The sequence below is a fragment of the Sceloporus undulatus genome, chromosome 2 (genome assembly GCF_019175285.1).
Source record: "Sceloporus undulatus isolate JIND9_A2432 ecotype Alabama chromosome 2, SceUnd_v1.1, whole genome shotgun sequence".
Classification (NCBI taxonomy): Eukaryota; Metazoa; Chordata; class Lepidosauria; order Squamata; family Phrynosomatidae; genus Sceloporus; species Sceloporus undulatus.
This window is the reverse complement of record NC_056523.1, coordinates 190,025,967-190,170,145: the sequence shown is the minus strand read 5'-3', so window position 1 is coordinate 190,170,145 and position 144,179 is coordinate 190,025,967. Positions and strand designations below refer to the sequence as shown.

At 42.0% G+C, this 144,179-nt stretch overlaps 4 protein-coding genes and 1 long non-coding RNA gene across 14 annotated transcripts in view; 1 reads left to right on the top strand and 4 right to left on the bottom strand.

The window, feature by feature from the left end:
* Positions 1 to 1,789: 1,789 nt before the first annotated feature.
* On the bottom strand, positions 1,790 to 32,853 carry EMD (emerin). 10 transcript variants are annotated; one of them, XM_042454001.1, is made up of 13 exons: positions 32,736 to 32,853; positions 29,900 to 30,067; positions 26,216 to 26,311; positions 25,217 to 25,324; positions 23,671 to 24,015; positions 8,313 to 8,402; positions 7,018 to 7,089; positions 6,824 to 6,910; positions 6,472 to 6,555; positions 5,153 to 5,233; positions 4,621 to 4,724; positions 4,475 to 4,527; positions 1,790 to 2,526 (listed from the first exon to the last, which is right to left on the bottom strand). In XM_042454001.1, the coding sequence occupies exons 2-13, from the start codon at positions 29,982 to 29,984 to the stop codon at positions 2,256 to 2,258; spliced, it is 1,476 nt and encodes a 491-aa protein (XP_042309935.1). In that variant the 5' UTR covers positions 29,985 to 30,067; positions 32,736 to 32,853; the 3' UTR covers positions 1,790 to 2,255. The 10 variants fall into 10 exon arrangements, with proteins under 10 accessions (XP_042309935.1, XP_042309933.1, XP_042309934.1 ...); XM_042453999.1 differs by having other exon boundaries at positions 6,994 to 7,089; positions 32,736 to 32,847; XM_042454000.1 differs by having other exon boundaries at positions 6,994 to 7,089; positions 29,900 to 29,988; positions 32,736 to 32,810.
* Positions 32,854 to 41,018: 8,165 nt separating this feature from the next.
* LOC121921353 lies at positions 41,019 to 42,082 on the bottom strand. The gene is made up of 3 exons (XR_006101905.1): positions 41,943 to 42,082; positions 41,604 to 41,705; positions 41,019 to 41,166 (listed from the first exon to the last, which is right to left on the bottom strand). It is a non-coding gene; the product is annotated as an uncharacterized LOC121921353 (long non-coding RNA).
* A 141-nt stretch (positions 42,083 to 42,223) lies between these two features.
* LOC121923715 (three prime repair exonuclease 2-like) lies at positions 42,224 to 50,774 on the top strand. Its single transcript, XM_042454421.1, has 2 exons — positions 42,224 to 42,313; positions 44,306 to 50,774. The coding sequence occupies exon 2, from the start codon at positions 44,308 to 44,310 to the stop codon at positions 44,995 to 44,997; it is 690 nt and encodes a 229-aa protein (XP_042310355.1). The 5' UTR covers positions 42,224 to 42,313; positions 44,306 to 44,307; the 3' UTR covers positions 44,998 to 50,774.
* Positions 50,775 to 57,475: 6,701 nt separating this feature from the next.
* On the bottom strand, positions 57,476 to 103,903 carry LOC121923894 (synaptophysin). The gene is made up of 7 exons (XM_042454816.1): positions 103,803 to 103,903; positions 95,443 to 95,508; positions 79,472 to 79,596; positions 77,648 to 77,846; positions 74,468 to 74,659; positions 66,968 to 67,268; positions 57,476 to 61,301 (listed from the first exon to the last, which is right to left on the bottom strand). The coding sequence occupies exons 1-6, from the start codon at positions 103,818 to 103,820 to the stop codon at positions 66,972 to 66,974; spliced, it is 897 nt and encodes a 298-aa protein (XP_042310750.1). The 5' UTR covers positions 103,821 to 103,903; the 3' UTR covers positions 57,476 to 61,301; positions 66,968 to 66,971.
* Positions 103,904 to 110,621: 6,718 nt separating this feature from the next.
* CACNA1F (calcium voltage-gated channel subunit alpha1 F) overlaps positions 110,622 to 144,179 on the bottom strand; it is a 125,744-nt gene continuing 92,186 nt past the window's right edge. The window contains exons 27-49 of the mRNA XM_042447643.1: positions 143,733 to 143,785; positions 141,297 to 141,443; positions 140,126 to 140,327; positions 138,306 to 138,464; positions 136,861 to 136,971; positions 135,305 to 135,388; positions 134,725 to 134,745; positions 130,496 to 130,624; positions 129,280 to 129,345; positions 128,631 to 128,722; positions 127,578 to 127,737; positions 125,891 to 126,018; positions 124,469 to 124,565; positions 124,068 to 124,170; positions 122,818 to 122,919; positions 121,714 to 121,844; positions 121,469 to 121,594; positions 117,253 to 117,482; positions 116,406 to 116,546; positions 115,253 to 115,416; positions 113,738 to 113,850; positions 112,847 to 113,152; positions 110,622 to 111,318 (exon numbers count right to left, since the gene is read on the bottom strand). Of these exons, the coding sequence (XP_042303577.1) occupies positions 111,001 to 111,318; positions 112,847 to 113,152; positions 113,738 to 113,850; positions 115,253 to 115,416; positions 116,406 to 116,546; positions 117,253 to 117,482; positions 121,469 to 121,594; positions 121,714 to 121,844; positions 122,818 to 122,919; positions 124,068 to 124,170; positions 124,469 to 124,565; positions 125,891 to 126,018; positions 127,578 to 127,737; positions 128,631 to 128,722; positions 129,280 to 129,345; positions 130,496 to 130,624; positions 134,725 to 134,745; positions 135,305 to 135,388; positions 136,861 to 136,971; positions 138,306 to 138,464; positions 140,126 to 140,327; positions 141,297 to 141,443; positions 143,733 to 143,785 (3,183 nt within the window). The 3' untranslated portion in view covers positions 110,622 to 111,000. The remainder of the gene's footprint in view (positions 111,319 to 112,846; positions 113,153 to 113,737; positions 113,851 to 115,252; positions 115,417 to 116,405; positions 116,547 to 117,252; positions 117,483 to 121,468; positions 121,595 to 121,713; positions 121,845 to 122,817; positions 122,920 to 124,067; positions 124,171 to 124,468; positions 124,566 to 125,890; positions 126,019 to 127,577; positions 127,738 to 128,630; positions 128,723 to 129,279; positions 129,346 to 130,495; positions 130,625 to 134,724; positions 134,746 to 135,304; positions 135,389 to 136,860; positions 136,972 to 138,305; positions 138,465 to 140,125; positions 140,328 to 141,296; positions 141,444 to 143,732; positions 143,786 to 144,179) is intronic.

Sequence of the window (144,179 nt, the reverse complement as noted above, 5' to 3'; positions counted from 1 at the left end):
GCCCTTCATTCTTGGAAGGCCAGAAACTTTGAATTACGTCTTGTAGCATCCACACATGTCCTTAACCTGTATTTTTCTCCCAGCAAAGGTGGAACGGTAGTTGTGCGTCACAGCCATTAAAATGATCAGTATGCTGAGGGTGGGGAAGGGGCAATTACTGCTGTTTTGTTTTTTATCTTTCCTCTCAGAGGTCTCAGCCTTCGTTCTAAACCAGAGCTGCTGCAGGTTCTAGAGCACCGGAACCGGCGTCAGGAAGGGACAGAAAGTGGCTTGGAACAATCGCCTCTGGAGCAGGAGTTTCTGCGCTGGCAGCAGAAACGGGAACAGGTAAGCTTCCATGCCTATTGTGGCCAGGGCCAGTCCAAAAGTCTGAGGCCAAGCATGCATTACTGCATTCTGCCCTGCCTTGTACATGCAACCTGTTCAAGTTTCGGTTTTCCAAAATAACCGGGTTGCTCTGGTATCTGAGAGGACAAACCTCTACAAGTATGCCTCCTGATACCTGGCAGCAGTGGCATATGGGGGATTGGTGTCACCTGGTGCAATGGTGCACCAAAGGTCCATTTGAGCTTTGGCGTGGCTGTAACCAAGCCAAAGAGCACACGGAAGGGACTGCTCCCCCCAACAGCAACCACTGCTGAAGGGGGCAATGCCAGTCTCCCAGAAGTCCACTTGAGCTATGGCGTGGCTGCAACCACATCAAAGCTCAAACAAAAGGGACTGCTTCCCCAGCAGCCACCACCATTGGAAGGGGCAGTGCCAGTTCCCTGGAGGTCCATTTGAGCTTTGGCTTAGCCAAAGCCCAAACAGAAACGACTGCCATGGCTGCTGGGCAAGCATGAAGGGGACACAATGCCTTTTCTTGTTCGCTGAGCAGCAACACTTGGTGTACCACCCCATTGGGTGACACCCTCTCAGCCTGGTAATAAAAACAGTGCAAAGACCAAGAAAAAATAGCCAATAATTTGTTGCTCTTTCATGACACCCCAGTCCTTTTTCCTGAGGCAATTGCATTGTTCTTCTTAATGGTAGGATTGGCCCTGCCTGTGAAAATCTCCCAAGGAATCTCAAATGAGCCCTGTTTGTTCTGGGGGTATATCTTTTGTTTTCAGCATCATCAACAGGAAGGAACAGGAGATGCAGTGGGGAAGCAACCAGAGTTCATCCGGATCCGGGAAAACCTACGACGGACACAGCGCACACGGGATCCCCCTCCCCAGCATGCAGACCCATCCTCGACATCCAGCCCTTTCCCGCGTTCTCACCTCACCAACAGACATCTCTCGAGGGTCCCAACTTCACAATTCCCTGGGGCCCCGGAGGCAGAAGCCCCAATGCTTTCAGGTTCCCCAGAAGCCACTAGTCTCTCCTCAGCCGTGTCTCAGAATCCTCTAGCCAACACATGACCTTCTCTCCCCTCCTCTTTTACACTCATTTATGGTGTGTACACTGTGGTTCCTTATTGCTCCAGATCTGGGTAGAGAACCCTAAAGGATCTTCCATTTCTACTATCCCTTGTTTGAACCCACTGGGTCTACTCTACACCCAAGTGCTGGGATAATCTGAAAAGGAAAGTATGGGCATGGAGTAGGACTAATTTGGATCCCCCTTTTTCCCCTTCACTAATAAAAATAACTAATTCGCAACACCTTATTTCTGGTTTTTTGTTACCTGTCACTCAGGAGAAAAGTTTTTGCTATTTGATTAGTTGGGAAAGGGAGGACAATATGGTGGGTGAAAAAGTAATGGTCCAGACTAAAGTAAAATGATGAAACAAAGGACACTTTAGGAAAAAAAATCAGTGGTGTTTATTAGAGATTCCATACAATTTTTAATATATATATATATATATATATATATATAGAGAGAGAGAGAGAGAGAGAGAGAGCAAGCTGTTGATACTCTACACTTGCCCTTTTATGTCTCCCCACCTTTTGATAAAAAAAACCCATTCTCCCAAGCCATGCCCTGATTATAAAGTACTAGCTACAAAAATAGCAGATAAAAATGCCCCACATTAGCTGATTTAAGGGATGGATGAGTGGATGGATGGACGGACGGACAGATGGAGGTGTGGGGAGAAGAGTGGGGAGCTGCCATAATTCAGAGAAGTTAGTGGGAAGCCCTCACTCACTCTCTGGCCCCAATACACCACTTCACTTTGGGGTTTAAAAAAGAAAAGAGGAAGGCACTTCAGTGGTGGCCCTATGCAAACATTCTAGGCTTTTGGAGAGAGAAGATGTGGCCTGATGTCTTCACTGATTAAGATGCTTCGCAAAGGGGTTGTCATCAGCATCACTCTGCAGGTAGAAGTACACAAAAGCCAAGAAACCAGCCAGCAGCACAAAAAGCAGGAGTTGGGGCCAGAGGGGTAAGTAGCGCTTGGTGCTTGCGCTGCTACTTGTAGCTTTTTCTGCTGCTGCTTGGGCCTGGCGCTCAGGGTGGATGGCACGGCGAGGCTCTACCCCAAAAGAGGATAAGCCGGATGATTTCCGTTGGAAAACGCTCTGGTAGGAACTGCTGTCCCTGAAAAGAATATCAAAGCAGAAAGAGAATGTCAAGTGTTGTCACCACTTACTAGAGTGAGAATCTCAATCAACCAGGCCCTATCTAAAATTAAGGCTGCATCTGCATAGCAGGAATAATCTGATTTGACCCCACTTTAACTGCCATGGCTCAATGCAGGGAATTGTAGTTTCTTGAACCTTTGAATCTCAACAAACTACAGTTCCCATAATTCTATAACACTGAGCCATGATAATTAAAGTGGAATCAAATCAGATTATTTCTTCAGTGTGGATGCAGCCTTAGGTCTCCTTAACACAGTTCCTATTTTAACCCACTACTTGTTATTGCCCCACTACCATTTGCTGGCAAAAAGACTTATATGCAGGTATTATGGTACCAGCATATAATCAGTTTGCTCAATGCCCACTTAGTCCAGGTCCTGAAGAAGATGATGCCATGTTTTGTTTTTGTTTTTTCATTTGAAAACAAACCTACGAAGTGTTCCCAAGCTTGGTTGGGCCTCTCCTTATTGCTTCTTCTGTCTCAGGTTCCCTCCTGCATACTCAGTCCAAGGGGAAGCTTTCTGTTGTTTCCAAGCAACTGTTAAATGGAGTTTAGTGGTAAGGCTGAAGCAAAAAGGAGATATGGAGTGCTGCCCTTTCTAGCCAGTGCCTTTCTCTGGCACAAATAGAACAGGCAAGCAGAAGTGTAAACCAAGGGTCACTGCAGCAACAGAACCAGCCAGAAGCTAGTAGTGTCTACAGCAAAAGTGAGAATTGTGTGGTCTTCCAGAGGTTGTTGAACTGTAACTCCCAGCAGCCTTAGCTAGCACAATCAATAGCAAGGAATGCTGGCATATGCAGTCCAGCAAAATTTGGAGGTCAACACAATTCCCATCACTGGTGTAAAACATGTCCAAAATATTTGGACAACAGATGTGAAAAAGCCAACTACCATTTCCTCCCCCTAATTTTTTTTAGGTGCAAACTACTGGTTAAGCCCCAATGAAATGACTAAAGGCTGATCATGAACACAGAAATCTCCATGCTGAATTGAACCTTTAATGGTCAGAACTGGTATACAATAATGAGTAAGGCTGTATCCACACTGCAGAAACAATCCAGTTTGACAGCTCTTTAATCGCCATGGCTTAATGCTATGGAATACTAGAAATTGTAGTTTGTTGTGGCTCCAGTGCTCTCTGACAGAGGAGGTTAAATGTCTCACAAATGTTTCAGGAATTCCATAGCACTGAACCATGGCAGTTAAAGTGGTGTCAAACTGGATTATATCTCTGGATTCAGCCCAAGAACCTGTATTATAAATAAGGCAGTCTCTTGTTGTTTGGCAACAGAAAAGCGAGATATAAATAAAGTATCATCATCATCATCATCACCACCATCATCATCATCATTATTTAAGAAGCATGTTTGCCATGAACTCCAAAGACATCCTTATGCAATTCTGGCATAATAATGCTTACAGGATTGTTGCAAGAATGACAAAAGATAAATGTCTGCTCATTGCTTTCATCACTTGAAGGCACCATACAAATGGCAAGTGTTAAGATTAATAAGAAATTATTACTGAAGCACCCCAAATGTACTGCCTGAGATGGCAGCCTTTACCTTGACAGATTACAGAGTTAGCTCTTGTCATACAGAACTGATGTCTATCTTTCTTACTGGCCAGCCCAGCCCCATAGCTGCCCACAGTTTTAGCATTGGCCTCCGAGTACATGGCAACTCCAGGAACTATCCTGAGCATCAATCCAAAGGACAGCAATCTGCCATCTGGGGAAATGTCTGTTTCTTCCAGAGGCAGGGAAACAAACTCCCCACTTTCTTCAGATACAGCATTCTGTACAGAACCCATTTGACCTAGAAATTGGCCTGGCAAGCTGCTCCATAATCAGTTCTCTGACATAATTCTTTCCTACTGATGCCAGTGCATGGTCCCTGCTTACCTATCAGTTGACACATCCTTCCAACTGGAACTGTAGGCATATGGCTCTGCAATCTGAAAGGAAACAGAGGGGCCTGTCAGTACACAAACACTTTCTTGATGTGAGTAGCTTCCTTGACTTCTCCATGGATGAGAGAGACAACTTACTGGTTGGCGGGCACTCACTCTCCCTGAAGGTACATCACTGCTTAATGATGATGCGTAGCGGCGGTAGGAAGATGTGGAATTCTCAGAGGAATTAATGTCCCAGTCTGGGATAAGAAGAGAGAAAATCACCAGGGTTGGAAGGAACTAGAGGAAACTTTAAGGTTGTTTGACAGTTGGATCCACCAACTGCAGCCTAATGCTTAGAATTTGAAAATTTCTGAGCCAGGGAATTTGTTTTAAAAAACAGAACCAAACAGAAGACTTATTATCTTTCTACACAAAAAACCACAGTCCTGATTAGAACTGCTGTCTTCTTCTCTGTTTCAGATTTAGAGCAGGGGAATGACATTTTTGTTATTGCAGCTGTTAAACAACTGGATGCTAGCAATTCTTTCTTACTTAATACAAATCATACAAAGATCTGTCAGAAGAACAGTCTATCCTCTACCCACTCTGAGTTAAATGTATGGTTACAGCTCTGTTCCTATTTTTTTTTTTACAGTCCTATAGTTTCAATTCCATTTTGTTCTACCTTCTGGAGCATAGTTGGAGCGTTCTTCGTGATGGGACAAACCATAATTTTGACTCAGGTAGGACTTGCTGGGACTGGGATCTAGAAAAGCAAAGGGGTAAAAAAGAGGTATATTAATGAAAGATACCTTCTGACCTTTTTAGATTCTATTATTTTAAAAGAAGTACCATACATTTGTACCCAGTGGTGTTTTAAAAATATGTTTAAGGAAAGGATACAGTTAAGAGTTTGTCTGCAAATAAGGCTCTAGGCCAGCAGAGAAAGTTATTGTTCCCTACTAGACATCAAGTATATGTTCCTGTTGGCCCTGGTTTGCTTATGTCAGACTGCAGTTAAGCCTACCACAAGTTCACATGCATAAAAAATTTGGTCTTGGGACAAGAATTCAGCATCCTCGACATCCTAGCTTTTATTAAGATGAAAGTCACGCCTTTTGTAGTGGTTGTGGGCCTTCAAGTCAACTCTAACCTATGGTGGCCCTCTTATAGAGTTTTCATAGCAAGATTCATTAGGAGGATGTTTGCCTTTGTCTTCATCTGAAACTAAGAGAGTGTGACTCGTCCAAAGTCACCCAGTGGCTCTTCAATGGCCCAACAAGGATTCAAATCCTGGCCTTTCAAACTCTACTCCAGTACCATGAAAATAAGTTTGAATATGAATGTTAGTTCTTGGGGAAATCTCAGAACAAGGGCAGAATTGTACTGGGAAGGGTCTTTATTGTTCTGCACGTCCCTCTACCTCTTCCCCCAAGTAGCAGACAGAAGAAATTATTGAAAAACAGCAAATACGTGCAGGCACATTTAGTCTGAATGTTTCATGAACACTGCAGATAGTAAATGTTCATGGTGCAAAATACTGATCTTGAGAATGCTGAATATGTCCCTGAATGACAGCTAACTAGGATGCCTGGACTGCCAAAATGCTACAGAACAAATAACCACTAAGCCCAGGTGCAATGAAAGCCATTTATACTTAATCCCATCACAAGCAACTCAGAAGGCAGAAGATACTGGCTTAAAAGTTGGTTCATAAACTTCAGTGGTATTATAAGTGCAACTAAACTTTCTCTAAGTACAAGTCCTGGTTTTCAGAACTGGGCACTCAGATTCAGCAAGGTTGTAAAAACACTGTGTAAAAGCAAGGCGAGAAAATGTAGGCCATTTAGTTTATTCTGAGATAGGATGAGGTGTTTATCATGTGACACATGAAGAATCGTGAAATATGGCTTTTCCCAAAATAAAAATCTCCTGTCCTTCATGGCCCTTTGTCTGCCACAACCCACCTGCTTTCTGCCAAAGAGTCCCCACACAAACGCCTACCTTCATTTCGATACTCAGAGTAATATTCCTCAGTTCTTGGAGCATCATAGTTTTCTCTTAAGTAAGTCCTTCCAGAGCCAAGAGCTGGGAGAAAAAAATGGAGAAGCATGTAATTTGGTGCTGGAGATTATCCATCTTTAGCCAAGAGCCATGTGCAATTATCAATATGCCAATATGCACACATACAAGTTTTCCCTTTCTTATTTTGTTTAAACCCAACAGAGTTGCCTTTTTTGCTCTCCTCTCCAGTCTCTCTTGAACGTTCTTCTAACATCTCTTAATTCTTAATTTATGCCCCTCTTGCCTTGGGACCTTTCAGTGAAGGAGTTCTCATTAAAGAAATGTGTCCCACCTTCACGCCCATAGCTGAGGTTTTCCCTGCTCCGTGGGCTCACATAAGTCTCTCGTACGTAGCTTTCACTTCTACTGCTGCTTGGCTCTGTATAGGTAAAAACACAGGGCAAAGAAGGACATTAGTACTTGATAAGGGAGCCATAACCATTTCTGCCCAGTTCTACTCACCTGTGTAGGAGGACCCTGACCCACCATGCGAAGGGAGAGGCATCCGCTCTGTCTCATATTCATAGACTTTCTTTTCATAAAGTTTCCGAGTTGATCCTAGAGGATGGAATTCAAATTGGACATTTATATCAAACTGAGACAAGTCTGCAGCTAAAGTGAGAATCATACAACTCTTTGGATATTGTTGGGTTGCAATTCCTAGCATTCATACCTTTGGGCTCTGCTGACTAAGGCTGCTGGACTTTCAGTCCAAAATCATCTGGAGGGCCACATCACTTCCATTCCTAGTCTACAGTCTCCCAATCTCTTTCACAAGACACTCACTCTTCTGCCACATACTGGGGACCCTCCCTTGACAATCCCAGCTAACCTCACCTGCCTTGTATAAAAGGGTTGTGGCCTTCCAAGGGCCACATCATCTTGCAACCTTCCTTACCAGCACTCTGCTGCAGCTAAGATTATCCAAAAGTTGTAGTTTGATGTTAAAAGAACTATCCAAGAACCTATGTTGGGGATGAAGCTCAGCACCTTCACATATAGATAAACCCGTGGAGTGGACTGACTGCCCCATTAACATGGAGGCTACCAATTGCCACTGCTTCTTCATGCCATGCAGTTCCACTCTCTGACCGCATCCACAATGCATAAATAATCCAGTTTGACACCACTTCAAATGCCATGGCTCAGTGCTATGGAATTCTGGAAAATGTTGTTTTGTGAAACGTTTATCCTTCTCTGTCAGAGAGCTCTGGTGCCACTAAAAATCCTAGAATTCCATAGCATTAAACCGTGGCAGTGAAGGTGGCATCAAACTGGATTATTTCTGCAGTGTGGAGGCAGCTTTTTGTCTCTTTCATTTTCTCTTGCCTCACTAGACAATGAAGGCCACACTAGACAATGACAGACGTAGCCAAATGTGTTGGGTTTTGCACATTTTCCACTCCAATTTTCAAGTGAGATGGGGAGCTCTTATTTTTAAAAGGAACATTTGTTGAGGGAACATGCATCCTCCCCAGTCAATTTCTCCCTGTGCCCCATTGCTTCAGACACTTTTCTCTACAGCCTGACTCACTTCCAGTATTAGAAGTTAGGGGGGAAATGGCTGATGTGCAGAAGTGTAGGGAGATGACTCAGACAACAGGGAGATTCACTTTCCTTTCCTCCTAGGTTGCTTCTACTTTAAATATAGTCTCTCACCACTGGGCTTTTATTTTTGCCTTGTCATCCCAGTTTCTTTCCTGCTCTCCTACTTTTCCCTTTGTAAATTCCAAATGTTATTCTACCCCTGATGCAGCCAGATGTAATACTACTGTCCATACCAACAATAGGTCCATGCGGGATGCTGTATTTCTTCAAACGGGCAATAAGTTCATTATCCGTCAGACCTTTATATTCTTCCATGGTGCTACCTGAGAAAATGTAGTGGAGAGATGGGGAAGAGGAGAAATAATGGCAGTCAGTATGCTGTGTACTATGACCTGATGTGCTTTCAAGTTGTTTCTGACTTATGGCGACCCTAAGGCCATGGAGTTTTCTTGGCAAGATTTGTTCATTGCCTTCCCCTGAAACTGAGAGCATGCGACTTGTCCAAGGTCACCAGTGGGTTTCATGGCTGAGCAGGATTTGAATACTGGTCTCCAAAGTCATAGGCCAACACTCAAACCACTATGCCATGCTGGCTCTCAATATAAGCTTAATACCATGTAAATAATTAAATATAAAATACATGGCTGGCATCTTCCTATAGAAGGCAGCCCAAGTTTAAGATGCTGGAAAGGGGCTTGCTCTTGTGTCCATCACCATCACAGAAATGTTTGGTGAGGACACAAGGACCTTCTCGCTGGCTGCTCCCAGGCTGTATGAACTCTCTTCTATGGGAGGTTTGGTTGGCTCTCATTCTGTCTTATTACTTGTTTTTCAATTACATGTCAAGACAATATTCAAAAGGGGTGTGCTGTGTCTTTGTTTTGTTTTTTTCTTGGATGTTTTCAGTTATGTTTTGATGTATTTGAAACTGTTTTAACTATCTGCTTTTAATAGTACTGGTTAATTGGTTTGAAAAAGCCTTTGTACTATAACATGTTAGATGACTTCTATTTTAAATTATTTTAAGCTGCTTTGGGTTCTGTATTGGGAGAATGCCAGGGTACAAACAGAATAAATAAATGAAACAAATGAATAAATCCAGTTTAGTATTTCCAATGTCATAAGCCAGGCTTCTTCTTGTTAACTTTGACATAGGGTGACCCTATGAAGTCACACTATTGCTACTGTAAATACAGGTTGATTTTCCCTTATCGGAAATGCTTGGGACCAGAAATGTTTTGGATTTTGGAATATTTGCATATACATAATGAGATATCTTGGAGATGGGACTCAAGTCTAAGCACAAAATTCATTTACTGTATATAATGTAGAAGTCTGGAATTTTTGGTTAACAAATTGACCCAAAGTTCACACTTATGGTTATGGCACAATTGCACTGACCCCAAATTCCACTCAAAACCCACCTTGTAAGCCATGCAGCTGCACCAATGGAAATAATTCTGAGGCAATAGAAAGTGGGGTGCTGGACAATGATGTGTCCAGCCCCCTCCCGCCAGCAGGACCCTGTTGGACCTATTTTTTGCAATGTGTCTCTCTGGTAGAGGAAGTCTAGATATGTCTTCATTCAGCCCTCCAATCTCCAGCATCCTGGGACTTTTTCATTTGGTGCAGTTGCCTGGTGAGTTGGGGAGGGTGACCTGAATCTGGAGAATGTATCTGCACTGCAGAAATAATCCAGATTGACACCACTTTAACTGCCATGGCTCAATGCTATGGAATTCTGGAAATTGTAATTTAGTGAGACATTTAGTCTTCTCTGACAGACGACTCTGGTGCAACAACAAACTATAATTCCCTAAATTCCATAGCACTCAGCCATGGCACTTAAAGCGCTGTCAAACCGGATTATTTCTGCAGTGCGGATGCAACCATAATGTCTAACAATGCAGGATCATGACCTATATTTGTAAAATAAACAAGCAAAGCAGTCTCTCATCTGCAATTAAAAGAGATGACCTTGAAACCAAATGCAAACTGATACCAAGCAAGTCTGCTACAGATTTATTGGGGGAGGGTATTAAGTAGAAGGTATATGATTTCACCTTGAATGCAGCAAAATTAAATCAGGCCCCCTCAGTAAATCATTTTCTCTCAAATATATATATATATATATGAGAAAGAACAGAGAAGAACAAAGTCTGATCCAGAGCTTGGAAATAATTAGTTAGAATTAATTTCTTACCTCTAATTATCAAAATGGTCAATGATGATTTTAAAAAATATTATTGCACTTCTTAAATGTCTATAGTGTTAGTTTGACCAACGGTTAAAGTGTTTTTTATTACTTTAATTCATTACTGGCCAGTCTGAGTATCAGTCGATCAATGAGTTTACCGTACTAGCCAAAGGCCATGATAAGGAGATTTTAAAAAAATACACAAAGTATACAAGATACTAAAGACCCTTCAAAACCCCAAAAATCAGATGGCACAAAATGATTTCACAGACAGTAACAAGAACAGTTACAAAGCCAGTATGAAAGAATATCAAAAATTCACAACTATAGGTAAATTTCTAAGTTACATACAAGATACTCATTTGGAGAATCCAATACAATTGGTGGCAATTTTAGCCAACGCTTTCTTTCTAATCTTTTTTTTGCAGCCAAAGGAAAAAGAACCAGTTTATGTGTTACATAGCCACTGGTATTGCACAGAAGCGACTGAACAAATTCTACAAGAAAATTCACAATGTCCTATATTAGCAAGGATTTCAGAAATCTCTCTCTTGGAAAAATTAGCACATAGTGGACTATGTCTTCTGCCTCACATTGGCCACAAATCATAGTCTTACTGACCATTCCGAGTAATTTTAGAGGCCGTTTAATATCTGATTTAACAAAATAATAATTCACAATAATAAAAATCCAAAACAAAATAATTCAGGAATGAAGTCTATACATTTTCTTGATCTCTTAACATTGAGAAGTTAAAATTTCTTTCATCATTTAATATTATCACAGTAATGTAACAGAAATGTTTAGATCAGGGGTAGGCAACCTTTTTGAGCCGGGGGCCAGGTTGCTGTCCCTCAGACAACTGGTGGGCCAAAGCCCGTGGGCCTTAGGTTGCCGACCCCTGGTTTAGATATTTGAAAGGATGTCATATTGAAGAGGGAGCAAGCTTGTTTTCTGCTGCTCCAGAGAACAGGACACAGGACAATGGATTCAAACTAAAGGAAAAAATATTGTACCTCAACATTAGGAAGAACTTCCTTATGGTAAGAACTGTTCAACAGTCGAACATACTCCTTCCTCGGAGAGTGATGGAGTCTCCTCCTTTGGAGGTTTTTAAACAGAGGCTGAATGTCCATCTGATTGTGTCTTCCTGCATGGCAGGGGGCTTGGACTGTATGGCCTTTGGAGTCCCTTGCAACTCTATGATTCTGTAAGCTCTAAACCAGGGGTAGGCAACCTGCGGCCCGCGGGCCGAATGTGGCCCGGCAAGGCCTTGGGACCGGCCCCAGCCCATCCTGCTGCCCATTTCCGCTGGGGCCTTTGGCATCTCGCGTGAGGGGCATGGTGGGGTAATTGTCTATAAAAGCCTCAGAAACATGCATTTATCTTAACATTTTTTAAAAATCAGCAAATTTTTTCAAGTGTCCTCCATGTTTTATTTAAAAAGTGCCCTCCATTTGAAAATTTTGTCCTACATTTGTCCCGATTTATTTATTTATTTATTTATTTATTTATTTTAAAATATTTAATTATTTATTTTTTGGCTTCGGCCCCGCAGTTGTCTGAGGGACAGCAACCCGGCCCCCGGCTCAAAAGGGTTGCCTACCACTGCTCTAAACAAATCTCATTGAACTCTTCACTGGGACTCTTCTGCATGTGAGGAAGTTAGCCAAGGAAAATCTGGAGAACACTTTCTGTTTCATTTTCGTGTGCAGTGGCTACTAGTGACCCTGTGTCAGTGTCATGGGCAATCTGCTCTAGCTAAAAGCAGGTAGCCACAGTTGTGAACCCTGTCCTTCAAAACAAGTTTAGCACCTTGGACAGCTTTTTTTTTAATTTGAAGTAAAACACAGAGCAGATACACTGTTCCACAGACACGGGGGTCTACAGCAGCCACTAGACTTGTGTGTGAACGAGAACCATTCACAAGAGGTGTAGACAACCCCCAAAGGCTCGATCATCTTGACATCTATGGCAAGTGATCACATCTGGGCAGTAAAATGGAGTAGACACAACTTAAGTTTATTGACACACGAGTTCTATAGAAGTGTCAAAGTTCACAGGAGGCACATATAAATTTACAGCGCTTTATAAATAAAGGTTAATAATAATAATAATAATAATAATAATAATAATAATATAATTTCCCAAGTGGCAAGTATTGGGATAGAAGATTGCTCTTCTATGTCTGCCTTTGATTTCCCCCATCTTTATAAAGAGAACTATGCATAGCATTTTGAAAGTGTTCTAAGGATTCAGAGAACACACAACACATTAAATACAGTTAATCCTCCATATCCACAGATTTTTTTATCCACTGATTCAACACCCACGGTTTGAAAATATTTTTAAAATATGCAGATTCAAATAAGCAAAGCTTGATTTTGTCATTTTATATAAGGGACACCATTTTACTATGCCATTGTATTTAATGGATCTTGAGCATCCATAGATTTTGATATCTACGGTGATCCTGGAACCAAACACCAGTGGATACAAGGGCCCACTGTACAGAATGGTTTCCTAGGAGTATACAACCACCTGTAATCAGATATTTCCTATTTGAATATTAGACTGCGGCATAGTGGTTTGGGTGTTCAACTATGACTCTGGAGACCAGTTCAGTTCCCAGCTCGGCCATGAAACCCAGTGGGTGACCTTGGGTGAGTCACATACTCTCAGCCTCAGAAGAAGATAATACCAAACCTACTCGGAACAAATCTTGCCAAGAAAACCCCATGATAGGGTCACCTTAGGGTTGGTATAAATTGGAAATGTCTTGAAGGCACACAAGAACAACAAATGTTGATAGGCTAGTACTGGAAACATTTTAAAACATCTACATTAGTAACCAGTTTTGTTCTAAAATCCAATTTTCTTGAGGTGGGGATCCATTGGAAGGTTTTTTAAGTGGAATCCTTGTTATTCTGTTGGTGCAAAACAATGAAGTAGACTGGGGCTCATTAAATGATTTTTATTAAATATTTTTATTAAATACTAAAATATTAAATATTAAAATGTTACTAAATAAGATAAATTTATAAGATAAATTGTTAGTTATTCCCAACCTATAATGTTGGGAAAAAGGTTATCTTGACTACAGGCCATACGGGATATAATTTATTCCCTTAGTAAGTAATAATCCAGTAATTCCATGCTGAAATCTCCTGAATCAAGATAAAGGGGCCTATATTTTAGGCGTTAACTACATTATCACTGTCTGGACTGTTGCTAAAGCAACACACCATAAAAGAACTAATATGTTTTATTTGGCCTGCATTTTTATGGTCAACAGTCTACTAATTTAGATATAGGATTGTGGTTCTGATAGCAAAGTGATACATATATTTCCGTTTTAATTGTATCATTTAATGTTCTAGAACTGACACATCTGGTTACAAACTATTCAGTATTTTTAATGTTTTAACATTTTAAAATGTTTTCCCATTATTGCCTCAAATAACTTTTAATTGCTAACATTTCATAAAGGATTTAGCAAGTCAAAAACATTTTAAAATACTTGAAATATCCTCAAAACCAAGGTAATCTCTCTTTTACATCATATTGGCACTGGAAATCAATTTCTGTATCAGTATAAAATAAATCATAGGTTTCATATTGTAATGTATAGAACAGTGATGGTGAACCTTTTAGAGGCCAAGTGCCCAAACTGCAATCCCAAACCCACTTGTTTATTGCAAAGTGCCATGTCCCTCTGGCTTTCTAGTAACAAACTCTGGCAAACACTGTGCTGGGGAGACGGCACTGGTGCCCACAGAGAGGGCTCTGAGTGCCACCTCTGGCACATGTGCCATAGGTTTGCCATCACTGGTACAGAAGCACCAAACTAGGCTCGGGTGTGGAGGCATGATATCTCTCTTTTTAAATAATTGTTTTAAAGATTTTACAGAAACAAACTTAACCAACAATGTGTGTTTCACAAATCTCCAGCTGACAACAAATATGACAGCATGTCTTTCTATAAATCAGTATGTAAGAGAGCAGGAGGGGAAAAAACCCTGGCCTTTTCTTTTGAGGCACAATATATCTTGAGAATCCAACATCTGGAAATACTTAAAAGCCCTCACTTCCAGACTCCATTTTTATCATTCCTGCAAAAAGTTCAAGAAACATTTGTGTATGTTTCATTCTCTAGTTTTTCCTTGTCAAAGATTTCAGTTTAACTTTTTTGACTACTGGAAAAATTTAACTTGGAGGAATCTTTAAATAAACACATACACATATTTAAAGGCCCACTCAAGTAATGCCAAATTTTTCTAGTAGTCAAAAAAGTCAAACTGAAATATTTGATTAGGAACAACTAGGGATAGATATATGAGAGACATTTTTTTTCAAATGGTTGTATCCTAAACACAGATAAAAAAACAAGATAAATAAAACCTTAATGTAATAAATTTTCCAGCAAATGCACACAGTTAAAAACATATATGATTCAAGTTGCCTGTCGACTTATGGTGACATTAATTTCATTGGGTTTTCTTAAGCAAGGAATACTCAACTGGTGGTTTTGCTAGTTGCTTCCTCTGAAATATTACCTACAGCACCTGGTCTCCCACCTAGGTTCTAACCAGGATTGATCCTGCTTAGCAGCCAATATCAGACAGGATCTCGTGCCTTAAGGCACTATCAATACTGCCCTTGAAAATATGTTTACAAGATTCAATCTGTACTTCTTTGAAGAACTACAAATATTTTTGTTAAAATGTAACAGTATATGAAAATGAATTTTAAAAAAGATCCAGGTCTATTTTTGTGGGTGTGTATGTTTTGCTCTGGATGAATGAATAAGTGTATCCCTTATGTCTCTCTGTTTAATTTCCCCTTTCTGTCAGTCTCTCCCCACGTCTAGTGCCCATGTGGGGAAAAAAGAGATCCTAGTTAAGTTTTATTTCCACATGATAGTTCAGGATGGCTAAATGCTGGATGCACATTCCTAACCCATTCATGAAAATCTGTGGTTAGAATCATAGAATCATAGAGTTGGAAGAGACCACTAGGGCCATCCAGTCCAACCCCCTGCCATGCAGGAAATCTCAATCAAAGCATCCCTGACAGATGGCCATCCAGGCTCTGTTTAAAGACCTCCAGGGAAGGAGACTTCACTCCACTCCAATGAAGTGTGTTCCACTGTTGAACAGCCCTGACTGTCAGGAAGTTCCTCCTAATGTTGAGGTGGAACCTCTTTTCCTGGAGCTTGCACCCATTGTTCCGTGTTCTAGCTCTGGAGCAGCAGAAAACAAGCTTGCTCTCTCCTGAATATGACATCCCTTAAAATATTTAAACAGGGCTATCATATCACCTTTTAACCTTCTTGAACTTCCTTAAACTTTAGAAAGAAGATTAAAGCAACACTGAATCTTTTGTGAGATGCATTTTTTTTGGCCTGGGACCAATCTGTCAACAGACATTTAAAGGTGAGGAAATAAGAATGACAATATATTAGCCATATGAATCAGCACCACGGCACATGTTTGAACCAGAAGGAGCAGGACTATACTAAACCCTTGATTAAGTTATCCTACCAATTATAGTTTCACACTGAACCGGATTGGAATTGCATCAGAGGCACCAAGGAGTGGGAGGATGGGAAACCCGTGGCCATGGTCTGGGGTGGGGTTAGGGCTGTAAACCTAAATACGTAACTTTCCCAAAATTCAGAAGCAGAAGTAGCACATGGAGAGCAAAAGCATTTGTGTGGATGCTTCTGGCTTGCATCCACACTGCAGAGATAACTGAGGCTGACACCACTTTAACTGCTGTGGCTCAGCCCTATGGAATCCTGGGATTTGTAGTTTGCTGTGGAACCAAACCACTCTGACAGAAAAGCCTCAATGTCTCACAAAACTGGTTCCCAGAATTTATAGCACTGGGCCGCAGCAGTTAAAGTGGTGTCAATGTATATGATTTCTGAGTCTATCAGGCACATGGTGGGGTGGGAGGTTGGCATGAAAAACCAAAAAGATGTACATAATTCTCCAAGGAAACTATATGCACACAGTTCTGAAAGGAATGGGAAACTGGTGAGCAACTCAAGCCTCTGTTTCCAAAGGCAGATTCCAAAAAAGCTCCCCCACCCATCCTTTTGCAGGGCAGGGCAATACAGAAAAGGAAACTGGCGGAGGGAGGAGCATGCCAGTGACAGCTGCCAAGTTTTCAAAAGTAAAGAACGCTTTGCTCGCCTATGCCCGCCCGGTTATGAGGACAAAGGCGCAAAATTGAGAGAGAGAGAGAGACAAAGAGAAAGAGATAAATATGCAGCACAACTGGGGAGCCTAACAAGGAAGCAGGCCTTACGCACACCACTGGCTTACTAAACATTTCATACATTTGCCCATATAGAAATGCTCCAGGCTGCTCCATGTGCCATGGCTTACAAGGTAGTCCCAATTGGCTGCAAGGCGAGGGGCGGACGGTGACTTTAAGCTGCCGAAGTTGGGCCACCATACCACTGTGGTGACTTTATGCCCATCAAAGAACTGTGCCACTTGCCCACCACTACCATCACCATTCTTTGGAACAGAATATTTTTGTCTCTGCGTATTTATAGATCCAAGGGTTGCCATGTTAGCCTTATAGCAAAGTAGAATAATGTCCAACATCCACAAACAGGATACCCTTTATAGGGCCAGCCAACACGCACAAAATTCAGCAGAGCTTCAAAAGTTTGCCACATGTCTTTTGTACATTTTGGTTGGCCCCATAAAAGGTATCACTACTTTGTGGATTTTGAATGTTATTAGATCTTTAGAAATCTAATAGTGTGAGCCAGTGCAATGTAGTGTTTTGAGTGCTGGAGCATGACTCGGGAGATGAGAGGTCAATACGATGATCAAGCATAAAAGACCTACTGCGTGATCCTGTGCAAGTCACACTCTCTCAGCCTCAAAGGAAGGCAATGGCAAACCTCCTCTCAACAATAAGTCAGAAACAACTTGAAGGCGCACACAGCAACAATGATTTTGAAGTGTTGGACTACAACTCTGGAGATCAGGGTTCGATTCCCCACTCAAGCTTTAAACCTGCTGAGTGACCTTGGGCAAGTCACACTCTCAAAGTATCAAGCCGTGATCCTCAAACAGTGCCCTTTAAGAGATTGTGGACTTCAGCTACCAGGATCCCATACTATTGGCCAACATGACTCAGGCTTCTGGGAGCTGAAGTCCAAAATCTCTTAAAGGGCACAGATTGGGGACCACTGTATCAGGGGATGGCAAGGGCAAGCCCCTTCTGAAGAAACTGAAGAAAACTTAGGGTTGCCTAAGTCAAAAATGACTTGGAGGCACCCAAGAACAACAACAACAATCTTTACAGAAATCATATCAATCCCCTCCAGCACCACTTCCATCCCTGGGATGATCAAGTACAACAACACTCCAAATCCACAAAACAGGGATCACCTTGAGCCAGGCTCACCCAAGTGCACAAAAATGCATGATGCAAGAAGCTTCCCTATAGCCAAAGTATAGTATAGTATAGTATAGTATAGTATAGTATAGTATAGAAAGATTCCTTGCATCATGAATATTGTGCATGTGGGTGGCCCAATTCAAGGGGTTTCCTGTTTGGGGGGAGATTTGGGATGTCACTATCTTTTGCTATATGGTCTCTTCTGGGATAGGGCCCCATAGTAGCCCAGCCAAGGAGAAAAGGAGGCAGCAAGGAAGCATAGGAGGAAAAGGCAGTGCCAGGGGGAGGCAAGGGTGGCAGGGAGTGGGCTAAAATGGGCAGAGGAGGGCAAAGGGGGGGGGGGAAGGGGATGAAGGGGTGGAGAAGAGGGGTCTGGGCACCCATGATCCCAGCCTAAGGGGGGTGGGGGTATATTAGGGGGAAAGAGAGGCTGTGAAGGGGGAGAAAGGGAAGCAGAGGAGGAGAGCTTCTTTGAGTACCTGCTGCTGTTCCAGGCGCACAAGCTTGGGCCTCCCAAGGAGAGACTCAGGCAGAGAGGAAGAGGGGGCGGCAGAATCCCAGCCTTTGGGAGCCTCCTTCTTCTGCAGGCCCTGCCCCTAATCCCCACCCCATTCAGGGCTGGGCCTCTGCTGCCTCTCCCTGGCTAGAGGGAGGAGGAGGAGGAGGAGGGACACTTTCTGGCTCTGTCCTCCTGTTGTTGCTTTCCAAATTCCAAGCCATGGGGAAGAAAGGAAGGAAGGGAAAAGAAAGGGAAAGGAGAGGGAGGGGAGGGGGGAGGCCAAAGGTGGCCAGGGGGAGCCCACTTTGGGGGGCTGACCCCCAAATGAGCCTCCTGGCGGGCTTGCAGACCTGTCCCCACTAAGCCACAACTCTCCTTGGTGCCCAAAGGTTGCCCCTCAGGGTGCCCAGGGGCCCTCCTCACTGCCAAGGAGGACCAGGGCACAGCCAAAGGGAGGACCTTCGAGGACAAGGGAGGGCCTGGCCAAGGAACAGATAGACACACTTCAAGAAATGCAAACCAATATAGTATCAATGGCATATGAACACATCTAAATATAATATACGCAGACATCTCAGTAAATGCCAGTAGCACAGTTAACTTTGGCGGCCTCCTGGTTTGTTCGTCAATATGTACACTGTAGATTTTGTGGGTTTTTCGGGCTATGTGGCCATGTGCGAAGAGTTCCTTGGTTTCAGCAGCAGCTGTGGCATTCTCTGAAGATGCCAGCCACAGATGCTGGCGAAATGTCAGGAATAAGCTCTTCTAGAACATGGCCACATAGGCCAAAAAACCCACAAAAATCTACGGATTGCAGGCCGCGAAAGCCTTCGACTTCACAATATGTGTACTGTTTTTAGTAACAAAAATCACCCCTGTGTTTTCCTGTTTTGTGTTTGGAGATCATTAATAATAATAATAAAAATAATAATAAATATACACTAATGTTTCTTAGTCATGCTTCAAATGGAGGATACTTGGAATTCCTCCTGGACACAAGGCGGAAATGGAGGACATGGCTTGGAAAAGGGCTTCCAGTCACCCTGATGCATCTACACTGTACAAATAATGCACTTTGGAGACACTTGAACTTCCCTGGCTCCTCCATCCTCCTAGGATTTGTATCTTTGTCAGGCACCAATACCTTTTGGCAAAGAAGGGTAAAGATCTTGTAAAACCACAAATCCCAGGATTGCATAGGATGGCACTTTATTTCAACAGTGCAGAACAAGGGTTCCTAAAATGGAATTTGAGGGGGTGAGACAAAGAGGGGCTTGTTTCCTCAAGTGAGGTGTCAGCACTCATTTTTTTAAAAATAAATTAAAATTTAATTGCTCAGTTTAGATTTGCATTTTATGCACTGCACTGAAAGCTTTTTTTTTTAAAAGTTCCATTTATTCACCCACAGTGCTGTATGTAGTTCAATTGGTGGTTCGAAAATTAGAAATTAGATGTCTTCATCTTCAGATGGGGTATCATTTGTGTAGAGGGTGTGAACATTAAACATTTCCTAGGGGTGTGGGGCATAGAAATAATTTCCACACCATGATAGGTTCTTCTTAGTGTTTTCTCTGTGGAGGCTGGTGAAAACAAAAATCATCCATTTTGCATTTGGAAAGAAACCATAAAGAAGATTTAAATATTTTTTGTTAACTTATGCAAGGTTTACCTTACCTGGTTGTTTCATTTCACATGGGGCACATGGTTAGTTTTGAATAAAAAGTTTAGTGAAACATGTTGAACTGACTGCTCTTCTCTGTTGTGATGTAGAAACCCAATTCCTACTGTTTCCATATTATTTCTGCCTATGGTAACCAAGGGGTGAAACAGATGGCCTCAAAGGGCTGCCCTAGGACTGCATGGGAACCATGTGCGTTGGGGCTATGGCAGCCACATGCAACTGGCCCTGATTTGAGCTGCCAACCGGCCAGCCAAAAAGGAGTGGATTTTTCCACTCCTTTTCGGGCCAGTTTTGGACCAGCTCTTTGTGGTTTCCAACTGTGTTTGGGGTGTGCGTCAAGTGTATCCCCCATCCTCAACGCAGCCCAATGGTGGCACTTTGGGGGCCATCTGTTTGAGGCCAATGTTTCAGTTGAAGAGGTAGTGCCCAGGAACACATCTACTGTACTTAGTTAACTGAAGCATACTTGTATTTTGTTTCTAAATCTGTAGGCTCAGTTTGTCACAAGTTGCACTGATTCTTTTGTTTGCTCTTGGAGAAGTAAGTATAGGTTTGTAGCAGTTGTAGCTGATGCAATAAGTGTTTACAGAAGGTGTATACTAGTAGGTGTGCACAGGTGGAACTGGATTGCATAGGCTGGGCTCCTTTTCAGATATCTTCTTGTTCATGTGTTATCTATGTTACACTATCGTGTATGTTATATAAAGCCTTTCACGGAGCTGCACAGTTAAGAACTATAATTTCACTTTAACTGCCATTGCTGCATATTGTGGAACCCTTGGATTTGCAGTTTAGGGAGAGGTATTTGAAATTGTCATCCAGAGAGAACTAGTGCCCAAGATTTCATAAGATGCAACCATGGTTGCTAAGGTGGAATTATAGTGATATAAAAATGTAGTGTGGAAGTAGGCTTGCCATTTCCCCCCAGAAAACCGGGAAAATCCCGGATTGAAAGTCTGAAAAATGTCCTGGCTGGGTAGGCTGGCTGAAGCAGCAGATCCTGAAACCTTGCAAGAAGACTCATCATCTCACCCTTGAAACTTTGGGTGGTTCTGCACAATGTGTGAGACCCAGAACCCAGAAGAGAAAGGAAAGGAGGCAAGCAAGACTTCAAGTGAGACTCTGAGAAGAGGAGAGCTTGTATTGCGTGTGGCAATACTGCATGAGATGGTGGAATTTACCTTCCAAGAGAGCACTGGTGCCAAAACAACTACAAATCCCAGAATGTAAATTGATGGCAATATATAAACAAACAACAAGAACAGCAACAACAACTGAAATATGCAATAAAACAAAAATGTCAAATTCTGGCGAGTGGTTTTTTGCTGTTGGTGGTGTTGGCAGCATGTTGATAAGCCGCCCAATCCAGTCCCATGTACTTTTTCCCCTGTTTTGTGGAAGAGAATTATGGCAAACCTATGTGGAAGGGTCCCTAGTTTTGAAAAAGGTAGATAGAGGACTTGGATGGGAGGCTGACAATGAATACTGGGTGCTGTAGGCTATATTTCATAAAAAGGAACAGCAAAATCACCTAGTGTTCCTTGTCTAAGAAAATCCTATGGAATTCATGGGTTTGCCATAAGTTGACAGGGGTCTTGAAGGCACATGCATAGACAGATACAGTTATTCAGATCCTTTGGCCGCTTGCACTAACTAGCAGCTGGATGGACCAGTGTGGTGTAGTGCTAAGAGTGCTGGACTAGAACTTTGAGAGATCAAGGTTCAAATCCTTGCTCAGCTATAAAAACCAACTTGGCTACCTTGTGCAAGTCACACTCTCTCAGCTTGAGATGAATTCAATGGCAAGATTTGTTCAGAGAAGGTTTGCCATTGCCTTCCCCTGAAGCTGAGAGAGTGTGACTTGCCCAAAATCACTCAGTGGGTTTGGTAGATGAGCTGGGAATTGAACCCTGGTCTCCAGAGTCACACTCAAACCACTACACCACATTGGCTCATGGCAGTTGGCATGACTTCCATGTAAGTGGAGGCAGTGAATCTCCTTAGGGTTTTACCTGAATTTTCATGTAGATGCTGAATTTATTTTGGGAGGAAATAATACCAGAAAGTACGTATATATAAGCAGAAAATAGAAAGGGAACAAGTTCCACGTGCTGTTAGATGGTCAGCTGTTTATTCTTTTGAAAAAGCCCTACATGTTTTCCTCTATATAAAAGCAGCCCTTCTTCAGGGGCTAAAAACAAAACACAAATATAAATCTGTTATAGATATTAGAAAACATAGGGCAACTCTAAATAAACCATATTCTATAAAAACATATAAAATTGCACTATTTTTCTTAACAAAATATACATTTATTTAGTGCTCTCTGTTATGTGCTGTTGCTGTTGTGTGCCTTCAAGTCGTTTCTGACTTACGGCAACCCTATCACAGGGTTTCGTTGAAAAGTTTCTTCAGAGGGGGTTTGCCATTGCTGCCCTCTGAGGCTGAGAGTATGTGACTTGCTCAAGGTCACCCAGCGGCTTTTCATGCCCGAGCGGGGATTCGAACCCTGGTCTCTAGAGTTATAGCTATTGTGCAAACTACTACACCATGCTATAGGCCAAAATGTGTAGGGCTATTTTTAAAAAAAGAATAAAGAGGTAACCATCAGTACATGGAGCAAATCTCCTTTCTATTTTCTGAATCTATTTTGGAGACAAGATTAAAGACCGCACAGTTATAATTCAGGTTAAAATGTAAAGTGCAATCCACTGGCATGCCGTGCCACTAGTATGGCTATGGTAATACTACTAATGTTGCTACTGAGGTGTCTCTGAGAGGCACCGTCACAGATTGCCTGGCATGGGAAAAGACTTTCTCTATGGCAGTTCCCAGTCCGTGCAATTGTCTGCATTTACACTGTAGAATTAATGCAGTTTGACACCGCTTTAACTGCCATGGCTCCATGTTATGAAATTTTGGAATTTGTAGCTTTGTGAGATATTTCACCTTCTCTGTCAGTGAGCTTTGGTGCCACAACAAACTACAAATCCCAGGAGTCCACAGAATGGTGTCATGACAGTTAAAACAGTGTCAAACTGGATTAATTCTGCAGTGTGGAAGTAACTCTTCCCTCCAATGGGAAGCTAGGACACCTCCGCACACAAATGCACACACTTTTTTTACTGGCAGATCCAGACCTTTTGATTCAAACAAGTATTTGATGATTCAGCCATCATGAAGAAAGCTTTCTCTAATGGAATGTGTGCGCTACATTTTTTATCTCTACAGATGGATTACAAAAAATGTATACAGTTTTAAACCATAGGTATTTCAACATGGAGTGCCAGAGTGGCATAATGGTTTGAGTGTTGGATTATGACTTTGGAGACCAGGATTCAATAACCAGTAGGCCATGAAACCCTCTGGGTGACCTTGGGCAAGTCACACTCTCTCAGCCACAGAGGATGGCAATGGTAAACCTACTCTGAACAAAACTTGCCAAGAAAGCTGCATGATAGGTTATCCTTAGAGTTGCCATAAGCTGGAAACGTCTTGAAAGCATACAACAGCAACAACATATTTAAAAGCAGGATATTAAACAAACAAACAATACATTAAATTTTTTGTGGGTTTTTTGGGCTATGTGGCCATGTTCTAGAAGAGTTTCTTCCTGACGTTTCACCAGCATCTGTGGCTGGCATCTTCAGACGATGCTGGCGAAACGTCAGGAAGAAATTCTTCTAGAACATGCCCACATAGCCCAAAAACCCACAAAAAACTATGGATGCCGGCCATGAAAGCCTTTGATTTCACAATACATTAAATAATTCCTTCTAAGCCTACCTGGTTCTAGTGCCTCTGGAAGGTGAGCTTGCCCATGCAAAGCTGGGACTGCGATTTGTGCTGTTCTTTTGCTGAAGGAGGGCTTCAGACAATTATGCTGCTGCTGTCGATGATCCAAGGAGTCACCATGAGAGCAAGCTGAATCTCTAATCTGAGTTCCAGTTCTGCAAGGAATGCGAGATCTGACAGGTGGGGCTGATGGTTTGTCTGACTGAGGTGGTATCTCAGCCCCTGTGATGAGCATTGCCCCTGGCCAGGACATCTCCTCTGATGGGTGGTGGGGCCCGCTTGTGGTCTTTGGAAGGAGACTCCTATACCTCCGATGAGGCTGGATCCATCTCGGACCTGACAAAAAGAGTGGGTAATGCTTCTGAAATACGCTCATACCAAAACCTTGGGAGGCCTCTAAGGGAAAGAGGCTCCTGTTTTCACAGCCGTGGCTCAATAATTGGGAATGCAAATTTCTGCTGAGAAATGTGTGGATTGGTGGTGTTGCAAAGGATGTCTCTCTGTGTGTTGTGTGCCTCCTAGTAATTCTGGACTTACAGCGACCCTATCACAGGGTTTTCTGGATAGGATTTGTGCAGAGGGAGTTTGCCATTGCCTTCCTCTGATGCTGAATGTGACTTGCCCAAGGTCTCCCAGTGGGTTTCCATGGCCAAGTGGGGATTTGAACTGTGATCTCCAGTCATAGTTCAACGCTCAAACCACTACACCATGCTGGCTCTGATTTAGATATACTGATTCAGTGCAGTATACTGATTCAGTAATATAGGTGTGTGTGGTGTGGCTGGATGGAAATTTGAGTTTGCTAAGGTAATTTTGAGTTGCATATGAAAAACAGTATCTGTCATCTTTCAGTTACTGTTACTGAGAAAAACCCTGCTTCTGAACACAAATGTAATCATAAATGTAAATACTTAATGTGATCAACAGTCACACACAAAGAGCCACATCTTTGTAACTGTGTAATCCCTTTTTAAAAACACCTAAAATAGTGTATCTCTTTTCTCTGTATCTATACTGCTGTAGATAAACTACTATTTATACTATTATTATACTATTATATTTTTACTTTATTATTACACTATTTATTTATTTATTCATTCATTTTACAGTGGACCCTTGTTATCCGCTGGTGTTTGGTTCCAGGATTCCTGAAGATACCAAAATCCATGGATACTCGAGTCCCATTAAATACAATGGCATAATAAAACAGTGTTCCTTATATAAACTGGCAAAATCAAGGTTTGCTATTTGGAATTTATACTTTTTTGGACTATTTTCATGTAGTGGATGCTTGAATCCATGGATACAGAGGGCCAACTGTACTATTTAGTATTTTTAGTAGTTTCACAGGAGTGTATCTCTTTATGCTAGTGCCCTCTACAGGGGAAATTGGTTTGTCATTGCTCAGCTGGATTTTAATTCCCCCCCCCCCCATTAGCCTTCTGGGAAATTTCCACCCTTCTCCTTTCTGTCGGCGTGTCTGTATTCTGCAGCATTTACCAGAAAATGATGCTTTTCTTTGAAAAGTCAGGCACACCTGAAACATCAGCGCTTCTAACTGGAATCTCCCCAGCAATGTGATTATCTGGGAAGATCTGCGGAGTTACAGCAGCATGACTAGTCTTGTGTGCCTCTGTCCTTGCTTCTGTGATAGAAGAAAAGGAAAATTAAGATCTGCAAATAAAGGACTGAAGTGTGAGTCGGTAGCATTTTATGAAACCATCTGGGTCAGACCATAATCCTTCTACCCTGTTTCCAACAGTGGTCAACACAATGCCTCCATGCTCACAAGCAAAGAACTATGTGCTCAGTTATGCACTGTTCTCCGTTTTTGTTGTCTTGGATCTGAAGATATACACTCGTCCCTCCATGTTTGCTGGGGTTAGAGGCACAGGACCCCCGTGAATGTGCAAAAAACACAAATAACAAAAAGACTATGTTTTTACCTGAGAGAACACCTCTCTAGGAATCTCTGGGTTCTCCAATACAGCTCTGTGGTCAATGTCTGTCAGACATTGGCCATAAGATTGCGCTGGAGGAGCTACAAATATCTAGTGGAGTGTTCTCTCTAGGAATCTCTAGATCCTTCAGTGTGACTTTTGGTTAAAGTTGACCATAGAGTTGCGCTGAGGAACCTAGATATTCCTAGAGAGAACATATTAATAAAATCCGTGAATCAAATCCACAAAAGTCAAAGCCGCAAATGTGGAGGGATTTGTGTACTGTTTCTGAACATAGCCAGCATAGTGGTTTGAGTGTTGGACTATGATTCTGGAGTCCAGGATTTGGATCTCAGTTTGGACATGCCTTTAACACAGAGTCAGAGAACAGCCTTCACCAGAGCTAGATTTGAACAACTGAATTCAATGGTAAGAACAGGACGGTTTCAAAAAATACCTTATCATGAAAGAATATGTATTTGTGGAGCCCCAGCTCTTGAGGATACTCCACATATCCTGTTTGACTGTTGTCTTTATGATAAGGAGAGATCATACTTTTTACAACCATTTCCCTCTTTGTATCAAAGTCTGCTCACCTGCATAGACTGCTGGGCTTCCTGGCAGAGGCTGATGCCATCCCAGTCTTTTCTCATATTCATAGATTTTCTTTTCGTACAGTTTCCGTGTTGTTCCTGGAGGATGGAATCCAAGCAGGTGATTATAAAAGCCTGGGGAAGTTTGTATTCTGCAACATGGGCATTTGCAATATTGGTTGGGGATGATGGGAATTGACTGGATGGCCCTTGTGGTCTCTTCCAACTCTACGACTGTATGATACTATGATTCTAGGAAGGGCCAATTTTCCGTATACCTTGAGCCACTGGGAATTAATAAGCCTCCTGTTTGGCAATCCCAGATGCACCTGCTTCACATCACCTACCTCTTTCTTTCAGATTATTGTCCCATTCCAAATTGCTGCTTCACTCACAACCTTCACTATTGATTTTTGATGCCTTAGGGATGGGATGGGCCACCTGTGGCCCTCCAGATGGTGGACTGCATCTCCCATCAATCCAATCTAGTATAACTAATGGTGAAGAATCTGGGTGGCTGCAGCTCATCAACATCCGAAGAGCTGCACTTTGTGCCCTAAAGTCATGCAAATGATTGGGAGAAGCATGCCTCACCCCTTGGACCCATTTAATTAGGCTTGCAATTAGAAATGGCTGATTCACACCCATCTCTGGCAGTCAAGATGCCACTAAAATCTCTCTGTAGTTCCTTGTTTCACTTCCCTTGTTTATCTGCAAGCTAAGCTATCCTTCACTTGTGAAGGTCACATATCAGTTCTTTTAAATATGAAAGGGAAGGATATATTTTTTTACAACTAAAATGGTGCACACTTGAGAGAAGGTTAACCATCCCCACAGTGGTGTCACTAGGGTTGGCGTCACCCGGTGCGGTAACTCATGGAGTCACTCCCTGTTGATCTCCTCTTATATCACACCATACTGAATCCTTACTAATGTTTTCTGTATTAATGTTACTCATAATTTATAAATCCTGTATATCACCAAATGTAATAGTAATAGTCGTGACAGCTAGCAAAATTAAAATTATACCTTTAAATTACAATTATCATAAGCACAGCCTAAATGTATTTACATGCACATAGTTTCATATGGTTAAAGTGAAAATTTAGTAAGATGTTATTTTTTGTAAAGACCATTTTAAAAGAATTGTTTTTTTTAAAAAAAACCGTTATATTAATTTTGAAACAAAATAACCTGGGCTGGGCCCAGGCATGAGGAAAGTGAGAGCATGCATTGTGAGAGGCAAGCAAGGGAAACGGCACACTGCAAGCAGATCAGATGAGGTGAGATAAGGTGAGATGAAGTGAGATGGGAGAGATGGGAAGGAAATGGTGAGAGTGCTGGAGTACAAGGAGCAAGGGAGAGATGCACTGAGAGGATATGGAATGAGGTAAGAAGGGAGTGGGAAAGACAGAAGAGCAAGTGATGCAAGTGGCGGAGTATAAGAAATAAGTGCAATGTGCATTGCAACCATGTGAGATGAGGAGAGGAGGGAGCAGGAGAAATAAGGGTGTGAATGATAGGATGTGTAATGTACAGGCAAACTCCACTTCAGGAACGCAAGCTCTCAGCAGATTGAGAAAAGCTTTATTCAGCCATCAGAATTGAAAACAGCACACAATTGTTGTCAGGACTGAAGGTCCTTCCAGTTACACAGTATACTGAAAGTCCAAGCAGCCCTCTCATTTATCAGCCTTCTCCCCATTTATCAATGACTCAGACATTCAGTCTTCCCAGATGTCATGGGAACTGTTTACTCACACATGCATCTTGCTAACTTAAATACAGTTGGCCCTTCTTATACATGGATTTTTTATACACCGATTCAAACATCCACGGTTTGAAAATGTTCAAAAAAGTATAAATTTCAAATATCAAACCTCGATTTTCCATTTTTTATAAGGGACACCATTTTGCTATGCCATTATATTTAATGGGACTTGAGCATCCACACATTTTGTTATCCATGGGGGATCTTGGAACCAAACCCCAGCGTAAAACAAGGGTCCACTGTACACATAAAAGAGGAATTCAATTCACTTCTAGGATGTAAGCTCTACTAGGGAAACAAAACAGTGTTACAAGGAAGAAGATATAGAAAGGATGAATATTGAGAAGTACAAGGATAGTGTTAAGGGAAGAATTGCCTGCACATCTTCCACACCGGATTGGCACTTGCTTTGAAATATGTGTGTGTGTGCATTACACCAAGGAATACCTTTTGGCATTTTCAAGGAGGTAGCTTGTATGTTAGCCTTTTGCAGCAAAACAACAGGATCCGTTAGCTACCCTTGTCTACTGAAGATTATCTATCCTTAAATATTTTATTTGGCATGGTTTCTTTCAGACTGTAGCCGCCTTTAATAGATGTAAGGAGTATTGCCTCATTTGGTTGATATTTACACACATCAGTGGATGGGAGGATGTAACTAGTGAGGTAAGAGGGAATGAAGATATTAAAACAGGGGTAGGCAACCTGCGGCCCGCGGGCCGGATGCGGCCCGGCGAGGCCTTGGGACCGGCCCCAGCCCAGTCCTGCTGCCGATTGCCGCCGGGGCCTTTGGGGGGCAATTGTCTATAGAAGCCTCAGAAACATGCATTATATTAACATTTTTTCACGTGTCCTCCATTTTTTTTAAAAAAGTGTCTTCCATTTGAAAATTTTGTCCTACATTTGTCCTGGTTTATTTATATATTTAATTTTTTTAAAAAATTATTTAATTATTTATTTTTTTGCTTCGGCCCCCCAGTTGTCTGAGGAACAGCAACCCGGCCCCCGGCTCAAAAAGGTTGCCTACCCCTGTATTAAAACATACAGACGTTAATCATTACCTTAGCCAGCATTAGCAAACAACAGCTGGGTGGCAGGCACAGATGAGCTCCTTAGCATGTGCATTTTGATGAAAAGTTGAATAAGTAAAACAAGGTTATGGTAGACTGTTTTCTAAAATATTTATTCAGTATCTCTGGAGGAAATTAGGCCATTTCCACCCCTTCAGTTATTGTCTTTTATTTTCCTCTGCATCTTGCTCTCTGAAACACTTTCTGGGACCTGTTGCCTTATTTTCATGGATCTGTATCTTTACATCATCAGTGAAAAACTGATGGCAAAAATGTATTAATCTGATGAAAATACCATTGAAAGTGTTTGTGCATGACAATAGTTTACTGTCATTCTGGTTTGCCTTTCCTTTATAATTCACTACAAATGTACATCCCCATTTCATGTTTTCTTCTACCTTTTAATGTCCAAACAAGGTAGAAACTGAAACTAGAGCTGAGGCAGATTATAAAGTTTTTCTTCATTAAGTGCTTCCAAACAAACTGGATTGGTTTGTTTGGAAGCACTTAGTCATACATCTCCGATCACATATAATGGAAAATTGTGTTAAATAAACCTGCCAGGGAAATAGTACTTTGGCCCTCATAAACATCCAGAGAGGTTGAAATGGTCGCATTCACTGCTAATGGGAAAGCTACTGTTTCTCAGCACTCCTTTACCCATTTATAAAATGGGAATATAAGTGGCAGTAATTAGAAGGATACTATGAGCATTAGTCAGATGAGGAAACATTTTTATTTTAGCCCTGGTCATCCAGGTTCATTCTGTGTTTGCTGGGTTTCTGAATCTTGTTCTCCAAATGCTTGTAAATTTGCTTCAACTGGAAGAAAGATAACAGTCCATACCAACTATGGGTCCATGTTTGAGCCCATATTTCTTCAGTCGGGCAAGGAGTTCATCGTCTGTCAGATATACCTTGTACTTGTCCATGGTGCTGTCCACAACATGAAAAGGGAGAAAATGCTATAGCCAGTGACCTCCAGATGTAAATTAATCAATAGACCAACAAGCATCTAAATATTAACACAAAACAAAAATAGAGTACTACATCAGCAACCAGAACGTACTATTATTATTATTATTATTATTATTATTATTATTACAACATTAAGACAAGTGCTGAAAAAAACACATATAGGTTTAACAGTAGAGGCAGGATAGAAATAAATATTTTAATAATAATAATAATAATAATAATAATAATAATAATAATAACAACAACCGATAAATTGTTAAAATATAATTACACTACCTTTAGATTTAGAAAAATATCCTTTAAAATGCCAACTATTTCTTATTATATTTTCCTATTTTATTATTTTAACAAATGACTTTGAAGCTAAACATAGGCTCGGTACAAACTGGACAACTACAATTTCCCTCTCAATGACTCCAATAAGTGTTCACCTTACTACAGTGAAGTTTGCAAAATAAAACCAGGCTCCCACCAAATCCATTCTATAAGGAAGCAAAAACTCAGGTGGAACACCAAAAACTAAGTTTGATTTCAGTATCAAAGAAAAGGGGTTATGCAGAGAGCGAGAGACATCTGGAAGGATGGTGAAAGGATGGAGACAAAGAATAACTGCCGTAAAGATCCTTTTTAATTTCTGCTTTGTTATCCTATGAAGGAAATAAGGCACTTTAGAAATAGGCAGCTGCTTTCATCTGCCTTCTCAATCACTAGCAATATGTGACCCTTGAAAAAGTGCATCCACAATACAGTGTGCCAACAGGATCATGGCCAAAAATGTAGTTGAAACATTAAGAACTAAATTAAAAGCATAATAAAAAGCAGATCACTAAGAAGAAAGCTAAAGCAGCCAACCAGGGAAAGCTTCCCTGAGCAGCAAATCAGTAGAGATGTCAAAGATCTGACCAAATAGATCAGGGGTAGGCAACCTGCGGCCCGCGGGCCGGATGCGGCCCGGCAAGGCCTTTGGACCGGCCCCTGGCCTGGTCCTGCCACCGATTGCCGCTGGGGCCTTTGGGGGGCAATTGTCTATAGAAGCCTCAGAAACATGCATTTATATTAACATTTTAAAAAAAATCAGCATTTTTTTTCACGTGTCCTCCATTTTTTTTAAAAAAAGTGTCTTCCATTTGAAAATTTTGTCCTACATTTGTCCTGGTTTATTTATATATTTAATTTTCTAAAAAATATATTTAATTAGTTATTTTTTGGCTTCGGCCCCCCAGTTGTCTGAGGGACAGCAACCCGGCCCCCGGCTCAAAAAGGTTGCCTACCCCTGAAATAGATGGTTCTTTTTCTACCAGACAACATTGTCACATTTCTTCCATAACTGGGGCTACTTGCTAGTTATCTGCAAGGCAACAAGGAAATACTGTCAGCCCTCCTTATTCACAGATTTTTTTAATCCACGGATTCAAGCATCCACGGCTTGAAAATATTTTTTAAAAAGTATACATTCCAAACAGCAAATCTTGATTTTGCCATTTTATATAAGGGGCACCATTTTACTATGCCATTGTATTTAATGGGACTTGAGCATCTACGGATTTTGTTATCCATGAGGGATCCTAAAACTAAACCTCAGCAGATACCACAGGCCCACTGTACATAAGACTGGAATGGTTGCTTCTCTTTTCCTGTCTTTCCTGTATCTTCTTGGCATCAGAAATATATGCAGTGGTACCTCTCCATTCGCTGGGTTTAGGGGTGAAGGACCCCCATTGATGTGGAAAAACCACAAATAAAAAACACTATTCTTTTTATCTAAGATAACACCTTCCTAGGGACTTTATCACATGGAGAAAATCGGGGGTTTAAAGAGTCAATATCCTGGGGAAATCGCATGATCATGGTGAAAATTTTCACACAACGTCGCCATTATCATGCTATTATCCCGTGAATGAAATGGCAAAATCTTTGTGTTATTGTGAAATATTGACAACAGCATAGCGATATGCTCCCATCTTTTTCTCGTAGAATGGGCAGCATTGTTGGGTAGTAAGTATTAATTCTGGAGTACTGGCATTGAGGGCCATCATGGTGCAACGATCTGTGCATTTGACTATGATTCTAGAGATCAGCTCAACTGATGTTTTAAGTTACTGCTGTGCTAGAAATGTAAGGATTGAAGGGAAATTTCAGAGTTCTCATATATGGCATTATGCTCATCCCCCTCCACCCCCCATAACTGTTTGTGTGTGTGTATGCGTGTGCGCACACCTTCAAGTTGCCTGTTGACATATGGCAACCCCATGAATTTCATAGGGTTTTCTTAGGCACAGAATACTCAGAGGTGGTTTTGCAAGTTCCTTCTTCTCAAATATAGCCCACACCACCTGGCATTCATTGGTGATGTCCCATCCAACTACTAACTAGGGATTGAGCCTGCTTAGCTTCCAAGATCAGGCGGGATCTGTTGCCCTTTAGATATTATTGGATTGCAGTTTTCAGCAGCCCTAGCCAACCTAGCCAATAGTGCAGGATAATGGGCACTGCATTCCATAAACATGTGGAAAGGCACACTTTGCCCACCTGTGGCTTAGGGTCTCAGCCTATCTTAATCTGACCAGAGAGGAAACCTATAAGCAAGGGCTGGTAAGAAGAAAGAGGGTAGCCACCTTGGGACCCACTTTGGATGAAAGGTGAGATATAAATAAATAAATATAGTGGGACAGTGGAAGAGAAGGAAGGGAGAATTAATTCCGTACCTGCTATCCCAGATTGGGCATGAGCTCTAAGCAAAAGGACTCTCAGGCAGTGTGAGGCAAGGCTGGACTTTGCTATCAAAGAGTTTGCTTTTGCATAGCTCTTCCTTCTGGGTTTAGCTCAGGACACACCCATTCCTCCATCACAGCTGTTGACAGAGATGAGGAAACAAGGCAGTACTGAAAAGAGTGGTTAGAGAAGGGACACAAGCCTTTCTCCTCCCTCATCAAGATCTGCCCCACCAAAGGTAAAAAACATAAACAAAGAAGCAGATGATTCTAGACTGTAACCAAGACAAACAAGAAAAAAATAATTCAGTTACCGGAAAGACTAATGAATTCAAATTGGCTTCAGGTTTTCAAGATGCTCTGCAGCCCACTTCATCAGATGGCTTTTTAAAGGACCACTGAGATCCCCAGTTTTTGGCAGGCATTTTTCAATGGCAGATCTTCAAGAAGACTTAATTTGGGCTATTTCTTAGCTGGCCACCTAGGTCACAGTGGTCTCGCAAGAACTGTTCAGATGGTTTGTTTGGGTTTTCTTTTGCCTTTCCCTTTCTCTGAGGGTGAGAGAATGTAACTTGCCCAAGGTCACCTAGAGTACTGGTCCAATACTCAAACCGCGATGCCAGAGGCCCATCCACACTTGTAGTGCTATGATTGTAGTGCTATGATTCTACTTTAAACTGCCAGGGAGTTCATCTTACAGACTCCTGGAATGTATAGTTTAGGGAGGGGCATTTAGATTTCTCAACCAGAGAGCTCCTCTGGTGCCTGTGACCAAAATACAGATCCCAAGATACCATAGGATGGAGCCATGGCAGTCGAAGTGGCCAGGTTTCTCAAGAGGAAAGGCAGGCCAAATGAAGAACAGACAGGCCAATTGAAGCAGCTTCTGGCCACTTTGGAGAGGTGCTGTTTACCTAAGAGGCTGAAAGCCAAGCTGAAGCAGCTCTCCGGTTGCAAGGACTGGAGCACGGCTTCGGTGCAGCTTCAGCAGATTGTGTGCATTGTTTAAATAGCACCCCTCCAAAGTGGCCAGAAGCTGCTTCATTTTGCCTTATCTAATCAAGCTCTAAGAAAAGTCAAAGAAGAAAGCGCAATGGCAGGGTTACTGCTGAATATAAAGAAAACAAAAATAATGATCACAGAGGATCTACATAAATTCAACCTTGATAGTGAAGAAATCGAAATAAAGATGTCCTGTACCTTGGATCAAATACTGATTAAAATGGAAACTGCAGTTAAGAAATCAGGAGAAGACTAGGAATGGGAAGGACAACTATGAAAGAACTAGGTAAGATCCTAAAGTGTAAAGACATACAACTGAGCAGTGAAATTAGAATCATCCAAGCCACTGTATTCCTCGTCGCCATGTACAGATGTGAGAGCTGGACAGTGAATCATTTGAGATTTGTGCTGGAGATGAGTGCTGAGAATACTGTAGATGGCCAAAAAGACTAACTAACGCATCCTTGGACAACTCAAGCCTGAACTCTCCCTGGAAGCCAAGAGGATGAAACTGAAGCAGTTGTACTTTGGCCACATCACAAGAAGGCATGAAACATTAGAAAAGACATCCGGCCTAGTTTGATTGCTTATCCCACAACTTCATGTCTGTCGTATTGCTGCTTTGCATTTCAATTGTTGATGGAGAGCACCTTTTCATCTCGTTTTTTTCCCTTTCAGTGAAAAAGTGTGCTCCACCAATGATGCTAGGAAATGTAGAAGGCAATAGAAAGAAAGGAAGACTGATCAGTACCTGCCAAAGACACTGTTATTCAGTATTTGCCTGAATAGCCCTTCCTAAACCCCACTTACTCTTCACCGATACCCTTCCTCTCCATCAGTGATTCTTAGACTCTGGCCTTCCAGGTGTTTTGGACTTTGACTCCCTGAATCCCAGACCATTGGCCAAGATGGCCAAGGCTTCTGGGAGGTGAAGTCCAAAACAACTGGAGGTCCAGAGACTGGGAATCACTGCCCAAACCCATCTCTTGATTTGAATTTGGAGTACAGGTGGTGGCTTCCATATCAGTGGTGGAGTTAAGCCATTCATCCCCAGATTTTAGAAGAGCTGTCTATGATGCTGAATCCCCAAATTAGTCCAGCACTTTGGGCAGCTCCCACAAAGTCAGGAGAAACCCCACGGATACAGGGTGACCAGATGTCATAACCACAAAGGAGGACAGGGCACCATAAATGTAGGACATCAAAGAAAAATGTAGGGCATTACAAAATAAAATCTGAAAATACTAATAAAAATATAAATTCATGCTTCATAGCCATATCCAAAATGGAGGATCTTTTGGAATTCCTCCTGGACAGAAGGTTGAAATGTAGGGCAAATATAGGGAAAGGAGGACATCTGGCACTATTATTATTATTATTATTATTATCTAGTCACCCTGCACTGATAGCATGGAAGTCTCCAGCTGCCATGACATCCCTCAAATAAAAGACTTATAGGCCAATAATCTGTTGGTCTTAACTTGTTACCTTTCTTATAAATACAGTAGATCCAATTTCTGCTTCAGTTCAGCTCTTTAAAATCAGACTCAGTTTATCCATATGGAAGAATAAATTTGCCAGTGATGTCCTCTACTACTCATTGGTTGTTCTTCAATACTTCTGTTGTTATAAAATCAAATTCTGAAGTCTTCCCTCTTTTCATGTTTTTAATTTCCCATTGTCAAAATGTGTTCAGATTCTGTTCCAGGTTCCCTTAATGGCAATGCCTCACCTTCCTGTACTATTAATATCCTCTTTTTGGCCTTAGCGGTAAAAATAAAGTGGGCATGATTCACCCACCCTGTGGATGATATATAACAGCCATTAATTCCCTGCAGCCGCAGGGCTCCTTAGATTGTATACCAAAAGCTTGTTATGCAAAGGCTCTAGAAGCTGGTACTAAATTTCCTTCTCCACCTTTCTTTCTTTCTTTCTTTCTTGCCAGTGCTTTATATTCTTGTAAAAATTGAAAATAAGAAACAGTTAACAGTCTTCCATTGTATTTCTTGTACTGACCATAACACCTCTTAACCCTCTTTTTCAAGGCACATTCCCTATCATACTGCTAATAATGGCTAACACTTACACTCTTTCTATACTGTCCTGCTTTGATAGATATAGGCCCTGTACAGACAGGCCCAAATAAAGCTGCTTCAGGTCACTTTGGAGGTATGCTGTTTAAATGATGCATGCATCCTAAGAGGCTGGGAGCAGCACCAAAACCATGCTCCAGTCCTTAGGAGGAAGAAGCAGAAGGATGGAGGGGGTAAACGAAGGCAAGATCGGGCTGACAGAAGAGGGAGGAAGAGGAGAAGGAAGAAGCAGAGGAACGAAGGGGGCAAATGGAGGCAAGAGTACCGGAAGCAAATGGTGCAAAACTGCAGTGCCGCATCATGGAAAATGTGGCACCATGGAGGTTGGGGGAGTGTACCAGGACTGAAGCAAAGTTGCCTTCCACACCAAGACCAATTTGAATTGGATTCGAATTGACCTTGGAAAAAGATTTGTGAATTCGCTAGTTCACTGAATTTACCTACTTCTGGAGTGACTTTGGATTGATTTAGGATTGGTCCCGGAATGACTCCGCATAGACAGCAATCGTGTGTGATAATCTATCACGTTATAATGTGAATTCCCATGATTGGGTCCGGAATGGCTTCGGATGGGAGTTCCAAAAATCGTTGTGTGATAAGGGCCATAAACTCCAATGGTATCAAAACTAATTTGTCAAATAAAGCAACAGATACTTTCAGTTGACTGATTTCAACATTAGCTTCTAAGTCTTTAAATTCAGGCATGCTCTGTAGTCCATTTCTGAAGTCTCCTATTTAAGTATACCTGCACTGTTGTTCAAGTTATACACATAATAACTCTTATTGTTGTGGTGGTTGTTTTATAAAACTCAGGGTCTAATGGCCTCTAAACTAATTTTGCCCAATTTGGAAATGAATAAGATTACACTTAATGACATAAGAAATCATTAATTTGCTCCTCATACCTGCATTGTGAGTATATTTTCTTAAATTATTCCCTAGTTGGAATCAGCAAGTCTTTCTTTTGCTTAAATTGAACTAACATGATGTCAATAATTTTATCCTTGGATTTCTTTTCACTAACGTGTCTTTATCCAGTCCCTCTCCCCAGAGACCAATATTTCAAAACAGAAACCAAATATGTATCTTCACTTATCCAAATGTTAACATCTCCTCCTACAATTAAAAGATAATTAGGAAGGTATCCGTTTACCAAGTCAAAACTTACTCTACCAAACAATTCCTGGAACCGATAGTTTCCTTCTTGATTTTAAAAAAATGATATTTATGCACTCATTTTGAACCATTCTGAATTACTCATTTTAAGCAATTATCACTGCTGCTATTGCAGAGCCCAGAGTTAATTAGTTACAAGCAATATTTTAGTCAATGTGTATAACTAAGTTATATTTGAAAAGTAACATAATAGGTAAGGGTGAGGTTAGTTTATTGGTGTAATGAATAATAATTTCTAGATCATTCCAAAATATACTTTTTACAGGGATTTTTATAGCTATTTTGCCTGGCATTTTCCAAGTTTTATAGCATTTCTTTATCAACCCTCAAGGATTTTTCCGTTACGTCCCAAACAATGGGAAGTAATAGAAAAAGCAAGTAGTAGTGCTGAAAGCAACACAAGAAGTTGTTTTTTTAATACTACAATCAGTAATACTACAATCAGATTATTCTTCAAACACTAATGAGCAATGTGGACTAATTACTTTCAATAAATAGGCCCTGTACTATTAGCAAAGGAAGGATGAATAGTTTTCTTAATCAGAGTAGAGATGACATAAAGCATATTAATCTATCCTTTGGACTATTTTTCTTGTGGCCTAATATAGCCTCTACAAAATAGCTCTGAAATTCATTTAATTCCACTTTCCTCTTAGAGGAGGGTTTCGTAAAACAACAAAACATCAAACTGCTTAATATAATCCCTACACTCTTCATCTAAAGATTCATTTCCCCAGTCTGCAATATTACAGATCAGTAATCTCAGGGATTGATTTTGCCGGTGAGGTTATAGTTTGTCAATGATCTCCCCCCCCCTCCAAGTGTGTTACTCATTTTTCACATTCACATACATTTCTAGGTTAATGCATATGCATATTCTCTCCACATCCTATCTTCTCTGCTGACTTTCAGCATTACAAAATAAACTTGCTTGGTCTGGAAACTGTTTGTGCAACCTCTCCTTGCTCAGTGTTGAATTTTTACTGGGAGATATGAAATTAATTTCTCTCAGTGAATGAGATCTCCCCCTCAAGGTCTTACATACTCTTCCAAACTAGTCCTCATTGCTGTTCATGTCTCAATTTTACTCCCACTTTAGGAACTTAATTCAGATCTTCCTTTTTCTTTTACATCTGAATTCTGGCCTCTTTGGATCTCAGTCTGCATCTGCACCACAGAAATAATCCAGCCTGACTCCACTTTAACTGCCATGGCTTAATGCTACAGAATTCTGGGAATTGTAGTTTGTTGCGGCATCAGTGCTCTCTGATGGAGAAGGCTAAATATCTCACAAAACTACAAACCCCAGAACTCCATAGCATTGAGCCATGTGTCTTAAAGTGGTGTCAGACTGGATTATTTCTGCAGTGTGGATACAGCCTTAGATAATTCCTCCATCAGAATACAGAATTTATTACAGGTCTGGAAAGAACTAGATATGAAATTATTTTTAAATAAAGATTATTGGACTCCAGCATAGTCAATAATAGGAATTATGGATGTTTCACCTCAATAACATCTGGAGGGCCACATATGTTTCCCATCTCTGGGCTGTTATTTTACTGTGGACTTGGTAATATAAAACTCATTTCAATACTCTTTTCTCTTCAGGGATTAAAAAAATTATCTGTTCCTTTAATCTCTGGCTAAATCTCTCTTGCAATATTTTATACCGTCTTCCCTTTAAATTTTCTCTCTGTCATTATGGTTATGAGATGTATAAAATCCTTCTGAATAATTCAGAATTATCTCTTGTAATATTTCATACTGTCTTCCCTTTAAATTCTCTCTCTGTCATTATGGCTATGAAATGCATAAACTGCTTCTGAATAATTCAGAATTCTCTCTCTTACTACTGTCTTCATTATCAAGATATAAAATATTAGAATAGCCCTGCCTTCAGTTTTCCTTGACAACTGATACAGAAAAGGCCATAGAACCAAGGGACAATTGATACTATATTAAAAGCATAGCCTTACCATTCCTGAAAGGATGTTACAACACAAGGATATGTATAATTGAAAAATAACTATTAATCATATACAATATCCATAATGAAAAGTGCCCCAGTACAATTGACTCTAGGCCATCTATTAAATGGAGCTTATGCTGGAACTTGCTCCTATCTCTGGGGAGTGAGAGAAAACCAGTTTATGATGTACTAACACCAGCTTCTAGTTGTGTGTGTGTTTAAATAATAATTCAACTCTACCTGAGTCATATCCTCAATTATGGCACCATTATTTATTTATCTTACGTAATAGCCATGACCTCTGTGTGTCTGTTTTCTTAATTTTCCATTAAAAGGGTGTGTGCGTACCTCCAAGTTGCCTGTCGACTTATGGCAACCCTATACATTTCATAGGGTTTTCACAGCAGCTGTCCTTGTGTCTGATCTTACACTTTTGTTTTCTGGCTCAATGCCCTGCCAGTATCCCCCTTCATCTTCCATGTCAGCAACAAGAGAAAATAATATTGGTATTAGCTTAAATGTGTGTGTGTGTGTGCGCGCCTTCAAGTCACCTGTCAACCTACAGCAGCCCCATGAATTTCATGGGGTTTTCATTGATAAGGGATACTCAGAGGCGGTTTAACCAGTTTTGCCCTCTAAAATACATTGGGCCCTTGGTACCCACTGGGGTGTGCTTCCAGGACCTCCCCGTGGGTGCCAAAATCCATAGGTGCTCAAGTCTCGTTAAATAAAATGACATAGAAAAATGGTGTCCCTTATAAAAAATGGCAAAATCAAGGTTTGCTTATGGGAATTTTTATATTTTCAAGCAATGGCTGGTTGAATCCATGGATAAAAAAATCTGTGGATACAGAGGACTGACTATATAGCCTATAGCACCTGATATTCCCTGTTGGCTAACCTGTCCAAGTATTAACCAGGCCCGACCAGCTTAGCTTCCAAGATCAGAGGGGTCTGGTGGCTTCAGGGTATTTATTCCTGCAACAACAACACAGTGCCTTGGAAAAGTCCCTGTCCTGGGAAGCAGGCAAGGCTTTGTGGGATGCAAACCCTAGCAGTAATAATGGTCATTGCTCAGCAATTGGCCACCTTTCTTTCAGCCCGCTTAAGCATTAAAATGCCCCATGTCTCTAATTAGCCGGACTAATTGGTTACCCAGTTTTTACAAGATCTGTGGGCCCGTTTATTCGGATCCCCCCAATAAGCTGACTCCAAAACGATTCCAAAGAGTTCACCTATACCTGGCCTACCCACCTCATTGGTATAACAAGAACCAACCCTTTAGCTGTTACAAAAAGCTGCCCCATGTCTCAGGTTTTAGCCCTGAAATCACAGGGAATGGGATGCTCCTGAACTGGCAAGCCTGGTCTATATCCATGGTTGCATCAGGATTATCACAGATATAGCTGACCAGGGCACCTTCAAGGCTACAAAGGCATGAATCTGAGGCATGGATGAACGTGGATCCTCTGGATCCATAAACTACCATCAAATGGCAATGTATAGTTGTGTCCTGCGCTAGGAAGTAATTTTTTAATGTGTTGTGTAAACTACACATATACCACTGTTAACAAAGTAAATGTATTCCAGGGCTTTACTTCTTTCACAGAAGCTTTGGTAACAAAGGTAGAAATAACATGGAAAGAAAAAGGATAGAAAAAGAAGAATGCAGTCGGACCTCCCTGTGGATAAAAAACCCTCAAGTCCCGTTGTCCCTAATAGTGGGCGACATGCCATTGGGGACAACGGGGCTTGCCATCTGTGGATGCTCAAATCCGAAGATGGCAAGTCCACAGATGGCGAGGTCCCAGTGTAGTACAACATGTTTCAACAGACTTTTTATTCAAAACAAACATTATGTACATGTGAAATGAAATAATCGTGATTTAGGCTGCATTTATGCAGCTCCTCTGTAATGAATGGATATTCTTTTTTTTCCCCATATAATTTTTATTTTATTATCAGTATAGATACATGACATACCATACATTAAAACACACAGTAACATCTAACACATCCATTACCATCATTCTTCCCTACAAGCCAAACCAAAAAGAGAAGATCCACGTGTGCCTTCCCTTGACATTCTTCATTATCATCTTCTTTTCAGTACTTTTTAATTTTCCCACAGATTCTTCCCATTTGTTGCTTCCCAAGTTAACTATATCTCCAAAAATTCTTGCTTTTAAGGAAGTAAGGAAGGAAAGTATACAGAGAGGATAAGGTATGAGAGTGAAGGGTAGAATAAATAAAGAACTTCATTAAAATACTAGGATGGATACTAGATGGAACATGAAAAGTTAATAAACTCCGAATCTCTGTTGATTGGGAATTGTTCCCATCCTTGACTTACTTGCTTGTCTTAGTCTTTAGAAAATAAGTGTATGTAGACACATAGGAGTATTCACATGTTTATGTATATGTAGTTACATTTCTCTCTCTCTTTCTGTTTCTTCTTTCTTTCTTTGATGTTGTGTTTTTCTCCCCCCCTCCCTCTGTATTTGCCTTATATTAAGCTATGGCATGATGTATAACCTGGACACAGTAGGATTGTGGGATTGTAATTTTAATTTTTGAATTGTTTAATAGAATCTTTTTTTTTAAAAAAAAGTTGCTTACCTTATTATGTCAATTTTCTTCTACGTGTCATTATTTTCTCTTTACTCCGCAGTTTCAAAACCGTTGATCGTTCAGTTGCTGAAATAAGAGATTTCCCCCCTTCTATATCAAATTAAAAACAAATAATATTATTTATATTCCGCCTTTTCCTTGCAGAATCAAGGCAGATTGCAAAGCAAAGGGATCAAAATACATAATACCCCCCAAAAAAAACCTAATTTATTTATCAGCTAGTTTTATTATTAAGTACCATTACTTAGTAATCTTAGTTATTTGATCTCTGTTCCCCTTGTTGCTATGCCCCCCACCCCAATTATTTTTCTTTCCTTTATACCAAACCTTTTCCCAGTGTTCCAGTGACTCTTGTTTCAAACTTGTTTTCAATTCCATGGTTAACAAATTTAGTTCCAGCATGTGATGAATGGATATTCTGAGCATCCTCTGCAGGCTACAGTGTTGTCACTGATGCCTCTTTCCACCTTAAGGACCAAGCTCTTCCTCTGAAGGGTTTTTGCAGATCTAAGGGCTGAGGAAGCCCCAACTCCTCCCATCATCCCCATGATTGGAGAGAGACTGGCCCTCCCATCTCCCTCCTTCTCTTTGTCCCTCCCTCCAGCCAACAGCTCCCAGAAAAAGGACTTGCCCGAACTTGCAGCTTTCACTTTTTGTGTGTTGTTCAGCTTCATCTCTTGTTGGGATCACCACACTGGGTGAGTTATATGACCACATTTGGGAAGGGTCTGGGGACCTGATATGCACCTTTTTTCTCTCTGCACCACTCTTTAGGAAAAATTAGAGAACTCAGGCTGCATCCACACTGCAGAAATGTTCCAGTTTGACAGCACTTTAACCGCTAAGGTTCCAGGCTATGGAATTCTGGGAATGGCAAATTGTTGTGGCACAAGAGCTCTACTGTGCATGTGTGGTTTCGTGAGGCACCAGCCCTCTTTGGCAGAGGAGGCTCAAGACCAGCCTCCTCTGCCAATGAGGGTTGGGTACTTCACAAAACAATACATCCCAAGATTCTGTAGGATGGAGCCATGGCAGTTAAAGCAGAGTCAAACTGCATTATTTGTACAGTCCAGATGTACTGTGGGAGAAACTGTTGTTTCAGGCATTAGATCCTGAAATAAGCCCAACTAGCAACAGAAAAGTCTGCCTTTCGGGATGGAGAGTTTATCCCATTGAGTTCAGTGGGGATTACTCCTAATTGGGTGCACCCAGGACTGAAAACCTTAGCACAGTGATTCCCAGACTCTGGTCCTCCAAATGGTTTGGACTTCTGTGCCTAGAAGCAACAGCCGGTCTAGCATTCTGGGAACTAAAGTCCAAAGCATCTGCAGGACTAGAGTATAGGAATCTCTGAAAGGACCAGAGTATGGGTAGGCATGCCGGAAGAGATCCCTCTTAAGTGCTTTCTTGAAAGTATCTAAGGTAGTAATAAGACGGATCTCTTCCAGCAGGTTGTTCCATAAACTGGGGGCCGCGGTAGTGAATGCCTCAAGAGATCCATCAGCCTTCAAGGGCAGACAATTTTAATAGATCCTCCATCCCTGCAGGGACAAACCAGTTCCATGATCTCAGCCAGGGAGTCTGATAGGCAGCAAGGTAGACAGTAAACTAACCAAAACCCTAGTCTATCCCTGGTTTTCAGACTCGGGTATATACTGTGATACTAACCCTGTCCAGAAAATAATCTGTCCACGACAACTTGAAGATAATACTGTAGTCTCCTCCACTCACAGATCCATATGTTTCAAGCTGAAAACTGCATCAAGGGTACGACCTGCCAAATGTGTAGGTCCTGAAACTAATTGGAAACTAATTGAATCAAGATACATGTTTCTCATGAATACCATGACCTTCTGAGCTGTACCTGACAAACTGTCCTTCAATGGTATGTTGAAGTTTCTCATAAGAAGAAGTCTGGGTGACCAACAACAACTCCGAGACCAGTACCATGACCTCAGCAAGGGAGTCTGATAGGTAGCAGAGTGGACAGTATACTAACCGAAACCCTAGTCTATCCCTGGTTTTCAGACTTGAGTATATAGAGTTGATGTGGCTCAGCTCCGTAATAGGTAACCTAGTCAGATTAATCAGTGTGCAAAAGTATTTTGTAACACCGTTGTGATTAACTAAATAAAAGAAGTTGGTAGCATGAGCTTTTGTAAACTCAAGTGCACAAATCAATGAAAGCTCATGCCTTCAATTTCTTTCAGTTAGTGTCAAAGATGCTACAAGATCCATCTGCACACTGATTTTCCAGACTGACTTGTCAGTTTGGTTCTGTGTCTTGTAGTGTGTGTGTGTGTGTGTGTGCGCGCGCGCGTGTGTGCGTGTGCGAATAAATGGAGGGGGAGCAGCACTCCCCATTTTAAAAATTTTATTGACATAATTATGTGCTATATGTAGGTTTTTGTTAAAGAAATGATACATATATCAATTCAGGGAGAACCACACTCGTTGCTGTAGTTTTGTGTGTTCTTGGCATCCTGTCAGTCACTAGTGTTGAAGATATAAGCCACTTTTAAAAAATCCATCAGTGTCTTATCTCTGCTACCCTGGAGACTGTGGTGGTGGCAAAATGAGATAAAACTCCACATACTCACATAGGGTGGGGTTGAACACTACTTACTGTCCTGGTGCATGCTGTGATACAAGACATCATGAAATTCTAACATCTTTTTCTTCTGCCACAGCTATGGCTGCTCCCCAGGACTTCCAAACATTTGTCTTCCTTGATATTGAAACAACTGGCTTGCCTCAAGACCAGCCTCGTGTGGCTGAACTGTGTCTCTTTGCTGTGCACCGCCATTCTTTGCTGCTCTCTCCACCAGACAATACACTGACCCCACTGGAGCAGCTGCCTCGTGTCATAGACAAGCTCACCCTCTGCATTGATCCCCAGAAGCCCTTCACCTCCAGAGCAGAGGAGATCAATGGGCTGAGCAACCAGAAACTGGAAGAGAACTGCAAACTAGAACTCAACAGTGCTGTGGTGGAAGCCCTACATGGGTTCCTGAACCGGCAAGCTGGCCCAATCTGCTTGGTTGCCCACAATGGCCTGCGGTTTGATTTCCCCCTGCTGCGTACAGAGTTTCAGCAAGTGGGCACCAAGTTATTTGCAGACATGGGCTGCCTTGACACACTGCCAGCCTTGAGGGAGTTGGTTGAAGACACAAATGGATGCTACAAGCTGGGATATCTGTACCATCACTTTTATGGGCAGGAACCCATCTGTGCCCACTCAGCCGAAGGGGATGTGATCACTCTTGTCCTGGTGTTTCTGGCTAAAGCCCCTGAGCTGATGTCATGGGCAGACCGTAATGCCTGTCGCTGGGAGAAGATTCAGCCTATGTACCAGCTCAACATAGACAGGGACTGTTATTGACGGGAGTAAGTAGCAGGAAATAATATTTTAAAGAAGAAAACCCAAATGGCACACTGCTACCACCCATCACATATACTCTACCAAAATCAAACCTAGAAGGAACTAAGATCACTACAAATCATGTTGAAGAGTTGTCCAGAGTTTCTTGGCAGCTGATGAAGGAGCTTGTGCTTTAGAGGCCAGGAAATACAGTAGTTGCAGTAGCCCTATTTAGGTCTCTGGTCCAAGTGTGTTTGAAGATACAAAATGTTTAGAGAATCAAAAGGCATGGGTGCTGACTCTACTCACAGTGTCCTTGCATGTGTTTGCTCCACTTGGCTATCTTCAAACATCTAAAGGGTGCAGTATGAGCACCTTCAGCTGATTGTACCTAGAAGCCTTTCATGGTCAACCCAAAATATTTTGCTGTCAGAGGCAAATGGTGCCCCATCTGCTCTATAGTCCAATTGCATATACTAAAAAGCCAAATGAATTATTTGGGCACCTGGGCAGAAGATCCCATAAGTACCTGGCAGTCACATACAATCATAACAGAGCAACTATCAATTTTAAATTAAATTGGCAGGGCAATTTGTCTCTTCTGTTGTTTTATTCTGTGAAGTACTATGTGCATGGATGGAATTATGCAAGATGCTGCTGCTGCTGCTGATGATATGTTTCCCTTTCCTAGTACCCAAAATCTGTTACCTGAGGTGGCTGCCTCTCTTTGCCTAATGTCTTCTTGTGTGATAGAGAACCTTGATAATTCCACTTGGAGATGCTTCTACACATCTTCAGGAGAACATATATAGAGTGTCGTTTCACATCTTCATGCCCAATTTAGGATGGGTTTGAGGAATCCCAGACACACACACTTTGTGACCTCAGTGTTCAAGCTGAATGCCTAAATATGGATAATGTTGGATTTGGATATGTGAGATCCTCATTCAGATGTTAGCCCTAGAGCTCATGGGACTTTAAAAATAATGGTCATCAAAATATTATCATAGTTTCAGCTGCTTTGAAAGCACACCTCAGTAGATATAATTGGAATAACTTTTGCAACTGTTCTGAAGTAATTGCAGCATTCCAACTCTTTGTTGAAACACACTCAGTGTATATTTGTGGGATTTGGGTGTTGTTAAATAGATCAGTGGTGCTGAAAATTATCTTGGATTTCTGAGAAAAATATCCACGTGACCCTCTAAAAGTTTGTTTCTTGAACACTTGGCTTAAGAGAACATTCACTGCAGGTTTTCTTACTCCTGGTGCACCTCTTCTCTTGCAAGGGGTCAGGCTGAACAGTTGAAGTATTTTGAATGAGGCCACCTGGCTTAGAAATGCTACAGCCTTATTCTGTTTCTAGCTGTAGCAAGGAAAGTGGAAGAGGGGTTTTCATACATTCTGCTATGGTACCTGTTTATAGTCTTCTTCCAAAATCCATCATGCTGCAAGGTCTTTCTCACATCTGGTCAGGTATCAGGAGTTTGCATATTGTGGCCTTATAACTGGCTTAGTAAAGGATTTACACTAGGGCTGCATCTGCACTGCAGAATTAATGCAGTTTGAGACTGCTTTACCTGCTATGGCTGAATGCTGTGGAATTCTAGGATTTGTAATTTTGTGAGATATTTAGCTTTCTCTGTCAGAAAGCTTTGCTGCCATAACAAACTACAAATCCCAGGATTCCATAGCATTGAGACACGGCAGGTAAAGTAGAATCAAGCTTCACTATTTCTGCAAAGCAGATGCAGGGTAGTATGGATTTTGGAAAATTCCTTAAGGCTGCCTTTGTTGTTCTTAGTCACAATCTGTCATTTCTTTTGGAATTGTCAGCATGATAGTCAATAATAATTTGAGCAGTGGTCAGTAACAACCAATATCTATTTATAATAATAATTATTATCAATGATTTTTATTACTATTCTGTAGAGCAGTCAATAATTATTAATCAACAATATATTTGAAATATTTAAGTAGCTGTGCTTTTATCATAATTAATTATTTTTAGTCATTAGATTATAGTAATAGGCTTCAAGGAATCCAGTGTGGTGTAGTGGTTTGGGCATTGGACTGCAACTTTGATTCAGGTCTGAATCCCTGCTGAGCCATGGAAACCCACTGGGCAACCTTTATTCAGAATGATCAGTAGCATGAATAGATCTTTAGGAAATATTGGATAATTACCCAGTGTATATCCCACTGGGCAACCTTGGGTAAGTCACATTCTCTCAGCCTCAGAGGAAGGCAAGGGTAAATCCCCTCTGAACAAATCTTGCCAAGAAAAACCCATGATAGGTTCACCTTACGGTCACCATTAGTATGAAATGACTTGAAGGAACTCAACTACAAAGTAGATTTCAAAAGAAAGAAAGTAGTAGTTGAATTACCTGTGGTTGTAATTCAGCTACTTACTACTTGAGGGGGAAATTTAACCATCTGTAGTAAATTGCTGTGCATTGCTGCCACTCAGCTGGTCTAATCTATGGATTAAATGTAATAAAGATAAATCTAATGCTATAATTATCAGTCATGCTTTCCATTCATTTCCCTTGATCGTTTTAAGGCGTTTGCTTCAGTCACGTTGCTGGAGCCAAGGAGGAGTCCTAAGTTGTGTATTGTCTGGATGGGAAACTACGTGGTAATTTTGTGTGTAGTGCTCTGAAAACAAAGAAAATTGAACAACCACCATTTATCCAAGGTTGGTTGAGCAGAATATGTCTCATTTTTAGATAATACATGCCTTTCTGTTATATTTCTCTTTTCTGAAACCGAGAGACAGTTTGTGTTAAATTTGTATAAGAGTCTTTGTAGAGAACTCCATATTGAAATACAGATGTGTGACCAACTTCTTGTCTTTCTATATTTAAAAAAATAAAATCTGAGGATTCAAGTTATTCCTATTCTTCACAGGTGACCTATAGATGCTGAATGACTTCTTGCTTAGCATGACTAGTTCCAGTAATATATAATTTGGCTGTCTCATCAGGAATAATTATATGGCATATTATTAGTAAAAAGCAGCCATTGATTTAAGTAAGCTGTTTGATTAAAACATTCAGCGCATGCCAAATTGCATCTGAATTGCCCTAATGGAGTCTTTCTCCTGATGCAAATAATTAGCCCTTTGACAGTATTATTTCACAGTACCCCATACCAAAAAATCCTGTCAGTTCAGTCTATTATTAGCTCCATGTTTCAAATTGGGAATGAGGCTGGGTTGAGTTGTTTGCTATATACTGTTTTGTAAGTTTATGCAGGTTGAAACTCCCTTATTCGAAATGTTGGGATGAGACGTGTTTTGAATTTTGGAATTATTATTATTATTATTATTATTATTATTATTATTATTATTTTGGAATCTTTGCATTTGCATATACATAAATAATGGGAAATCCTGGAGAGAGAACCCAAATCTAAAGATAAAATTCATATATGTTTTGTATACACATCATACCCGTCCCCTGAAGGCAATTTTATATAATATTTTAAATAATTTTGTGCATGAAACAAAGTTAGCGTACATGAAACTATCAGAAAGCAAAAGTGTCTCTATTTTAGCCACCCATGAAAAAAGTTGTGGTTTTTGGAATATTTTAGCTTTTGGACTCCCGGATAAAGAAGACTTGTAACTGAGGGGTTACAGCAGTGATGAGACTGTAAGTCTGGTGAACAGTATGTCAGCTGTTATTTTACACATATGCAAATGTGTACATGCTAAATATATTGATTAAATTAAAACTAATAAAGTTAGTTAACCTTACAGCCTTACAAGAAGAACCATATACTTCAGTTGCCATAGTGCAGACTGGAGTGAGTTATGCCCATGAAGAGCAACTTGAATAGCAGGCTCCCCTTCACTGGGTGGTCGCTTACTTGTGGATGATAGAATCATAGAGTTGGAAGAGACCCAAATAGCCATCTAGTCCAACCCTCTGCCATGCAGGAACACACAATCAAAGCATCCCTGACAGATGGCCATCCAGCCTCTGTTTAAAAACTTCTGAAGAAGATATGTTTTCCACTTTAAATAGCTCTTGCCACAGTAGATTCTTCCTAATGTCTCTTTTCCTATAGCTTGAATCCATTGCTCTGTGTCTAGTCTCAGGAGCAGCAGAAAACAAGCTTGCTCCGCCTTTAATATGATATCCTATCAAACATTTCAACATGGGTATCATTTCACCTCTTAACCTTTTCTTCTCCAGGTTAAACATACCCAGCTCCCTAAGCCACTTCTCATAGGGCATGGTTTCCAGATCTTTTCCCACTTTGGTTGCCCTCCTCTGGACATGTTCGAACTTGTCAGTATTATTCTTGAATTGTGACATCCCAAACTGGGCACAGTATTCCAGGTGATGTCTGACTAGTATGGTACAATTACTGTATATTCTCATGTATAAGTCTAGAAGATTTAGTCAAAAAATTGATCCCAAAATCCGGATCGACTTATCCATGGGCCAGTTTAAGTACTATAGTTTAACTCTTATCTTTAGGGTGGGACAAACAGTTATCCATACTGGAATTTTGTAAGTTCTTTGGCATTGTTTTCCTTGGCTTTGTCCTTTATAACCTTTATTACATGCCCCCAGGTTTTACCTTCAACTTATCCACGGGTCATATCAAAACCCATAATTTTGACCCCAAAACCTGCCCTTATACATGAGATTGACTAAAAATTGAGTCTATATGGTATTTCCTTTGATCTAAAAATTATCTCCATCTGAGAGATGTACAGTTTTCCCAATTCTCATTTTTAGATGGGCTTTGTGCGCTTATCTGTTTTCAATTCCTTTTAGAAAATATGTTTTTAACCATTGTGTGGATGACTGTGGGTCACTGATGGTCTTCTACTGGTTTTAAGGGCTTCATTAATCTTGGTGATTGTGTCCTTTAAATTATGACCTTTTATTATTGTGTTTTATAGTTTGTGTAATAAAAGCTGCCTTGGGAGGTTATCTTTATCCTTGAAAAGTGGTAACAGATATTTTAAAATGCATGTGTCTTGTGGTGTGTGTTTTTTTAAGCCTGTGAATCTGAGCTGAACATTAGAGTTCTGTGAATGTTATCTGTGAACATTATTATACAGAGATTGACTTTTCTGAGGCTTGTAAAAGTTTGTAAAAGCTTTTTACTGGCTCGCTATATGTGAATGGTTTCGAATGGCACCTGATTGCCAACTGTGCATTTTGTAACAAATGAATTGGGCAATATGGCTGCTGGATATGGCAGATGTTTCCTGATTGTTCATGCTGTGATTCAGTGGATCTGTTCACTTTTGTGTACTTGATTTCATCAGACTGTAGCAGAGAAAGGGAGGGAGAGGCTTGTAAAATCTAGAAACATCCCCACTTGTCCACACTCTGAATTGTTCCCATTCCATTTGGTTATTAGAAGAGCTGCTGTGTAACTGTGTGAAACTGTACTATGTAAACAAGAATAAAATGCTTTAAATGATTATTAAAGGTGCAAGCCCAACAAAGAACACGGAGGAACAAGGGATTGGGTGCTTGCTGCACCTATGGACATTTGGCCATGGCTAGGCTATCTGAGTTTCTCCCAGAAAGACTCTCAGCTTCTCCAAGAAAGATCCACAGACATCTGTGTGTGAACAGAATAGGGAACTGTCTTTAGCTATATGTGTCAGGGAAATTTTTATTCATCTTGGCTGAAATTATGTAGACTATTCTGCAACTTGCAACTTCTATTAAGTATGCCTGAAGGGCGGTGCCCTTCATGTCAGAAATATTATTTTGCTATTGTAGATCTCTTGCTTATAATAAAGCTTCCTTTAAAGACTCCTTTTTCCTTCACTCTTTTCACATGCCTTTTGCTCAGTTCTATTTCCTCATGGAGTGGTGGGTGGCAAGTCAGGAATAAGTCTTCACAATCTGAGATGGAAAGTTCAAGTTTAACCTTCAGTCGTTTCCCACTGAATTACTGCAGAAAAGGGGGCAAAAATCAGTGGGTAGTGGCAGGGTTAGGGCAGTGGTTCTCAACCTTCCTAATGCCACAGCCTTTTAATAAATTCCTCATGTTGTGGTGACACCACCACCACCCTTGGATGGTTCCTAAAACCATCAGAAATATGTGTTTTCCAATGGCCTTAGGCAACCCCTGTGAAAGGGTCATTCGAGCTCGAAAGGGGTCACGACCCATAGGCTGAGAACCGCTGGGTTAGGGGATTGTGAAAGCAACCTGTGGGGACTGAACTTTGCCTATCCCTGGGCTAGAGCTTCAATATAGACACTAGTGATCCTTTGCAATGTATTCTCATGTGTCCTTACCATTGACTAATGTTGATCCGTACTTAACGAAAATACAGTTCAATAACATCAGGAGCACAAGCGACATGCTTACCTCACCTGGTCTAGAGTGTTGGCTAGACTAGGGAAAACCCAGATCCAAATCCCTACAAAGGTCACTCAGGGTGAGTCCACACTGGCCTGGATGTTCCGGGCTGTTCCCAGAGTATTTTGGCCCTGACACTGCCTTGACTTCCCTTCATCACTTGCACATTCTGGAGCGGTACCAGGTGGCTGTGTACACAGCATGCTCCTGGTGACTGGATGAATCACTGAGACCAGAAATGAAGTACCCAGTGTCAGTCACACGAGGAGTGATTCGTGGCAGCGGGCAAGACAGTGGGACAACATGTAGATAGCTGCCTGGTGTTTTTCCAATATGCTCCAGATTTTCTGGGAAGATCCAGATCCATATAAGCAGGGATGGCCTAGATTCACTGTGGGACTGCCCTTCCCACGTGTGGACAGTGCGCAGTCAAATCGGGCCTTTGGCCCTGTGTCATTTGGACAGGGTGACTCAAGGGTGGGGGAAACTGCTACAAATGAGGCCAGCTGCTCTCTTCTCAACACAAGCAACCTTGCCATCTTGTTTGTAAGAATAGAATGAGCAGACAAAGAGTGTCATTGATACCATCCCAAGTTCTTTGACAATAGGATAAGGCTATCATGTTTTGAACATAGTATGAGATGATGCATTGGAAAAGAAGATAATGCTTGGTAAAGTGGACAGTAGAAAAAAGAAAGATTGACTTACAGGTGGACTGATTCAATCAAAGATACCATGGCCTTGAATTTGCAAGATCTGAGTGGAGCAGTTGATGACTGGGGCTCTCGAAGTTCTCTCATTCTTAGGCAAATAGCAAATAGCAAAAACAAGGCATAAGCCAAACATAAGGCAAATAGCAAAAACAACTGGGTTTTTTAAAGTGACATCTCTGTCCTTCCTTACATTGTATTATAGCCAATCAAAACCTAACAGAAAAATCTGAGCAGCTGAAAATGCATTGATGCAGCCTGCTTGGGAAGATGTGGTGTGAACATTAGCTCCTTTCACAGTTGCCCATCCCAGGTTTAGAATGCACGCAACCATTGCTGTGGGAAGATTTAAGGCAGTGGAGCAAAATGTCACTGAAGGAAGCTTGCCAAAATTTCTGATTTGCCTGGATTTGGGGTTTGCCTGGAATACAGTTTGAATGCCCCTGAGCTAGAAGAGTGAATGAAGGACCTTAGGATACTATCTACTGTAAAGACACATGAATGCCAAGGTGGCTACTTTTTCTGAATAGTGTCTGCCTGCATTATTGATGGCTCCTTCCAGTGAAGCCCTTCCCTGTCTTTGACAAACATAACTTATATGCAGAAACCAACTAGTCCGGAATGGTCTCTCAACTGGGCATGTCTAACACTTGTAATTTCCCTCCACAAGGATGGTTGGAAGACAAGGGAGTTGTCCAGAGGTATTTTGAGTAAGCTTAGCTTAAGGAAACAAAAGAACCACATCCTCAAAAACTACATATGTAAAGCACAAGAGAAAGCATTATGGGTGGTTTCTCCCATCTCCAAACTCATCAGATTTTGGAAATGAAGCAGGGTCAACCCCAGTTAATATCTGAATGGGTGACTACCAGGTAATACCAGGGATCACTTAGGTAAGGCTAGGAAAGAATCCTACCTAAAACTCTGGAGTGCCATTCTGCCAGTCAGAATTACCAGTATTAGACTAGACAGATCAAGAGTCTGACTCAATATAATACAACTTCTTACATTCCTGCATACATTGGAATTATGTTAAGACTAATTGTGGATAAAATATGGCATCACCAGCCTATTTAGGTTTGGATTTTTATTTTAGGTTCTATTCAATAGGTTCTCATTTCCCTTACAGACTTAAAGAAAAGCTGGAAGAATCTAGAGAATCCACAAGCCCTGGCCAAAAAAATTAGGGCTTGCCAACTTTTCAGCTGGCTCCTATGCCTTTAATAGCAAATTGGGGGTCTATAGCAGGCACAGAGAGTCAGGGTACTGAAAAATGCAGGTCCGTCCCTCCATTTCGGATGAGGAGTTCCACAGATTATAAACTGCTGCCAGGAATAGAAAATCTGACCTTCCAGATTTTTTAGACTGAAAATTCCACAATCGCTTATATTTGCATGATGGCCCAGATTTCAGCTCCAGGTTTTGGAACTGAAGTCCAAAGTTAGTCCATCCCAGATCTATAGCCATTAGTAAATGGCCATGTTTATCTCCATGAAATGCTTCATATGCCTGAGATCTCCCACCAAACCTGTCAGCAAAAGAGAAGGCTAGGCTGGTATTTTTTTCCCAGTCAGTTGGCGACTGCAGTAAGAGTCCATTTCCCATTAAACAAAATTGGTTTGTGTCATCCAGAGCTGAGACCCTGCACGGTGTAGTGGTCTGAGTGTTGGACTGGGTCTAAGAGATCAGGGTTCAAATCCCCTGCTCATCCATGGAAGAAATCATCATCATCATCATCATCATCATCATCATCATCATCATCATCATCATCATCATCTGCTTTTATCTCACCTTTCTCCCAATATAAGGAACACAGGGCAAGTGTCACTTTGTCAGCCTAAGAGGAAGGCAGTGGGAAAACTCTTCTAAACAAACCTTGAAAAGAAAATCCTATGAGAGGGTTACTGTGAGTTGGTCTCAACTTGAAGATTCACAACAATACCCAGAGCTCAGAGAGTGGAAAGCTAAGAATGGACAAATCTGTTCAGTTTTGCTTTTTCTCAATTTTGAATTTTGGAGATTTGTAATAAAAAGCAAATGGAAATGAAATTGTCACTCATGCCTGGATGGAACTAGAAAATCTGTTGCTTTCAACTTTCTCCACATTTCAGTTTTGCCAGGATTAGAAGCTTTTGGTAAGTCAAAATTAAATTGAATCAAAATGGACAATTGTCCCTACCACAAGCGGTGCAGGTGCAAAGGCCGCATACTAAGGTGGAGAAGAGGTATTGAGGTGGTTTGGGCTCAGTGCTCGTATGTTGTGTGCCTTAGAGTCATTTCTGACTTATGATGACCCTAAGACAACCCTATAATGGAAGCTTCTGGGTCTGAGAGTGTGTGACTTGCCCAAGGTCACCCAGTGTGTTTTCATGGCTGAGTAGGCATTGAATCCAGGTCTCACGTTGTAGTCCAACACTCAAACCACTATACCATGCTGGCTTCCTCAGTGTTCATAAGAGAAAAAGAAAAGAAACCCATTAAGGAAACACACAGCAGGCCAAAGGGGCGTAACCTTTGGAACAACATCAATGGGTTGACAAAAATTTCATGCCTGTCATTGTCAGAACATATTCATCCACTTCTAAAGGCTGGAGCATCATATTAACCTGGAGTGATGCATGAATCACCACAGAAGGGATGACTAATAATATCAGAATTGCCACCCACACCACACGCTGACGGATCTGGGATTTTAGACAGAAGCCACCATACAATGGTTATATATAATGTATTTATTTATTTAGAGTATTTATACCCCACTCTTCAGCCACAAAGGCTCTCACAGCAGTTTACAGGTTGCTAATTTGACAGTTCCCTCCCTTGATCAAGTTTAGAATCTAAAAAGACATGACACAAAAGGAGAAGGGAATGGCAGTGGGGAAAGGATCAAGTCCAATAGATACTGCCAGTTCTTCTCTTCCTCCAAGGCCACAATGGTGAAAGTTATATATAACCATTATAAGAGTGGGGAGCTAAGGTGTAATGGGGTGCAATTTCATTTTTTTATTGAGAAAGACAATAATGCTTGGTAAAGTGGAAAGGGTTGGAAAAAGAAGACCGCATCACATGTGGATTGGTTCAATAAAGGACACCACAGCGGCATCCGCACCGCACTGCAAAAATATGCCATTTTGATACCACTTTAACTGCCATGGCTCAGTACTATGGTATTCTGGAAACTGTACTTTGTTGTGGCACCAGAGCTCCCTGACAGTGAAGCCTAAATATCTCACAAAACTACAAGCCCCAGAATTCCTTAGCATTGAGCCATGGCAGTTAAAGTGGTGTCAAACTGCATTAATTCTGCAGTGCAGATGCAGCCAGAGTCAAGATTGAGCCAATGTTTCTGGTTAATTTTTCTTACTATGAGCATGAGATTTGGGTGTGGTGAGGAAGAATGCTGTGATACAGGGCCTTGAATTCCTCTTCAAGATTCAGGGCAGGCACGGAGGCAGAGAGCTGATTTACAAATGCAAGTATACTGTTTAATAGTAATCAGAACAATAATTTGCTTGTTTTATGTTTGGTATTTATATGTGTAAACTGTCCTGAACATCTTGCTCTGATGCATGATGTTTAAATCTTTAAAACCAAGCTGACAGGAGATATTTTGCTGCTTACTGTATATACTCGACTATAAGTCGACTTCATGTATAAGTCGAGGGCAGGTTTTGGGGCCAAAATTATGAATTTTGATGTGACCCATGTATAAGTCAAGGGTAAAACTTAGGGGCATGCAACAAAGAATGTAAAGAATGAAGGAAAGGAAAGCGATGCCAAAGAATGCTGCTATTTTCCTGTCCATGCATTCAGAAGCAGCACCACAGTGGAGAAAATAGAGGAGATTGGTGCTTCATTTAGGTTTCCCAGGGGATGGATTAAGCTCTTGCCTTTTGCCACTTTATTCGGAGTGGGAAATGGTTCCTGTTTTGAGTTAAGGCACAGCACTTGCATTGCCCATGTGAATAAGTCAACCCAGGATTTTTAGGTCAATTCTTGACTCAGATTTCTAGACTTATCCATGAGTATATACAGTAGTTACCTTTTGCACTGTTGCACAGCATCTCCCAGAATCTCCTAGCAAGAACACCTAGTGGCCATCTTGGCTGGAGACGGAGTAGAATTGGGAGTTATAGTAAAAAAATATATGAACTTTTAATAGTTTTGCCCATACTCACCAAGTCAAAGTATACCAATGCAGCGAAATTATTCTGTCACAAAGAGGAGGAAAAAATCTCACAAGCACGACTGCAGTAAAATGATTTCAGTTTAAAGTTGTGGGAGGGGGAACAACGTTTGTAATGAAAATGCAATGATTACAAATTTAAAAGTCAGCAATTTGCATCCTTCCCCTTTCTTCCAAATTCTGCTGTGTTGGTGGCCATTTCACCAGGCAAAAGGAAGCATTGGATTCTGAATTCTGAATAAAGCTGATTTTCAAATGCAAGTATACTGTTTAATAGAAAGAGTCAGCATAGCATAGTGGTTTGAGTGTTGGACTATGACTCTGGGAGACCAGAGTTCAAATCCCTACTCAGCCATAGAAACCCACTGGGTGATCTTGGGCAAGTCTCAGGCACGTTACAGACCGCCCCTTTGGGGCGGCCTGTAACCGGCCCTTTCCCCACCGGATCGGGGCCTCAGCTGCCAGAACGGCAGCCTCCAAGGCCCCGATCCGCCGCTTTCCAAGGCTGCGTCCCCACAGCCTGGAAATGGGTGTCCTTGGGGCTTCGTGTCCCAAGGACACCCGATGGCGGCGGGGAAGAGGAGAAAGGGGCCGCTCGGCCCCTTTCTCCCTTGCGTCCCTGGCGCAGCCATCTAAAGGCTGTGCCAGCGACGCAAACCGCAGAAGGAGCTCCATTTCAGAGCTCCTTCTCGCGCCATGGAAAGGGTGTTCTAGGCGCCCTCGTGCGGCGTGATGACATCACAACCACACCACCTCGTTTGGAGGCGGCGCGGTGGTGACGTAGTCATGGCGGCCCCCGTGTGGAACAGGCACCGCCATTTTGTACGGACTCGATCCGTACTAGGGTTAGGAGTGTCCGGAAGGGACGCCCCTTTCTAACCCTAGGTACAGACCCAGTCCGTACTATTACACCCGTGCGGAACGGGCCTTTGTCTCTCAGCCTCAGAGGAAGGCAAAGGCAGACCTTCACTAAACAAATCCTGCAAAGGTTCACTTTAGGATTGCCATAAGTCAGAAACAACTTGAAGGCACAAAAGAACAACAACACACATGCAAACAGAATTACACTGAGTTTGGGAGACATGGACATAAGGTATGGTAAGAATGACCTGAAATAAAGACACTTCAGACATTTGCTTTTTTTGAAATACATTTTCTTTCTGTTTTTATTTGGTTTTTATCCATTTTTTCTCTATACCTTTTGGGGTGAGGGGGGCAGACTTGGGGGGGATTGATGCATATTTTTTTCCTGTCATTTTGCTGTTGCTGTCGTTGTTGGTATTATTATTTTTTTGTCATTTAAAGATGGAAGAAAAAATCACACGATATCGACCGGGGCAAAGAGCCGGACAAACCGAAACGCACAATTACGGCACGATCAGATACACAGACACTGAGTAATATATAGTCAGAGTGCCACTGGGGTAGATGGGGAAGGGCTGTGGGGCAGATGTGAGGGAGAGGGCTGGGGGGAAGCTTTGGCTGGGATTAAAAACCGGTCTCTTTGGAGGCCACAGGTTATAGATTGAGAGTAGAGGAGCAGGAATTTTGGGAAGGGCCAGAGAAAAGGATAGGTGAGTGGGAAGCTAAAGAGAGCTAATAAAAATGTGAAAAAGAAAGTGATATGGGGAGAAGCAGGGGGAGAAATGGTAAAAGGATGGAGCATTTAAAAATGAATTAGACATGGGAAGGAGTGGGAAGAGAAAGAGATGTTAACATTATTTTCATCCTCAGCACATTTACTTAAGAAGCAAACCCAGACCCTACCGGTTTCTAATGTGCTAAGGGCACAGTCTGGAAAAGTTATTTTTTGAGCTATAACTTCCAGTATCATGCTGGCTAGGAGATTCTGGAAACTGCATTCCAAAAAGTAACTTGTCCAAGCTGTGGCTAAAGGTGACACCTTGATACCTAATACAAGATGTCACACCCGATCTGTGTTAATAGCGCCTTCACACTGTTTTTTACGGATCATGTTTGTGGTAGATTAGACACCCTCCTCTACCTAGATTATCTATGGGCCTTCTCTAGGAGTATGTGCAAATGTGTGTCTTACCAGCAGCAGGCTTACAATCTTGTGAAAACTCTGGAGGCGCTGATAGCACAAATTTTTGCCTCCGCAGTGAGCCTCAACATCTTTGAACCACAAATGATAGCTCAGGTCAGATCTCCTGTGGGGATCTAACATTGACATTTCCTTCAAGTTCTTGCCAGAGCCTGGGCATTATTTTTCTTCTGGGGCAGCTCCCTTGCTGCCGGCTGGGGGATTCTGGGAGTTGTTGTCCAAAATGTAATGTCTTTAATCTCTGAAGATTGCCTCACACATCTCTCAAAATGCAAAAGGTGTGTGGAGATGGTGTGTGTGTGTGAACCAACCTATGGATAACCAGGAACTAAAGGATTGTACACTAGGGATGGATACACCAGCCTATTTCACTGGTTTTTCCAGAATTCTAGACTTTCCCAGTCCCAAATATGAAGAAATTACAATGACTACAACTGCCAATACTTTCTGTATGTAATTTCCCTCTGACTTCACTATCTATATGCACATCTCTCATCATGTTTAAACTATATGTACTGAAATCATTCATCTGCTGAAGATGGCAATATTTCATGAATGTTCATGTTATATGATCTTTTAAGGAGCTAGATGACTCTTTCTTGTTTTCTCTTGGAAAATGAAGTAATTGATACATTTTGGGAAATTCTTATCAAAAAGTCAACTGAAAGTAAATTCTCACACATCCGTATTGACCAAAGTCAATAAGTTTCACTATTCCCAACATAAGACTATGTTGTACCCAGAGGGGGAGAAGAGGTAGTGATCTCAGATCAGCACCACAAGTATTGCTGAATACAGAGAATTTCAAATATGGTTATCTGAAGGACCATATCTCCCTTTATGAGCCCAATAGAGTTCTCCGATCCTCTAGAGAGGCCCTTCTTTTTGTCCCACCATTTTCTCAAGTCTGTTTGGTGGGAACAAGGGAGAGGGCCTTCTTTGTGGCTGCTCCCAGACTTTGGGACTCCCTCCCCAGAGAGGCTAAGATGGCTCCGCCTTTGCTCTCCTTCCGCTGGCAGAAAAGGAAAACATTTTTGCTTTTGTCAAGCTTTACAAATTGACAAAGGTTGGGCTTTTAAATACTGCACAATCTGGATTGTAAGATTTGTATATAGTATTTTAATACACTTGAATATTTTTAATGTTTAATGTTTTTAACTTCATAAATTGCTTGTATTTTAAAACCTTAGATTTATACTTTTTAAAGCTTTTGTGTTCTTTTAAACATGTTGTTAGCCGCCTTGAGTCCCTGTAGCGGGAGAAAGGCAGGATAGAAATGAATACAATAAAAACAAATAAGTAAGTAAATAAACCCAATCTCAAAGCCATATGAGTGGATGGACAAATGGTCAGTTCTGATTTCTCTGTCCTTTGATTTTCTTTCTTTTCTTTTTTTCAGTTCTCACATTCTGTCCATCCTGAGCATAGATAGAGCTGTACAGTTTGGCAGAATCCTTTTCAGAAACGGACTGGATCAAGATGTTCCTCCATGCCTAGTGCTGACTTTTACAACTCCGATTGTGAGGACAATGAGGTGGATACAAGGTGTCAGAATGAACTCCTATTAAAATGGCCCCCCATGGTAGGACCAGGACTTATGGTTTGAAGTTACAGGAGAGTAGATTTTGACTGAAAATCAGAAGGAACTTCTTGACAGTGAGAATGGTTTTAGAAATGTACTTGCTATTTGGCAGTGAAGCCAATTCCCTGGAGAGGTGGTGGGTCTCTTTGTATGGACATCTTCTAAAGGAGACTGGACAACTACCTGCTAGGGATGCTTTAGCTTGAGATCCTGCATTGAGCAGAAGGTTGAACTAGATTCCTTTTGAGGGCCCTTCCAACTCTATGATTCTGATTCTGATTCTCTACATACTTTGAATGTGAAGCCTCAGAAAAATAAAAATGAAAGACTTAAAGTGACAGAAGAATGGGGAAGGTGGTTTAGAGAAAGCATGAGGGGAAAGGGATGGCGTCTCCCCCTCAGTCCCCACCCCACCCCTGAACTGTGGGCCCCAGATGGACTGATCATCATGGCATACATGCTGGTATTAGGGGCAATAAATGGGGCTCTGGCCCCCTGAATAATAGATAGAGAGCTCACTAGGAGCAATTCCACACCCCAATTGTCTTTTTCCCTCCCTACTAGAATAAACTCTTCTGCAGAAACAAATAGACACGCACCCCTTCAGAACAATAACTGGCACCCCCAATCTTCAATTTGGGGGAGCGGAAGAGTAACACCCCCAGATTTACACCACCTTCTATCCTGACCCTTACATTGTTTTGGGGCTGGGCGGGCCTGGAACAGAAGTGTGTCTAAAGAATATGAATTCAAGTGCCAGATAGAGAATTGATCCCCAATCCCACTGAAACCCTGAACTGCCTGGATTTTGGACCCTCAAGACAGCATCCAAAGAGCCCCCCACCTCCAACCTCAGACCCCCCTCCCCCTAGGACCATCTCGCTTTCATCTGGGCATGCAGAGGGGAGATGGAGATGGGTTTGCCATGTATTGGGATGATGGCATGAGAGTCATGCAGTGCCTTCCATACGGTCAAGTGGGAGGGTGTGGGATCCAAAAGGTACAAGGAGGGCCATTGATAGGGGTCAGAGGGGAGAGTGTATAGCCCATGGTGAGGATCTTGGATGGCAGGCCCTAGGGGAAGGCAGAATTCAAGGACAAGTGAGGGGTTAAGGAGCTGTCCCAAGGTGGGGGTAAATGACGGGTAGTGTATGTGTGTGTGTGTGCTTGTGTGTGGGCATGAGCAATGGGGCAGTGGGAGAGGGGGCAGTCTCTATCTCTAGTTGTAGTTTCTCATATATATATAATATATATTTATATATATATATAAACAGCACGAACATCTACATTCATTCTGGGAGGGGGGTACCCCGCCAGCCCCCTCCCAGCGCGAGCACCCACCAGCCCCCCCTTTCCCCTGCACAAGGAGACATGGGGGGCAGGGACAAGATGGCGGCTTCCTCCTCACAGCGCCACTTACTGGGGGTGAGGGTCCTGCAGAAAGAAAAGAGAGAGAGAGAGAGAGAGAGGATGAACTCTGAAAACACTGCTTCCATCCTGTAATGTTGCACATCAAAAAAACAGAAGATTATTCACTCCTTCCACCCTCCAGAGGCACATGTCAAATTACAAGATGAGTTTCCCATATCTGGATTTCGGAATTACAGCGGGCCCTTCGTATCTGCTGGGGTTTGATTGCAGAACCCCCATGTGGATACCAAGATCCATGGATGCTCAAGTGCAGTGGCATAATGAAATGGTGTCCCTTATAGAAAACAATAAAATCAAGCTTTGTTTTTTGGAATGTATATATTTTTGGAATATTTTCAAGCCACTTGAATCCATGAATACGTGGGTGTGGAGGGCCAAATTTATCCACCCCTGTGATTGAGATAGTGACACTTTTGCTTTCTGATGGCTCAATGTACACAAACTTTGTTTCATGCATAAAAATGTTGTGTATCAAACTGCTCTCAGGCTATCTTATACAAAGCATAAATGAATTTCATGTTTAGACCTGGTTGCCATCACCAAGATATCTCACTATGTATATGCAAATATTCCAAAATCTGAAAAACTCCAAAATCCCAAGCACTCCTGGTTCCAAGCATTTCAGATAAGGGAGAATCAACCTGTGTTTGCAGACCACACTTCTCAGTTGTAAGCAGAAGGTAGAAAAGACGCAGTGACTCATTTGTTCAGAGAAACATGCTCTGTTGTTCAAAAGCATTCAAAGCATTTCTGATTAAGAATTCTTCATCTTTGATTGACCTTTCTAGCAACCGTCTATTGCTATAGTTTGCTTAACTGAAATTGAAACATCATTCCTTTGCTTCAATATTGCAGCACTTTTCTCCTGTTTTAACAGCCATGACTCCATCCTAGGAAATCCTGGGATTTGTAGTTTCATGAGCTATTTAGAATTTTGTACCAGAGACCTCTAGTGGCTCACTAAAGTACAAGTCCCAGGATTCCATAGGATGTTGCCATGGAAGTTAAAATGGAGTCAAAGAGCTGTAACTGTGTACAGGTTAGGTCTCCGTTATCCAAAATGCTTGGGACCAGAAGTGTTTTGGATTTTGGAACCTTTGCATATACATAATGAGCTATTTTGGAGATGGGCCTCAAGTCTAAACATGAAATTCACTCATGTTTCATATAAACACTATACACGTAGCCTGAAGGTAATTTTATACATTATATTTTTAATAATTTTGTGCATGAAACAACATTTATGTACACTGAGCCATCAGGAAACAACGGTGTTACAATCTCAGCTACCCGTTTGGACATTTTTTGGATTTTGGAGTATTTCAGATTTCAGAATTCCAAAAAAGGGATACTCAACCTGCCTCATTCACAAAGCATATACTTTGGATGCAGGAGAGTGATCTAAATTTCAATCCATGGCACCTTAGTTTAAAAGATCAAGCATTTAATAACCTTGCTGTTTTCCGCACCTGAATATTTATTTATTTAGGCATCAAACGCCCAACCCTGTATGAGCAATAAACACATTAAAAGAATGCTGACATGTTCAGTGCAGCTCACCCCAAATAATCGTAAGTTCTACAAGAAATTAAGATCAATAAAAAAATAGAGGAACATGGGGAAAAAACTAGCAAAGCCTCCACCATACCCCAAACACTCCAGTAACTCTAATATAGGACAATAACACGTGTGATAAAATCTGGATCTATCCTGAATTTGAATTGAAATTTAAACTGTCCAATAATCTAATTTGTGTGGTGCTCTGCCATTTAAGAGAAGAAATTGGCTAAATAGGTGTGTGAGAGAGACTCAGGAGGGATGGTGGTGGGGGCTATTGCTGCTGTCCCCCAGCATTTGTCATCTGAAGCAGTTACAAATGCATACATCCCTATTCAGCCGAGTGAAGCCTAGCAGGGCTGGCCCTGCCACAGACTAGCAAATTCCAACCCGCTCCGCCCAGGCCAGAAAAGCAGATTATCCGGCAGTGATTATCCCAGCGGTTCTAATTTCAGAGCTCATGGTCACGCTCTGGGAGATCCAGATACTTGCAGCCCAGCTGTGTGGGAGTGTTATTCTACCCAGCTGACAGACACAACTGTGTCATCGGTTCTATATCACTGCAGTACACAATGAGGTACAGGAATATTTCCCAAGCAATCCCTTGGGGCAGTTTTAAGCAATAAAGAGAGCAGTTTAACGGTGGGACTGAGAATTAAAAGAACGGAGGGCTTCAGTTTGAAGGGTATTATGGAGCCAGTGTGGTGTAGTGGTTTGAGTGTTGGGCTACAGCTCTGGAAACCAGGGTTTGAATCCCCACTGAGCCATGAAACCTACTGGTTGACCCTGGGCAAGTCACACTCTATCAGCCTCAGACTTATGTTGACTTTCTTTCCTTTGGGATGATCTAAATTATTTTATTTGTTGCTTACTTCTTTTAATCTCATGGATTTGATCTGGAGGGGTCTGGCTTGGAAATAAACTCCCGTTCATTTGTATGGAGTTATGTGCAGAACCTACTGGAGAAGTGAACCCATTGGTCAGGCCTGCCTGTCTCCCAATCTGATGACTCTGTGTGCACATGTGCCTCAACCTGTCTGTCAACTTATGATGACCCCATGAATTTCATAGCATTTTCTTTGGCAAGGAATCCTCAGAGGTAGTTTTGCCCGTTCCTTTCTCAAAATATAGCCTATAGCATCTGGTATTCATTGTTGGTCTGCTATCCAAGTACTAACTAGGGTTAACTCTGCTGAGCTTCCAAGATCAGACAGGAGCTGGTGCTTTTAGGGTATTTAGATTCATTGACATTTCCCTAATAAATGCATTGCTTAACATATCTATCGTCCTTAGTAAATGCCCATGCCACAAAGTTGTCATCTGGACACTTCTATGTCAGCACACACTAGCTTTTGAGTTACACAGAGCAATTTGTCAGAGAGAGTGGGCATGCAAGAATAGCTGTCCAGTGGTACCTTCTCTGTGTTTAACGTAACGTTAGCTATTTAATAACGACATTCCCTTCCCTTCACTTTGTTACTCCCATGGTTGATGGAGTATATGGGCACTGAGCCAGCAAATAAATGTGCAAGATCAGGCATCAGGACAGCTGTGCTAGTACAATGCCATATATTGTAGTGCCATGCCACTATTGAAAATTGACTCAGAATATTGGCACTTGAGGGCACGAATCAATTCTGCTGCACCACAACCAGGACAACCTTTTACCACAGAGGTGTGCAATGTTGTCAAGGAACAAAAGGAGGGGGACAAAGGGGGAGAGCTGACAGGACATGGAACAGAGACAGAACTAGAACAGAAAAAGTATTGCTCTCCAGCAAAGGTTTTCCAGCTGCCTCAGCACTTTGCTAACCTTCTGTTCTCCACTGCTTCCTCTTGGTGAGCATTACAGCCAATCTACATATTTATTTTTAAAAAGCACAAGCATAGCCTTCACTCCTCCCTGCACAGTCCCTATCTGTAAGAGTTTGCTCATACTGTGAGTGTCTGTGGGTGGGACAAGTAGAGGGACCTACAATCTTAAAAGGCTGCAATGGCCACATCTACCAGCTGTATTTAGGGTTACCTTTCATTACAGTGCTATGATTCCACGTCTTTAACTGTCATGGCTCCATCTGTGGAATCCTGGGGCTCATATTTTCCTGAGGCACCACAGCTCTCTGGCTGGGAACCCTAAATGCTCCTCTCCTAAACTGCAAATCCCAGATCTCCATAGGATGTGGACATAGCAGTTAATCACAGCACTACAACTGTAGCATGAAAGGGCCCTTATGATTTCCCCTGTTTCTTACCTAGCTATAGCGTTCCCCAGCAGCATTGATTCTGATCAGCCTATGTACGGGGCCATGCCATTCTGACAATGTTCTACCAGCTATGGTTCATTTCTGGGGAGGCCCTTCTCACTGTGCCCCCATCCTCACAAGTACATCTGGTGAGAACATGGGAGAAGGCCTTCTCAGTGGTTGTCCCTAGCCTCTGGTACACTCTTCGTGGAGAAGTTAGACTAACACCCTCTCTGCTATCTTTTTACAGACAAGTAAAAACTTTTTTATTCTGACAGGCATTTGAGGAGTGATTACTATATAAGGCCCATCTTACAGAATGCACTGGATATTGCTAATTGCTATGCTGGTTTGTATGTGTTTTAATTATGTATGTTTTAACCTGTTTTTCATTTTTATTGTTTCATTGTGCTTTCACTTTTGTATCTTGTGGATTTTTAACAGTTTTTAAAAAAATAATTGTAGGCTAATTTGAGTCCCAATCTAGGGAAAAGGCAGGATAGAAATTATGATCACGATCATCGTCGTCGTCGTCATCTGTTCTGCAGCTATTGGCCAGTAGTGAAGAATGACACGAACTTCAGTCCAGCCTTGGGATTACCACAAATCCCCTACTCTGATCTATTCACTGAAGAATCCCATAAACACCAAGAAACCTCAAAGAGTTTAATGATATATGTTTTAAGCTGGTTTTAATCTTTTCTGGCTATTTAACTGTGGTTTTAACTTTTGTATCTTGTGGATTTTTAACAGTTTTTTTAAATAATTGTAAACCAGTTTGCATCCCAATCTGGGGAAAAGGTGAGCTAGAAAGAAAGAAACAAACAAATGATACATTACTATTACTACTACTACTACTACTACTACTACTACTACACTGGAAGGAGAACCTTGCTTTCTGAGAATCCATTGGAGCTAGAAACCTGCCTTTGTGATTGGGACCTTCTGAAATCTTAGGACAAGATGCTACTGGCTACTGGTGGTGTGTAACTATGTTGGAAGAAAAAGAGAAGATCTGTAGCCAGCAGCAAGTTGCCAAAGGTAATCAGACCATAGGCGATGTGACAACATGTGGGGGTGAAAGTGGGAGTGAAAACTACCCCGTCAGGCTTTCCCCATAGTGCTACTACACCCCATTCAAGGAAGGGCTTGCACCAGCATAACACACAGTTACTCCGAGTTAAGTAATACCCAGAATTTGGGCTTGAGAAACCAGAGGGATTTAGGAATGGAATACAGTCTCCAGTGGTTAATGCCTTGCTCTGTCCCCATCACCAGAAGAACCTGAATAAACTGTGCAAAATACAGTTTGAGTCTCCCTTATCCAGATTTCCAGAATTTGAAATATTCCAAAATCCATTTTTTTCCACATGGATGGCTAAAAAGGTAACTCCTTTACTTTCTGATGGTTCAGTATCCATAAACTTTGTTTCATGCACAAAGCTATTAAAAATATTGGGTATAAAATTAACTTTAGCCTATGTGTATAAGGTGTATACAAAGCAGAAGTGAATTTCATGTTTAGACTTGGGTCCCATATCCAAGATATTGCTTTATGTATATGTAAATATTCCAAAATCCCCAAAACTCTGAAATCCAAAACACTTCTGGTCCCAAGCATTTCTGATAAGGAAGACTCAACCTGTAATATAAATTATACACACAAGCTACATTTGCTTAATGTTTGCATTGTAGAACTCAGTTCCTCATGCACACAATTTTAATGCATTTCGTGTGAAGTGTGTAAAGATAGATTGAAGACCTTCATCTTCCTAGTTGGGAGTGGAACCACAGGCACATCCCATCCAATCCTATCACACCCCACTGTATCCCACCCAAACCTAACCAGCTTTTGTCTTTATTACTCACCCGCCTACATCTGGTTTGCAAAGGAAGTGGGCCCGCCTTGGACATAGCCACCTTGCTGGCCATATTCTCCCTGCTGGCCATAGCCCTGCTGGCTGTAATCAGGTTGGTAGCCACCCTGCTGCCCATACGTGTCTTGCTGTCCATAGCCTGGGGCTTGGTTGTAGGAATCACCATAGGCCTCAGGTGCCGGTGGCTTCTCCTGTGCAGGTGGGTACTTCATGAAGGGTGTACTCCAACCGGTCTCTTTAAACACGAACCACATGTTCCCCAACCAAAGCACCAAGTTCAGGAAGCCAAAAACCTGGAGGGTGGAGGGAGACAAAAAGGCAAGGTAGAAAAAGGACAATTACTGTATATACTCATGGATAAGTCTAGACATTTTAGTCAAATAATGAACCTGTGTTGATTTATCCACAGGCAAGTACTGTACTTTTAAACTTTTATTTAAAAAGGAGCCATCCTCTGGTGAAAGGCAAGACTGTAATCTGTCCTGGAAGAACTGACCCCCCCTCTACTCTCGTATCCATTCAGCCTTTAGTGTGACCACAAATAGTTATGCCTGCTAGAATTTTGTAAGATCTCTGGCATTGTTTTCCTTTGATTCATCCTTTAGATCCTTTATTACATGCCCCCAGGTTTTACTCTCGACTTATCCATGGGTCATGTAAAAATCCATAATTTTGGCCCCCAAACATGCCCTTGACTTATACATGAGGTCAACTTATAGTTGAGTATATACGGTAAGTAAAAAAGCATGGGGTCTTTTCTCCATCTGGAGCCATTCTATCTTGCTGGGAGGAGAAAATTGTTAAGATAATGCAAATCTCAAAGCAGCAGGAATGGTTGTGATGACAATGTTCATGAGAGTGGTGGGGCTTTCCACCTTGTGTCCCTATGGGCTATTTGCAAGAAAGGAGACTGGTGTCTTAGATCTGTTACTGACTGCTCCTGTGTATTGCTGATGGGGTCAAAAGGGGAGGATGGAGTTGCAACCTTCTGCCTTTTTGGCTCACACTGAACTCTAGAAGGATGTCAAGTGGAGATATGGAAAATGAACTTGGAAGCATTGGGAAAATACAGGTAAGCTACAAATGGAAGCCTAGGGCAGTGATGGTGAACCTTTTAGACTGCCCAAATTTCAACCCAAATCCCACTTATTTATTGCAAAGTGCCATGTCCCTCTGGCTTTCTAATAACAAACCCTGGCAAACTCTGGCTGGGGCGATGGCATATGTGCCCATAGAGAGGGCTCTGAGTGCCACCTCTGGCACACATGCCACAAGTTCGCCATCGCCGGCCTAGAGTGTCTGGAATTCTCCACCACTCCCCACTGACTTTAGTGAATGAGACAAGGAAAATGTAACATCTGGAAGCATCCAAGGAGCTTTCTCACTACAGTATGGTGTAGAAGAGGTTCAGGGGTGCTTCTAGCAGGGTGGAGACTGCACCGGGTGACACCTCAGAGGGGGGTGTCTGCCTTCAGGTGTGGAGTGAAGTAGATAATTTTTTATTTGTCTGTGGGACAACATTCATTACAAAACTTTCTGACAAAATCATGTATCTAGTACAGGTGTTCCCAACCTTTTTGACTTGCGGAGCCTTTATTTCTATGGCAGAGCCCCTAAGAGGCCTACGCTATGTCTTACAAGTTAGTGGTGTTTAGGAGTATATATAAAAATATAGTCTCATTCTTTAATTTCATTCAATTTTTATTTGTTTCATTTTCCTGGAGTGGCTACAGAGCACCTGGGAAGGGCACGCAGAGCCCTAAGTGCTCCTCAGAGCACAGGCTAGGAACCCCTGATCTAGTACAACAAATACAGGTTGGATGCTGGTGACAAAATTATAATTGCATTAGACACAGGCTGAGAAAAGCTTTAAAAAAAGGTTACTGGATAAAATAGTCAACCAACAATAATAATGACAGCTACAACAACTGATCCCCTTTGCCGTCCACTGCTGCTGTCTTCAAGGAATTGCAATGGATCTTTTGTGTTGCCACTGCAAAGGTGGCAATCTTAAGTGTGATGGATTTAGAATGATCAGTCAACAAGTCCCAGAAAATGTGTTCTGGGGCCACTAAAATAAAGGGTAGTGTAATAAATAGCGGACTAGGGGATGAAGTAGATGGCCTGCTTCCAAAGCAGGCTGCCACCATGGTCGCAAGCTGCCCACCTTAGAAGCCGAATTTAATCGGCTCCTTTTTGATCCGGTTCAAAGGTGTCATCTGAATGCCTCCAAAGCAACAGAAACTGCTTCTTTTGGTCTATGCGTTTTGGGCTTAGGTCTTCCATCTGCCTGAAACAGTGTGGAGTGTACTGCTGCACCTCTCCACAGATAGACCAAGACTCCTGGAGACTGAAGGTCTTGGGAAGAACCCAGTCTACTTGCCCAGAGGCATCAGGAAGACTGGCTGGGATGTAGTTGTCCACTGCGAACTCCTGGAGGCCTCTACTATCACTGCATGGTGCCCGGACCCCTTGGTACTTGCAAATAAGGCTGGTAGACTCAAACATCCTGGGACATGGACAGTTCCTTTGAGTTCCCCAGTCTACTAGCCACTGGTAGTAAGTAAACCAGAATCTTTCTACTCCATAGTGGCCCAATTTACTCCAGAAGAGCCAGTGATCTGAAGGCTCTGAGCCTAGGGGTGGCAGCATAAGTTATAGTATGTATGTAGAGAGAACTTGTAGCACCTTTGAGACTAACTGAAATAAATAAATATAAATATTATTTTAGTTAGTCTCAAAGGTACTACAAGATATCTCTACATACTGATTCTACAGACTAACATGGCTATATCTTTGAATTCTACCAGTATAATTTACAACAACCCTAGCGATTCTACTACAGTACAGTGGCCTTTTTTTAAAATTTGTGGTCTTGCCATCTTCAGATTTGAGCTTCCACAGACAGCAAGCCTTGTTGTTTATAATGGAGGCACATACACGTGGCCGCGCCAGTGACTGCATGCATGTTACACTTCCATAGGAAACAATGGGACTGGAGGTACCACATTTTTTGTTACCTGTGGGAGGTCCGGAACAGACCCCCTGTGGATATGAAGGGACAAGTGTATTTTAAAGTGTTGTCTTGGGACCTGGAGGATCCAGATTCAAAACTAGTCCTTCTGACCAAACTACCAATCCCAGGATTCTGTAGGATGCAACACTGGCAATTAAAGGGGAACCATAGTGCTATAATTGGGTAGTGTGAAAGGGCCCTTGGTTTAAAACATTTACTAGTCAGTCTTCAATCTTCAGTCTTTCTTGAAGTGACAGACAATATTAGAAAACAAACAAAAAAATAGCTTTGAGTGGTAGTGAGGAACCATTTGCTGTTCCATCTCAGGTAACAAAATGTTCCCTCTCATCTTATGGTGCCCATTTGCAAGAGGATGGGGACACATTTTGTGATGAGCAAACACACCCTATTGTAGAACTTTGTCCTGTATTATTGATCAACTGACTGGAAAGGACCAGACCAGCTTCTAATGGGAACCCAAAAGTTTCCTGGCTGCAAGAGAGTTTGAAATGCCACTTGTTCAAATGACTAAGCATTGCAGCCAGTGGTTAGTAACAGACAGATCATCTAAGGGAGTTCAGCAATTCTGCTGCCCTTGGTAGTAGGTCTCCCAGCAACAGCTGCATATACAAAAAAGCTAATCTGAAAGGCCTTCACAGTCTTCTCTATTCTGCTGGAAATTAAAAGTCTGAGTTATATAAATATATCCATCAGACAATACAGTACCTCTGTGACTAACAGTTGGACAAGTGACAGGCCTAGGATGCCTCATCAGCAGTCTGGAGATTCACTTTTCCTTTAAATTAGCCAATATAAATTGGCCCTCAGACAAAGCACTAAGGGATGGGGAAGCATATTCTTAGTAGAATGCAAAGAATCAAGTACTGTATCACCTCTTGACCAGAGCTTGGGAAGTTACATTTTTGGACGACAATTGTCAGAAACCTCGCCCATCATGCCAAATGGCCATGGTAGTTGAGGGATTCTGGGAGTTGCTGTACAAGAAAATAATTTTTCTGAGTTCCAGTCTTGATACTTTCGGATAGGACATGGGACCTTACACAACAATGCTTAGTTACCAGTTAAGGGGCAGCAGCCAAGTACTACCTTTCTCCCCAGGGCCAGCCCTGACATTAGGCAAAATGAGGCAGCCACTTCAGTTGGTTAATTCTATGAGGCACATTGGCACCATGCGGGAGAACAGAATTGTGTGCAATGGCATAGTACAATGGGGTCCCTTATATAAAATGGGAAAAATCAAGGGTTGCTTTTGGGAATTTATATAGTTTTTTAATGTTTTCAAGCCATGGATACTTAAATCCATAGATACAGAGAGCCGACCGTATTGTCACGGGAAACTATGTTCAAGTCTATGAAAAAGCCCCTGCCAGTGGAGTTTGGTCTTTGATTGCTGATTTATACAGCCAGCAAATCATTCCTTATTCCTATGATTCCCAACCTTTGTTTTGGATTTCAGACCCCGAAAGCCCCAGTCAACTTGGCCAAAATTAAGGAAATATGGGAGTTGAAGCCCAAAACATCTGGAGGACTAAAGGTTGGGACTCACTAGCTTATTCTTATTAGAGAGCAATCCTGTCTCTGCATTTGCCCTAACATGACTGCTGCTGTGGCTATTAGCATAAACACAAGTCATTACAGCACTGCAATCCTATTACATAGTGTAGTAAATGGGGGAGAGGAGCCCTTTCAAGCTACTTTTAAGGCTATTTTGGCTACATTTTCTCATGGGCAACCATCCTTCCATTACCATCTAAACTGAGGACAACCACAACATCTTGACCAAATGCAGGGCTATGACTTAATATCATCAGTTTTTCTTTCTTTCTCCTGTATGATGATTTTAAACACCTTCGCCTGATGAAGAAGCCAGTGGAGCTTTGAAAGCTTGCAACATGTATATTGAGCATTTTGATTGGCTTCATAAAGGTATAACTGTTTTGTGGATTTTGGATGTAAGTCACTAGTGGGTGGAGTTAGAACCAGATTTGGATGAAGCCAGTGTCAAAAGTGAACAAGGCCAGAGCTGTTTTCTCTACTCTTCCCTCCACAGCTATCCCCCTTGCCCTGAACCACACAGCATTAAGGTTTAAATCAAAGACCACTTTAGTGGCCGCTGACTGCTCCCCCATCCATGGTGCAGTGAATCTGCTCTGGGTTTTAATCTGAATGTACGAGGCACCATCTGTAGTGCTGAAGATGTTTTGTGGATAGAGATCAGCACTTTGGATAGTTCTTTTAAAGATAAGCATAAACCACGCTACTGATAGCAGAGCCACCAGCTGCTGCTGGGTCCCAGGGAGAGCAGTGGAAGCTTTTTTTGGATACACTTGGGTTTATTCAGGTAGTGTAAATAATCGTGGTAGAATGTGGGTTGAATCTGTGTTGTTCACATGAATTTCGAATGCATCCGATTAAGGTTGGGGTTTTTTTTTTCCTGTAGTGTGCATGAGTCCCCCATTTTGTTTTTTGTTTTTTAAAGACTTCATTGATCAGTGTCAATGGGGAGAATCGAGAATTGCTTTAGGCTGGAGAGAGAAGTCCTAGGGTAGCATCTTGTTTGTGGGATGGAGGTTCTCCAGCCCTGTAGAATTTCTTTATGTGTGTTTGGTTGGGTATTAAATTGAATAGAACTGGATTGTGTGACATTGTGAGATGCCTCAATATAGTTGTTTTTAATGTAGTTTTAGAAAAATATATGACTCCAGACAGTAGAATTAGCTTACAGTTGTAAACCGCTTAGACACTGTTAGTTTAATATGAAGTGGTATATAAATGAATCTGTTTTTAGAATATCTGACCATATTGCTCTCACAGAGATGGAAAAGATGGGAACAGAAAGAAGAGCCTAAGCACAATACTTCTGGGCTTCCCCACTCACACAAAAAATATTGAAAAGCATGAGCAAAGTGGCATCCAGGCCCAAAAGGACTGTGGGTCAGATCCAAAACTGGAATCTCAGGATGTGGACAATAGTAAACAGAACTGATAAAAAAAACCCCAACAGAACTGGACAGTGAGATAGTGTGAATCTGTTAATAAAGGATTTCCCCTGAAACCACTTATCAATTAATTACAGATCAGCAAGCACTAATATCTACAGATCACTGCAGGCATGTGCATTAGTTGAGTCACATTTATACCCTGACATAGCAAGAGATGTATACATATGAAAGCAAAGCAAGAACAAAAATACCAACACAAAAGAGAGTGGTGCAAACTCTGGTGTAATGGCCTACATTGGCACTTGTACATTGCCTCCACAGTTAAATAATTAATAGCAAAATAGCTTTTTAAAAAGTGGTGGAAACGTGCCACTTGTAGAAGAAAGGGCTGTTGTTGTAATGCTCTTTTTTATTTTGTTCCATAGCGACACAATCAAAACAAAAACAGCTTGTGACCTTCTGACAAAATAAAGAATAGAATCCATGCTAAATACAGTAAACATAAGACTGATCTGTATTCCTAAGAAATTCAGGATTAAAAACAACACACCCCAAATGCAAAAAGCAGACATGTACAACAACCCCCACCCCATGAAAAAGCACACGGCTAGATTTATATCAGTGGCTCCGAACCTTTTCTATGCCCCACACCCCTAGAAAATGTTTGATTAATGTGTCTGCACCCTCTACAAAAGTAATATCACATTTGTAGACGAACAAGTCTATTTTCTAATTTTGGAACCACAAATGGAACTGCATGCAAAGCTGTGGGTGAGCAAATTGAAGTTTAAAAAATAATCTTTTAGCTCAGTGCATAAAATGAGAATCTAAACTGGGCAAATAGATTCAAATCTATTCGTAAACAATTGGGTGATGATTTGTGACTTGTCACTTAAGGACACAAGCAATGCTTTGTCGCACCCCCTGAAATTCTATCTCACATCCCCTGGGTTGGGAACCCCTGATCTATAGGATCACAATGTTCAAAAATACAAAATACAAATGTGTACAAAACATACACTTCGATTGTACAAATACTTAGACACACCAGAGTTTCCAGTGACATAAGGGACAGGGCTCCTCTCCATTTACATAACTATTGTGTAGAACAGGGGATTTCAGCAGGGACTGCTTGTTATACAGTGGGCCCTTGGTATTTGCTGGGGTTTGGTTCCAGGATCCCCTGTGGATATCAAAATCCATGGATACTCAAGTCCCATTAAATGTAATGGTACAGTAAAATGGTGTCCCTTATATAAAAGGGCAAAATCAAGGTTTGCCTATGGGGATTTGTTTATTTTAAAAGTATTTTCAAGCCGTGGAAGCTTGAATCCATGGATAAAAAAATCTGTGGATAAGGAGGGCTGACTGTATAAGCAACACAAGCTGTAATTCCCTCCTTTACAATCCCATTCAAGGTATAGGAGCACTGTCCATTATTTCACCTGGCAACCTTAACATAGCCACATGTATGCCTCCGTAATAACTAATTATAGGATGTTGGAAGACTAACCACAGAGGTGTTGAGGCCAGAGGTGATGGGCTCCCGTATCTCCTTGCACTTCACGCTTGATTCTTCACAGGCGGTCACACTCTTAATCACATTGTCGGGGTCAGTGGCCTCCTTGACATCTGAAAGCCCCTTGGCCCAAGCACAGGAGCTCACCAGCCACATGAAGGTGAAAACAGCTGTCACCACAAAATCCTACAATGGAGGAAACGAGAGTTAAAGACGTAGCAGTCTAAAGCACCAGTGAGGTCAAACTGCCAAATAAATGAATTTCTTGAAGGGGAACACCAAACAAGGTGTTATTCAATCCACTTCTTAGTGGTGTTCAGAATGGAGGATGATTTGGCATTCTTCCTGGACAGAAAGTTTAAATGTAGGACATGGTGCCACTAGGGTATGCAGAGGGTGCGGATCACACCAGGTGACACCCTATGGGGTGTGTGACACCACTGTTCCCCAAACATTTGCTTTTGGGCAGATATGGGCTGTGGTATTCACCTGGGTCCCATTAAAATGCTGGAGAGATAGTGTGAGTGGGATGAGGCTCAACAGAAGGAGAAAGGAAAGGCCTATTAAATTTCAATTTTTTTAAAAAAATATTTTTAAATTTTCTTTAAAAATATCACATTTTACCAAATTTTCACTATAACCACATGAAATGATGTCTATGTAAATGCATTTAGGCTATGCGTACGATATTGTAATTTAAAGGAATAATTTAAATTTTCTTAGTCGTTTATGTCACAAGTATGGCCATTAGATCCAGTGATACATGGGAATTATGGTTTATGAGTAACATTAGTACAAAAAACATTGCTAAGGATTTTATATGGTGTGGTATGGGAGGAGGTCAATGAGTGGAGTGGCACCATGGGTTACGACACCGAGTGATGCCAACCCTAGTGATGCCACTGGTTACAAGGTGGGGACTATATATAATGATTTTTTTTCCTTTCCTCACCAAATTTCACACAGACTACTGGCCACCCCAAAACTATGGAACGACCTTAGATGCTTTTAAGAAGGCAGTCAAAATGGATCTCTTCCGTCTTCTGCCTTCCCACCTTGATCCCTATGATGGATCTCCCATCCGTCTTAGATGGTCCATTCCATCTGATTGTAACTGATCAGAATTTTAATTGTGAATTTTATTAATTTAAGATGGGGAGGGTTAGGGGATTTAATTTAGTTATTATTGTTTTATTGTATTTTATCTCTGCTGCCTTGATTCCCAGGGAGAGGAGGGAAAATATAAATTATTATTATTATTATTATTATTATTATTATTATTATTATTATTAATTATTACTTAAATGTATGGCATTGCTGGCAGGCTATGCAGCTCCCAGAGGGCCCAAAGACAGAAAACTGGCCTCCAGACTTGCCACAGTTACCTTTGTGTGTGTGTGCATGTGCGTGCACATGTGCCATCAAATGACCTGTCAAATTATTGTGACCCCATGAATTTTGTAAGGTTTTCTTTCGGCAAGGAATACTCAGAATTGGTTTTGCCAGTTCCTTCCTCTGAGGTATAACCTGCAGCACCTGGTATTCCTGGGCACTCTCCCATCCAAGTACTAACCAAAGCTGACCTTGCTTAGTTTCCATGATCAGACAGGATCTGGTGCATTCAGGATAATTAGGCAAACGGTGACCTATTCCTGCAGTTACCTAATCCAACATAATCTAGAACAGTGCTTCTCAGACTATCTGAGGAGGTATTATTATTAATTATTATTAATCTTTATTTATGAAGCGCTGTAAGATGGCACTATTATTTTTTCAGCAATGGGCCAGGGACTGGTATCACATTTGTGCCTATTGGTACATCTTTTTTGGTTCTTTTCTGAAAACTCTATGGACAATGGCTCAAGGATTGATACCAGACCAGGCACCACTTCTCTGAAAATGGTTGCTCTAGAACAGGAATGAGGAAAGAAATGGGCAGGTCAAAGGCAAAACAACAAGGACTTGGCTTCAGACGAATGCTCAGCTGTTTCACACATCCCTTGCCTTCTCAGAAAAGTGAAAAAAGAGCAAAATGAAATCTCAAGTCTGTGGATAAGCTGTTCTTCCTCTTCCTCCCCTTTTAAAAATGGAGGGGCCATGTCTGGGCATCCCACAGACTGAATGGTTGTGCCCAATGGGCCAAATTTGGCTCATAGACCAAAGCATCCCTGTCACTGCTTCTCTTGCTTTCTCCATTAATTTCAGATGTTTATGGTTTTAACACCCAAGGCCAACATGAGAGGTTTCACTGAACTCCAAATCATTGTCTTCCCTTCTGCACCTGCTAAAAATATAGCACTTAATTTACCATTTCAAAATGTTTGCTGCCCTTTCATGGCGCCCGAGGATTGCCACTGGTGATGGCTGTCTGCCGAATGGTAGAGCCAGCACTAGCAACAGACTTCCATACCCCCCAATGTCTCACAGATGAAAATGGGATGTGTGTGGTCAAGCGACATCAGAGTGTGGTCAAAATGACAAAAGTAAGCAGAAATTGAGGATCTGCCTGGTTGGTTTTTCCCCCCATTATATTCTGAACCTAGAGCCAAATTTCTGAGATCTATTCTGCCTTGTTTTGATTCTAAGACTGATTCAGAAAAGATTTTTTATTTCCTGCTTGATACTGACTCTATGGTAACTCACAAGATTTTGTACAACTTAACAGAGGTAGAAAACACAGGTAAAAGAAGATCAACCCGCCCAGGCAGTAGGCATAAAAAAATCATTTGCTTTTTTTCCTACCCGCTGCTTAAGCCCATGCAATGCTACTGAGTATCTGATGTTGGAAAACAGATGTAATATTTTCTTTATATTATCAAGAGGATACTGTATTTTAATACAGTAAATTTAATTTTAAAACCCCCAAGATTTCTCTTTTGCCCTGAAAGCAATGAAAATTTGGGCAAGAGATATTGCCAATATTGATGTTGGTTGCTCTGGGGATGCTCTCATTTAATTATAGTTTTATTGTCCATATTTTAACCAAATTGCATTTTAAATCTTTTGCATGCAAGGTTTGTGTAATTTATTTTACGTTGTACTTTTATTATGCTCTTCCTACATGTTGTATTGCATTTTAACACTTTGTATGCAAATGGCATTTGGTCTAAGCATTAATAAATGATTGATTGACACTTTACATCTAGTTGTGCATATTTTGCATCAGGCACTCACAATCATGGGGCCCTTGTTGTTCTCCCTGTACTTGTCCTGCATGAAGATGTAGACAACAATGGCAGCTAGGGAGTACAGGAAGGCAAAGACTGCGATGGTAACGAAAAATTCGGCCGAAGACGAATAGTCTCCAATCAAGAAAACCTTCTCCTGTTCAGTCCCTTTACAAGCTGGAGCATCAAAGTACACCTGGTGGAGCCTGGAAGTAGGAAGAAGAAAGACAGAAAAATTAAGACAGGTGGCCATAGAGGAAGTGGTGCTTATGACATCATAGCTATATGCACTCTTGAGAATATTTTGCAACCTTTCCGTATATAACTATCAGAAGACAGGATGGGAGGCTTATGCAAGTTACTCAGAGAGATGTTTCATCCTTCCTTATTACATTAAAAGCTAGGATCAGCCAGTGAAATTTATGGCTAATTAAATTGAGAACGGACAAAGAAAAAGCACATCTTCATGCAAACAGGTCATTCTTCTATCAAGACTGGTGCCACATGATGTGATAAAACAGCAACAGGTAAGCCCACGGAGGAGCCTAGATCATAGCTTCAAAAGCTCTTAGTCACAATAATTAATTAGAATTTCCATATTCCACCCTTCAGTGCCATGTCCTGAGAAGACACAACAGTGAGTGGCCATTATGTTCTTGTTGTGGTAATATGCCATCAGTCAGCTTCAGCTTATGGTGACCTTATGAATGACAGGCCTCCAAGCGAACCTGTCATTAGCAAGCCTGCTCAGGTCTTGTAAACTCAGAGCCATTACCTCCACACCTTAATTAACAGGCTTTCTTGACCTCTTGCCGGCTCTTTTTGAAAGAAGATATAAACCAGATTAATGACTCTTGCCTAAAATGGTGGGGATCTTTTAAAACTGTAAGCTGAGCAAACGTGCAAAAAAATTTTTTTTGCCTAATTTAGTGATGTTCTACTAACCCCAAGGGAAAGAGTGATGCTGGCTGAGCATGAAAACTTGTCTCTGGGCTGTTGGGAGTCTTGTCCAGAAATTCCCAGGAATTACACACAAGGTTAAATATGTTTTTTTTCTTTTTTTAAAAATGGAAACCTTGATTCACAATCAGTGGAATTTTAACTGTCCAATATCACATTCTTCTGCACACAGCAAGTATGTGGAATCTCAGCAAATGCTCGGCCTTGCCATGTGTTCTAAACAAACCGATCCATTGTGCATAATCCACTGTAATCCCAAGACATCTCATCTTTCTTAAGAGCAGTTTTGAGCATATATTTTTAAAAAATCAGAAAGTAATGGCTCTGAGAGTATACACTCAAACTAATAAAATACATCTTAAGAGATGATTTATATTAATCTTAGCCAATCTATTAATCTATTGATTAAAATTGACTATATTAGCATGTGTGCATGAAATATTTCTAATTCATATATATATGATAATACAGACATCAACTTAAAAGAGCCATTCACTGTGATCCCAAGACATCTGATCTTGCTTTTCAGCAGCTTTGGTTATATATAGGTGGATTGATTTGGTCAAGGAAGCCACAGCCCTGAGTCTGCAAAAGCTGAGTAAAGTAGTTGATGACCTGGGATCTTGGAGGTGTCCCATTCATAGGGTTACCATAAGTCAAAGTTGTCTTAATGACAAATAACAGCAATAATAACCCATGCCTTCTATAGCAACAATTTCTGCCCCTCTTTGTGCTGCTTACTGCTTGGTCTTTTTAGAGGTGATTATTCCTTCTCTTTGTCCAGAAACTGTCTGAAACAACACTGGACACCCTCTGCCCTCCGTTAGTTTCTTGGCTTACTTCCCTTAATGGACTTGTGGGCCCAACTCACCGGAAGGGATATGAAAACTCCACCTCTATACTGAGATCACTTTCATTCTTGTTGGGGCATTCGACACTCAGGCAAAATTCTCCAGTGTAGCTGCCACATGTTGCAAATGCAAAGATGGAAAAGAACTGTGGGGAGAGGCAGGAAGAACGAGAGAGAGAGAGAGAGAACATGAGTGTTCAGGGGCACATAGGCACTATATCACTGCGTGGCTACCATGTTTAGGTTGAACTGAAAATCCTACACAAGTGGAAATCCCTATGTCTATTGCAATGCTTTACCACCATTTAAATATCATCACATGCTACAGAGCACACACACTTGCTAACCTGTGTAGGAGGTAGAAAGCAACAAGCAATACTGGAGGAGTGTACATAGAATAGCTGGAAATAACAACAGCAACACAAAATCCCACCAATTTCATAGAAGAGTGTACCAAAGGTACTACACGACCAGTGATTTAATGGAGTCATGGATTGAGGGATGGGATCAAAGCACCAAAATTGGAAGGGGTCATGAAGTCAACTATTCCACACACACACACACACACACACCCAAAGCAAACCTTGATTTTGCCATTTTATATAAGGGGACACCATTTTACTATGATATCCCTGAAAAGAGTTGGTCCGTTGCCCAGTGCACTTTTAGCCAATGAAGCACCCAAGGATGGAGGGCACAACAACCTTTTATTCAGTTCTGCACAATAAAGGGTGCCTGGTGATCATTGCAAAGCAAGCACACATTCAAATTTTTACAATACATATTTAAAGCTCCCAACAAGTAAAACATTAACAGCTCTCAAACTGCCCACACAGTTTCAAATTCCTTTATTCCATTGGTTATAATGGGACTTGAGCATCCACAGATTTTGGTATCCACAAGATATCCATTGCACATCAAGGGTCCACATAATTATGGGCTGTTCAGTTTACAAAAGACCTGCTAGTAGTGGAGATGAAAACTGCCACAACTAGTTTATTGATATAGATCAGTAGGGCTGCCTGAATATTTTAAAAACTCTCCGTAGTAGAATCTGCTTTTGAAAACTTACCACTCTTCCACTGTACTGCTTTATTCAAGCAAATATCTTTTCATTGCACTATCTATTATGCAATGGGTGGGACAAGGAAAACACTGGAGATGTCATACGAAATGGCATGGTATTTGATATTATGAATTTGGTAGCTGTGTAGAAATGGTGTATACTTCTGTAAAGAAAATTTGGAAGGAACTAAAGATGTAAAAATAATCCGATTAGATCCTGCTTCTTACTTTATTGAGTAAATTTGAGGATGTTACCCAAAAGAAAAGAGACTGTAAAATTATACTAAATTGTTTCAGGACAACATTGCTGTTATGTAAAAGAAGCAACAACGTCTTGCTAGAGCTAAGGAAGGTATAAGAAAATGTGGCAGCATGCATTTGTGCATAATATATATACTATAAGCATACAGGCTAATTGAAGATAATTTTTTTTAAAAAAATAGAACATTGGAAACCATTTATTACGTTTTGGAAATCTTTTAAGCATTATGTTAAACAAAGGATTTTGAAATCATTGGCTTAAATCCAATTGCTAGGCCCAATTAGAATAGAACTACTGAATTAACAGGATTTACATAATTGTTGACTTATGCAATTGATTCAATGGGTCTGCTCTTCTTGGGGCTAGCATTTGGATTCAGGCTGATAGATTTTTGATTCGGATTTAGTCATATTAAAGTAGACTCATAAATTTCAGGGTTTGTTCTAACAATGATTAAATCTGAATCCAACCCAGTGTTTTCCTTTATTTGCCCAAACATTTTGCAAGATGCTTACCTATAAAACAATAGATTTGGCTTTTAAAGAATTCACTTTCTGTAGCTAATATAATGTTGATTTTGTATACCATAACCTTTGGCATTCTTCATTTATTCTATACTCTTCCCAATATGATAAATGTTGAGGATGACATCCACTTTTGTTCTTAAAAATCTTGCACTTAAAAAACTCCAACCTAGTAACTGGGTATCCTTTCTGATAGAAGACTCTTGACACAAATTATATGGCATTATTATATAGGATTATATTATATTAAATCATATAGGAAATGTTATCAGTCCTTCCATCCTGAATATGAAAATAACATCACAAATTTCTTCTTCAAAAATGAACTGAAGCAAAATCATCTCCCATTTTGCAATGACCAAATTAACAGGAACAGCCATTTCTAGAATGGAGGACCATGCTGTACCTGCCTGCCATATAGGCAGGGAGACCAGATGTCCTAACCGCAAAGGAGGACAAGGCACTACAAAATGTAGGGCATTCAAGAAAAATGGAGGCCAAACCCAAATAAAAGCTCAAAACACTCATATAAAAATAAATTCATGCTTCTTTGCCATGCTCAAAATGGAGGACACTCTGGAATTTCTCCTCAAAAGAAGGCTGAAATGTAGGACATCTCCTGGAAAAGGAGGATGTCTGGTTACCCTGCATATAGGTGTCATCAGTGAGGTGCCTCTGATAGAAAAGGTGTTGACCAATTCAGCCTCAGCAGGCTTGAATCACAGGGATTTGATCCCAGAATTTTTACAACTGATCACTCAAAGCCCTGGGACCGAATCAAAAACTCTGTCTTTTACTAATCATCATCACCATAAGCTTCATCTTCTCATTCTTTTTTTCATTCTGAATATGAAGACATTTGTAAAATTTGACAAATTTGTATCAGAAACGAAGGGAAACAAAATCAACACCTCTCCTTAGTTGTGGCTCCTTTCACAGAACAGAATTATACAACAATTCCATTTTTAATGCCATGGTGGTATCTCTTTGGAATTTGTCGTTTAAAGAGAGAGCGGACATGTAGAATTCTCAGCCTAAGAGCAATTCCTTTGGCACCTCTGGCCAAACTATAAATCCCAGGATTCCATAGGTCAGTGTCATCACTAGGATTGGCATCACTGGTGTAGTAACTCATGGCGGCACTCCCCCACTGACCTCCTCCCATCCCACACCTTCCTTATTTTTAGTGGGTTTTTTTTTGTACTAACGTTACTCATTAATCATAATTCCTGCATATCCCTGAATGCCATGGTAATAGTTGTGACTTAAAACAACTAGCAAGTTATACATTTAAATTACAATATCACACATACATCTTTAGTGCATTTACATGTACATAGTTTCATATGATTGAAGTGAAAATTTGGTGAAAGGTCATATTTTTTTAAAAAAAAATGTAAAAAGATTAAAAATAGATATTTAACTTAAAATGTAATTTATTTTTTTTTAAAAACCTGGGGTCTCTTCTTTCTCCTCCCACTGACCTTCACCTCACTCACCCCATCTCTTCAGCATTTTAAAAGGTTGCAGGTCGAATTATAGCATAGTAATTTGCGTTGTGTGGAAAGACCCCTGAGACTGGGGATGCTCCCTTCCTAGCAAGGAGGCTGCATGAAGTGGAGGCTGTGCTGGAGGGATGCCAGCAGGCATCATCTGCTTGGCCAACAGTTCACCCCACTCATGCTGGAAGATGCTCCCGGGCTATTTCAGGCATGGTTGGGGGGGGGGGCAATTTTTAAAAAACACATAAGAATTAAAAAAAACCGGTTTATTTGGTTTAAACCGGTTTTTTTAAATTAACGTTTAGGATCACACCAACATAGGACTAAATCAGAAAATTAAGTAGCCACATGCAGCTCAGATGTTACAGAGAACTGGCTTAAATGTTAATTGTGCTTTAAAACCTGTTCTTTTAAAGCAAGTTGTTTTGGTTGAATTTATGTTGATTGAAGGATTTGTTTCTGAATGGCATTCCTTGCACTATAAAATGAAGCGATTAAAATGTTTAACTTCAAACAGTCATTGTTGTTCCAGTTGGAAAATGGTACAGTGGGCCATTCGTATCCGCTCAGGTTTGGTTCCAGGACCCCCAATGGATACAAAATCCATGATTGCTCATATCTCATTATATACAATGGCATAGTAAAATGGTGTTGAGTCGAAGGCTTTCATGGCTGGCATCTATAGTTTTTTGTGGGGTTTTCGGGCTATGTGACCATGTTCTAGAAGAGTTAGAAACTCTTCTAGAACATGGCCATATAGCCCAAAACCCCCACAGAAAACTATAAAATGGTGTTCTTTATATCAAATGGCAAAATCAATGTTTGCTTTTTGGAATTTAAATACTTTTGGAATATTTTCAAACTGTGGAGAGTTGCACCTGTGGATATGGATGGACAACTGTAATAATGCCTGACTTTCTCTCCTTCTCTCTCTGTTTGTGTGTATGTATGTATAATGTGTATGTATGTACACACACACACACACACACACACACGCACAATTGGCCCTTGGTATCCACTGGGGTTTGGTTCCAGGACCCCCATGAATATCAAAATCCGTGGATGCTCAAGTCCCATTCAATACAATGGCATAGTAAAATGGTGCCTTCTATATAAAATGGCAAAATAAAGGATTGCTTTTTGGAATGTATACTATTTTTATATATTGTCAAGCCATTGATGCTTGAATCTGTGGATACGGAGGACTGACTGTATATATGACTGTTTGTGTGTGTTGTTTTTGTTATTGTTGTGTGCCTTCAACTGGCTTCTGGTTTATGGCAACCCTGTCATCGGGTTTTCTTGGCAAGATTTCTTCAGAGGGGGGATTTACCATTGCCATCTTTTGAGGATGAGAGAGTGTGACTCACGCATGGTCACCCAGTGGGTTTATATGGCTGATCCAGGATTATGGTCTCCATAGTCACAGCCTAAGGCTCAAATCACTACACTGGCTCTCCATATATCTATGTCTATCTATGAATAATCAATTTTTAAAAAAGTTTTTCTTGAAACAGATAAGAGTTAAAAAGTATAGATAAAAGATATGTTAATCAAACTGTACACCAAGAAATGTAAAAGATGGCGTAAACTAGAAGAGTAGTATATAGACAGAGATGACATAATATGACGGATTGCAACATAGTTTTTGGTGTTAGATATATGCAGACATCTAGATGAGTAAGGATACGGATATAGAAATATAGACTAAGATATATGTATGTAAGTAATATAGAAATATGGGATATAAAGTAAGGAGCTGATCAATCGATAAATGCACCGGTTTTATAGCAAATATCCGATTAAGTCATATATATACAGAATAATATACAGAATAATTAAGAATTCCCCGCAGGATAACGTTTATATAAAAGTCAGTACATACAAATTCAAGAACTAACAGAGAGGAGTAGAAGTATTATATGTATATTTTGCTAGTATGGTTTATTGTTATGTCTGATGTCTGTTGAGTTAATTTTATGTTTCTTTCTGTGTGATTTTAATAAAAATATACCTTGTAAAAAGTGTTGCTGTTGTTTTTTTTAAAAAGTCATTTAAATTAAACCAAAGTTTAAACCACGGTTTAAACCAACCTGGTTTAATCCATTCAACCCTGATTTTAGTCCCATTCAGAGCAGAAGCAGGAGACAAGGGCAGCTGGCAGCAATGGGCCAGCAGGGGGCGCTGTTGGGAGAGCAATCAAATGCTGTTTTCCCAGCTGCCACCAGGGGTGCTGTTGCTGCTGCTTCTGCTGCCTGGTCCTTTCTGGAACTGTGAGCCAGGAGCAACTTAATCCAAGCAGGAGAGTGATACTGATGCTGGGGATGGGCTGGGATTTTGGTTCAGGGTCATCCTTGCGGATCAGCTGAGAAACTCACGGTGCAAGCAGAGATATTTTTAGAGTGGAGGCTGAGCTGGGTATAGAAAAGAGACTAGCATCATTCCCTCTCCTCCTCCTCCTCTCCTCCTCCTCCTCCTCCAGCTTCTTTTAATCCCCCTCCCTCCTGTGCCTGAGCAGAGACCAGATATAATATTAACCCGGCCTGACCCACTTTGCCGTCTGCCACCCCCGAGGAGTCTGCGTCACCACCAGCCAGTTCCTCGGCTCATTCCTGACTCTTTGCAGAAGAAAACTCTCGGAGAATGGGAAAGAGATCAGGGGCATGGAATGCAGGATCTGCTTTTCTGTGATCTTGTTGGGTGCCTTCAAGTCCTTTCCAAATTATGAGGAAACTAAGGTGACCCTATCATGGGGTTTTCTTAGCAAGTTTCATCAGAGGGGGTTTGCCATGCCCATCCTCTGATGCCGAGAGAGTGTGACTTGACCAGTGGGTTTCCATGGCCAAGCCAGGATTTCAACCCTGGTATCTCCAGAGTCCTAGTCCAATGCTCAGACCATTACACCAGGCTGGCTCTCAACATATATCAATATATGAATTGCACTGTGAAGAGCTGGATTCTTGCTAATTGAGTGGCTTCTCGCAACTGCAAATACATTGCACAAAGAACATCTGTTGCAGAGGCTCTTCCACTGGCTGTATGCCCAGAGGATTCCATTCCCACATAGGCTGCGTCTGCACTGCAGAATGAATCCACTTTCATACTGCCTTAACTGCTATGGCTCAATGCGACGGAATTCTGTGGTTTGTATTCTTGTGAGATATTTAGCCTTCTCTGTCAAACAGTTCTGGTGCCACAGCTACAAATCCCAGGCTTCGATAGCATTGAACCACGGCAATTAAAGTCGTGCCAAACTGCATTATTTCTACAGTGAAGATGCAGTCCTACACATGCATCCAGTGCCTGATGGATCGTCATCCCACCCTTTTATGCTCCCCCCCCATAAGATTTATTTTTATTCCTACCTGGAAGGAGGTTAGATTAGATGGATCATGGGATCCCTTCCACCTCTATGATTCTATGAAAACCACTCCCTCAACCCAGTGGATACATGCCTTTCTTGTGTACCTTTTTGGCAGCTGTAGTCCAGAAAAGTAACCCTGGAGGCTCCCCGTTTTGATGCCTGAGCCATATTTAGCCACAAGGTTATGCTGTGTGGATGGGGTAACATTAGCATGCATTTGCTGGCAGGGGCATATATGCCCACAGTGCTTCTAGGCTGCATCTACACTGTAGAAATAAGGCAGTTTAACACCACTTTAACTGCCATGGCTGCATCCTACAGAATAGTGGGATTTGTAGTTTTGCGAGGCACCTGCACTCTTTTGACAGAGAAGGTGAAAGACCTTGTAAAGGTACAAATCCCATAGGATGGAGCTAGAGCACTTAAAGTGGTGTCAAACTGCATTATTTCTGCAGTGTACATGCACCTAGCATGTCAAGCATATAAATTACTAAGACAGTTTTCAAGGCTAGATGCAGAGGGAACCTCAATATTTGCAGAGGGAAGCTCAATGAGATACGTGGCCCAAGCATTTTGTCAGTGTGACAGTAGTGTTTGCAAGGGCAGCAACTGAGCAGCGCATGACCTGAGCAATGTTCTTCGACACCTGGCAACATTACAAAAAGATTGTGCCTTCCAGGCAACAGCTGGCGCAGGCAAAAGGTCTTGGGAGGAGTGATGTGAGGCTCGTGGGTTTGCTGAACTATTGGAAGGCATGATCCTGAGAAAATGCAGGGAACATCTTCTAAATAGCAGAACAGAGGTTACACTGGGAAAACAGAGAGATTGAGACAGAGAGAGAGAGAGAGACCTTTTCACCAGCTTTGAGGGGATATTTGGAATGGTGACAAAGCCCAAAGAAATGTCTTCCTCTACTGGAAATTGTTCAGCAGAGGCAGAAGTTGCAATTTTGTTCATGTGAAGTACATGGTTCTTTTTACTGCATGAAAGGCACTTCTAAGCACTTTGGAAATCTCAGGACAGATGTGCCTCTCCCTGGGGGTGTTGCAAAGCACACAAGAAAAGATGGATTATGAAGTGCTGGTGAACCTGAGAGATAAAGGGATTTAGCGTTTCTGATTCTAATGCCTCTGGGGGTAAAGATAAGCATCTGTGAAAGAAAGGACAGAGAAAGGGATCTATGGAACTACATGTTCCAGCAATGAGAATTTGAAGTTGATCCAGCATTTCTAGATCAGATCTAGGGAACCCGTGACTCTCCAAATGTTTTTGGATTCCCATTCTTATCAGCTTCATCCAGCTTGGCCAATGGTGAGGCATTTGGGGGGAAAGAGTTTTTTAACATCTGGGCAGTAATCCGGTCCTTGGTGAAGTGTCCATGCACTACCTGGTGGGGAAAATCTGGGGCAAATTCAATAAGATTGGTCTGGAATTATTCCAAACCTTCTAGAAGCAGGACATCCAGAGAGAGCATCTTTGAACATCTATGAGGGACCAAATATTGACTTCCTCAGTTGCTGTTCTGTTATCTGTGGCTAAGTGTCAAAATGCTGTTTGCTTCTCTTTTGACTCTAAGAGGTTGTCTACATGATTAAAATACTTGTCATTCTAGTCAAATAGAATACGATCTGTTCACATGCAATTCAGAGGAATTCAAGCTTTTTGCAAGCCCCCCCCCCCCCAAAAAAAAACCCTCAGTAAACTCTGCAGAAAAAGCATTAACCATTTCATCTGACATTTCTGCAGAAATGCACATTATTGCATGGGTGGCTGTCCAATTTGAATTGCTGCATATTTTTGGCAGAGAGAGCGCGAATGGGCAGGCACTGTTTTAATTTATTACAATGCTGTTGCGTGTGTCCGCTTAATTCAAACAGATGCGAATTTGCGTGAAAACAGTGAAGACAATTAAGTGTCGATGCAAATGTACAAAAATCTGCAGAACTTTGCAAGATACACAGTATGTTGTCTGATTGCTATAGTGTGGTGCTAACTAGGCTTTCTTTTGCTATCTTACCCTAATGGATTTCAACAGTTTATTATGGTCATAGACCAGCTTAATAAAAAATAACAGATTTTACCATAAAATTCATAGGATGTAAGATATATATAACTGTAACTGCTTTTTGTATAGCTCTGCACTGCTTCTCCAGGAACAAGCGTAAGCAGAAATGCGGACCAAGTAGAGGCCCTAAAGGATGACCCACAAGCGCTTGAAGCAGTCCCCCCCGCTTCCTATAAAGTGGCAGAAACTCAAACCAGAAAGCAAATGTTTTGAATCCATGGGATGGCTAGGGTATGGTCTGAGTCATGGATCTCTCTCACATCATATCTCATTTCTCTCTCTTGCTTGTGTATTTTTGGAAATACCGGAGCAAAACATTCAGAACAGCTACGTGTGTTATGGTACGTACAGGCACAAGCTGAATTCATTATGCCGAGCTTAAGGATGCAATGAGTCTTTCAGACTAGCCTCCCCCAATTGGATGTCCTCCCAGTGTGTTGGACTAGAGTCATTCCCTGTCACTTTCAGCCAGCATAGGCTATGGCTGTGCTGGTGTGGCAATGGGAGTTGTAGTCCAACACACCAGGAGGGCAGCAGGCAAGGGGAGGTTTAGCTTGTTCTGCTGTCATGCTAGGTAGGGGTATAGAGTACTCTTCCATCTGTTCTGTGTTGTTCTTTGATTAAAACAAGTGGCGGTAGTTTTTCTGACATGTCTTCTATACTTTGTGTGCTAAATTTTTAATTTGGTAAGTGTACATTTTGTATCTCGCCTGCATGGGACAATTCTGTATGTTTTGCAGCATTATTTCTCAACTTTGTGGCATTTTTTTCTAAATGAAGGTTTTAGTCCAATAAACCTTTAGGCCATAACCCAGATGTGGGCAAAAAGAGGGGACCACCACAGGTTGCTGGATTCTCTCCATACCTCTTCACCATCACTGGTTAGAGCTGATGAGGAAAATCAGCAAGAGAGATTTCACCTGAACATTAGGAAGAACATCCTGACAGTAAGAGCTGTTTGGCAGTGGCACATGCTGCTTTAGAGTGTGGTGGAGTCTCCTTTGGAGGTTTTTAAACAGAGGCTGGATGGCCATCTGTCAAGAGTGCTTTGACTGTGTGGATGGCCCTTGGGTCTCTTCCAATTCTATCATTCTGTGCTTCTAGACACACTGGAAGCCTGGTAAACGAGAATATCTAAAATCATTCCAGATCCCAAGGCTTGGGAATCTAATAGGGCTGGTACTAATATTGTGGTTCCTCCTTACTGTATTAGAGGTGAGGTTTGAACTCCTTCTTTGTGGATAAAATTCACTTATTTTGGAGTTGCTGGTTTTGTTTGGATTTTCTTTAACATTATTCAATAACAAATCAATACTGCTCACCAGCACTTTTCTTATTAGGGTCCTAGATCAGACTATTTACAACCTAGGATATATTTTTAATGCAGTTTAGTTACTCAGAAGTGGCCTTCTTCAAGTAGGTGCCCTCCAGATGAATTGAACTCCAACTCCAACTACATGAAGCGGGCTAATTCTGTGGCCCATTATACACCTCAAGAAAGCTGACCAGGTTGAAGACAACAAAGATCTATTATACTAGCGCAGCACAACAAATCACCAAGGAGGTTAAACCAGGCAATAGAATTTGGGTGGCAGAGAAAGATTTTGGTGCCTCTACACTGTAGAAATAATGCAGTTTGACACCATTTTAAGTGCTGTAACTCCATTTTACAGAATCCTGAGATTTGTAGTTTCTGGAGGCACTAGCACTCTTTGGCAGAGATGGCTGAAGGCCTTGTAAAACTACAAGTCCCAGGATCCCATAGGACAGTGGTTCCCAACCTGTGGGTCAGGACCCCTTTGGGGGTCGAATGACCCTTTCACAGGGGTCGCCTAAGACCATCGGAAAACACATATTTGCATGTAGCAATGAAAATAATTGTATGGTTGGGGTCGCCACAACATGAGGAACTGTATTAAAGGGTCGCGGCATTAGAAAGGTTGGGAACCACTGCCATAGGATAAACCTACAGCACTTAGGGGAGCCCTGGTGGCACAGTGGTTAAATGCTGGTACTGCAGCCACTCACTCACAGCCACAAGGTTGTGAGTTCAATTCCAGACAGGGGCTCCAGGGTCGACTCAGCCTGGCATCCTTCTGAGGTTGTAAAATGAGTACCCAGCTTGTTAGGAGCAATTGTAAACTGCTTAGAGACTGCTTAGTTCAGTATGTAGTGGTATAGAAATGTAGGTACTACTGCTATATTGTTATTAAAGTGGTGTCAAACTGCATTATTTCTACAGTGTAGATGCACTCTTTGTGAAAGAGAAATGACCCATCGCAAACACCATCCATCAGGTAGGTTTCCTGGGCAAGAACATGTTGCCATGTTCTTCCACAGCTGCCTTTCCTTTCAGTAAGATGGGGGCTTTCTTAATGGATAGTGCCATCTCTTAACTAGGGAAAAGTGCTTGAATTTTCCACCTCAACCAACCAAATGTCCATGCTCTTCCCAACATTTCAAAATATTGGTGGTGTTCATTGTTGTTGCTGTTGGTTGTTTTTAACATTCATTTCCAGAGTGATGATATTTTACTGGACTCATAATTAGTAATGAACATTCAAGATTCATAGGCCATGTTTGGTGTATGATGAGAGCCAGTGTTTTATAGTGGTTAGAGCAGGGACAGGGAATGTGCATGCCTCCCAATATTGTTGAGCATCATGTCCTGTCATCATCCAGGCTGATGGGAAATGTCCAACAACATCTGGAGCACCGCACATTTTACTGTCCTGTTGAACTGGGAATAAGGAGACCCAAGTACAAACGCCTACTTATTTTAAATGTGTACAGGGTGATCATGAACCAGTCAGTCTGCCTACCTCACAGGGTTGGTGTGGGGATAAAAGTTGGGTTGAGTGGAAAGACATGGGTATTGTCTTTATGTGTGCTCTGACAGGTAAACTATGAGATACAGTTGGCCCTCTGTATCCACAGATTCTTCATCCATTGATTCAAGGATCCATGGCTTGGTAGTATTTTTAAAAATATACATTCCAAAATGCAAGACTTTATTTTTCCATTTTACTTAAGGGGCACTATTTTACTATGCCATTGTATTTAAGAAGACATCAGAAGACAGAATTCAATCCCTGCTCAGGCATGAAAACACACCGAGTGGCCTTGTTCAAGTCACACTTTCTCAGCCTCAGAAGAAGGCTCCCCTCTGAATAAATCTTGCCAAGAAAACCCCATGATAGTTTCACCTTAGGGTCACCATAATGACTTGAAGGCAGACAAGAACATCATACTTAGTGGTTTGACAAATAGCAGAACAGAGTTGTTTTCATCTGGGCTGCACCTACACTGCAGAATTAATGCAGTTTGACACCGCATTAACTGCCATGGCACAGTGCTGTGGAATTTTGGGCTTTGTAATTTTGGAGAATATTTAGTCTACTCTGTCAGAGAGCTCTGGTGCAACAACAAACTACAAATCGCATGATTCCACAGAACTGAGCCATGACAGTTAAAGCGGTGTCAAACTGCATTAATTCTGCAGTGTAGCAGCAGCTGAGGGACATACAAGTAAATGAGAATCAAGAAAAACTCACTGGGGAGGAGGGCTTAGGAGAATTGGTTCAAAATTATGATCTTTTCAGATCTGTAAGAGGAGGATATACGTCTGAGGTGAGTTGTTTAGAAAAAGCTCTGTGAATACTTTGCATGCAGAAGATGTAGGAAGAGATTTTCTGCATGGCAGGTTTTCCCAACATAGAGCATCCAGATGTTATTGCCAGTGAAATGAATCTTCTTCTGGTTCAGCATCCTCTTTCCCCTGTGCTTATAATGGGCTGTTCTTTCAGTTTTTGAAGAGTGCTGCACGAACATTCATGCTTTTTTTCGAGTCATTTACCACTGTACTAATCCAAACAAGGGTAGTCAAAGAGTCCCTGGTGTGCCTTGCATCTACTGTAGGTATTATTGTTGCAAAGGTACCTCTGAAGAAAGATACTATCCAAACATTAAAAGAATTTCGACAAAAGAAAGATAAAAGTTTTGTTCACTGCTTCATTGGCTACAAAACGTGGAGAAAAGGTTTCAGCCATTTTATGGAGCTAAGAAATTCCTTGGATGCTGGACACATGCCATTATAAGAAAAGTTGATTATTTGAACTAAAATTCCCTGAATTCCTCAGCCAGCAGGGTTACTGGCAATGCTGGGGAAATGATTCTGGGAGATGAGAGTCCAAAAATAACTTTCCCAAGCTCTGCCAATATGTTATGATTTTTGTTAATACAGTATTGACATGTAAATGTTTATATATCCAAGCTCACACTCTTTAGCTGTAGATCAAAGAAGTCTAACAATAATCATATTTATGGAAGCCTCAACAGCCACCATTTTACATAATATTCATAAGCTTTTCTGGAACTGTCAGTTTTCCCTTGAAATGGGATTTCCATTAACTCTGTTCACTCATTATGCTGATGTGTGTTGAATCAACAAGCAAAATGGAGAATGCACCAATCTGCCTGACCTCCACCTCCAGTTCCTTCACTGTCCTCATATGGAGAACACCAAATCTGAATAGAGAAGTTTCCCCTATATGCAGAAGCTCTCCACACAATTGTTTCAGTTCCTAGTTGTTGTTGTGTGTCCTCAAGTTATTTCTTACTTATGGTGACCTTAAGGCAAATGTATTGTGGGGGTTTCTTGGCAAGATTTGTTCAGGGAAGGTTTGCCATTGCCATCCTCTGAGGCTGAGAGCCTATGACTTGCCCAAGGTCATCCAGTAGGTTTCATGGCAAAGCTGGGAATCAAACTCTGGTCTCCAAAGTCTTAACCCAACACGCAACAGTTTTGGAAATGTATGGGCCTGAACAGACAGGCCAAAATAAAGCTGCTTCAGGTCACTTTGGAGGTATGCTGTTTAAATGACACACACATCTTAAGAGGCCAGAAGCTGTGCCAAAGTGTGGCTTTGGTGTGGCTTTCAGCCTCTTAGGATGCATGCATCATTTAAACAGCATACCTCCAATGTGACCCGAATCAGCTTTATTTTGGCCTGTCTGTTCAGGCCTGTATGTGCCAATTAAGAAAGAGAGAAATTGGGAAGGTGGACCTAAAATATGCCCTTCTTCATTTCTCTTTGTGTGTTGAAGAGGTCTATTGTGACATATAGAATGATCTTGGAAACAGCTGCAGAGAAACTTTATTATAAAAAGTGGCCATGGTACTGAGGGCTGAAAACAGACAATTGGATGAGACAGTTGGATGAGACAGTGGGGAATGAATGTATACTGGTTGCCTGGACTGACTGAAGGGCAAGGTCTGACATAACTCAGGTTGAATATCATTACATGGTTGGAACTAAATGCTGGAACTTGATTAAGCATTTACAGTTCTATAGGATACAAGAAAGCACATTAATTCTCTTGTTATGTTGTTAACTCTGACTCAGACTCTCTTCCTTCAACCTCTTGCAAGTGGTGCTTATGCTTACCACAAAGAACACAAAAAGTTAACACAAACACATCCATACTAAGGGGTCACCTGGATGCCCAGAAACCCAATTTGGGAAAGAGGAGAATTGGGTGAACAAGGGCAGGGTGAGTGGCAGGATTATGTAGGGGCTGGAATTGTGGGCCAAGCTAGATAAAGGGGTCTGTCACGTACATTTGACTTGCATCGCAAATTGTCTCAAGTGGTTTTAACTATCTTGTAATGAAGAAGAACGAGGTGATTGTCTTGGTTGGCAGATGCAGGCAGGAGGGACATAAGGAGGCATCCTTTTAGTTGTCCCCCCCGCCCCCGGTTGGAGTTGAGAGCTGTGTAGGACACACAACATATCCCAAGTCTCCCTATACTAGCCTGCAGTCCCTCAGGTGTTGTGGAGGACACCATCCCATTGTTTTAAGTAAGAATCAGCTGCCCAAGCTGTCACCTTGTGTACCTGAAGTACAGACAGGATGCCCTCTTATACTTTGTTTCAGGGAGTACAACTATCTTGGTCCAGCCCTGATTCCTATTCGGTTCCTAGCACACCTTTCTTCTCTTCCCCTTCTCTAACTCAGCTTGACATACGTCTAACAGTCACAATCCTTTACAATATCATGGCATCCCAAGTGTGTGTGTGTGTGTTTCTCTTTTTATTTTCCATGACTCCTTCCAGGTTGTTATGGTCACAGCCATTGTTCCAGCTGATCAGAAAAATAACAGCCTGGCTTGCTTCTGTGGCCTTAAATATAGGTTGATCTGTAGAAATCATCTGGCGAAGGCTAATGTCTACTGTCTACTATGGCACAACCATAGAATCATAGAATCATAGAATCATAGAGTTGGAAGAGACCACAAGGACCATCCAGTCCAACCCCCTGCCATGCAGGAAATCCAAATCAAAGCATCCCCGACAGATGGCCATCCAGCCTCTGTTTAAAGACCTCCAAGGAAGGAGACTCCACTACACTCCAAGGGAGTTTGTTCCACTGTCAAACAGCCCTTACTGTCAGGATGTTCCTCCTAATGTTGAGGTGGAATCTCTTTTCCTGCAGTTTGCATCCATTGCTCCGGGTCCTAGTCTCTGCTGTTTTAAAAACTGGCCATTGTTGCGATGTTGAGATCCTGTTGTGCTATTTTGATAGCAGGGTCACAAGCAGCTTCTTACCTTGCAGCAGAAGCTAGGTTGATATGATGTGGGTTTGAGTGATGGATCCTTGTTCTACATTCAGGAAGCACCCCACCTTAAGCAGCTAAGTCCAGTCAGTTGGGAAACACTTTCCTACCCAAAGTCCTGAGATCATGTAAAGATGAATGGGATATCGACAGGGGACAGGGAGCAGAATTAGAGTGGCCAGATTCAAAACAGGATAGGGCTCCTAAACCTTGTGAAGTGGAACTTCAGGTAGGGTGCGGAAGTGGCCTGGCATTTTGGAGATCAAGGTCCTAGTTCCCATGGAGCCATGAAACTCACTTTTGACCTGGACCAGTCGCAATATCTTTCTTCAATCTGACCTACTGTATAGGGATGTTGTTGTGAAGATAAAGTGGGGAGAAGGAAAGCCATGTGACTCTCCTTGAGACTACTAGAGGAAAAGATGGATAAAATGAAGAAAAACGAAGAAAATTAATAGGAGCCCCATCCTCTTTCTCATTTAGCCATTCTAACCGGAGATGGCAAGTGTGTGTGTGTGTGTGTGGTTTCCTTCTGTGTCTGTCTTTGAAAATTGGACAGAGTGGAGGAGAATGATGTTGTGATCTTGGACTCACCCATTCTAGCAACTTCACAAAGCCCAGAGGCTCCTTGAAGACCCGGAACTGCCCAACGGCTACAAGCTGTGGAGAGAAAAGAGACGCTTTGGTTTAAAAGTCCCTGGATCTAATGAACATATGATGCCACCTTTGGCTCAAATCAGAACCATTTGACCCACTACTGTCTCTTCCAGAGCATGGATATTTTAAATGTTTTGGACTACAACCCCCAGAATCCTCTAGCTGCCACGCTGGCTGTGAGATTTGCAGTTCAAAATGGTTTGCATTTCTCAACTCTGGCCTCCTTCACTTAACAGTGGCCCTTCAGAATCACAGGTTTGGAGTCTTCTAACTGGAGATAATTAATTAATAATTTGTTTTATTTATATACCGCTATTCCAAAGATCATAGCGGTGAACAGCAAGTAAGCTAATTAGCAAGTAAGCTAATTAGCCCCCAACAGTCGGTACTCATTTTAGCTCCCTCCTCGGAAGGATGCAAGCCTGAGTCGAGCTTGGGCCCTTTTGCTGGTCTTGAACTCGCAACCTTGTGGTTTTGAGTGAATGGCTGCAGTACAGGCATTTAACCACTGCGCCACCAGGGCTCCTTTGTGCCACCAGATGCTGAGATTCAAACCAGGGACCTAATTGATTCCCTTACATGTGCCCTGCCACTCATCTGAAGCAACTTCTCCCTTTCCATTCCAGCCCTTTCCTCTCTTGGAGCTGTGAGCCGAACAAAACTTTTTGCACCTTGACCTCTCAACTGTTCCTCTCCTTGAATCAATTGGCCCCAGTTTATTTATTCATTTTATTCCTTCCAACGTTTCTATGCTGCCCCAGATCAGGAACTCCCTGTTCTACATTTGACAGTAAAATCAATCAAGCAGTTTCAAATACAGAACAACAGAACAATTAGCATTTCAAACAATTTTTAAAAACATTATAAAATAATTGAACAGTTTAGAAAGATAAAGTTAAAATAATATCAAAATATGGCTATATACACACATTGGATGAAGCCATTAGGCCCCCAAAGCTTGTACGAAAACCTAAGTTTTAAGTTGGTGCTGGAATAAAAGCAGTGTTGATGCCAATGTCTCCAAGGAGAGGATATTCCACAATTTGGAGTGCCACAGCTGCGTTTCCATGGGCTTTGGACCTGAAGGTTTTCAACTTGGCCAGACATGTTGAAGAGCAGAGGACACAGATCTCCACCAAACATAATGGAAGAAAAAAAGAAACTCTTTCTTTATTTTGATTGTGTTCTTCAAGGAAACAGGACAGGAATTTGTTCCTAGCGTCACACAGGGAGCTGGGCAAAGAACCGCAGGACTTTGGCTCCTTTCTAATTGGGTACGGCCTGTTTTCGCTCACTCAGCTGCTCCTCCAATATCCCAGAAGTCCTGGCCAACTGAGCTGCACCGTCCATATCTAGGACATCCTGACCTGCACAGCACAATTTAAATATTTAGTTGCTTAATCTTGCCTTGCTGTTGTTCTGCCCAGTGAACACCACGAATCCTATGCTGGCTCACTGAACATTTTAAATAGAAATGGGATGAAATGAAAAGTCAGGACATAATTAAAGTCCTCATCACAACTACAAGTGAGATTAGGCTGAGTTTTAAAACAACTGAACAGCAAAGATGCATAGTTTGAACATGGTTCCAAATCGTAGCTGTGGATGCTGTATGAGATCACGGAAATAAGTAAGGAAATAATGAATGCCTGCTGAGAGATCAAAATACCAACCCAAAGAGGAGGCTGTCTTTGTAGGTTACTGCACTGGTCTTCCTTCTTTTCAGCCGACCTTCATATACACATTTTTGTGATGTGTTTATATGTAATTCTATAGCATCCTCTGTGTTAGGTGTGCCTGAAATATGCAGTCCCTCCCAAATTACAAAGATGGGGCAGATTTACCATCTCTCAGGTGAAGCTCCCTTTGGCATATTTGTCTGAATTTCTGTTCTGGGCCCATCTCCTTCTAGTAACCCATGCAAAGACACAGGAGGATGGTGGGCCCTTCTTTCACATTTTAAAATCAAAACTTTTTCAGGCTTAAGAGAAAAACATGCATCCGATTTTAGTTTAGCAATCAGAAATCTGGCCTTCACGAAGCATTCAAAAACACTGTAAATGATTTCCTTGAAACCTGAAGGACACTGGCTGGCACCAATCTACTGGCACACCAATCCATCTGCACTGTAAGAATAATGCAGTTTGACATCAATTTAAGTGTTGTAGTTCCATCCAAAGAAATTCTGGGCTTTGTAGTTTTACAAGGTCATTAGCCTTCTCTGTGAAAGAGTGCTGCTGCCTCACAAAGCTACAGATCTTAGTATTCTGTAGAATGGAGCCATGGCAGCTAAAGTGGTGTCAAACTGCATTATTTTTACAATGTACATGCACCCAGAGGAGAAAACCTCTGCTTCATTTAGCTTAACTCATATAGATATAGGGATGTGTACCCCTGTACATGTTTGCCGATGTAGGAGAGAGTTTGTACACCAAGAATGGGAAGAAAGTAGCCCTGGATCTGACTGTAGGTTGATCAATAAGAATTTCTCTGTGTAATTGTTCAAAGCCCCCATCCTGCCCTTACTCAGAATGGATTTTTGTGTGGAAGGACTGTGGATTCCATTCAATTCTGCTACTCAGGAACAAATTCCTAGGCCTGGGATGCCTCATTTCCAACCACATGGTTCTTCCTGTGGTTGGTAGATCTTAGAGTTCTACTAGAAAACAAAGTTGATCCTGAAAGGCTGAAGGCTGTCTATCCCTATGTATGTATGTGTGTTTTTCCCCCCTTGTCTTGGTCAACTTTGGAGAGCAGGAAGATAAAAGTACTTGCCAAGCCTTCAAGGGCACTGCAGGGCCAATGATGCTATTCTCATTTTGCACTCACATAACATCATGAAGAAAATGAACCTCCTGCAGGTTAAAAATGGTCAACTGAGGCTGGCTCGGCCAAAGTGGCTTCAAAACCTCCAGAACCAGCAGCTTTGTGCCTTGCAAACCTACACGAGTCCTGTACCCAAGTGGGTGCAGCCCTTAATATGTAACATCTTAATCATGTTACATACTCTGGCTACCACAATCAGATACTTCTTTGCAAGTCAGTGCTGCTAAATAAAGTTGCTAACTAGTTGAGTCAAACTGAAATGCTAGATTCTGTCAGGTAACTAATAGCAGTGCTTACAAAAGGCAATATAATCCAAGTTCTACCTTTGGATCCCCTGGCCTCTTACTCATCAGATTCCATTTTGGGATGCCTTCGGCCACTTTAGGTTTTCCCAACATTTGTCCCTGCCTTGGCTATTTCTTGCCCTGGCTGTACCTGACTTGTGCCCAGGGAACCAATATGTTAATTGTATTTTTCTTCACTTACTCACCAGCAAAATCAAAGCAGTCACTGAACTCCCTTGCCACCATAAATGCTATGCCAACCCTGTTTCTTTGCTCTTATGGACCATGCTGTCTTCTGCTTCTTTCCCAACAAACTCCCAAGAACCAAGAAGGGCAAGCTAAGAGCCTTGCAATAGGCCACGCCATCTGAGATCCTTTTGAATATTGCCACTATTCTGGAAGAAATCCATAGAAAAGTATCACCCCTCAGAGACCATAAAAGCAATGAATGCATCACACACCTCTGAACAAGAGACTTCTTTGCATAACATTGCTTCCTATAGTACAAAGTTTATATTCTATAAACTTGCAATCACATATATCTCTCCTACAGTACACAACACAAAGGATGTGTGTTCTTTTGAAGGCTGAAGCCTCCCATCTGGAAACAGAGGAGGAATACCTGGCATTTTATTTGAAGTTCTTCACCTATATTACCTCAGCAATCCCTACAACAACCCTTTGAGGTAGGGCCAGTCTTATTATTCTCCTTATTGCAAATGGGGACTAAGGGGCAGTGACTTACCCAAAGCCACTTTGTGAGATAAGAACTTACACACACTATACTTGATCTTACCCAAAAGGCTAATTTAGGACTTTGTGGCTCACAATGCTATCTTGTACACGTTTACTTGGAAATAAGTACTGTTTTGTTCAATGGGGATCACTCATGAGATTTCAGGCTTACCTACTATACACTCTGGTATAACATGACGTTGTTGTTGTGTGCCTTCAAGTTGTATCTAACCTATGGCAAGCCTATCATGGGGTTTTCTTGGCAAGATTTGTTCAGAAGAGGTTTGCCATCCTCTGAAGCTGAGAGCATGTGACTTGCCCAAGGTTATCCAGTGTGTTTCTATGGCTGAGATTGGATTTGAACCCTAGTCTGCCGCTGTCCTAGTTCAATGCTCAAACCATTACACTACAGTACACTGACTCTGTAACATGAGACTATCCATCCACAACGGCAAAAGGTACTATACAACCCTTATTTAAAAACCCATGACCCGTATCTCCTAACAAATAGAGAGAAAACCAAAAACTTCAACGGCAGCACAGCTTAAATAACAAGCCACTTTGGAGAACCTATTCACAAACTCTTCATCACTACCACCAACCACAGTCTTAATTCTGCCACACCACTTTCTTTTTGCACTGATTCACTACTGAAAGTGAATAACTGTTCCAGTAATGACAACACATCCCTGTTTTGCACATCCACACATGAGCACTGCGACACCACTGCCTACGCACGTCATCCAAGACCTAAACCATCCTCTGGACACCATGCATCATTTCTTCCCTGCACAACAGAGCAAAAACATCTCTCTTGTTCAGAATCTTTTCATACCAACTTCATTTCCCATTACAGTTCCATCTCTCCCCAAAAGTGTACCTTACTAAATATCCCCACCCCGGTACTTGCTGCTGTCAATAAAATCATTTAGCTTCCTCATCTCACTTATCCAAAAAAAGCAGATACATTCAGAAGTGCAACCAGACTCATCCCCTCTCTAAAGACATGAACCTTGCTGAAACAGTTTGTTTGGTACCCGATTTGCTTCCATGGCTGGAGCTTTGCATTCGAGTAACTAAATACTAGCCCCAAGGCAACAATTCCACATAAAATGATCACATAATCAAAATCAGAGCAAATATCAAAAAGACAATCTGGAAAAAAAAACGAAACCAATAGTGCAAGCAGCCTTCGCTCCACCCCCGAACATTGCACTCATACAAAAGCCAATACGAATGACCGTGATTCACTGACCAAAGACTCTTTGGCATTTATTGAAATATAGTCCAGCAGATCCTTTCCCCATCCCTGGCCTGATTCTTGTCTTGTGTTATTTCCTAGAATTTCTAAACAGGGGAAAAGAAGATGCCATTTTGAAGCACACTTACTAGGGACCAAACCTTTGCAAGAGTGAAGGCTCACTTCTTTATGAACAACATCCTAGAGGCTTAGCTATGAGAAAAAAGCCCAGTCCAAAGAAATTCCAGGTTATTTCTTCAAATTCCTTTCCACCCCACGTCCCAACCTCTTGCTCTTCAGCAGGTGCTTGATAAAGGGCGCAGAATATCTTAGAACTCGATGCAGCCAATTCTAAATTTCTGGATTTTCTCTCCTTTGCAAATCCTTGTTGTTGTTGTTGTCGTGTGCTTTCACGTTGTTTCTGACTTATGGTAACCCTCAGGTGAACCTATCATGGATTTTTTTTGGCAAGATTTGTTCAGAGAGGGTTTGTCATTGCCATCCTCTGAGAGAGGCTGAGAGAGTAAGGCTTGCCCAAGGTCACCCAATGGGTTTCCATGGCTGAGCTTGGAATCAGATCCTGGTCTCCAGAGCTGTAGTCCGACATTCAAACCACTACGTTGGCTCTCACAAATCCTACCCTGATGAAACAGCTCTACTAATGCTATGCTCTCCAGGCCTCCTTGGCGTCCTTCTTTGGTAGCTCCACTTCCCCCACACTCAACAACATCCAACTCCTTCCTTTCCAAATGCTCCATCCGGACTTTTCCTCCACCTTCCTGGAACATTTCATGCCATCATGTGTGCTAAAATTACACGACACTGCACCACCTCCTCCTCCAGGCCAGCTGCTGTAGTGAGTGAGAAGCAACCCCCACCTTCCAAAGAGACACCCCATCAATCCCTCCTTCCCTCCCTCCCTTCCTTCCTGCAATGCATCCTGCTGCCATTGCTCCAGGGAGCAGAAATTAGAAGATGCCTCTTCCTCATCCTGGCCTGCCTCCTAGCACCTATCATATGGCATGTGACCACTCTACTCCACACCCCCAGCCCTGCTTATTTATTGACAGCTCCCCCCAAAACACCACCCTCCTGTAGATGCCAGGCATTGCAATCCCCCAACACAACCCCAGTTTCCCTCTAGACTCTTTCTTTCTTTATTTTCCTTTTGCGGCCATATTGATGCTTTCTCCCACCATCTGGTGTGTGCACCCAATAAAAGGGAGCTCTTCTGTCCCAAACCTCCCTGTTCATACATGGCACCCACAGTCCGCTTCTTGCCGGCCTTACCCACCCCTCCCCCCCCAAACTTGGATGGGAAGCACCTGCTGTTTATCAGATTTCCAAACCCATCTTCTGTTGCAAAGGGAAAGGAACATGCGTATTTTCAGCAACAAGGATAATGGTGGTGGTAATGCCCTCTTTCCAAAAACCTTCCATCCTTGCAGTTTCTGTACCATGCATCAGTTTGGATCCTGCCATCCTCTTCCTCCCCAATTCCCAGCTAGCATTTAGGATGACTATGCCATGCATTGCTTTGGATCCTTCCATCCTCTTCCTCCTCAATTCACAGCTAGCATTTGTGATGACTATACCATACCTTGCTTTGGACCTCTCCATCCCCTTCCTCCTCAAATCCTAGTTAGCATTTAGGATAACTATGCCATTCATTGCTTTGAATCTTTTCATCCTCTTCTTCCTCATTTCCAAGCTAGCATTTATGATGACTGTGTGATGCACTGATTTAGATCCTTCTGTCCTCTTCCTCCTCAATTCTCAGCTATCATTTAGGATGACATGCCATGCATTGCTTTGTTTTGGATCCTTCCATCCTCTTGTTCCTCAAATGTCAGCTAGCATTTGTGATGAATATACCATGGATTGCTTTGGGTCCCTTCATCCTCTTCCTCCTTGATTCCTAGCTAGCATTTAGGATGATTATGCCATGCATGGCTTTGAGCCTTTTCATCCTCCTCCTCCTCGATTCCTAGCTAGTATTTAGGATGACTGTGCCATGCATCACTTTGGATCCTTCCATCCTCTTCTTCCCCAGTTCCCACCAATCATTTAGAATGACTATGCCATGCATTGTTTTGCTTTGGACCCCTCCATTCTCTTCCTCCTCAATGCCATGCATCACTTTGGACCTCTCCATCCCCTTCCTCCCCAATTCCCAGCTTGTATTAGTATGATGACTAATCCTTCCCACCCCCTTCAATACCAAGTACCCCTTCCCCAAAACGTACGCATTTTCTGCCTGCCTGGGGTTATATTGGCCATCCTCCTCAGTGCAGAGCTATCGATCTCTACTACCCAGTGGCTCCCACCCAGCCCAAATCTCTTGACAGGAGCAGAGCTGGGGAGGATGGGTTTTGCATCCAGGCCCCCCTCTCCCTCCGTCCTTTGGCTCCCCCAATGCTGCCCAGCGTTGCGTCGCTTTACTGCATCGCCCCAGCCATTTTGGCTGCCGGTGGCCCCCTCCTCCCTCCCTCCCTCCCTCCCTCCATCCATCCCAATCTGCGCCAATGCCCCAAGGCAGACCATTCCAGCTCATATCCTCCATCCTCTCCAACCAGATCTCTCTCTCATTCCTCTTGCAATGCAAAGAAAGGAAGAAGAAGAAGGGATGGGGGAAGAGGGTCCCTCTCCAGCTCTCCTCAGCCAATTTTATTTATCTTGGGGAGGGTTAGGGATGCTAGGATTTATACTGTTTCCAATGTCTGCTTCCACTGCAGCAGCAACAGCAGAGCCATCTCCTGCTGCTCTCTCTTTCCCTGGTGTTTTGCTGCAGATTTGCTCTAGAGGGAAAATGTATTGCAGATAGATCTCCCCCCCCCTTCTTCTTCTTCTTCCAAAGGAAATGTTTGCAGATCAGATCTCTCTTTCCCCTCCCACTTGATTTTTGGGGACCCACTCCTTAATGCAACAGGGACCCACAGATTTTGCTGCACCCTCTTCAAGGCTTGAAGGAGAAGAAGATGAAGATGATGAGAGCAGCCTCCCCTTCTGCTGATCCCAAGCTAAATCTCCCCAGGGATTAGAGGGGGGTGGGGTGGAGTAGGGTGGGGGTTGCTCTGGGGCAAGGCATGGGGGGCAGCAGCCCTTCTGGGCCATCCCCCCTGCAGCCCCCCTTCAGCTTTGGGGCAGGCAGGCTCTGCCAGGGCGCGGCCATTGGGGAGCTGTCCCTGGTGCTGAATCCCTCTCCTGCTTACCTGATTGACGACTTCCATCTTTGCTGGGGAAAAGCAAGGGCGACGCAGCAGCAGAAGGCAGGCAGGCAGGGAGGGAGGGAGCGGAGGGAGGGGAGGGCCTGCTCCGGAACAGCCGGGGAGGGAGGGGCCAAGGGAGGGGAGGGAAGAGCCCAGGGGCTGACGTCACAGGACTGGCCAGAGAAGCCAGGAAGGAGCCATGTTCTTTGTGGGCAAAAGGGGGAAACCACATTGGAATGGGAAAGGGAGGGTCAGGCAGGTGGCTGGGCCAGGACTCACTCTTCCTTACCTGTATGCAAAGGGGTCTTGTACCATACTTTTTTGTGGGTTTTCCAGGCTATGTGGACATGTTCTAGAAGAGTTTCTTCATGACATTTCACCAGTAACTTCTGAAGATGCCAGCCACAGATGCTGGCAAAACGTCAGGAAGAAACTCTTCTAGAACATGGCCACAGAGCCGAAAAAACCCACAAAAAATGATGGATGCTGGCCATGAAAGCCTTCAACTTCAGATTTTGTGGCAACTTTGCAAAAGGTGTTGTAGTGTAGTAGTACACTCCTCCCTCCACGTTTGCGGCTTTGACTTTTGCAGATTTGATTATGCACAAATTTTATTAATACGTTCTCTCTAGGAATATCTAGGCGGTCCTCCAGCCCAACACTATGGTCAACTTAAAAGTGGCGCTGAAGGACTAAGAGATTCCTAGAGAGAGCACTCCACCAGGCATGTGGTGCTCCTCCAGCAAAGGACCGTTATTCATTTTTGGTATCGTTGTAGCATAACCCTTGGGATACTTGGTCGACTTTCTCAGAGGCATGGAAGGAACCAATGCCCAGGAAGGACATTTATGGTTATTCATTTTTTGGTGTTGTTGTAGCATAACTTTTGGAGACTTGAAAGGTCTGAAAGGCCGGCCGGGAGGCAGAGGTGGGGTATCGCATCCACATGATGCATGCCCTGATTGCACCCCCAAGGTGCCCTGAGGCTGTGTGGCACTCCCCATGGCATATGGCATCATGGCACTCCTCCAGCACTGCATCCATATGATGCTCCAAAGGAGTGACGTATAGCCACGGCAAAGTGGCTATGGCAACCTTTCGAGGCTCCTTTTCAGGCTATGTGGCCATGTTCTAGAAGAGTTTATCCCTGACATTTTGCCAGCATCTGTGGCTGGCATTTTCAGAGAAGAGAGACTAAACTTGTATGTAACTCCATCAAAGTGCACCTGAGACTTTATATAGTGACCACAATAAGAGGAACTTCTCTGGCCCACACTTGCAGACTACAACTGTGCCTTGGCTGAAGCTAGAATCATAGAATCATAGAGTTGGAAGAGACCACAAGGGCCATCCAGTCCAACCCTCTGCCATGCAAGACTTCTCAAACTCAAGTCTGCTTGTTCTTCTCTTTAAATCTGGACTGGACTGAAAGTTCTTCAAACAGAGGACACCTTTAACTAGAGAGCTGTTCTCTCTGATTTAGGACACATGGTCACTCTGTTTGTCCACTGTATTACTAAACACATTTTCTGGGTATTATCCTACCTCGGAGGTGTGTGTGTATGTGTGTGTTTCAGGGGGTTTATATAACTATCAAACACCACATTATTTCTTTGCTGTCAACTTCTAACACCAGAAAAGTGCTACACAGGGAAATAAAAAATGGTAATGACAGAAACTGTTTTCTAACACAGTGGTAATATGCTAATAATTGCACTGGGATTATACAGGTTCCATGATGCCTCAGACATTTTGCTTCATCTGGTTTGAGTGGCCCTGACTAAACCAGCCATAGATTCCCAGAATGAATAATGGGATATGTTTGAACAAGAGTGTGGCACTTTTACATGTGGCATCTCTTCTATATAGAACCATTATAAGAGCGGGAAACTAAGGTTTAATGAGGTCCAGTTTCGTGTTCTCATTGGATAAGACAATAATGCTTGGTAAAGTGGAAGGGCGTGGGGGATGAAGACCACATTACAGGTTGGTTGAGTCAATATAGGGCACCACGGTTCTGAATTTGCAAGACACGAATGGGATAGATAATGTCTTGGTGTCTTGGACATCTCTCATTCATAGAGTTGCCACATGTCAAATTTGACTTAACGACAAATTCTCCTTTCCATCTGATCACCTCTTTTTAAAATCTCTCTACATTCTCTGTATTTTGTCTTTAAAAAATATAAGCAAAACTAGAAAACAAAATGGGAGGAATGCCACTGGTGCATCCCAGCTTCATTTGGGGCACATGAGTGGCTCACGTGTGAATCCAGATCCATTTGCAAAGACTATTGCTACAAGAGTTTGGAAGCAGCCAGCAACTGACGCATTGCCATATTGCATGAGTGTGCGATAGTTGCAATGCAACATCCCCTCAGCATAGCATAAATATCTGCATGCAAAAACATGCTGCGTGAGCATGACAGACTCCCATTTAGAATAGCAACATTTCACAACACATGTAAGTTGTACAATGCACAATAGATGGTGGAGAACCACAACACACTATATAGGATACGTAAGTACAATAGATGATAAACAATGGCAATACACAGTACATGATGTGCAACTGCAACACACAATACACGATTGCAACATGTAAAGACAAGGCACAGACAAACATGCTGTCTGTGCAATATTGCTTCTGGCACTATCAGCAAGATATGTCCTTTACACAATGATGACTTTGTGGCCCCATATGCATAGCATGACTTACCCATATATATGTCTTTAACTGGATGCCAGGCAATGTGTGGTCTTTGAGAGGCTGTTGGGCTGCAACTTCCATCAGCCCTAACCAGTGTGGCTGATGGCGAAGAGTTATAGAATTGTAGAATTGGAAGAGACCACAAGGGCCATCCAACCAAACCCACTGTCATGGAGGAATACATAAAGCACCTCCAACAGATGGCCATCCAGCCTCTGTTTCAAAACCTCCAAAGGAGGAGACTCCACCACACTCTGAGAGACATTGTGTTCTACTGCTACCCCAGCTTCACACTTATGGAATCAGGCTGGAATCCCAGAAGCTGCTTTAGCCATTGGTATATCCACCTCAGTATTTTCTCCTCTGACTGGTAGCAGCTGTTCAACACTTTTAAAGACTGCTTTGCTACTCCTACCTGAACTTAGGATTTTCTGCTTGCAAAGGTTTTGGATTTTGGTCTCTCCCATAAGGCTGCAGTCCTGTCAGTTTTTAAATTATTATTTTAAAAATAATATTGCCATTCCGTGTTAGATTTTAGCTTGTAAAGCCATGGAATTTACACTAACTAGTTTGTTACGGCACATAGTTTCTTGGACCAAATGTAGTGAAATGTCATTCATATTTGAAAATGTAGACTTCAGGCTACCCAAATTAGAACGTTTTGGTGGAGATGTGGTGAAGAAGCGCTAACACTTTCCTCATTGTGGTCTCAATCCAGATTCTTTCATCATCCTTTCCTGAAGCCCATATTTCAGTCCGAGAGCTAAGTATAAACACTGGAGTGTTAAAATGCTTTAGTATTGGTGGTTTATGGATACTCATATTAATCTCAGCTAAAACTTCACATTATCATCATTGTCAAAGATTTCCCATTGTCCTGGAGGGGAAAATATTTTACAATGCAATGTGTGCAAACTCTTTGTTCAATGGAAGTTAATAATGGATTATAGCTCCCCTAATCCTCGTTCCTTCTCTCCCTGACCCCCATTTCCAAAACTACAGTTAAAAGGTATGTACAGGATGGACTGCCTGTGTCTTAGAGTTGTTGTTGGCCTGAAAATGTCATGGCCCCCATGAGCCAACACTTAGTGCCCAACGTGGTGTGCCCATACCTCCTGAGTGTGCAACAAAGAGAAGTTTGTGTCTTTGAGTGATCAGTCATCACTCAACCAGCTCCCAGTGTGCCTTGAGAAGTGGTAGTAAGTGGATGTGTTGCACAGATAGTAGTCTCATTATTTAATCCAAAGAAGAGGATTGTAGAATTTACTTTTTCCCCCTGAATAAATTAGAATCTAATTGCTCGATTTGGATTGCCATGTTATGCACTGAGTTAAAAGCTCTTTAAAAAAAAAAAGCTCAATTTGTTCACCCACCATCTTGCATGTGGTTTACATATTAGAAATGTGGTATTAGTTTTGTAGGGGATGCGAACGTGAACCAAACATTTCCTAGGGGTGTGGAGCATAGATAAGGTTGGGAACCACTGGGTTAGTGCTTTGGGGCCCAGGACAAAGTGGCAGGCTGTCTTCATTCCACAGGTCCAGTTGGGGCCCAAGGAGAAAGATGATGTACCTTGAGAAACAGGAGGTCCTCACCACCCGTGGCTGGCAGAAGGGAGTTGGGAGGCCTCTGTGGAGAATATGAGCTCCTACAAAAGTGGTGGCAGTGACAGAAATATGTAGGATGGACAGTACTATTGGAAGTGAGGATAGAGAGGGAGTGTGGTTGAGGAGGATACAGCAGGCAGCACTATGGGTTTCACTACTTCTCTGCCCTTACCGTTGGCTGTTCTGGCTAGATCAGATGGGACATGTAGTCCAGTAACAGCTGGGCAGCCACACATTCCCCATCGATAGTAGGTAAAGTGTTAGATTTAGGAGGCTTAGTGTCAAATCCCTGCTCAGCCATCTAGCTCACCCTGTGGTTTGGTCTAGTTATTGTCTCTCATTCTAACCTACACTTTAGAGTTCCTCTGAGGATGATGGATAGTGTGTGTTGTGCTTGTACATTCAGAGGTGTGAGGGAGCCATGTGCACTGCCCTGAGCACCTTTGAAGAAAGGTAGGCTATAAATATGTAATAAGACTGCCGCCAGGCAGGCTTACACATATGCATGTCACTATATATGCAGGATCTTTCATAATCCTGTTGCCATGATCAAGAATTTATTCGGTTGTATTTTACTTCTGGGTTTTATTCAGCTGTGCCTGCAGGAAAGCCTAAGACATCCTCTCTTAACATATCACAAAGGACTTCAAAAGACTACTAGGCTGCATCCACTTCTTTTAAGAGGTGCCATTGCTCTGATTTGATGCCCCATTTTATCCATGGAGCAGGTGGGTTCTTCTGCTAGCCATGCTGTTGGGGAAATCTTAAAAGGTATCAGTGATTCTGTTCTTCAGGACACAGCAGGGAAGCTGACTGATGTTTCACACATTTGTAAAAACGGAATGATCACCTGTGGCCCTCTAGATGTTGTGGCATTTTAATTCCAAAAACCCATCATCATTGGCTATGTGGTCTAAGGCAAATGGGAGTTATCATCTAACAAAATTTGGAGAACTATACACTCCCCACACTGGCTTAAGACAAAAGAACCACAGGTGGTATTCATAAAAGCAATGCCCAAGGGTTGCAAGGAACTGTTTTGTCTTCAGTTCTTTTTTAAACCATCATAGAGCAGCAGCCATTCCTTGAGGCTGCAGCAAAGGGGAGGATGGCAACTGCATTCACCCTGCCAAGAGACTTTTGTTCCTCCTCTCTCTGAACTGTTTTCATTCATACAAAAATTCTGTAAATGTAAGTGTCCTTTTCTCTTCAATTTTCATCCCTTTTTTCCCTTTCGTGTTGTGTCTTTTGGACTGTAAGCCTGTGGGAAAGGAGCGTCATATTTTATTTTAATCTGTAAGCCACTCTAGGAGCCTTTTTGACTGAACAGTGGAGTTCTAAAATGCTTCGAGGAAGAAAGTAATGCAAATGCGTGCATTCCTAATGATCCTTTGGGTATAGGAATTATGCAGTCAGTGAATCTCAGATAAGAAGGTGGTTCTAATGTTCATGTTCCATGTTGCAAACAGAAGATGCACTCTTGTGGGCAAATCAATGTTGAAGCCCAATATAAAAGAAAAAGTTAGAGTGAAAGCAAAGTGATTGGATGGTATGTTTGGCTTAACCCTAAATGGAATTAACAGCAGGCTTTCTCAGAACAGGTTTTCTAAACCAGGTTTCTCTGGAAGCCTAGGATTTCATAAGAGGTCACTAGGGCTTCCATTAGAGATTGTGAATTGGGAAAAAAGCTATAGATATAATAATTTTTATGCAGGGATTACCCGAGATCTGACAATTATTTCAATTCAAGAGCTCCACCTTATTTCAAGGTCAACAAAAACTGATTCAGTGGTTTTCCAGTGTAGCAAAACAGCCAATTGCTAAGGGGACACAGTGAAGTTTTCTTGGCTGTGGGAAATGGAGGTTGAGTCTGTTGGACATGCTATATGCAGACATCTTGCCTTATTATAGTAGAATGCAATACAGAACAATACAATAGGCATCAGTCTTTCAACTTGGTAAGGATTTAACTGAATGCTATTTCTGTGCACCTTTTAACCATCTCTGAAATATGACAGAAGATGGAATCACCCCATTCAGGGCACAGATGTGAACTAGGACTACTACTCTCTACATGGGACTGAGCGAGAAGAGCATGGAATGCCAATCCAGTTGTTATGTGTGTTGTGCTGTTGTTAACTGCCCTTGAGTTGACTTTGACCCATGGTGACCCTGTGGATGAAACATCTCCAAGACCCCCAGTCCTCCACTGCTCTACTTAGGTCCCTGACTTGAGTCTAACTATCTGACACATGGCCTTCCTCTCTTTCTACTGCCTTCTAGTTTTCCTAGCATCATTGTCTTTTCTAATGTTTCATGCCTGTATTAATTATATTTACAGAGTACACTGTGATTTGTTTATGCTCCATGATTCCATATAAGATGAGTGATAGCTGAAGAAAACCAGGGAAAGGTGGAAAAGTAAAGCTGAAGACTTCTTCTTTTTTTCAGTTGGTCCAGTAAAACAGACTACCCCATCTTTCAAAGAATATTTATTGTTTCTGGTACAAAAAAAAAGATTGCGAATCATCAGCTTTTCAAAAGCCACAACCCTTCCCTAGAGGAAGCAGTCCAGGGCTGCTTTTCAGTTTTTGCATAACCATCAAGGAGTCAAAAGCGTGAAGAAGAGGCAGCAAATAGCTGACTGCCTAAACCAGAAGAGTGCACAGTGTTTCTAATAGCTGGTTTTGCATAGGCTAGTGAGAGGGCAGCATTTGGTTTCCATCCTAAGGCTTCCCTTTCCAAACAAGTCACTCATACTATGGCACACCTTTTGGTGAGTCTCTGTGCCCTTAGCCCAAAGACTCCAGAGCCAGATCTCTTGCTCTCCCGCTCTTTCTTGTGGCAATTGTCTCTCCATGCCCCACCAGGGGGCACTTCATGGTCAATAAGAGGTGACACAGGCCATCTCATCAGCCAAGTCCTCTTCCTCGCGGGGGGAACGGAAGGATTCCTCATCGCTGTAAATGGGGCCCAGGCTCCCAGCGCCACTGTGCTCTCCATCACTGCTATACAAGACTTGGCCACCACTGCCACTGCGGCTGCTTCTTTCACTGCCAACATATCTGCGGCTAAGCAAGTCCATGGCTGCACTTTCCATTTCATCGATGGTCATGTGGCAGGCGTCAGCAATTTCACGCTTGGTAAAGGCCACAAACTTGGGATCTTGGGCATAAACGCCCAGGCCCTCAGAGATGAGCACCTGGAATATAAAAGAAGAAAGGAGCTCACTAGATAAAGTTGTTGCATCTATCAAATCTGTGATTCAATTAGACACCAGGCCAAAGCTTACTTAAGAAAATTTGCCTATGGGTTAACAGTGATGCTAGAATTGGCAGACCTTGGTTTTGAAAGTTAAACAAACAAAGGAGAATCAGATACTACGGGTTGAAGTGGGTTTGCAACGCAAGGTTTATGCTCACTATGGTTTGACGCAATCCCTGAACTGACAAACCACAGTTGTGGTCATTGCTCTGCCTCCAGAAGCCACTTTATTATGGAGACAGGATTTATGCTAATGGACCTAAATCTAATATACATATAGGAAAAAAAGATCAGAAGGGGTGGACACCTGTGGAAGGGTAGTGGCCTGAAGTAGCTCCCTAAGAGATATTGCACATCACCAACACCACCATCATCATCATTTTAAAGATCTCTAAGAGATATGGGGGCCTTTTCACCATGTTTTGGGTTTCAAAAAATGCTTCTTCTGAGCCTAAACTGGCCCAAGGGCCTGCAAGGTGTGGTAGAAATGCACCTCATATCCCCAGTGGACATTTTGAAACATTTTGGGTCAAAACATTTTTTGAAAAATTTTGCAAAAATTGTTTTTGACCGCGGGGGCATGGTGGGACTACAAACATTCTGGAGCATATTTCTCACCCCAGGAGGGCCTGGAGGACATAAAAATGGCCCTGGGGGAATCACATGCATCCCACAGGCTGCACTTTGCCCACTGCTGCTCTAAACCATGGCTAGCCTGTGGTATGCCTGGAAATTCAAACTGTTGCTTGGATTGTGATTTATGGCTACTATAATCCAGGGCTTGGCGTGATTCCTGAATAGAATCATGGAGTCAATAGATGAAAGGCATAATGAGTCAAGAGGCACTCTAGTTGAAAAATGACTCAATATCCTTTTCATCAACATGTAAGTCACATTATGAAATGGTATAATGATTCAGAAATTTTAAAAACTTGTCTTTTAATTAAAAAGAATTGCCTGGTTTTAGCTTTAACTGTGGCGGAAGAATAGCCTCAAAAACACATGGACAGTCCCTGGTGTTATCTTAGAAAGCAGCCAGGGAGTAGGGCATGCAAGTCTTCCATTGGTCCTTTGACTTCAGTGCCTTGCTTTTACCTCTTTGCTAATCTACCAGGGCTAGCAGACTGGAACTGATGGTGCAAAGCTATTGTGTACAATTAATTTCAGTCTGCAAAATCAGGCTGGCCTTTCTCTGTGCTTTGGGCAATTTAATCATTGTCAGTGTAGCATGCAGTCTTTCCAGTAACCAGATCTACCATGTCCTAACCAGCAAATTTTTTATCAAAACAGAGGATTATAGTTGCAGGGCTTTTGTCCTGGGGTGGTTGATTCTAACCGAAGTCCCCCATGTCTTTCTCACTGCAGCCCCCCCCCCCAACTCCCACACATCGGGTTCTGAATCACTGGAGAGCTCTGATACCCAAAGTACTATATTCTAGAAAGAAAGCACCCTATCTTGCACTCACCGCCTCCACCAGGCTGTCTGCACTGCCACGCTTGTCATTGTAGCTGTGCTTGAGTGGGCCAGGCACATGAAGATGGCCATATGTGCGATAGGGCAGCTCTGGCTCATTCATATACCAGCGTGCTCGCGACATGGGTGGAAGGCTATTGCTGTTTTTCTCCCAGTTGTGCCCTGGCAACTCGTCCCCTTCCACCAGGATCAGTGGGGCATAAAGCAGCCTGCTCCGTTTAGGTGGTGTAGCCCACGATTGTGAAGAACCCGTTGAGGCATGGTTGCCACTGTGCCATGAGTCGTAGCTGCCGTAGCCCTGGTATTGAGGAAAGAAGAGGTGAGATTAAGTTGGATGGCATGGCCTCAGAAGCACTGACAGGCTGTGTAGAAGATTACACTAAATTGTGGACTTTAACTTTTTGATAACATAGACAGAACCAGAATTAAAGCAGGACGAAACATCAGATCATTGCACAATACAGTCTTATCTTGGATAACATGATAGACCCAGGTAACCATAACAAAGCCCTATTAAAAATCAAATAATGTTAGTATGCTACTAATACAACAATACTGGATGAAGTTGTGCACTGTAGTCTGAGTGCAAACTTCACTTTGAATTAGATACTGTTCATGCATTTAAAATGGGGTTCTCAGTTCTCTGGTTTTGAAGAGACCCTTAGACCTGTTTTCAATGGTCAGCCTCAGTGAAGCCATGATACAAAAGAATGACTTTCAAGGCTGGCAGAGTGGCTTTCCAGAAAACAGTATTTACACGCAGTGGCTGGTGAGGAAAGAGCCTTAGCATCAAAAGACATTATTTTCAACCAGATTTTCTTTAAACTTTTCTCCTTTTAGCTTTCATTCACCATTTCACACAGGGAAACAGGAGAAAATTTACCTGTGAACGTGCTCGGCAAGGTGGGGCATTTTGGTGGTAGGTGCCTGGAATGGGCATGTCGTCGCAGCTGCCTTGGCGCTGCAGGCACTGGATGTTGAAGGCTGGTTTTCGACCTACGAAAAGAAGGAAATGACAGAGAAAGCATCAGAGGTCACTGGTGTTGGCAAGCAGGAACATCACTGGGGTGTGTGTGGTGTGTGGACTGCATCAGGTGACATCCTAAGGATGGGGTGACACCACTACTCCCCAAACATCTGCCTTTTGTCAGGAAAGGGCTGTGGCATTCACCTGTGTCCCTTTAAAATGCTAAAGAGATGCTGTGGGTGGGGCAAGGCTTAGTGGGAAGAGAAAGAAAATAATTTTAAATTTTAATTAATGTATTTTTTAAACATTTGTATTCTTTTAAAATTTTCTTTTAAAATATCACATCTTACTAAATTTTCACTGTAACCACATGAAACTATGTACACGTAAATACATTTAGGGTGTACATCTGATACTGTAATTTAAAGGTATAATTTTAATTTTGCGAGATATGGGAATTATGATTTATGAGCAACATTAATACAAAAAGCAGCACTAAGGATTCTGTACGGTGTGCTATAGGAGGAGGTCAGTGGAGACAGTGACATGAAGAGTTGCTGTACCCGGTGATGCCAACTTTAATTACACTACTGGTGGTAAGGGATGACTACTTTTTTCCCCATAAAGCACAACTGTGCTTCCCAAATGTTTTGAAACTAGGACCTGCTGCTTCTAAATATAATTCTGCCACCTGCTCTCACCCCAATGTACTACCTTCTGTCTGTTCCATAGGTAAGCTCATGGAGATCTTTGCACACAGTTGGGCAAATGTGTCCCACTTCCATGTGAGAGAGCTTCTTCTGTCCCCCTTTTTTGTTTTGCTTTGATTTTTGCTTCCTGCCTCAGTCTGCAACTCTTCAGAATGCACTTTGGGGTGGTGGGAAATGTCAAATACTTAAATGTTTCTCTTATGAAGAGACTTAACTCGACACAGAATAACATCTGAGAAAAGGCTAGGCTGGGCTTTCTGATACACTCATCTTTTATTTGCAAGAAGCTTCCCTTCCCCTTGCTTCCTACTTCATAATACCAGTAGGTTTTTACAACAGTTTTTAAAGAACAGGCTGGGGGTGCTGAAATGTTTCAAGTGTACTGTTTTTAATTGCTTTTATCCTTTTAATTGCATTTCATTCTTTTAATGGGTGACATGTTTTTAGTACTGTAATGGTTCAATTCTATTTTAATGCTCACCTTTTGTAAGTTTTTAACTGTATTGTCTATAGCTGTGGGAGACAATTTCACCACATATTCCCCCTGCCAAAGCTCCATAGAGGGCCAAAATGCCTTGCCCCACCCCACTCCTGTATATGTATATGTCTTCTTCTGTATAGTGCACAGATGTATTCTTTCGAGGGACCCACACTATCCCAACCTTAACAGGTTTTCCTCCCTGAGTTGTTGAACAATCCCTAATCCCAGGTATCCCCTGACCTGTAGGCGTGGGAGGCAAGAGGCGCCTGCGCTTCGGTTGCCTGCCATCCAGTACTCCATTGACAAGCCCGTTGTTGACACGCCGGGAGGGTAGGGGCAAGGAGCCTCCATAGCCATTATCCCAGCGATGGCGGTGGGGCCGAGGGTTGTGCAGAGATGGCTGCCTGCATGGGACAAAAACATACAGAACCACACAGATCAGTGAATGGTATTCCTCAGAATCAGTTCCCTCTACTGACCTGCCTTTGTTCTTCATGGTTCTAGCTGTGTGGCAGCAGTAGGTTTCAGTAAAATCTAGGGCTTGAAACAGTTACCTTTTTGACTACAGTCTGCATGGCCGTGCTGGCTGAAGGAATTCCATTGGAGATGCTGTCCAAAACAATAACTTTTATAAACCCTGGTAGAATTGCAGGAATCCATCCTCTTGAGGCATCAAATCAATGTCTAGGTTGGGTGCCGGCTATGTATAATTTACAATTATCCCTCCTACCCAAACACACATAGTATTGTGAAGAACTGCTTGTGGGCTGTCAGTACAGTGGTCCATGATGTCACCTTCTTGTTGAATTAAGCTCTACCTTGCTCCAGTTATCATGTGCAAAGGGGAAGAGATCTGATTCCTTCTTGCATAAATGTTGCCTGATCCACAGGGAGAGAAGAAGACCTTCCCTTTGATATCAGCTAGCACCAGCATTGTTTTCCCCTTAATACCAAATTCAAACAAGGCTTTTTATTAAAGCTTTTGAGCCCTAGTTTATTCCCCCCCCCCAAAAAAAATATTATGTTTTCCAAACTATTTTGACCCTTAACTTGTTAAACTGTTTAGTTTGTTTTGAATCTGTTTAAATTAGTTTTAATATTTTGAATTATAATCGTTTTGAACTGCATATGCTGATTCTACTTGTATGCTGCCCTGGGATGCCATGATATAGGATGAGATAAACCTTTTAATATATTTTAAAAATATTTAGTAAGAGACCAGATCATTTGTCTACTATTAATTATTATTCATAATTAATATTAACTCGAACAATATGGATCTGGACCATGGGAAAGAACTCTCCTTCCGTTGTAGCAATGGCAACTTGCCAATAGGACCAGTGTCATGTCCAGAGCGTCTGTGTAGTGTAGTGTATGAAGGCCTTATTCTCACCTTTCACGAGAGGCCATGCTCTCAGAGTCCTCCTCCCGGCTGTAGTAACCCTGCTCAACTGAGGTGTCCTCACCATAATCCTCATTGTGGGTAGCTTCTTCTTTCACAGTTGGTGGGATGCAGCTACCGTCAGAGCTCCGTCTGAATAGATAGAGAAGATTAAATTTGTGAGGAACCCTGGAATCATAACTCCCTGCCTCACTATGTACTCCATGAGAATTGCAACCGTCTTCTTCCTTTCCAAGCCTAGCAGCAGTAATGTAGCCAAGTCTTTTAGTGCAAATCTCAAGACAAGTCTCAAGTCTCTACTTTCAAGTCTGAAGTTAAATCTCAAGTCCTTGCAAAATACTTTCAAGTCACGTTTTAAGCCAAGTCTCAACTCTCAGAGCCAAATTTTAACTGAAACAAAGAAGGCAGAGTGCATTTCTCAAAGGGGAACAGCCAGTACATTAGGCAATGGGCTTAAGGCAGAGATTGAGGTCTGGCTGGCAGCCTGTCCCCATTGCACATCAGATGAGCCTTATAAAGATTCAGAAGGAGCTTTCTAAAGCAAGTCCAAGTCAAGATGCTTCCTCCTCAAGCCGACTGCCTAATGTATTTGTTGTTCCCTTCCTAGAAATGCACCCCACATTTCTAAGAAAACAAGTTTTGCCTGCCACTCAAAGTAAATGGCACCAGCAAGTCGGTCACTAAAAATATACGCGTCTCAAGTCAGGTTGAATCAGTATGTAATTTTTGCCAAGTCAAGTCCAAGTCAAGTCACTGAAGTGAATTCAGTCTGCCTTAAGTCCAAATCAGTTGACTCGTGTCTACATCCTGCCTAGCAGAACCCCCCTTCTGTTTTCACCTGTTTATCCTGCGTCGCGTGGTCATATTGGGCAATTCCGTGGGTTCATCATGGCCACTGACATTATCCTCGTAATGGGTTGGCCCCTTTGTCATGTGAGAGAGGCTGACACTCGAGGGATGCCGGGAACCTACAAGGCCATTCATCAAAGTCTTGCTCTCCTGTTCTGGTGAAGTTGCATCAGCTGAGACATGGCGGTCAGGAGCACTGCCATACAATGCCTCAGAGCTCTGTCAGAATGAAAGGAAGAACCATATATGCCTCAGAAATACTACTGCCATTCACGGTTGCTTTCAAATCTCTTCACACATTACATAAACATCAAGTCCTATATCCAAAGATCAAGCTGGTGATTTCAAATCAATGTGAGATCCACTGCTTTACTCATCTCTTAAGCCTGGGTGGTATTTGTGGCAAATCGACATTTTCAAACTACAGGTATTTTTAGACAACAGCTCTCATAATCCTTCACCATTGACTAAGCTGGTTAGGACTCAGGGGAGTTGCAGGCAGAAATATATGGAGGGCTGTATTCCCTATCCCTGATTTAATCTTCTTTCTCCTCAAATTCCCTTTCAAAGAGTTTTCTTTACATTGTAAGGCTCCTCCTTCTGTCCTTTTCCTCTTTCTTTCATTATATTTGCTGACAGCTTGCATGGTGCAGAGGTTTGGGTGTTGGAGTAGAATAATGTAATCATAGTAGGAAGAGACCCTAAAGTTCATCCAGTTCAATCCCATTTTGCCATGCAGGAATACACAATCTAAGCACTCCTGAGAGATGGCCATCCAGCTGGTTTAAAAAACTTCAAAAAGGAGACTCCACCATACTCTGGAGCAGTGTATTCCTTTGTTGAACAGCTCTTACCATCAGAAAGTTCTTCCTAATGTTTAGATGGAATCTCTTCTCCTGTAGTAGTAACAGTACCGGTAATCTGGAGGCCAGGGTTTCAATCCTCACTCAACAGTGGAAACCCACTGGGTGACCTTAGGCATGTCACACTCTCTCGGCTTCAGAGGAAGAGCCAAATCCCCTCTGTAGGGTAGCCATGAGTCAGAAATGACATGAAAGCACACAACAACATTCCTCCAAAGGGAAGCAGACCTTATTGGGATTTCTGGTATAAAATGTATAGTCTTGATTTTACTGCTGAGATGCTAACGCTTAGAATAATGTCACTCTCCATCAACAGATAATTATGGCCATTTGTTTGTAATGAGAATTCAGTCTGTGTGTGATTCTACTACTTTTCTTTTTCTTCAGACTCTCCATCTTCCAACCCCTCTTGCTTGGGTCTGATATCTTTTCAAGTCCCTGTTTCTTCTCCTCCCCCCTTTCTTCTGATTCATCTGCTTGCATCAAATCAGAGGAGGGGCAGGAGGAATATTTTTTGCCTGTCTTGATTTCTCTATGATATTACGGTGGCAAACTGCATGACCAGGTTCACCTTCTTGCACTACAATGTATTTTTTCTTATACAATATAGATCTGGGGTGCATATATTTTTCTTGAATTTAGAAGGTGCATTGTAGCTGACTAAGAGCAGACCTCCATGTAGTGATGAGCTCAGTATAGGAGGGGGGGGATGTAACATGTAAAGGGATCTTCTGATTATAAGAACAGACACAGAATTCACTCTTCAAGCAATGAACTAAATCAGAAACTTCCTTCCCCTCTCATGGCTTAATTTCAAACTCATCCTAGAACTGGTTTGTAATACTAAGATTCAGCATTGGGAAATATCCAAGTACTGAATCTGAGCACATGCAAAGTGGCATTATTCACTGAACATTTGCACTACCCAGATTCCAAAGGTACATGGGAAGAATGCTTATAGATCTGAGGGCATAGGTTGAGGCATAAGCAATTCCTCACCCACATGCTACTGCAAATCAAAGTCCACCTTCCAGGATTTGGGGGTCTGCAAAGGGCTAGGCAAGGAACTTTCAGTGAGGAGGAATGTGTGCCAACCAAAATAATTCACTCATGTTGTCTCATTCTTGTGAGAGTGATGATATGGCAGCTCCTGGTGAGCCCCAACAAGGTGAGACATTTGCTGTCTCAGCAAATTTCTCACCTTGCCCCCTTTGGAACCAGACAAGCTAGAAATACAATTCTTACTTCCTCCCCCAAATATTTCACAGTCTTCCAGTTTCTTCTTTTCTACAGTGCAAAGCAACATATTGTACACACATCTGCTCTCCCAGAAACTCGTTTACAGACTTTTCCAATCTGAACACAGAACAGCAGGTGTGGAAAAGCAGAGAGAACTGGCTAGTAGAAATGTACTTAATTTGCATTTAGTACAAAGCATTCTGGGAAGAAAATGTAAGAAACAGAAACCAGGATTTATCTTTCAAAATAATATGCTCTCCACCAATTTGTATGTAATATTATCCTACAATTCTTTTCAGATCTGATCATTGCATCTCAAAGCATCATTATAACACAATCCTTTTCTAGCTGACCTGAACTTGCACCAAGTATCTTAACTTGCTAAAAGAAGTTAGGTGGCTCAGGAAAGTGAATTAAACCACAGACAATATGAAAATCTAACATTTTACCCCATCACATAAAAATTATTTCCCGGTTGGAGATTTTGCAACTGATTTGGTTGCAAATGTGAAACAAAATCCATGCCTTCAGACTCCATAGATAGTATTCTAGCTCAGTAAATGCAATCAACCCATTCATACTGGCCTAAAAGACATGGAGGGAACTGGGATGATCCGGAGCCCTCCCCCGAATCGCTCCGTTAGCAAGTGCCCACTACAAATTTGAAATCGAATGCATTTTGACAGAAATCGAATGCATTCTGTAGAGGCCGCTGCCAATCAAGCTATCGTAATGGTGACGTTTGCAGGGCATCGGGGGAATGTCCTCCCTTTTTAAAGAGCCAGGCACAGGGGTTTCAGCGGCTGAAGCAGGGAAGAGATGCCTCTCTCTCTCTCTCTCTCTTTAATAAACCTGGGCTTTTGGTCAGATCTGCCCCCTTTTTTTTCTTTTTTTTTTTTTTTGCTTTAAAAGCAACATTAGCTTTCCCTTTGCTTCCCTTGCTGTATCGGCTCAAGAAGACAATCATTCGCATATTTGCTCAAAAAAAATTGGTAAAAATGTAACATTGATTGTTGCAACATTGTAGCTTCTCCTCTGCAAGTGCAAGCCTGGCTCCATCTGCCCTGGAATATAAACCATGCGCATGTGCGCATGTGCGCTAAAATGGTTAAAAATTAAACATACATTCTGCCATATAACCATGCGCAGGTGCGCTCAAAAAAAATGGTTAAAAATTAAATATACATTCTGCCATATAAACCATGCGCAGGTGCGCTCAAAAAAAAGGTTAAAAATTAAATATACATTCTGGAATATAAACCATGCGCATGTGCGCTCAAAAAAAATGGTTAAAAAGGAAACGTACATCTGGAATAGAAATTGTTTGCATTTGAAAAGGGGGGGGGGTTTGCCTGACATGAGCTCCGTGATTTTTTCCTCTGCAAGGAAGGAATGGCCAGCGCACAGAGGCTTTTGGGCAGGGGATGCAGGAAAAGAGGCCCAAAGAATGCCTTCCCTTGCTCCCTCGCCCAGGGCTCTTTCCTCCTCCCCCTCCCCCCGATGAGGGGAGGAAATGCCTTGCCCTTTGCCCACCCTCTGACCTAAATCCCTCCTCAATTTGCCTCGATCGTGATCGAGGCCAAGTTCCTCATTCCCAGACCCGGGGTTTTTAAAAGAAACGGCATTTGCGCCGATTTCAAAGACCCGCGCTAGGGGCCATTTAACACGGAACGGGTGTGCACAGCCCGGATTCGCTTGTGTAGATTCGGGGTGAGTAGGAACTTCACGTGATTGAATCGGTTTCAAACGATTTTTTTTGTAATGTGAATGAGCCCAAAGATTAGCAATGCCTACTGTAATATTACATTTCCAACTGCAGGACAAGAAAACAACTTGGTTTTCATTGAAATGTTAAATTTGTTTCTGAGGGAAATCACACAACTGGCTGCACTTCCATACACAAATATTCCCTACAAATAGAAAAGTAGTGCATCTGTGGAAGAAGAGCTGTAGTTTATAAACACTCCCTATGATACGTTCTCTTGTCAAAGAGAATATTTCTACACATAGAAGCATTCAGCCACATGACTTTCCAACTCCAAACTGGTAAAGTCCACTCAATGCAGAATTACTTCCTGAGGGAATGCTAAGTTTAAGGCTCACCTTGTAGGCCACAGTCTCCTCGTCCTCACACACCGTTTCCCCATTTTCCTCCTCTCCTTCTTCCAAGTCACAAGACATTGCCCGACGGATCTCAGGTCCCAAGTCTTGCAAACTTTTCAACCCAGCCTGAATGGGACAGAGGCATAAGGACAGTGGGATCAGAGCTGCCCAGGATCTATGTTGCATTCCTTGTTCATGAGACCACCTGACACAGAGGCCCATACTTACAACAAGGAGAGACTCACTTGCAAGGCAGTAGAGTTGCTCGGGGAACCATCTGGTCCAAGCATCCCCTTCTCCTTTCGTTTACGGAATTTACGGAAATAATCCTGGATCAAAAATGTAGCGTAGAACTTTCCAACAGTGACCTCCTCCTCTGCCAAGGGAAGGTTTAAGCACATGCTGGTTAAGAAACATGGGTTGTTTTGAAACAACCATTCTTCCATGAAGCCCCATACAACCAGCCAGGCTGTTTTTTAAAAGTCAAAAATCACTGCTGAGGCAGCTTATAGATCAAATTGACTGGGAGGTAATTATCTTCAAGGTGCTGCAAGAGCGTCAGCATCCCCACCCCATAGCAATGGAATAATGGGGTTGCACTTGTAGTTCCAAAGATAAACTCCATCTTGCACTAAAAAACATTTGACATTTCATGTCATTTTATTATTATATGTGTGTGTGTGTGTGTGAGAGAGAGAGAGAGAGAGAGTGTGTGTTAGAGAAAGAGAGAGAGAAAGAGACAGCCAGTACGGTGTAATGGATTGAGCACTGGACTACAACTCTAGACCCCAGGATTTGAATCCCCATTCAACCATGGAAACCCACTGGATGACGTTGGGCAAGTCACACTCTCTCAGCCTTAAAGGAAGGCAAGGGCAAACCTTCTCTGAACAAAACATGCCAAGAAAACCACATGATAGGTTTGCCTTAGGGTCACGATAAGTCAGAAATGACTTGAAGGCACATAATAACAGAGAGAGAGAGAGAGAGTAAAAATTATTTTGCAAGGCCTATTGTGACTGGTGCCAGAAACCCAGCATGGCTGGTAGCTGGCTCAAGGCTCGGAGATTTTGAAAGGCCCCAGCAAACAACATAATTTTTGATCTGCTCAGGGACATATCTAGGATTTTAGGAAGGCGGGGTCCAGACTAAGTGCCACCATTATAATGGGGCTTGGGCGCGGTGGCGCAGCAGCACGCATCATTCATTTTTCTAATGGGAGGAGGGTCCGGACCCCAAGAACCCCCCCCCCCTTCGCTACGTCCCTGATCTGCTCCTTACTTCTCCCTTAATGGTTGAAACACATGAGAAGAGGCTAGATTTGTTGTTGCCAGGACAGGAGTACTGACCTTCTGGCGGGGGTATCACCTCATCCAGTAGTTTAGGCTTTGTCCGTTTCCAGATCTTTTTGATGACAGCACGGAGCTCCTTGTTGGCCACATCCAAATCTCCTATAATAGGAATGGACAGAAAAAGACTTTCATAGACTCATGGAGTTAAGGTTCCCTATGGGCCACTGAGTCCAAGCCCCTGCTCAGTGTAGGATCTCTAGATAAAGCATCGCCAGCAAGTAGTTGTCCGGCCTCTTTCTGAAGACATCCAGAGATGGAAACCCCACCACCTCTCCAGGCAATTGGTTCCATTGCCAAACTGCTCTCACTGCCAAGACGTTCCTTCTAATATGCAAGCAAAAATCTACCTTCCTGTATTCAAAAATCTTCCAAAAATTCCTGTCTTTAGGGACTCACTCTAGCACCCAGGGACACCACTTGGGGAGTGACTCTAGAACTAAGAGGTGAGGGTTGAAGTAAAATGGAAAGAAGCTAAGGCAAAAAAAACCTGGGAATGAAGCAAGGACCTTTGGATAGCTGACATCACAGAATATTACAACTTGGCAGCAAGAGGGTCACAAAGGACGTTTTTAGAAGGAATAGAAACCTTAGAGTTTGGGATCAGATCCAATTTTCTGATGCTGGGATTCATGTATATCTCATATATATGTGTGAGATATGTCATATATGATGCCAAATGTAATTGTTGCAGAGTCAGTGTGGCATAGTGGTTTGAGTGTTGAACTATAACTGTGGAGACCAGGGTTCAATTCCCAGCTTGGCCATGAAACCCACTGGGTGACCTTGAGCAAGTCTCAGCCTCAGGGAAAGGCAATGGCAAACTTCCTCTGAACAATTCTTGTAAGAAAACTCCATGATAGGTTCACCCTAGTATTGCCATTAAGTAAGAAGTGACATGAAGGCACACAACAACAACAAATAATTATTTCATTGAACAGCTAGCTATTATCTGTGGTCACTATGCATCTTTCCAACCTCTTCTCTCTCATAAGACCCTATCAGGAAAGAACAGCAAAGATTTCCCACTCCTCAGATTTCCAGGGAGGGAAAGCATCTTTGTGTTGGACAGGAGGGATGAAGATACTCACAAGAGATAGGACAGAAAGTTGCTGCTGGCAAGCAAAGCACGGGGATTTGTGAAAACCTAGTAATGGGGCCTGGCACATATAAAGTTCTTTCCCTTCATCAGCAAGAACTGTCTTTGTGTATATTGGGGCTATATGCCAAAGCATCATCTTGTACTTCACCTTCTGTCTTAATCTTAAGGGATGTCCGCACCAGGGCAAAGAGGGTAGCATTGAAGGTGACCGTTCCATCTGAGTTCAGGGGCATGTTCATAGCCACTAATCTCTGCAAAGACAAACACAAAGACAAACACATTCAAACCAGAGTTTAGGGAATGTTATTTCTTTGGACTACAACTCCCAGAAGCCGTCAACCAGCATAGCCATTCCCTTCCCGACTCTGCATAGCTTCCATTCCCTCCCCAAGCATCATTACTTCCCTGACTCTCTCCCTTCCTGACCCATAGAAGAAGTGAAGGATAAAGTCCTACAATTTGGTGCAGGGATTCTGCTGCAGAGACTTTTACTCCCCTAGCTAGAGGGAAGCAGAAATTACCCATACTCCTGAAGGCCTTTGGAATTACCTTGCAGGCTACTCGGTGGGGGCAGAGCTTCCCAAAGCCGAGGGGTGGCTGAATGCGGCGAAGCAGAGTCACCACATCAAGGTGCTTGATACGGCCCCTGGAAGAACAACAGCAACAATGGCAACAACAAAAATAGTTGTGGATTTCCCTCATTTATAGATTGCTTATTTTATTTTATTTTATTTTATTTTATTTGTATGCTGCCTTTCTGCCAGGAAGGACCCAAGGCGGCTCACAGGCCTTCCAAGTGGTCTCACACAATAACAAAACATTAAAGAAACAAAAATCCAAACATTGTTAACAGCAGCAGAAATATGGGAAAACATATGCCATTTTATTTAAACCTGGTGGCGCAGTGGTTAAATGCCTGTACTGCAGCCATTCACTCGAAACCACAAGGTTGCTAGTTCAAGACCAGCAAAAGGGCCCAAGCTCGACTCAGGCTTGCATCCTTCCGAGGTCACTAAAATGAGTACCCAGACTGTTGGGGACAAATTAGCTTACTTGCTAATTAGCTTACTTGCTGTTCACCGCTATGATCTTTGGAATAGCGGTATATAAATAAAACAAATTATTATTATTATTACCAAAACAGCACTATAGGTTGCGAGAAGTATTCAAACAAAATTAAACACATTTTAAAGAACAGCTCCATTGATCCAGTAGTCCAGATTCTTAGTAGGAAGTTCTGGGACAAGGCCCCCAGTGTCCCTGTGAGACAAGCAGACTAGGAGGGTCATGTTACAGCCTCAAAGGGGTTCCTTATAAAGATTCAAGCCAAGTAAAACTAACAACATCTTGGATTATGGGTCCATCCATATGAATATAATCCCTACTGCCCTGGTGGTACACATCTAGCTAGCAAATACGTAGTTAGAAGTAATACTCCCCCATTGCCTTTAGTGTAGGGGTGATTTACTTTAGTAGGTTTTTTAGTAGGTGCACAATCTTCTGGTCTTAGAACCCTCTGGTGACTAAATAGAGCCCCGCCTTGGGGGGGGGGGGCAAATAAATAAATGGCAGAAAAATTGGTTTTTTTACAAAAATGAGTAGTTTTGATGTGAAACAATGCAGAAAGGACACTACAGCCTATTGAAAAGGTGAATCGTCACTTTTGGAGGCTTCCAGGAGATTTAATTCCCCCTTTTTGCTAGAAAAGAGGTGGTCCAGGAGAAAGTCTGAGGAGGGTCTTAAAAATATATGCTCAAGGAACCTCAATGTGACTCCCAGTATGTTCAGTATGTTCTTTGTCCATCTCAATTCTAATGATAGGAGCCAGAAATTCAAGACATTCTACTGGTAAGGAAGGTGAAGACTGGAAAATTCCAGGATTGCTGGGACATCCAGAAATACCACTACTATTCCCAGTTGTTGTTCCTGAATTACAAGAAAGAAAGAAAAAAGAATGTCTTTGTCTCTTACTTGGCACCAGGATCATACTCTGACCAGATCCTCTTGAACTCATCAAGATGGTGGGGACCCAGAATGGACCAGTCTCTAGTCAGATAGTCAAAATTGTCCATGATCACAGCGACGAAGAGGTTAATGATCTAGGAAAGGTGAGGCAGATATCAGTAGATGCTCCCAGGGAACCCATGGAGAGCAACGAGAACAAGAAATCAGAGGCAAACAGCCAAATCTCTTAGGAATGTTTACTCAGATGTAAATCACACTGAGTTCCCAAGGAAACATGCTTAAGGTTGTTTTTGTGGGTTTTTTGGGCTATGTGTCCATGTTCTAGAAGAGTTTGTTTCTGATTTTTCGCCAGCATCTGCATTCTCTGAAGATGCGAGCCAGAGTTGCAGGTGAAACAAACTCTTCTAGAACATGGACACATAGCCCAAAAACACCACAAAAAACTATGGATGCCAGCCATGAAAGCCTTCACCTTCACATGCTTACGATTGCAGCCACATTTGAAAGGGTGGATGTCACATCACAGTGTCAGATGAGCTCATGAATGCTTTCTCACAGGAACTATTTTCAGGGCTTTGGCTTGGGCTTAGAATGGGCATAATAGAAATAAATAATGACAACAAGCATTGAACTACAACTCTGGAAATCAGGGTTCAATTCCCACCTCGACCATGAAATCCACTGAGAGACACTCTCTCAGCCTCAGGGGATGGCAGTGCCAAGCCACCTCTGAACAAATCTTGCCAAAAAAAATCTCCATGACAGAGTCACCATAATTCAGAAACAACGTGAAGGTATGCAACAGCAAACAACAATAATGCCTTAGAATAGGCCTACTGCCAATTGCCTTCTCAAAATTAGCATCTTACATGTGTCTAGGATCATTATCACGCTACACTTATAGCAGTATTATTCCACTTTAATGCGAATGGCAGCCTCCTGTGGCATTCTGGAGTGTGTAGTTTAGCGATGCCTAGAAGCTCTCTTGCTGAGAATTCTAAATGCTCCTTCCTAAACTACACATCCCAGGATTCCACAGGAGGTAGCCGTAGTAGTAAAAGTGGAATAATAGTGCTATAATAGTGTTGCGTAATAATCAGCTAGGATAAAGAAGGATGGCTTTTGGTCATGAGCCTCAGTGCTCCTCATTTTAGCAATAAAGCATGGGAATATACCCATTATATGCTAGAGACAGCTGTAAGAAGATTGGGTAAATTTGATTATGGAGCACTAGCATGAGGTTTGTGCTGGTGCAGGGATATCACAAAAAAGATAACCCTTAAAACACTTTATTAGTGCTGTCATTCTGCAATTCTTTGCTTCACTGGCTAAGCACAGAAATAGCAGGAACATTTTAAGGCTTTTCCCTTGCGAGAACAGAAAAGAAACCAGCTGGAGGGCAGTTCTGAGTGGACAAATGGCAGGAATGGGAAACATTAAGACAAATCCTGCTGTTCGTTTTTTTTGCTCTAGCCTCTGAGGTTACTTTTCATTATGTCCACACAAGGAATCTCTTCACACGTTGCCTGGGTAATGTCTGCTTTTAATCTCAAGGTAAAGGGCTGGTTAATTGGCACGTCAAAATCCCCAGTCCTGTTGGAAACAGGTGTTTTTGCCTAGTGGACAGGATGACAGGGCATGGACTCTGGGGAGGGCAGAGGGAATGGCAGACATCTTGACTGTAAATTCTCACCAGAAAGGCGCACAGCATAAAGAAGCTGATGAAATAGACAATGGCAAAGTTGCTGCCACAAGTGAACTCCTCCCCAGGCTCATAATCGGACTCAGGGTCACAGCGTTTCCCAGGCATGCTGGCCAGCATGATCTCCTGCCAGGCTTCCCCTGTTGCACACCTGGAGGGGATTGGCAGGTAAAAGAACAGAGTGAAGGTGACCCACTTGGGTTTGAAGCAAAGATATCACTGGTGCGGTAGAAGAGGAAGATCAGGCACAGACAGTCATCTTGCAGTTTGGGAAGGGAGCCATTTGGGAAGAAAACACTGGGAAGTCAGGCAGTTAGACCTCCTGCGATTCTTCTCCAGAAGCACCTTCTCCTTCAATACAGTTTGGCCAACTCACTGACGCTACACACTGAGTGGCCACAATAAAGAATTAAATGGGTCTATATGTTGGTTAAATGTCCAAATGTTTTTTTTAAAAAAGAGATGTGCATGTTTGTGATTATTTAGTTCATGTAGGTGAAATTGATATTTTAAAATAATTAGTTCTTAAATAAGAAATAATTCTTTTAAAAATGTGTACATAAGAAGAGCCTTGCTATATCACCCCAGGGGTCTGCCTACTGCCTTTGTACCTGTTCCCTCTCTCCTTCTCCTAGTCATGAAATAATGGCCCTTTATTCTACTTAAATACAATGAAGTTTGATCTCAGAAGCTAAGCAGGGTGAGCCTTGGTTAGTACTTGGAAAGGAGACCACCAGGAAAGACTAATCTGTATTCAGAGGAAGGCAAGGGCAAACCACCTCTGAATAAATCTTGCCAGGAAAATCCTGTGAAAGCATTGTCACACATCAGAATTGACTTGAAAGCACATAACAGCTACAACAAAGTTTGCCATTACGTCTGCTGTATTCTGAAGCCAAGATAAGTCAAAAGAAGCGAAGGTGCCCCTGGATAATCAGGGCCTTCTGCCTGATCTCAAGCACAGGGGAAGGAGAAAAAGGAACAGCACTCCTCTCTGCATGACTGGAAGAGGCACATGAGAGGTAGGAGAAAGAAGAAAGGTACCTGAAAAGAAGCAGCACAGCCTGTGGGAAAGTCTGGAAGTTATTGTTGCGATTGATTGGTGTACCATCCTGCATGGCCACTTTGCCAAATGTCTGGAAGGCAAAGAAGCACTCTCATGATTTAGCCAAAAACAGGTTTTAGATAGAAAATATTTCTGAAGCAAACTGGAATAACCAACAGCATTCAATCCTCCCTCTCAATACTCTCAAAGATTCCCAGCCTTCATCCCTCCTCATGGAGCAGAGGATGAAAGCAATGGCACCATGCTGCTAGGACAACTGCATGAAGCAGGAGAATGCTTCCAGCACTCAGCACGATCTGGCTGTCTTTCTGCTTCCGGTTTCTTTAATCCAAGCTCTGTCTATATGGGACCAGTAAGTGAAACTTAGGTTTCTCATAGGCATCATCTGTTTAAACCACATGCTCAGTTAGAATAGCATATACATGCACTCACTGATGTACACAAGCAAGTCTCTTGTACATCCCCATATTAACACAAACACTCATTGTCTACCCATGCCTCCATCTATGCATAGTTGTGCATAGTTCTAGCAAGCCTACTCACAGCTGTAATGAACAGTCAAGTCACTCAGAATCACAGAGGAATTCATTTGCTCCACACAAGCACACGGGGGTGAGAGAGGCTCACCTGCATGCCAATGACTGCATAGATGAAGAAGATCATGGCAATGAGAAGGGCAACATATGGCAAAGCCTGGAGGTAGAATAACAAAGAGAATTTGGAGAACTGAGTCACTGCACACAGCAGCCACTTTCACATACTCCCAGTTTATCCCAATGTCAGAATGTTTTGACAAGAGGTGCCCCATGGCACACACATTTCAACCTTTCTCAAACATGCCAGAGCTTGATGCTTTGTTGGATACAACTCCCAGAATCCTAGACTGGCTGCAGGAAGGGGTTAAGGGGAGTTGTAATCTTTCCCCAAAATGACCCTGTTCAAGCTCTTCTGACATTTGAATGGAGCAAAATATGCTGGGATCTAAAGTTTGAGGAGGATATCACATGACTGAAATTGGAAGTATAATCTGGTGTCATCCTGAACGCAATCATGCGTATTCACGTTATTGCGCGAAAGTTTACCAGATGCGATCGCTGGCAGTCCAAATGCACTCCGAATGCAATCACATGTCAATCCATAGTTAAGTAAAATCAGTGAACTAGCGAAGACACAAACCCAATTCCTAGGCAACTCTGAACTCAGTGTGCTGTTGTTTGGTGTGATGTGCATGTCTCCTTTGGTCCTGGTCTCCCCCCAATCTGGAAGGGGGGTTTCCCATGAAGCCACGCTGCAATTCTGCTTCAATTTTGCTTCCGCTTGTCCTTCAACATTGCTGAGGGGGGGGCTGCTGCCTGCTAATTAAGAGGCATGGACCAGGAGCTATTGGATAACCATTATATTCATGTTTTAATGTGACAAGAGTGAATATATGCTCGTTTTAACGTGAATAGCTCATGTTCTTTCAACCATTCTTTCCACCCCACTCCCCCAAACCTCTTTTGTAAAATGTGGGGTTCCTTGGTTCCTCTCTCACTCGCCTAAATATGCTATGCTCCAGTCATCTGGAGTTTCACTGAGCATGCGCAAGGATACCAATTCGCAATTAAGAACCCACCGATGTGATGGCTTACTTTGCACAGAATCTGGGTCGCGTTCAGGGAGGCCCATTACAGCAAATTTAAAGTGTGATAAGGAATCACGTAATTGCATGAATTTTCGAACTGACCTCGCTATCTTCTCTTTCAAAATTGAGAGCCTCCCTTCCCGTTTGATAAACTCCTGAGAATCAGGGGGAGGCAAAGAGCATTCTCTGTCCCTTTCTCCTCCTCTGCAAACAGCTAACCTGGAAGGATTTGATGAAGGTCCAAAGCAGGGTGCGGATACCCTCCCCTTTGCTGAGCAGCTTGACCAAGCGCATGACGCGGAAGAGACGGAAGAAAGTGATAGAGATGCGAGAACTGTCCTCTGAACTCTATGGAGATAGAAATCAGGTTGTTTGTAACAAAATACTTGTCACACACATATAGAACATGGTGCACAGATACCAAATCCACCCATGCTGCTTTGCTAGATGGAATCACCGTTTACACAATCCACTCATCAGTTTCCAGTAGGGTCCAGCAGTCTCTGGAAGCTCATGGGTGGAGAAGCCAGAAATAGATGGATCTCTCCTGTCATCTACTCAAAGCAAATGATGCCTGTTGGAAGTACACTGCCTCTGTATATAGTGGTCCATTTAAGCTCAGGGGTGACGACAGGTCATCCCATTGTTTGAGAACTACAGCTTTCATCAGTCCTAGCCAGCAACAGCCAACCATGTGGGATCATGGGAGGGAGAACGATACATTCTCTATTCCTATTTTGCTATTATATATATAGAGGGGGGGGGATAAAATTAATCAATGAATCTTTCTTTCTTTTTCTTTCTAGTTATGCTTTTAACTTTTGTATGTTTATGTACTTTTATTCTGTTTTTAGCTAGCTGATTTTAACTGTCTTTTAAATGCTTATTGTACAGTTTTTAAATGGTTTTATTTGTGAGCCATCTTGGGTCCCTTTCTGGGTGGAAGAAGGCACAGAAATGAAATGAAATGAATGAATACCTTACAGATTCACATAACCACAAATGACAGGGTTGCATACCTCTCAGGTGAATGCAGCTCATGCCTCCAGCAGGAGCAGCACAACCATCCCACAGTTGGGTAAGGGTGGCTGCAACATACCCCCCAGTGCCCATCTTTTCTTTGCCTTGGCCTAGTCCTTTCACTGGTCCCAGATTAAAGGGGGAAATGTTATGCAGTTGCTAGGTAACCATGCTGCTTTTTCCTGTATCCGTATGTAGCAAATACAAATTGGGGAGATGGAGGGGAAAGAGGAACGTTTATTCTGGGAATGTGGCACCAAGAGTAGTGGGATGAGATCAATTGACAAGTAAGATAAACAGAGGGCCCCACATCTGAGATGGGGGCAGTGTGGCCTACCAAACTGGTACAAGTCCTGACTTTAATAGACATTCTTTCCTCTGGAGAGTTCATAAGGTGAATGTGCAGGGTGACTAGATATCTTCCTTTTCCAGGACAATTCCTACATTTCAATCTTATGTCCAGGAGAAATTTCAAAAGCCCTCCATCTTGAGCATGACTAAGAAGCATGAATTTACATTTGTGCTTTTAGCTTTTATTTTGTAATGTCGTACATTTTTCTTCAATGTCCTATATTTTGAAGTACACACACAACGAGCAGCAAGCTTACACTATAACAGTCTAGGAACAAAGGGAACAACAAGTGATATCTGTAATTACTTCAACACATCTATTTTACAAACTATCTGTATCTAAATCCACATTGATGAAGTATCAAAAGACATTAATACACAACAGTGTCCATCTGAAGAATAAGGTGATAAAAGTCCATATAAACACAGTCTCTAGTGTTGGCAGTGAACTAGAAATCTCAAGGACTCTCTAGTGCATACAGATTTTTATGAACATGCTCAAGAGCCAATTCATGTTAGAGGACATCACAGTTGTGGCCATTGTAGTTGTTGCAAACAATCCCTTAACATAAAATCCTTTGTCCATCCCATATCAAAGGAATGTTATGAATTAAAATCATTCACTAATTGCAACTCTCTAAATGTCATTTATGTGATTTTATGCCCTTGTCAGAAGATATATGTAGGACAAACTTCGAGACCACTAAGAACTAGAATATCTGAATATAAAAGTACCATCCGGAATAAAAGTGTTGATACTTCATTGGTCACACATTGGTCACAATTACATCACTCTCCAGAATCCTTAAAATTCTTTGTAATTGAAAAAGTCAAGTTTGGTACTTTTTATAGTGGTAACAAACACATTAAACTCTTACAAAGAGAATCATTTTGGATTCATAAGTTGGCAACAAATATACCCAAGGGTTTAAATGACAGGTTAGATTTGAGTTCCTTTTTATGAAACTGTTTAAATTTAGATATTTGACAGTACTGCATATATTACAGTAAGGTATGATTATGGGAAGGAGGCCAGGTTGACAGCATACAGCTATATTTTGCTTGCAATGTATCTATAAAGAGTTAGTTAAAGTTGTTTATTTTGCTATTATCATATATGTTACAGTGTTTGTATGTACAACATTAGATACAGTACATTCAGCTGTGGTTCGGGCTTACTTGGTGGGATATTTAGTATAGTATATATTGTTAGAGGATATACCTTTAAGAGAACTGTATTCATTTTGCTATCACCTGCAGCCCATTGCTGGGCTAGAGTATTATAACACACTAGTCCTGTAAACTTTTACCAGCATTCTTCTTATCTGTTAAGCCAAGTTGTGAATGTCATTGGTAAGCTACAATGGTTTAATTTTTGAAATTCTGTTTTACAATTATAATTAATTGTGTATTATGTTATTGATGGTATTTAATGTATTAATTATTGTCACCTTGTATATTTAGAAGAATGGAACACATTATGTACATTATTAATCCGGCGATAAAACTCTTTTATGCTGATGAAGACTTGTGGTGAGTTGAAACGGCCGCAGAGTACTCCGGAGGTAGCTGTCTGTATACAACCGACGAAGGACCTTGCTACCAGTAAAAAATTACAAGTTCCAACTTTAGGCTTATTTTGCTCCAAATACCATTAATGTTTGTTCCCTAGATTGTGGACAATATTGGGGTGTTGCAGCAGTAGAGTGTCATTCACTGCCAACACTAGAGACTGTGTTTATATGGACTTTTATCACCTTATTCTTCAGATGGACACTGTTGTGTATTAATGTCTTTTGATACTTCATCAATGTGGATTTAGATACAGATAGTTTGTAAAACAGATGTGTTGAAGTAATTACAGATATCACTTGTTGTTCCCTTTGTTCCTAGACTATATTTTGAAGTGCCTTAACCTCCTTTGTGGCTCGGACATCTGGTCACCCTGTGTATGTGCCTTCAAGTCACCTATCATGGAGATGACTCTATGAATTTCATACCGTTTTCTTAAGCAAGGAATATTCAGAGGTGGTTTGCTAGTTCCTTCTGCTGAAATACAGCCCACAGCACCTGATATTCATTGTCGGTCTCCCATCCAAGTACTAACCAGGGCTGACTGTTTAGCTTCCAAGATCAGATGGAATCTGGTGCCTTTAGGGTATTGGGCATGCTGTATATATTCACGTATAAGTCTAAACATTTTAGTCTAAAAATTGACCCAAAAACTTGAATTGACTTATCCACAGGTCAGTGTAAGTACTGTACTTTAACTATTATTTTAAAAGGAACCAAGAGAGTAATCTGCCCTGGAAGCACTGGCCCCCCTCTACTCTCTTATCCATTCAGCTTTTAGTTGCTGTACGTACATTTATGCTGGCTGGAATTTTGTATGTTCTTTGGCATTGTTTTCCTTTGCTTCATACTTTATATTCTTTGTTACATCCTCTAAATTTTATCATTGACGTATCCACGTATCATAGCAAAATCCATAATATTGGCCCCAAAACCTGCCCTCAATTTAAACATGAGGTCAGTTTATAGTCAAGTATATATGGTATACAGTCCTCCCTCTGTTCTCGCATTCTTCAAACTCACGTCCCTCACTTATGCATGAGGGATGAATGGAGGGAGGATGAATGGGGTACGTGCCCGTGGCACGCACCTGCGCACCCTTCTGCACCTGTGCCTATATTCAAGCCAATGGGGCTTGAATATAGGCAAAACTCCATTTTCATGAGGGGGTCTGGAACAGATCCCCCGGGGAAAAGGAGAGGTGACTGTATTGTTCTTTTTCCATTTCCCACTTCATTCTCACACTCCTTTTTATCTTCACAACAATCCTGCAAAGTTGATTAGGTTAAGAGTTTGTGACTGGTCCAAAGATACCCAGTGAGCTACAGGGCATAGTGAGAATTTGAACCTCAGCCTACTCAAGCCCAGTCTAATGCTCTAACTACTAAATTTCACTAGCTGTTTTATGGACTTTTCTATTGTGTACACTCAAATGTTTGAGACAGTCAGCTCCTCCATTGCCCACCCTCAAACCTTGTTGAGATGCAACACATATATAAAAGTACCTCTCCAACATGCCCTCCATTCTAGTTGCAAGATAGTGAAAGGGATCCATGATGATGATGACGATGACAATGATGATGATAATGATGATGACAGTGAAGAGAAAATGACATTTATAATATTAATCATGGTAGGAAAGAGGTGGGGAAACAAAAGAAACAGCTGAATACATGCTCCAATTGATAAACAAAAGACAAGCAAAAAGGTGATTTTAACAGTGGAACAGAAATGAAGTTTGAAGGATGTTTTATACCCCTCAAAAATCAATTTTATTTCATGTATTATGCATATGCAAAATATCAAACAGAATCTAGTCTCTGGCACAGAGCATATTCTTTCTCTGTTTTCATTTTAAAAGCATGTTTCTTATTGTGACAAATATACTTGAGTTACCCTGTCTGAAAATAAATACATATTCACATGTTAGCACATTCAGTCCATACAAAGGTACTGCAACATGGTGAAAGCTTTTCAACAGATTTTCCTGCAAATGTGTCTCAACATCCTACAGGGACCTTCCATAAGAAAACTAACAAATTATGGGTGTTTTACAGGGCATGCATAAGGAGGAGGAGAACTCACGTTGACTTCAGTGACGGCAATGTCTACCACACTCCCAACCACAATCAGAGCATCAAAGGTATTCCACGCATCACAGAAGTAGTGCTGGAAAAGGACAACAGAAAAGACCTCTTGGAAACCAACCTCTGTGAAAGTCAGCCAGAAATAGGCCCAAACACCCTCCACCTTTATGTTGTTGTTTGGCGACCCTAAGACAATCCTATCATGGGATTTTCTGGACAAGATTTCAGAGGAGGTTTGTCATTACTTTTCCCTGAAGCTGAAAGCATATGACATGCCCAGGGTCTCCCAGTGGGTTTCATGGCTGAGCTGGGAATGAAACTCTGGTCTCTAGGGACTTAGTCCAACACTCAAACAACTATGACAAACTGCCTCTCTTTTCTAATCTCTACCTAGGACATGGAGCTTTGGATTCAAGCTACAGGAAAAGAAATTCCACCTAAACATTAGGAAGAGCTTCCTAACAGTAATAGCTGTTCAACAATGGAACATGCTGCCTCAGACAGTGGTGGAGTCTCCTTTTTTGAAGATTTTTAAACAGAGGTTGGATAGACATCTGTTGGTGGAGCTTTGATTGTGTATTCCTGCATGGCAGGGGGTTAGACTGGATGGCCCTTGGGGTCTCTTCCAACTCTATGATTCTATGATTACTTTTGGAACCAGAAGCAACAGAAGAAAGATATATGGAACATTATTCTCTTTTGCCTTGTTGCTCAACCTAAGCCATTGGCGTGGGCTGAATTATAAATCTAACTACATTCGTCAGATGTTCTCTCAAGCCTCCTGTTCTCCTTGGAAGTGTTACCTTGAAACACACAGAAAGTGAGCATTTCGCCAACCAGCTCCTCTGTGGTAATACTGTCTGCATCAGAATCTCACGCAAAGACATGAGTCTGCCGCTGCAGACACCGTAAATTGCTTGAACTTGACTTTTGGCAAGAAAGGGCGTTTTTACATATTTACATTTGCTCTTCAGCCTCTATTGTTAGTGGCTGGCACCAAATGTTGACATAGTTAGACATTTGCTAGGACCTGAAGATGGGGCAATAGTCCTGCTTCCATTCTGATTTTATATAAAGTCAGCACCCAAGAATGTCAGAAGTGGCATGGAGGGTTCTTGGACCAAATGCTCTGTGACTTTTCTGGGATAAAAGTGAAGATGGTGCTAGAGGAGGGAGCACACTAAGGGTGTCTTGTCTGACAGCTCACAAAATCTGGAGCTTGGTTTGCCTGTGCCACTCCTTATCAGACCATTGTCAACAGAGAAGATTGAACAAAAAGCTCTTTAAAACCTCAAATGTGAAAATGCTCAAACTGGGGGTGAGGTGGCAATTATGGTTCAGGGTTGGAGCCATATTGTGCCAAATGACATAATGCCAGAGTTTCTGGAGAACTATGGAGTCACCTTGAAACTCTGCAGTTGTTTGCAAGAAGCAAGGGAAAGCTCCCCCCCCCCCGCAAAACAAACAAACCACAATACAAAATTAAAACCCACTTTACGAACTCCTCCACCTTGTTCCCCACCGCCGCCACCAAATACTGGCAACCCTGCAAACCTTGGGCTTGAAGGCAATGATCTTCAACACCATTTCCACAGTGAAAAGGCCTGTGAAGACCATGTTAAGCAGGTCCATGACATAGTTGAAGGGCTGGGACTGTTCATAATGCTGTAAAAGGAGACAAGCACAAAATAAAAATTAAATTAAATTAAACTTTAAATTAAAATAAATTACTTATAGACATATCTTGGGGTGTCTCAGTCTGGAATATCTTGTGAATTGCTTTACAAGAAGAGCCAAGCTCAAAAACCCAGTTATCCTTGTTACATTTGGACTCTTTCATCCTTCCATAGCCACATATGGATGGAGTAGCAATGAGATGTTCTCTCCCCTGGTCCTCAGTGGATACAGCTGATGTGCCAGGTTAGATGGTCTGCACAGAAGGCTTTCAATATGTTTCCCATGGACTCTTCTGTGACCTCAAAACCTCCTTTCTATCCTGGTGCTAGATCCCACCTAGACTTCCACAGCTTCCCTGTCTTCTCACTGCATCCCCACTTCCTTTGCAATATTGAATATTGGCTCAGTTTCACGTCATTAGCTTGCCATTCCGTGCTTTTATGCTTTTTAAAGGAGAACACCAGTCCTGAAGAGTGATCTCACTGGTCATCTGTCACTAGCAAGGCATCTCAGGATGCAAGAGATCCTGTCATCATATGTTCCCTATCCTCATCTGATAAGTGACCCTGATTTCCAGCATGGAACTGTCCACCTTCTTCTCAGAGTACATCCTATGTTTTAACTATATTGTATTTGTTTCAATTTGTAAGACTACTTGAGCCCTAGTTTTGGGGTAAAAGTGGAAAATTTAACAAGTCAATAAGCAGAAACAAAAATGTTGGGCCCTGGTGGAACAGCAATATATATATATATATATCAAAAGTCACTGCTTGAGATGGATACTTTTCATGCCCAAAGTAACACTGTAAATGCAACATTTCTTTGTCATCAGAATAGTAGGATTTTGTCTTATCAATGTGTCTGCTTTGCTTGTGTCTGAAACTGGGGGTTGTATAAGGGTGTGTTTTTTAGCAGTAAAAACAATACAGTATATGGATAAGAGGTGTTGAACCCTTCATTCACTCCTTTTCTTTCTTCCCTTGCTGTACTTCCAGGCTGCTCACTTCCCATACTTGTACCAAGCTGATGCAATGAAGAAAGAGGAGGTTAGTATGGGAGGAATTCAATTCTCTTTCACCCACATGCTCTTTTCGTTGTGAAAAACCAGATCCTCCAACATGGCTTTAGACATACAGTACACAGAGGGAGAACCAACTGGGCTGTGCCACCCCACTGGGACTTAGTTGTCCTCCATCAACAGCCTTTCCTCCCCTATCTTTACCCTCAAGCCTTGAGGAGAGATAGGAAAGAAATAAAAATTATTATCATTATCATTATTAGTATTATGTAAGCCACTGTTGCTCCCTTCTGGCCATACTCACTTGTACAGCCAGTGCAATGGTGTTGAGCAAGATGAGCACAAACATGATGTACTCAAAGCCGGTGGAGTTGACCATGTACCAAAATTTGTACTGATATTTGTTCTTGGGGATGTAGCGCCGTAAGGGCTGGGCTTTCAAGGCATATTCCACGCACTGACGCTGGAGAAAAGAGGAGAAAAAAGAGATTTAGAGGGTATAGAATAGTAAAGAACAACAACCTTCCATTTGATTACTAGCTGCATTAAGGAAAACCCCTTCATTAGCATCCTTTTAATAGCACAGACAGAGAAATGGCCCCAGTAGCCTTCATGGTATATGCAAGGGATGAAGAAAATCCAGGCCGTGGGCTTCAATCTGCCCTGGGGCCCTATTTGCAGTCCCTTAAGTCTTTCAGAGACCCTTTAACCCATCCTCAAAAGCATTCAGGAAATCAAGGGAGGGGTTTAGGGCACTGTGGAGGAAGGAGATGAATACCAGTCCCCACAGCACCCAAAAATGGACATATGCACATTTAAGGGAAATTTATGGCATACATATGTCCCCAGGAAGATGCTAACTTGGTGGATGAAGCAATCCATCATATGAATGTACAGAACTTCTTTGATCTCTTAGCTTTAGCTCCCTGAATGAATTTCACTTCCCATGGCCACTGGCAAAATGCCTCAATTTTTTCAGAACTGACAATTTTTTCAGGATGTCAGTGGATGTGGATGTCAAGACCTTAGGGGTGCTGCAGCCCTTTCCATTTTAATGACAGTTCTTCCAATCTAGTCCCTCCTTTAGCACAACAACCATCACCTAAACTACTGGACTGCCTGCAACCCCTCTTTCTTCATCCTCACTGCTTCAAGATATCTTGGAAAACTCCCTAAACCTAAACCTTAGCCCTAGAAGTTTCCAAATGTGGTCCCTGTGCAGGTGTGAAAGCCATTTGTGCAAAGGCACCAAGAACATAAAGAAGAAACAGGTGCCACTGGTCTACCAAATGGTAATACAGGAACCACTTGATGATGAATATCTGCTGGCAGGTTAGGACCTAACTGTATTTTTATTCTTTTAATAAGTAATCTATTTTAATATTGTAACAATTTAATTCGGTTTTAATGTATCACTTTTCTATGTTTTAATTGTATTGTTTTTTAATATTGTGAAGCCACTCAGAGTTCCAGTTCTGGGAAAAGAATGGGATACAAATGATGATAATAATAATAATGGTGATGATGATGTTGGGAAGGATTTGTAGCAGTATAGGGCTAAAGTCACAACCAAGTTACTAGTTTTGCCACCCTACAGGCAACAGACACCAACATCTTACACTACATCTGGTGACTCTGAGAAAAATATTTTCATCATTGGTTCAACTGTTGGAGATACTCCTTCCTGTCTATTGTTAGGACGTAGATATGACTGAGCATGGGGTTTTGTTGTTGTTGTTGTTACTGGATGATTAGAGACAAGTGGCATGCATTCCAGTTGTATTTGGGAGAGAAGTAAAAAACATAATGCCAATAGTTCTATATTACAGACCAACTAATTTGTGCCCTCCTGGGGGGAAAAAAGTTGGCCATCCTTTTCAAAGGTATGAGGATCTGTGGAACAGTCACCACATTTTTCTCAATATTGGGGACAAGACAGAGAGGGAAATATAATTTGATTCTTACTGAAGCCATTCAGATGAATTGCAGAGAGACACAATACTTGAGTGTTGAATTTAATGAGTTAATTTGGGAGCAAACTATTGTTCCTCTGGGAAAGGGGAAACACACATAAACAAATTATCTTCCCCAATATGGGGCAAGAAGGGTAAGTGGGAAAGATACCTGGTTCTTGTCCAGTTCACAATTCTTGTATTCCTGTTCTCCCTGAGCCCGGAAGGTGATGATGACAAAGCCCACAAAAATATTCATCATGAAGAAGGCAATGATAATGATGTAGATGATGAAGAAGATGGAGATCTCCACACGGTAGTTGTAGATGGGCCCTTGGTTTTCAGCATTGGCATCAATGGCCTTGTACAGGAGCCTGGCATGGGCATGGTGGCAAAAAGAAGGCCAGTTATGGAGAAAGTACAGTGGAGGGGTGGAGTAGACAAACAGACAGACTTTACATAGTCAAAATGTTACCTCCCATTTCACTGAAAGGTGGTTCAGAAATATTTTAATTAATAAATAACTTCCACCTACTGGATGTTGAGGCTGAGAATAAGAGAATACTCTATCAGTAAACCTTCCCAAGGCATCTGCCAGCCAGTGCTTTTCCAAATGTGGAGCTATGGGACTATTGTGTGTGTGTGGGTGGGGGGGGGGGGGGGGGAGAGAACCAGAACTGCCAGGAGCCTGAGCAATGAAGAAGCCTATTGACCCAAAAGCCATCTTGGTCTTCATTTGGTGTAGGGGACTGGTCAAGTCAAAGACAGCACTCACTATTTCAGCCTAGCAGTTTGTGAATGTGCATCCCCCAGAATTCCTTGCAAAAGTGCAGGGAGTTCAGAATGTTTTCTCCATTTATAGGAATCTTAGATACAGACTTGCCACCAGGCTACCGTATGTATCCATTCTACGCCTGGGGCTTTGATTCTAGCCCTAGTTACCTGAAGGATTTCCCAAAACCTGGAACATTGAAACTGATGATATTAGATAAGCAACCAAAATGTGGGTAGTGATACCAAAAATGTGGATAATGACACCAAAAATGTGGCTAAAGGTGTAAAGCAGATACAGAGGGAATGAGGGAGTGGATTAATTTTTTAGTCTTTAATAATCTCTCCCTCCCTCCCTTTCTTTCATACACATCCCTCTCTTCATAGCAGAAAAAGACAGAAATAAATCACACACAACATAGCACCTAAGTTCTGTCACACTTACAAACACAAATGTGTACAAAGCATAGGGTGGAAGAGAATGAAATAGGAATGCAGGAATGGTGAGCACTTTTCAAGCATGTCACAAACCAATGCACAGACTACACACAGTTCCCACTATAGCAACTCACGCTGGCCAGCCCTCAAATGTGGAAACAGTGAAGAGGGCCATCATGCCTGACAGCACATTGTCAAAGTTGAAGTCACTGTTGAGCCAGAGGCGGTCACGGACCATTGGGTGAGCCACATCTCCATCCTTGTACACAATGAATGTGCCCCTGAAATTGTGGCAGGAGGGTGGGGAGAGGAGAATGGACAGAATAAGATGCAGGTATGGGTTACAGTTGGGCTTAAAGCAGAATTCAGGAAGGTAGGTCCAGTCCTAGGATGTTTTTCAAGCATGTTAGTCCTAGAAGGTAAACCTGATACAAATCTGATACAATTACTACCTGCAGAACACACAATAGTAAAGATTAGAAAGCTGGGCCAAAGCTAACAAAATTAAATTCAACACAGAGAAAAGTAAGGGCGGAAAAATGAAATGCACAGATATAGGATGAGGGACACCTGGCTGAATGGGACTACATGTGAAAAGGATCTAGGAGTCCAAGTAGACCACAAGTTGAACATGAGTCCACAGTGCTATGTGGCAGCTAAAAAGGCAATGCAATTTTAGGCTGCATCAATAAAAGTATAGTGTCTAGATCAAGGGAAGTAATAGTGCCACTCTATTCTGCTCTGGTCAGGACCCACCTGGAATATTGTGTCCAGTTCTGGGCGCCACAATTCAAAAAGGACATTGAGAAACTGGAGCGTGTCCAGAGGAGGGCGACTAAAATGGTGAAAGGTCTGAAAACCATGCCCTATGAGGAACAACTTGGGGAGCTGGGGATGTTTAGCTTGGAGAAGAGAGGTTAAGAGGTGATATGATAGCCCTGTTTAAATACTTGAAGGGATGTCACATTGAGGAGGGAGCAAGGTTGTTTTCTGCTCCTCCAGAGACTAGGACCCGGAACAATGGATGCAAGCTACAGGAAAAGAGATTCCACCTCAACATTAGGAGGAACATCCTGACAGTAAGGGCTGTTCGACAGTGGAACAAACTCCCCCGGAGTGTAGTGGAGTCTCCTTCCCTGGAGGTCTTTAAACAGAGGCTGGATAGCCATCTGTCGGAGATGCTTTGAGAGTTCCTGCATGGCAGGGAGTAGGACTGGATGGCCCTTGTGGTCTCTTCCAATTCTATGATTCTATGGGCCTGAACAGACAGGCCAAAACAAAGCTGCTTTGGGTCACTTTGGAGGTAGGCTGTTTAAATGACACTTTTATCTTAAGAGACCAGAAGATGAGCCAAAGCTGTGCTCCAGTCCGTAGGGCTGGAGTGTGGCTTTGGCATGGCTTCTGGCCTCTTAGGACTCATGCAGCATTTAAACAGCATACACCCAAAGTGACCCGAAGCGGCTTTATTTTGGCCTGTCTGTTCAGGCCCTATGATTCTACAAAAATCCAGTTTTTAGCCCCACAAAAGTATAAAACTACTACTTTGGCTTTGAAAAGCACATCTGGAACCTGGGATACAGCCCGCCTAGCGGAATAGGCGGCAAATTATGTGTGATAATTCCCGCCTGCATCCTGCATCCCAGCTGCATCCTGTTGGGGTTTTTGTCCATGAGATAAGCTCCTAGGTAGGATTAATAATTTGATTTGAACTAGTGACTTTAACTACAAAGCTACTCTTGCAACCTTCCTTTCTGCTTCTCAGCCCCCCCCCCCAAATTGTCACCTTGGTGCCAAATTATTCTTTCTTTAGAGAGACACATTAGGACAATATTCTGTCCTTCTTTGAAGTGAAAATTAGTCATAAGAGGCTGCAGGTTTAAGGAGAGGGATAGTAAAGGGAAGGGCTGCTTTCCTCTTTTACCCTTTAGCTATTCAAAATCACCCTCTTGAAGCTGTTTCTCCCCCTGCAGAGGAAAAGCAGCTTGGGATGAGACAGATGAGCAAAAAGATAGCAGCCACAGCAGAGAAAGGGGCAAACAGTACCATCTGTCCCCAGCCCCCATTTCTACTCATGATTGCAAATGACTGCTTTTCAGAACACAAATATAATGAAAAAATGAACCACAACCCCAGGTATCTTTCATGTAATGTCTTCTTTGGATGTCTGTTTCTAGTTTATGCCATGAACGATACATAATAACCTCCTGATCATGATTTGGCACTAATTCAGATTCGAGCCTCCAACTCTGATTCCTGTACAACTGTACGTATGAATCAATCACATTACTGCTAATAAAATAATGATATGTGTTGTATTTTGCCATTCTTGTTTCATTGGAATCTGTACTAAAATGGAAAGCAACACAGCAATAGAGTAGGAAACAATAATGTTGGCAACAGCTTCAAGAATGGAATTGTACTAATTGATCTTTACCAAACTGATTTAGTAATTATCTTGGCTGGCTTTCTCAACACTAAGACAACAACACAGAGTCTTGATATATGGTAGTTAGCTAGACACTCTTCTCTGCTCATAGCTGTACCGTTGGCAAGGCAAGGTTGGTACCTACTTGCACTCACTAGGGGTGTGCTTGGCCTCATCCGTGCAGCTGTAGAATTTGCCCTGGAGACAAAAGCAAAAGGAGACTGAAGAGTAGGCAGCAATGGAACAGGAGGTATTGTCTTCTGGGGAAAACTTCTATCCCGTTACCCTAGTACACAATGATACAATATCGCTGCTGACATTTAACGAAGACACTTCATAAGGCAGTGCACCCTAGGAAGAGGCATACCAGTCTTTCCAGCAGACCAAGGAACCATCTTTACCAATGCTATGTTGTGGCACACACATTTATTTTTTATTCATATGTAGAACTAGATGCTATGCTTGACATGTGGCTGCCACTTAAAATGGCAACCCTGGTTGGGGCTGTTCTCCTTTTACCTGAAAAGTTTAAAGCATATTACATCTGCCATGACATCATCTTGTCATACATTTCCTCACATGATGTCACTGA

Bases quoted from the DNA above. Each gene is read 5' to 3' on its own strand.
- LOC121923715 (XM_042454421.1), top strand. From the start codon at position 44,308: ATGGCTGCTCCCCAGGACTTCCAAACATTTGTCTTCCTTGATATTGAA.
- LOC121923894 (XM_042454816.1), bottom strand. The intron at 79,597-95,442 runs GTGAGTCCAAGA...CTCTCCCCACAG, and splicing joins TTGTGAAGTTGCTAGAATGG to TTCTTTTCCATCTTTGCATT. The intron at 77,847-79,471 runs GTGAGTTGGGCC...TCCTACTTCCAG, and splicing joins GAGTTTTCATATCCCTTCCG to GCTCCACCAGGTGTACTTTG.
- EMD (XM_042453999.1), bottom strand. From the start codon at position 29,984: ATGGACAAGTACAAGGTATATCTGACAGACGATGAACTCCTTGCCCGA. The intron at 7,090-8,312 runs GTATGGACAGTA...TCCATCCTCTAG, and splicing joins CCCGCATGGACCTATTGTTG to GATCAACTCGGAAACTTTAT. The intron at 4,725-5,152 runs GTAGAACAAAAT...TTCTTATCCCAG, and splicing joins CTCCAACTATGCTCCAGAAG to ACTGGGACATTAATTCCTCT.